General features: G+C 37.5%; 1 long non-coding RNA gene across 1 annotated transcript; it reads right to left on the reverse strand.

Annotated features, from left to right (window-relative positions):
- Positions 1–26,898: 26,898 nt before the first annotated feature.
- Positions 26,899–112,929, reverse strand: LOC117977557 (uncharacterized). The gene is made up of 5 exons (XR_004668751.2): positions 111,864–112,929; positions 102,558–102,633; positions 80,114–80,273; positions 56,035–56,155; positions 26,899–27,221 (listed from the first exon to the last, which is right to left on the reverse strand). It is a non-coding gene; the product is annotated as an uncharacterized LOC117977557 (long non-coding RNA).
- Between the last annotated feature and the right edge of the window lie 31,250 nt (positions 112,930–144,179).

A 144,179-nucleotide genomic window follows, 5' to 3' on the forward strand; every position in this document is an offset into this window, starting at 1 on the left:
ATTGTTATAAAATAGGGGAGTGAATTGTCAAAGATTGTCCAGAGGGGAAGATTTGAAGTAGTGAAAGTGATGATTTAGGAAAGTTAATTTGACATGCATTTATTATATTTAGCAAATATTTATTGCAGCCACAATTTTGCATACAGACAGGTTGGAGAGCTACAACACTGAAGACCTGGAAACCAATGAAGTGGTTATTGCTGCAGTGTAACTATAGTGTTACATGTGCTTGAACTGGAGTCGTAGGTGTGGTTTGGCAAAGATCAGAGAGAGCTTGGTGATATGTTTAAGTGTATGGGAAGAAGGTGGAGTCAAAGTTGACTCCAAAGTTTTGCATTTAAGTGAATTTTAGAATGGCATTAATAACAAAAATGCAGAAGGCAAGAAAAGAAGCTTGTTCAGGGATTGAGATGATAATTTTTTATTATGATACATTTGGGGTGATAGGAAGACCTCTTAGTAGAACTGTCCAACATAGGGCAAAGAATAAGGATAATTCAGGGACCCCTAGATGAAGGTGATATGGTCAAGGTCATGAAAGTCAACCAGATCTCCAAGGGATAAATCATATCAGGGAAAATCAGAAGACTGTGTCTTGTAGGATGACCATGATTAAATTTAAACTATGCATATTGTTTCTGATTTTACAGATTTTAATAATAATCTCTCTCTGATATTTTATTTCCAGGCTCAAAGATCATACTGGTTTCTATCTTAGATCAAATAGTATCTCTACTTCACCTATTTTTTTTAATATTTTTTAATTTTTGTGGATACATAGTAGGTATATATAAATATATCCCATATGGGGTATATGAGATATTTTGACACTCTTTTAGTTGTTTAAATGTGCAATTAAATTATTATTGACTGCAGTCACCCTCTTGTCCTATTGATTATATTTTTTTGTACCTATTAAACATCCCCCCAACCCCACTATACTTCCCAAATTCTGGTAACCATCCTTCCACTCACTATCTCAATGAGTTCAATTGTTTTTGATTTTTAGATCCCACAAATAAGTGAGAATGTGTGATGTTGGTCTTTCTGTGCCTGGTTGATTTCACTCAAAAAAATAATATTCATTTCCATCCATGTTATTGTAAATGACAGGATCTCATATTTTTTTTGGCTGAATAGCACTCCATTGTGTATATGTACCACATTTTCTTTATCCACTCACCTGCTGATGGACACTTAGGTTGCTTCCAAACCTTGGCTATTGTGAATAGAGCTGCAACAAACATGAGAGTCCAGGTATCTCTTTAATATACTGACTTCCTTTCTTTTGGGTATATACCCAGCAGTGGGATTGCTGGATCATATGGTAGCTCAATTTTTAGCTTTTTGAGGAACCTCCAAATTGTTCTCCATAGTGGTTGTACTAATTTACATTCCCACCAACAGTGTACCAGGATTCCCTTTTCTCTACATTCTCGCCAGCATTTATTATTGCCTGTCTTTTGGATGTAAGCCATTTTAACTGGGGTAAGATGATATTTCATTGTGATTTGCATTTCTCTGATGATCAGTGATGTCAAGCACCTTTTCATATGCCTGTTTGCCATCTATGTCTTCTTTTTGAGAAATGTCTAGTCAAATCTTTTGCCTATGTTTTGATCCAATTATTAGGATTTTTCCTATAGAATTGTTTGAGCTCCTTATATATTCTGGCTATTAATCTCTTGACAGATGGGGAGATTAAAAATATTTCCTCCCCATTCTGTGGATTGTCTCTTCACTTTGTTGATTGTATCCTTTGCTGTGCAGAAGCTTTTTAACTTGATGTGGTCCCATGTGTCCATTTTTGCTTTGGTTTCCTGTTTGTAGGGTATTACTCAAGAAATCTTTTCCCAGACCAATGTCCTGGAGAATTTCCCCAAATGTTTTCTTGTAGTAGTTTCATAGTTTGCATTCTTAGATTTAAGTTTTTAATCCATTTTGATTTGCCTTTTGTATATGGCGAGAGATAGGGGTCTAGTTTCATTCTTCTGCATATGAATATCCAGTTTCTCCAGCAACATTTATTGAAGAGACTGTCTTTTCCCCAGTGTATGTTCTTGGCAACTTTGTCAAAAATGAGTTCACTATAGGTCTGTGAATTTATTTCAGAGTTCTGTATTCTGTTCTGTTGGTCTGTGTGTCTGTTATTATGGAAGTACCGTTCTGTTTTGGTTACTATAGCTCTGTAATATAATTTGGAGTCAGATATTGTAATTCCTCCAGTTTTGTTCTTCTTCTTAGGATAGCTTTGGCTATTTTGGGTCTTTTCTGGTTTTATATAAATTTTAGGATTGTTTTTCTATTTCTGTCAAGAATATCATTGGTATTTTGACAGTGATTGCATTGACTCTGTAGATTGCTTTGGGTAGTATGGACATTTTAAAATTATTAATTTTTCCAATCTATAAATATGGAATATCCTTCCATTAGTTGGTGTCCTCTTCAATTTCCTTCATCAGTGTTTTACAGTTTTCACTATAGAGATCTTTCACTTCTTTGGTTAAGCTAATTCCTAGGTATTTAATTTTATTTGTGGCTACTGTAAAGGGGATTACTTTTTTATTTCTTTTTCAGATTGTTCACTGTTGGTATATGGAAATGATACTGATTTTTGTATGTTGATTTTGTATCCTGCAACTTTACTGAATTTGTTTATCAGTTCTAATAGTTTTGTTATGGAGTCTTAAGAGTTCTCCAAATATGAGATCATATCATCTGCAAACAAAGATAATTTGACTTCTTCCTTTCTAATTTGGATGCCCTTTATATCTTTCTCTTGTATGATTGCTCTAGCTGTACTAGACTTCCAGTACTATGTTGAATAAAAGTGGTGACAGTGGACATTCTTGTCGTGTTCCAGATCTTAGAGGAAAGGCTTTCAGTTTTTCCTCATTCAGCATGGTATTAGCTGTGGGTCTGTCATATATGGCTTTGATTACGTTGAGGTATGTTCCCTCTAGATCCAGTTTTTCAAGAGTTTTTATTGTGAAAGGATGTTGAACTTGGTCAAATGCTTTTTCAACACCAATTGAAATAATCATATGAATTTTGTCCTTCATTTTGTTGATATCATGTATCACATTGATTGATTTGCCTATGTTGAGCCATCCTTGCATCCCAGGGATAAATCCCACTTGGTCACGATGAATGATCTTTCTAATGTATTGTTGAATTCAATTTGCTAGTATTTTGTTGAGGATTTTTGCGTCAGTATTCATCAGAGATATTGGCCTGTAATTTTCATTGTTTGCTGCATCTTTGGTTTTGCAATCAGGGTAATTTTGGCCTGTTAGAATGAGTTTGGAAAGTATTTCTTTCTCCTCTATTATTTGGAATAATTTGACTAGTGTTGGTATTAGTTCTTTAAATATTTGGTAGAATTCACCAGTGAAACCACTGGGTCATGGTCTTTTCTTTACTGGGAGACTTTTTTTAATTATGGTGTCAGTCTCATTACTTGTTATTTGTCTGCTCAGGCTTTGGATTTCTTTATGGTTCAATATGGTTCAATAATTTCTTGTGGTTCAATAATTTCTTTATGTGTCTAAGAATTGTCCATTTCTTCTAGGTTTCCAAATAAACTTCTGGGTTTATTGGCATATAGTTGCTCATAGTAGCCACTAATGATCCTTTGAATTTCTGCAGTATTAATTCTGCAGTTGTAATGTTTCCTTTTTCATTTCTGATTTTATTTATTTGGGTTATCTCTCTGTTTTTCTTAGTCTAGCTAAAGTTTTGTCAATTTTGTTTAACTTTTCAAAAAATAACTTTTTGTTTCATTGATTTTTATATATTTTTTTCATTTCAAATTCATTTTTTTCAGCTCTGATCTTTATTATTTCTTCTGCTAATTTTGGGCTTGGTTTACTCTTGCTTTTCTAGTTTTTCAAGATGCATCATTAGGTTGTTTATTTGGAGTTTTTTTTATGTAGGCACTTATGACTATAAACTTCCCTCTTAGTACTGCTTTTGCTGTATCTCATAGGTTTTGGTATGTTGTGTTTCTAATAGTATTTGTTTCAAGAAATTTTTGAATTTCCTTCTTAATTTCTTCATTGACCCACTGGTTTTTCAGGAGCATATTTTTAATTTCCATGTGTTTGTATGGTTTCTAGAATTTCTCTTATTATTGATTTCTAGTTTTATTCCATTGTGGTCAGAAAAGATGCTTGATATAATTTTATTTTTTGGGATATTTTAAGATTTGTTTTGTGTCTGATATGGTTTGGATCTCTGTCCCCAGCAAAATTGCATATCAAATTTTAATTCCTGAAGTTGGAGGTGGGGCCAGGTAGGAGGTAATTGGTTCATAGGGTTGAGATTTTCATAAATGGTTTAGCACCATACTCTTGGTGCTGTTCTCATGATAGTGAATGATTTCTCATGAGATCTGGTTGTTTAAAAGTATGTAGCACCTTTCCCCTCACTCTATCTCTTGTTCCTGCTCCTGCCATGTAAGATGTGCCTGCTTTCGGTTCACCTTTCACCATGATTGTAACCTTTCTGAGGTCTTCCCAGAGGCCTAGTAGATGCCAACATCATGCTTCCTATACAGCCTGCAGAACCATGAACCAATTAAACCTCTTTTCTTTATAAATGCCCAGTCTCAGGTATTTCTTTATAGCAATGTGAGAATGAACTAATACAGTGACTTAACGTATGGTCTATCCTTGAGTATGATCCATGTACTGAGGAGAAGAATTTATATTCTTTAGCCATTGGATGAAATATTCTGTAAATATATATTAGGTCCATTTGTTCTATTTTTTCCGTAAATTATTGGGGTACAGGTGGTATTTGGTTACATGAGTAAGTCCTTTAGTGGTGATCTGTGAGATTTTGGTGCACCCATCACCCGAGCAGTATACACTACAGCATATTTGTAGTATTTTATCCCTTGTCCCTCCCACTCTTCTGCCCAAGTCCCCAAAATCCATTGTATCATTCTTATGTCTTTGCATCCTCATAGCTTAGATCCCACATATCAGTGAGAACATACGATGTTTGGTTTTCCATTCCTGAGCTACTTCACTTAGAATAATAGTCTCCCATCTCATCCAGGTCACTGGAAATGCTGTTAATCCATTCCTTTCTATGGCTGCATAGTATTTCATCATATGTATATATACCACAGTTTCTTAATCTACTCATTGATTGATGGGCATTTGGGTTGGTTCCATGATTTTGCAATTGTGAATTGTGCTGCTATAAACATGTGTGTGCAAGTATCTTTTTCAAATAATGACTTATTTTCCTCTGGTTAGATATCCAGTAGTGGGATTGCTGGATCAAATGGTAGTTCTAGTTTTAATTATTTAAGGAATCTCCACACTGTTTTCCATAGTGGCTATACTAGTTTGCATTCCCACCAGCAGTGTAGAAGTGTTCCCTGTTCACTGCATCCACCCCAACATCTACTGTTTTTTGATTTTTTGATTATGGCCATTCTTGCAGGAGTAAGAATGCAGTATTGCATTGCAGTTTTGATTTTCATTTCCCTCATCATTAGCAATGTTGAGCATTTTTCGTATGTTTGTTGGCCATTTGTATATCTTCTTTTGAGAATTGTCTATTCATGCCCTTAGCCCACTTTTTTATGGGATTGTTTGTTTTTTGTTACTGATTTGTTTGAGTTTGTTGTAGATTCTGGATATTAGTCCTTTGTCACATGTATAGATTGTGATGATTTTCTCCCACTCTGTGGGTTGTCTGTTTACTCTGCTGACTATTCGTTTTGCCATGCAAAAGCTCTTTAGTTTAATTAGGTCCCAGCTATTTATCTTTGTTTTTATTGCATTTGCTTTTGGGTTCTTGGTCATGAAATCCTTGCCTAAGCCAATGTCTAGAAGGGTTATTCCAATGTTATCTTCTAGAATTTTTATAGTTTCAGGTCTTAGGTTTAAGTCCTTAATCCATCTTGAGTTAATTTTTGTATAAGGTGAGAGATGAGGATCCAGTTTCATTCTCGTACATGTGGCTAGCCAATAATCCCAGCACCATTTGTTGAAAAGCATGTCCTTTCCTCACTTTATGTTTTTGTTTGCTTTGTGGAAGATCAGTTGGCTGTAAGTATTTGAGTTTATTTCAGGGTTCTCTATTGTGTTCCATTGGTCTACATGCCTAATTTTATACCAGTACCATGCTGTTTTGGTGACTATGGCCTTATAGTACAGTTTGAAATCAGGTAATGTGATGCCTCCTTATTTGTTCTTTTTGTTTGGTCTTGCTTTGGCTATGCAGGCTCTTTTTTGGTTCCATATGAATTTTAGAATTTTTTTCTAATTCTGTGAAGAATGATGGTGATATTTTGATGGGAATTGCATTGAATTTGTAGATTGCTTTTGGCAGTATGGTCATTGTCACAATATTGATTCTACCTATCCATGAGCATGGGACGTGTTTCCATTTCTTTGTGTCATCTATGATTTCTTTCAGCAGTGTTTTGTAGTTTTCCTTGCAGAGGTCTTTCGACTCCTTGTTTAGGTATATTCCTAAGTATATATATTATTTGCAGCTATTGTAAAAGGGGTTGAGTTCTTGATTTGATTCTCCACTTGGTCGCTGTTGGTGTATAGAAGAGCTTCTGATTTGTGTACATTAATCTTTTATCTGGAAACTTTGCTGAATTCTTTTATCAGTTCTGGAGCTTTCTGGAAGAGTCCTTAGGGTTTTCAAGGTAAACGATCATATCATCAGCAAACAGTAACAGTTTGACTTCCTCTTTGCTGATTTGGAAGCCCTTTATTTCTTTCTCTTGTCTGATTGCTCTGGCTAGGACTTCCAGTACTATGTTGAAGAGGATTGGTGAGAGTGGGCATCCTTGTCTTGTTCCCATTCTCAAAGGGAATGCTTTCAACTTTTCCCCATTCAGTATTATGCTGGCTGTGGGTTTGTCATAGATGGCTTTTATTACATTAAGGTATGTCCCTTGTATGCTGATTTTGCTGAGTTTTAATCATAAAGGGGTGCTGGATTTTGTTGAATGCTTTTTCGGCATCTATTGAGATGATCATGTGATTTTTGTTTTTAATTCTGTTTATGTGGTGTATCACATTTATTGACTTGCATATGTTAAGCCATCCCTGCATCCCTGGTATGAAATCTGCTTGATGATGCTGGATTATCTTTTTGATATGTTGTTGGATTTGGTTAGCTAGCATTTTGTTAAGGATTTTAGCATCTATGTTCATGAAGGATATTGGTCTGTAATTTTCTTTCTTGGTTATTTCCTTTCCTGGTTTTGGTATTAGGGTGATGCTGGCTTCATAGAATGAATTAGGGAGGGTTTCTTCTTTCTCCATCTCGTGGAATAGTGTCAAAAGGATTGGTACCAATTCTTCTTTGAATGTCTGGTGAACTCTGCTGTGAATCCATCTGGTCCTGGATTTTTTTTGTTGGTAATTTAAAAATTACTATTTCAATCTCGCTTATTGTTATTGTTCTGTTCAGGGTATCTAATTTGTCCTGATTTAAGCTAGGAAGGTTGTATTTTTCCAGGAATTTATCCATTTCTTCTAGGTTTCCTAGTTTATGTGTGTAAAGGTGTTCATAGTAGCCTTGAATGATCTTTTGTATTTCAGTGGTTTCAGTTGTAATATCTCCTGTTTTATTTCTTAGTGAGGTTATTTCAATTTTATCTCTTCTTCGTTAATCTTGCTAATGGTCTGTCAATTTTATTTATCTTTTCAAAGAACCAGCTTGTTTCATTTATCTTTTGTATTTTTTGTTTGTTTGTTTCAATTTCATTTAGTTCTGCTCTGATCTTGGTTATTTCCTTTCTTCTGCTGGGTTTGGGTTTGGTTTGTTCTTGTTTCTCTAGTTCCTTGAGGTGTGACCTTAGAATGTCAGTTTCTGCTCTTTCAGTCTTTTTGATGTAGGCGTTTAGTGCTATGAACTTTCCTCTTAACACCACCTTTGCTGTGTCCCAGAGGTTTTGATAGGTTGTGTCATTATTGTCGTTCAGTTCAAATAATTTTTAAATTTCCATCTTGATTTCGTTTTTGACCCAATGCTCATTCAGGAGCAGGTTATTTAATTTCCATGTTTGTGCATGGTTTTGAAGTTTCCTTTTGGAGTTGATGTCTAGTTTTATTCCAGTGTGGTCTGGGAGAGTGCTTGGCATAATTTCGGTTTTCTTAAATTTATTGAGGCTCATTTTAGGGCCTATCATATGGTCTATCTTGGAGAAAATTCCATGTGCTGTTAAATAGAATGTGTATTCTGCGGTTGTTGGATGAAATGTTCTGTATATATCTGTTAAGTCCATTTGTTCCAAGGTATAGTTTAAATCCGTTGTTTCTTTTTTGACTTTCTGTCTTGATGATCTGTGTAGTGCTGTCAGTGGAGTATTGAAGTCCCCCACTGTTATTGTGTTGCTGTCTATCTCATTTCTTAGGTCTATTGGTAATTGTTTTATAAATTTGGGAGCTCCAGTGTTAGGTGCCTATTGTTTAGGATTGTGATATTTTCCTGTTGGACAAGGCCTTTTATCATTATATAATGTCCCTCTTTGTCTCTTTTAACTGCTGTTGCTTTAAAGTTTGTTTTGTCTGATACAAGAATAGCTTCCTCTGCTGGCTTTCCGTGTTCATTTGCATGAAATGCCTTTTTCCACCCCTTTACTTTAAGTTTATGCAAGTCTTTATGTGTTAGGTGAGTCACCTGAAGGCAGCAGATAGTTGATTGGTGAGTTCTTATCCATTCTGTGGTTCTATATCTTTTAACTGGAGCATTTAGGCCATTTACATTCAATGTTAATATTGAAATGTGAGGTACCCTTGCATTCATCATGTTCTTTGTTGCCTGTATACCTTGTTTTTTGTTTTTAATTTGTATTTTTGTTTTATAGGTCCTGTGTGATTTATGCTTTAAAGAAGTTCTGCTTTGTTGTGTTTCCAGGATTTGTTTCAAGATTTAGAGCTCCTTTGAACAGTACTTGTAGTGGTGGCTTGGTAATGGCACATTCTGTCAGCATTTGTTTGTCTGAAAACTACTGTTTCTTTCCTTCATATATGATTCTTAGTTTTGCTGGATAGAAAATTCTTGGCCGATAATTGTTTTGTTTGGGGAGGCTTAAGGTAGGGCTCCAATCCCTTCTAGCTTGTAGGGTTTCTGCTGAGAAATCTGCTGTTAATCTGATAGGTTTTCCATTATAGGTTACCTGGTACTTCTGTCTCACAGCTCTTAAGATTCTTTTCTTCGTCTTAACTTTGTATAACCTGATGACAATGTGCCTAGGTGAAGATATTTTTGCAATGAGTTTCCTGGATGTTATTTGTGCTTCTTATATTTGGATGTCTAGGTCTCTAGCGAGGCCAGGGAAGTGTTCCTCGATTATTCCCCCAAATATGTTTTCCAAGCTTTTAGAATTCTCTTCTTCCTCAGAAACACTGATTATTCTTAGGTTTGGTCACTTAACATAATCCCAGACTTCTTGAGGTTTTGCACATATTTTCTTATTATTTTTTCTTATCTTTGTTAGATTGGGTTAATTCGAAGACCTTGTCTTCAAGCTCTGAATTTATTTCTTCTGCTCATTCAATCTGATTCCTGAGACTTCCCAGAGCTTTTCACATTTCTAAAAGTGTGTACAAAATTTCCTGAATTTTTGATTGTTTTTTATTTATGCTGTCTATTTCCTTGAATATTTCTCCCTTCACTTCTTGTATCAGTTTTTGGATTTCCTTGCATTGGACTTTGCCTTTCTCTGGTCCTTCCCTGATTAGCTTACTAACTAACCTCCTGAATTCTTTTTCAGGTAAATCAGGGATTTCTTCTTGGTTTGGATCCATCGCTGGTGAACTAGTGTGATTTTTTGGGGGTGCTGCAGAGCCTTGTTTTGTCATATTACCAGAGTTGGTTTTCTGGTTCCTTCTCATTTGGGTAGGCTCTGTCAGAGGGAAGGTCTAGGGCTGAAGGCTGTTGTTCAGATTCTGTTGTCCCACAGGGTGGTCCCTTGATGTAGTACCCTCCCTTGATGTAGTGCTCTTCCTTGATATAGTACTCTTCCTTGATGTAGTACTCTTCCTTGATGTAGTACTCTTCCTTGATGTAGTACTCTTCCTTGATGTAGTACTCTTCCTTGATGTAGTATACTCATCTATGGATGTGGCTTCCTGTGAGCTGAACTGCAGTGATTCTTGTCTCTCTTCTGGGACTAGCCACCCAGCGAGTCTACCTGGCTCTGGGCTGGTACTGGGGGTTGTCTGCACAGAGTTCTGTGATGTGAACTGTCTATGGGTCTCTCAGCCTTGAATACCAGCCCCTGTTCTGGTGGAGGTTGAGGGGGTGGTGCATTGGACTCCATGGGGGTTCTTAGCTTTGGTGGTTTAATGCTCTATTTTTGAGCTTGTTGGCCTCCTTCCTGGAAGTGACGCTTTCCAGAGAGCATAAGCTGTGGTAGTATGGAGAAGCACCGGTGTTGGGCAGGGCCCTAGAACTGCCAAGATTCTATGCCCTTTGTCTTCCGCTACTGTGGTGGGTAGGGAAGGACCATCAGGTGGGAGCAGGGCTAGGTGTGTCTGAGCTCAGACTCTTCTTGGGTGGGTCTTGCTGCGGCTGCTGGGGGGGATGGGCGTGAGAGTCCCAAGTCACTGGAGTTGTGTACCTAGGAGGATTGTGGCTGCCTCTGCTGAGTCATGCAGGTTGTCAGGGAAGTGGAGGAAAGCTGGCAGTCACAGGCCTCACCCAGCTCCCGTGCAAACCCAAAGGCTGGTCTCACTCCCACCATGCCCCCTGTGATAGCCCCAAGTCCATTTCCAGGTGGAGGGTGAGATGGGCTTGAAAATCTGCCCCAGGCTACTTGCCTCTCAGCTGCGAAAGGAAAGGGCTTGGTTCTACCCCTGCCTGTGGAGTCTGCACACTGGATTTGCACCCTTCCCTGAGTTCTGGCCAGGAGGCTTCTCACCCTGTTCAAATTGTTACAAAGTTCAGCTAGAGATTTCCTTCTGTCTGTGGAGTTTTGCCCCCCGCTCCTCTGGCCACCCCCTGGATGGGTCCCTGTGGTGCCAGGCAGGAATGGCCTGCTAGGGGACCCAGTGAGCTGCTGCTTCCTCTACCCCTATATTTTGTTCGGCTCTCCAAATTGACTCAGCTCCAGTTAAAGTCAGAAACTTCTCCTGCAAACAGGCCTTCAGTGTCTCCAGTTGGGGTGTGTGTTTGGGAGAGGAGGGTCTCAATTTCCCCTTTCCACAGTTGGGGCACTCACAGTATTTGGGGTGTCTCTTGAGTCATGCAGGAGCAGTCTGCTTCCTTCAGAGGGTCTGTGGGTCCTCTTGGGATTGCTGGTTTGTTCTTGCCATCGATGTGGAGCTAAAATTCCCAATGGGAGCCCCTGCATGCTGCTCTGTCTATAGCTGCAATCTAGTCCTGCCTCCCGTCCACCATGATGATCCATTTGTTTTATAGTGCAGATTAAATCTAAGGTTTCTTTGTTGATTTTCTGTCTGGAAGATCTGTCCAATGCTGAAAAGGTGTTGAAGGCTGCAGCTATTATTGTATTGAAATCTTTCTCCCTCTTTAGCTATATTAATATTTGCTTTATATATCTAGGTCCATCAGTGTTGGAAGAATATATATTTAAAATTGTTATATCCTCTTGCTGAATTGACCCCTTTATCATTATATAGTATCCTTCATTGTCTCTTCTTATAGTTGTCTTCTTGAAATCTGTTTTGTCTGATATAAGTATAGTTACTTCTGCTCTTCTTTGGTTTCCATTGTTATGAAATATCTTTTTCTATCCCTTTGTCTTCAGTCTATATGTATCTTTATAGGTGAAGTATGTTTCTTGTAGGCAATAGATCAATGAGTAGTGTTATTTGTCCATTCAGCCAGTCTGTGTCTTGATTGGAGAGTTTAGTCTATTTACATTCAATGTTATTATTGATAAGTAGGGACTTACTCCTGCCATTTTGTTTTCTGTTTCCTGACTGTTTTGTGGTCTTCTCTTTCTTTTTTCTTTCCTTCCTGTCTTCTTTTTTGGTGAAGGTGTTTTTCTTTGGTGATATGATTTAGTTTCTTGATTTTTTTTTTGTATCTGTTGTATGTTTTTTGGTTTCAGGTTACCATGAGACTTGCAAGTACTATCTTATAACCCATTATTTTAACCTGATAACAACTTACCTGTGTTTGCATAAACAAACAAGCAACAAGAAAACTAATAAAAACTCTGTCTCAACTCCATCCCCTTACTTTTTAACATTTTGTTGTTTCTATTTATATCTTACTGTACTGTCTATGTCTTGAAAAGTTGTTGTGGTTATTATTTTTTTATTGGTTCATCCTTTAGTCTTCCTACTTAGGAAAAGAGTAGTTTATAAACCACAATTACAGGGAGTTCTCTGGATTACCAGGCAGAGACTCTTGTTCTCTTCCCCTACTTTCTCCCAAACAAGTGGAATCTCTCTCTGTTCTGAGCCACCTAGAGCTGGGGATGGAGTGACACACGCCCCCCTGTGGCCACCACCACTATGACTGTGCTGGGCCAGACCTGAAGCCAGCACAGTACTGGGTCTCACCCAAGGCCTGCTGTAACCACTCCCTGGCCACTGCCTATGCTCAAGGATCTGGGACTCTACACTCAGCCAGTGGCGAAGCCAGCCAGGCCTGTGTCCTTCCTTCAGGGCAGTAAATTACCCAGGCCCCAGGCGGGTCCAAAGGTGCTGTCTGGGAGTCAGCGATTAGAGTAAAAAACCTTAGAAGTCTACCTAGTGTTCTGTTGTACTGTAGCTGAGCTGGCACTGAAACCACAAGATGTGTTCTTTCCCACTCTTCTCTCTCTTTTCCAAAGGCAAAGGATCCTCACTCTGTAGCCACTGCCACCACAGGCCATGGGGAGTACTGCCAGACTACGGCTGATGTTCCTTTAATCCCCAAGGGCTCTTAAATCAGAGGGTGGTGGGGTGGTATCAGCAATTCAAGACTGGTGAATGCTGCCTGGCCTGGGACTCACCCTTCGGGCAGTGGATGCCCCTCTGGCCCAGGGCAGGTCCAGAAATGCCATCCAAGAGTCAAATTCTAGAATTGGTGACCCCAAGAGCCCACTTGGTGCTCTACACCTCAGTCTCAGTGCTGCTACCTGAGGTGTAAGACAAAATTCCCTTTACTTTTCCCTCTGCTTTTCCCAGGCAGAAGTTTTGCCCCTTTGCCACCATAGCTAATAATGTGCTGAGCCTCACCTGGAGTCAGCAATTTGCAGAGGCTCACCAAGGCCCTCAATGTGGTACCTGGCTATTACTGCTGGGTATTCAGGGCCCAAGGGTTCTTCAGTTAGAAGGTGATGAATGCTACCAGGACTATGTGTTTCCCTTCAAGGAATGTTGTTTTATTTTTTTCTGGCCCAGGTTGTGTCTAGAAATTTCATCTGGGAGTTAGAACCTGGAACAGGGTCCTCACAAGTCTGGCCAGTGCCATATCCTGCTATGGTTAAGCTGATATCCAAGATGTAACACAAAGTCCTCCTCCCTCTTCCCTCTCTTCTCCTCAAGTGGAAGGAAGACGTCTCTTTTGGAGCTGTGAGTTGTGAAGCCTGGGGTTAGGGGAAGGGTGATGCCAGCATTCCCTTAGCCACTCCAGCTGGTGTCTTGGTAGGTCATACGCTCCTCAGTCCAGTGGCTGTGGGCATTACATCATTAGGATTCCCCTAGGTGTTGCAGTCCTTGTGGCCTAGACTGTCTTTCACATTTATTTAGAGCCCCATAGACAATGAAGTGTACTACCAAGCTGATTCTGCATTTAATGTATCATAATGACAATCTTGATGCATTGTTTTATGAATTATAGCCAAAAGAGCTTATACAGTATTAGACAAAAAAAATTCCCTACTTGTTTGTGAAGATAGTTAATCACCAGAGTTAGGAGCAGGGCAAGCTATTTTCTTTTCTAATCTAAATATGATTTTGTGATCAAGTTATAGAACTAGAATAGCTAGAACTCAAGATAGGGTATCTGTCAGCTATTTTTTAAAAATTAGTGGAAGAATGTTAAATTTATATGCTTTTTTCATTATCACATGTAAGGAATAGCAGCAAATTGGTATTATTTAAATAACTTGCTTTGGGTATTTTCCTTATTGTAAATCCATATTTTGGACTTAAATTTATTTTTGGCACTTGTAATGAAATTTGTGGTTAGAAGTATAGCATTGTCAATTTTTTTCTCTGAATTAAACATATACTATTAAAAAAGTAAATCATAAAAAGGACCAAACCCTTGATACATGAAACAACATGGATGCATTTCAAACACATTATGCTAAGTGAAAGAGGCCAGGCTCAAAGGCTGCATACTGTGTGATTCCATTTATAGGACATTCTGGAAGAATCAAAACTATAGAGACAGAAAACAAATTAGTAGTTCTAGGGGCTAGGGCCAAAGGGAATTGGGGAATTTTTTAGGATGATTGAATGGTTCCATATCTTGAGTTTGGTGGGGTAGTCACATGACTATATACATTTGTCAAAACTCACAGACTGTACACTGAAAAGGATCATTTGTACTGTAATAAATTATCCCTTCAAACAAACAAACAAAAGTAAATTATGGCTGGTGAATCGGAATTATGTTGGTGAATCATCATCTTAATTATGCCTCATTTTGACTTAAGACTTAATGTCATTTGCCATTTTCTGTATTTCTGTATGCTGACAACCCTTATCTGGGAACGAGGAGGTTCACATTTAGGCTATAGGCACATCAACAACCAGCTGAGTGAAGTTGGGTAAGGATTTATGAAGGCTTTGGCCAAGGTAATTTATAAGGTCTCTTTCTGCTCTAAATAATCTTATACCCTGTGATGGTAAGTGTCTATATGGGCCCTTTATGGGAAATGAACAGAGAGAAAAGAAAGAATAAAAGAAAAGCCAAGTGAAGCAAAAGGACAAAATGGAGAGAGAGATAGAGCTGTCTTTCTGGGACCCCTTTGCCATCCCACCCATTTATTCAGGCTATGATCAACTAATGTTGGGTAAGTTCTGGAGACTTGAAAACCATCATGATTTTTATATTTCTAGCATATTGTCTTCTGTTCTGTTGTTTCAAGAAAGCAATTGTATTCATATCTGTGAGGGCAGGCCTTGAAGAATCTTCAAGGACAGTCATTCAGGAATTTATCTTGAACCGTCTGTTGAAATTAAGTTTTCGCATTCAAACTTCCATCTGCCATTCACTTGGGAGTAGAACAATTGATGTTAGAATGAATAAGGAAGAACATCTTTTCTCTCTCCATTCTTTTATATTAACTGTACCTAATGTGAGTTCTCCTGGGATGCCAAGGAAAATATTTAGGATGCACTAGACAATAGTGTTTAATTCATCAATATGGACCCCAAAGTGCTTACCAGTTTTGGCAGCTAAAAAAAAATATTCCTTGGGTGGTAGCAGAGACAGGTAAGGTTTTCCAGCACAACTATAGTCATGAAGGAGGTCAAAAATCTGTGAATTATTAGTATGATGGGATGGCAGTAAACATGAAATGAACAGGGGACAATTAGTGTAGCAGGTCTTAGGTTAATTCCACTTCATTCACTGAAGTGTGTAACTCCGGGAATTGAAATGTCATATTGGTTTACCGTGGACCCAACATATAGAGCTTGATAGGTGCAATATGTGTGTGTGGTGAACCCTCTGTTTAGTGGCCGAGTCCTGTAAGTACTAAGGTCTAGGAAGATGTTCAGGCTTCTCTCAAATGGTAGCTAACCAAACTTCTCTTTATATACCCTGTATAGGAGGTGAGCCCTTCATTTCAGTCCCTCTCCTCACCTGTAATACCCTTGAAATTCATAAATAAATAACACCATATCACCCAATTCTCCTCAATAAACTGTGTACATTGCAATAAGTAAAAAATAACAAGTCCAAGTTGAGGAAGAACACTGGACAGGAGGCTAGGTCTACTTAGTAAGTAGTCACTCTTGCATACCAGCCTCCTGGTCTTCAGTTCAAATTTGTGCTTCAGGGCAACTGAAAAGTATTATATGTTACAGATATTTGGTGTCTTTTTAAGAAAGAATTGAAACTGTTGATTCAAAATCTGAGAATGTCAGTGGTTTACTGGAGTGTGTATATCTTGAGTGCCTAAAAGGGAAGAAAGGACATTTATTTCCATACTCATATAATCACTGCAGATGCTAGGGTGTCATTTGACTCAAACAGAAATGAAAGATTTCTTATCTTCTGTTTAGGCAGTTTATTTTTTCTACTTTGTTGTATATGTCCTGGAGACCTGTATATGTCTATATCCTTTATTCTCCTTGAGTGCCAGTGTGTCTGATTCACTAGCCCACTTATTATGATCCATAAGTTGGTTCTGAATGGATAACTTCTGTCAACTCAATTCCAGAAGTCTACTGAAGTGAAGAATTGGTACCAACATTTGGATTACACAGGCAAAAAACAATCCAGGCAAGAAATAATTTTATTTTCTTTCTAAACCAAACTGTCAGGTAGCATCATATTTATAAAACATTCCCTCACATCAGGTATAAAGTTTCAAGTAGGAGTAAAAAGAAGATATATTTCCTTTAAATTTCTTGTAAATAGCAATGATGGAGAATAGAAAGGCATTATTGCAGCTCCAATATTCCATCTGTTGTGAAAATGGAGCCCAGAGAAGGAAACACATTTATGTCAATCATCAGGAAGCAAGTTTTGAGGCTGAATTATCCAGATAATTGCCCTAATTTTTCATCCTGGCCTGTGATTGTTTCCTTTTCTACTGCCTTACACAGTTTTGCCTTTTTTCTTTGCCATTATTTTGCACTTTCTGACATCCTCTGTGTCAGCTGGCCATGTTATTGACTTCTATTTTTGTTGAGGTCACTTCTGTAGGAGCGTCTCTTCAGCTTCTGATTGCCCTTAGTGGTGAGGAATTTGAATAAAAATGTATGACAGATGCTATTGACATGGGGGAAGGGTTTGCTGGTAGAGAGGTGAATCATAATGTGAAAGCTGTATAACCCAATCCCCCAAACACCCACTCCAATTTTGGCTCTTTGACAATGCTGTCTCTTTGAGAAAGAAGAACAGTTTGATCTGAATTCTTATTAGGTTCAGAGCCATCAAATTAGAATCTAATAAGCTCATTTGGAAGGGTTTTGAATTAGCTTAAAACAGACCCACGCTGAGCTCATAGAGGAGACCCTCCTACTCTTTCCAGGCAACCTGTAGTTCGTAGACTTAATTTTCAAACTCTCTTCTTTGTCTCTTTTCTCATCTAATACTTGTTCTCTTTTCTCCTTTCGAATGGACTACTTCTAGCTGTATCTTACATGTCCAGGGCTACCTGTAACAGACCTTTTTTGTAAGATTCCTTAAGAAAATTGTAAATTTAGAGAGGAAAAACTGCACCTTTCTTTAATATGAGAAACAACTTCTGGAATCTTCCAGTTTGACATCCTCTAGTAGTACTAGTTACCTTCCAATGAGGAATATTTTGGCATACATAAAAATGCTCCCCCAAATACTAAGATATATCATTACCTTGCCTGTAGATATAAACAAATGTGAAATTGTTTAGGAAATGAGAGTCTGGGAGCCTTAGATGGGTAGGAGGGGAACAGATATTGTTGTAGTTAGCTTGTTGGACCTCTGAGGTTATGAAGGAAATAAAAGAGGGAGAGGGAAGGAGAGTGGCTGTTAAGAAAAGATAATTTATCAAGGTTTGTTGGGGCTTCCTCTAGTTGGCCCAATCACTATGCTTTTATGTTTATCATTTTGTACCTGTGCAAGTATACTTGTAGGGTGAATTCCTAGGAGTGGAGCTGCAGGGTCAGGGTGTATGTGCATTCTTTGTTTTAATTTTGATAGTTATTGCTAAATTGCTAGCAATGAAGTTTGTATCAATTTACACTTCCATGAGAAATGTAACCATAGAATTTAGAGACTTAAAAAAATTCATTTTCTTTTGACATCCCATGTTATGGACAAGAATTATGACGTCAGTCAAATTCTCATTTCTTGGCAAGTAACATTTTTGTTACTTCTCAGGAAGCTTTTATTGTTGTTGTTCAGAGATTTTACCAGTCCTCATCTTTTTTATGTCCTTTGATTATTACCATTTGATACTTGCTGGATTTTACAACCTGAAGAGTCATCTTTCCTCAGCTCAGTAAACATTTTCTCTTTTATTTCTTTAAATATTTCCTCAAGTCCATTTTCTCTGTTCTCTCCCTCTGAAGCCTCGGTAAATATGATACTGGAACCACTGAATCTAATCTGCATGCTTTTTAGTTTTTGTCTCCTACTCTTATCCTTCTACACTGTACTCTGGGAGACTCCCTTGATTTAATTTACTGCTTTTAATGATAACCTCAGCCCATCCATTGGGTTTTATAAAAATGGCCATGGTATTTTACATTTTTAAGAACTCTGTTGCTTCTTTTTCAGAGAAGCCTGTTGTTTATAAATGAATAAACCTTGCCAAAAATGTATTTGAAAATTTCTTCTGTTTTCTGTACTATCTGACACTGTTCCTTATGAAGTTAATTTTTCTGTTTTTTTGGGTTTGGTAGTCTTTCATTCTGTTGATTTTCCTCAGATATTTGAAGGTTCTTGGTTGTCCGTCTAAATTTATAGTTGCTGGACTAGATTGATCACAATTAGCTAGTTGAAGCATAGTTCCTACATCCCAGGAGATAATTTCTATTTTGGGGGGGCAATGGATATATATTTTGATGATAGAGATCCTGAATCCAACACTTACGTGGGGGAGGCAGAAGTTATATGGCTAGGTGTCCTTCCATTTAGAGTGTGTGGGCACCTTGTTTTTTGGGTGTGGGACATTCCCTTCTTCCCTTATGATGGCCTTACATGACCTGAGGCACTGTCCTACTTTACCCAGCCCAAAGGACACTCTGAGGGTACTTGGCAGAACTCCCAAATTTGTTGCATAGAGTTGTTCTGAATGCCATAATCCATATAGCAAATGCCACAGCCATGATTCTGTCATTAGGGGATCAGTCCGGCTCTTTTCTATTCCTTCAATCAAATCACCTGACTGTCCACTCACCCTCTGTTGCTTTTCTCAGCTCCAATGGCTTCTGATATTGGGATTATTTGAGGCTTTTGGTAATTTTGACACTTTTTTTCCCTTTGTCTTGAGAGCTTTACAAATTCCTCAACAGTATTGTGTTTTTCTGTCAATTTGAGTTGTTTCATGTCTTTAAGGATGTTCTCAGAGTTCTGGTCTTCTGATGATACCCTTCTCAGCTTCTAGCACTAATATAGAGTTATTTGCATTGTTGCATTTTCTTCCTGAATTTTTAATAGGGTTTGAGGACAGAGGGGTGTGTGGGTGTGTGTTCTCTATTACTATTGAAATAATTGAGGTTTTTAAGGTTTGTAGCTATTTTAAGACAAATCTAATATTTTTAAAGCCAGTCTGTCTCTCTTTGCAAATTTCTGAGGTAATTAAAATTCTTCTTTAGATTACCCCTGAACATAAATTGAAATCAGTAATTGTGAAATTGATAATTATACAGAAGAGTGGCAGTGTCAGAATTTTGCCAAGATCTTTTCCTTTCACTTTTCATAATCTAATTATCATCACTTAGATTTTCATTTCACAGTTGAAATGCTAAAATTGGGGGAATAATGTCTGCTATAGTTTCAAGGCATAATTTATGGGAAAAACCAACTTACTTGCTATTCATTACTTTTAATTTCTGTAAGAACTTGTTATTTATCACCTACAACAACTTACATTGGATGAAACAAAATCATGGACACTCTGATTCATATTGTCTTGTGGTAATATATTGATCCAAGATTATTAAAAAGCCTTATACATTTTGAGGAATTGCCCTGCTTTTTCGTAAAGCAGGCAAAATCTTTTAAATCTATGAGAGATGCTAAAATTATGATTGATTCTTATGCTTTTAAAATCTCCAATCTTTTTTCTCATTTTGAACTGGAAAAACATATTGATGTTTTTCAGTGGAGATGTAGGAACATTCATATTTATTTAGCTGGAGAGGGAAGATTATGAATTTGAAATTTGAAAGCCATTTCTTAGTCAAAGGGGAATGGAATTTTAGAGCCAAAAGGCATCTCCTAATAGCTTTGTGGTAATGTGTGAAGAGCAGAGACTGAAGTCAGAAACCCTAAGGTCAGGTTCCCACTTTCCACTTTCTAGCTGTGTGACCCAACTCAAATTACATAAATTCTTAAACTGCATTTCTTCATCTGTGAAAGGAAGATAATCCCTGTGCTGTTAATTTTATTGCTTTATTGTAAGGATCAAATGAGACAGTATACAAAAAATGTATTGGGAATTGTGGGCTGCTGTTCAAATGTACACAGATGATTTTTCTAAGAAGTGAGAAACTCCTGTTTATTAGGGTATTTGCCTAATTTCATCGGTTAATTAGTAGTAGAGCTAGATCTCCTAAATCAGTCTGATAATCTTTCCATTGGAGTGTAACTTTCAAAAATTACCTAGTTGGATATGCAGAGAACTTACTGGAACTCTGAAGTTATGCCACTCTTCATAAAGACAAACTTCTGGATCTTAGTAATGTCTTTTCCTGGATGAGAGGGAACAATTGGTTTATTTTGACTCACCATGTTTTGTCTGTAGTGCTTGGATAAATACCTAGAGCTGGTTCTGTTTTTACTAGTTGTTCTATGATAAAAATCTCCCTGATTTATAGTTAGAGTGGCATTTCCCTTCGTTAAATCTGCCTCTTATCATAATTTTACAACGTGCTGCTTCCATGGACTTTTATTAATTTGGAGCCAAGTATTCCATAAATGGCTTTTATTTTTGTTTCTTATTTAATAAACTGTATAGAATTTCCCACCCACATTTTTCTTTGCAAAACGACTGAAGTTCTTGATTGTTTAGTTTCCTTTTATAGCTACTTCTACAAAGTATGGTTCTACAAACAGCTGAAGGATGACTTTCTGCTTTAGTCTAAGGTCGTCTGGAACAAAGTGGTCCAAATTCTCTTCTAGAATTCTCAAGATAATTAAAAGGAAGCTGAGTGCTTCATGTTTAATATAATCATTTAGGTTTATTAAGCAAAAGGTCCAGGATTGGAAATTGAATGTTCAGGTTGAAGATACAATTAATTGAAACTTACAATGTTGCTCGCTTAAGCAGATATGGAAAAACAGGCAATAAGTCATTTCAAATAGGGAAAAGTGAAGATTCATGTTCAGCTGGAGAGAAGAAAGGGACAAGAATATATGAAAACGTTACAGCCACTTCATGTAACATTTAGAAGGTATTAGAAAGTATAGAAGGTGTTAAGAATACTTCAGACTTTGTGGAAAGAACAACCAATTTCTTTTCTGAAACATATACTTTCCCGTGGGTCTATTTTCATTATTAAGGAGAACACCGGGCATGCAATCAATTTAGATAGCTACTTACTATCAGGAAGAAAAACTGAATTTTAAAACTAAATTGAAAATTTTAGAATAGTTTTAGATTTATAGGTAAGTTGAAACCATGGCATGGAGATATCCCACATCTACTTTCTCCTATTGTTAATATCTTAGTATGTGCGTATTAGTATGGCACATTTTTCACAACTAATGAACCAGTGTTCATATATTACTATTACCTGAAGCCCATACTTTATTCAGATTTAGTTACATTTTTGTTTTTGTTTTAAATCGAATGTCCTTTATCTGTTCCAGGTTTCTATCCAGGATACCACATTATATTTAGTCATTATATCTCTAGCCTGTGACAGTGATTGCATTTAGCAGGCTCATTTGACTGGTAAACTTAGAGGTGTGTTTTGTAGCTAACATCTTGGAAGGCAAATTGAGTGGCCATATTTCCCCACATAGAATTCTCCTTTAGGGCAGTTTTCTTTTTGTCCGTAGGAGATGGCCAGAATTGTAGGCTCTGAAAACTCAGTCTCCCACTTATCTGACATATTCCAGGTCCTACCTGTACTTGAGTCAAGTTAGAAGAGTGGCTCTCACACTTGAGTGAGCATCCAAATCACCTGAAGGGCTTAAAACACTGATTTCAGGGCTCCACCCCCAGTTTCTGACTCAGTAGGCCTAGGGTGATGCTTGAGAATTTACATTTTTAACAAATTCTCATGTAATGCTGATGCTGGGGACCCCACTTTGAGAACCACTGGGTTAAACCATAGAGAGTCAGAACACTTGAGCCACATTATTTCAATCCTCTGCTGAGCTTTTCTGTGAGGCAACTGATGTAGGTTCTGTTCTTTGAGAAAGAGAGCGATATAAATGTTGCCTTGGCCTCTAGACAGCTGATAGTCTTACTTGACTTTTGACCTTTTTCATTGCTATTTCTTTATTCTGTGTCACTATGCCCCCTGCCCAAATTTATTCAATTTATTTTTGAATATGTACTGTACATAGGTAGCATAGAATTCTTTTTGGAAATTAATAATATCAGCTGGCATATGTTAAGCACGTATTCCTTTAATTTTTTCACCTACTCTAAGAGTTACATCTACTGTTCTTCCCATTTTAGAGAAGAGGAAATGGAGAAACAGGTTAATTATTTTCCTGAAGAGAATGCAACTATGACATGGTAGACTAGGGGCTGAAACCTATGTTTCTTACTCCCAGCTGGTACCTCTCATTTCTGAACTTATGAAGAAGAGGCCATGTGGTGTAGTAGAAGTAACCCAGGTGGCCATTTGCTGGATATATCACTGGAACATGTACTTAACTTCTTCCAGACTCATCTTCCTTATTCCCCAAATGGTGGATATTAATACTTTCCTTATAGAGTTGTAAGTATTGAAGAAAATAATGGATATAAAGTACTTAGTGAAATGCCATGTTCATGGTGAGTACTCAATAAGTATCTTTCTAAACTGTTTGCTGACATAAAATTCTTTGTTTTTTATAATTGTGTAATAAATAGTGCCTGAGTTAATAAGAACATTCTATTTGTAAAGGAATAAATTAGGAGTGAAGAAAATATTGCTAACTTTACTCATATTGGTACTGAAGTTAAAGTCTATACTTAAAATTCTCTTTTGTTGAGTTCTTTATTATTATATATAGATTTTTTTTTTTTTTGTGACAGAGTCTTGCTCTGTCGCCCAGGCTGGAGTATGGTGGCATGATCTCAGCTCACTGCAACCTCCGCCTCCTGGGTTCAAGTGATGATTCTCCTGCCCCAGCCTCTTCCAGTGGTGGTGCGTGCGCCACCACGCCCAGCTAATTTTTGTATTTTTAGTAGAGACGGGGTTTCACCATGTTGGTCAGGCTGGTCTCGAACTCCTGACCTCGTGATCCGCCCACCTCGGCCTCCCAAAGTGCTGGGATTACAGGTGTGAGCCACCATGCCCGGCTATTATATGTAGTTTTTTTTTTTTTAATAATGTTTAAAAGGCTAATGTGGCAATTTAGAAACAATATACAACTTATATATAGGATTATCATTTTATCTTTGGATAAAATCATTTCGGTCCCTGAGGAACATAAATGGAGTTTGTGTTCCTAAGAAGTGTGGGTCAGAGAACTGGGTATAGTATACCAGACTATGAGGTCTTTGATCTGCTACCAATTTTTGAAGTTGTGCAGTCAAACTTCCAATTATCTGCCTTGCAGTTTTGTGTAAAATTTTGCCTGTGGAATTCTTTGTCTCTACTTTTACCTTTTTTTTTAAACCCACATACTGAATAACAAAGTATATTAAGTTTTATTACCTAATAATTATGTTCCTGTTTATTATCTCATCCAAGCTGCAAAATAGTCCCTCTATTTTCTCCTATTGATTTGTGTTTTTCCCCTCCTTTTTTTCCCCTCCTTTTTCCAGTAATTACTTTGCTTATGTTCTATCTCGACTTTCCTTTATGTTTCTAAAATAAGGTGAGTTTTGAGATGTAGGGATTTTGTTCTCACTTGTCCTTGACATCAGCCTGAGCATATGATCTGATTTTAGAAGAAATCAAGCAGAGGCTAGAACGGCAAGTACAGTAAGTGATGTCCTAATGGGAATCTGGTCTGTCCAGCATGGGATAAATTTCCCTTTAACGTAATGTTTCAGAGGCTAATATCTAAGGATTTGGACCTTACTACAATAATTCAAGTGAGAAAAGAATGCAGTCCAAGGTAAAATATCATTTTTAAAAGGTCTGTATTCCCAGATTGTCTACATGTCTGCTCTGTTCTGTCAGTATAAGCAATCCAGAATCAACTAATGATGTTCAGTGTTCTTGTGCCTGTTTGTAAATTGGACAATTGCATTCATCATTCCTTATCATTCCTTCTTGATTGGGAGAACTGGCTCGTTTCATTGCTAAAAATTCCCAGAGATTAAAATGCTGTCTCTTTTTTGCTTAGGCTCTTATCTGAAAACATTTTCTTGAAGTTTTGATAGTTGCACAAAAACCAGCAGTATAGTAGAAAGAACATAAGCTTTGGAGGCAGATAACTAGCTTTGAATCCCTGAGCAAGTTACATGCATTCTCTGTGTCCACTTCCACATACATAAAACGTATACAATGATAGTACCTATTTGGTGAGGTTGTGGTAAGGGTTAAATGAACAATGAACAATATGCGTGGGGAGCCTGTGGTGGTGTTAGGGACATATGAGGAGCTCAAAAATGTTAATTTCAATTCCTTGGTAGTAATGTGTATTGAGTGCCATTGGTTCTACATGAAAATTTCTCAAAGAAGAATGCCTTGCAGAATTTTCAACCTGAAGGAAATGAGAGAAGGCAAATAAGTGCTCTTAGAAGAGTCAAAACATCTCACCCCTTACCACCATTCAGAAGTGACAAATTTTGTTAAATGATAAACTGATAGGTACATTTCCCTTCATAGAAATTATACCATCTAGGGGATTTCTAATAGCCTGAAGTCCAGTTGACATTCTCCGACTAATATTTAAAATAAATAATAGACAACAAAATTAATAGCTGGCATTTTAAGTGCTGCAGCTTGTCACCAAATACCATAGCTCCCTAAACCATTAGCTGCCACCTCATGTAATTGGTAGAACAGTACTGTTCTATACCCAATATTGCTGAAATGTTCTATAATACCCGCAGACAATTCTGTGGCCTATTTTTGGTGTTCCATTTAACTTTTTGCCAAATCTGAATTACTGGGGTTTCAACTATTCAAGTGCTACCTCATGCTAGCTTTCAGATTGATCCTAATTGCATTAATTGATAGTAATTTCCCCATTCCAAAATTTTGGGGAGTAATTTAGTCTTGGTAAGATTTCTGAAGCCACTGAGGTGCTACTACCTGAAGACTTAGTTCACTACAGTGACATAAAGAATGCATGATAAACCTTGAGTTTGAAAAGAGGTTTATTTATGCACCATATCCTTTGTGAGAACAATTTTCTGAAGCTGTTGGCAAATAATATTCCTATGGATAAGATGCAAGAAAACAGTAAAACGGCTTTGTTTTCCTAGATATCCTATAGAATCCACTCATCTCTCTAATTTCTCCAATGTTTCCACTCACCACTCACTAGATTAACAAATCTGGAGGGCTCCCATAGGTTAAATAGTCTATCAGGCATTGTGTGTGTCTATGGGAACGGATATATAATAGGAAAGGTAGTGTTCTTGCTCTTATATGACTTTGCATTTTAATTTGGGATACAGCTTATATCCTCCAAATAACAGTACAATAACAAAGAGTGCTAGCAAAGTGAATATGTAATTATTCTTATAAGTGGTCAGTAGGTATGTAAGCTGATAAATCCTGTTTGTAGGCCAATTTGGCAAAACTTATATGTCAAAAATCTTTAAAAATGACGACTTTTGACCTAGCAATTTCATTGCTAAGAATTAGTTCTATGGATATATATACACATATATGCAAAGCTTTATGTGAAAGAATGCTCTTTGCAAAATTATTTACAATACAAACATAGAAATAACCTGAATATTTCTCAATGGAGGACTGGTTAAACAAATCATGGTCCAGCCTGGGGATGGAATACTATACACCTGTTAAAAATAACAAGATAGTGCTATATGTACTGACATGAAAGATGTCTGAAATAAGTTTTTAAGGGAAAAGAACAAGTTAAAGAAAAGATATATATTATTGTTATATATGTACACATACATATATGATACACATACACATATGTGTATATATGTATATTAATATACACACATATATTTATGGGGGGATAAGCTCTAAATTTTCAGTGCCATATTTTAACAATATTATCTCAATAAAGTAGGAATAGAGGGGAGGAGGGGGTGGGACTTTTAATCCTTATTTAGACCCCTTACTGTTAAATTGTTGATATAACTATATTTTATGATTCTAAAAAATCAAAACAAGTGAATATATTCATTTTTCAGCGTTTTTGAAGTACAATTGACAAAGTGAATATATTCTAAGAGTAGAAAGTAATGAAATGATGAGAAGCATATGTCATTGACAGAGAAATACCATTTTTATTAATGATGACAAGAGCTGAAATGTCCAGAGTGCTTGCTACACCAAACACTGAACGCTTGACATACATCATCTCATTTAGTTTCTCATATCTGCTATGTACTAATTTGGCAATAAGGAACCAAGGAATTGCAAGCTAAATAAGTGGCAGAACCTGAGCCCTGGTTAAAGTCTATTCTGTTAAATATGCTTTCATTTCTACAGCATTCTCTATGGTCCCAACTGTTTAGACAACTGAGGCTCCTGGACCATGATAACTATAATCATGCAATGGGGCTGGGAAAGTAGAAGGAAGGGGTATTCTACCTTCAGTATTGTTTTGGAGCAGAAAGGAAGGTTTAATTCTATAGTGTTTTCCATTTGAAACTGTCAATTTTTAAATAAGGGGTTTTCATGCCAGAACATTGATATTTTCAGCAATTTGTAGTGATTTCTCAGCATTCATAGGATTGATCGCTTTGCTACATATAGATCCTCATGATAGACCAAGAAGGAAGAAGGCAGCTTGGGTAGTTTGGGTAACACTGGTGTGGAGAGTGAGCTACAAACTAATCATGAATAGGTGTGTATTCACCCCTATCTAAGCACCATAGCATGACCATTCGAGTTTCCCATAGATAGACAAGTTAAAGTGGGAAGGCAGTTCTTTTGCTGTATTCTCGATGTTACATTGTGACTGTATTCTTGGATATTACATTGCAAAGATAGCATCCTCGGCTTCCAAGCACTTTTCATTGCAGAGTGCCCTCTGCTGAAGAAGCAGGGAGGTTCACGAAGAATTTTGCAAGTGAATAGCACTGTACATCTCTCCTTGTTTCTATGTTCTGTTATTTCCATCTGTATTAAAGAACACTTAAACTCATTACCTTTTAATAGCACAAACCTTTATCTGGCATTGAAGTATGCCACACATGATACTTGCCCCAAACACAAAACAAAACAAACAAAACCGAACATAACAACTATGAAATCGCCTTGCCTCTTGTATACATTTATACTGATGCTTGTCAAGAATTACAAGCCCATTGAAATCCCTACTTTCTACAGTGATCCGCAAGGTGAACAGATGCTTGTAGTTTCTTTCTTACATGCTTTTCTGAATTATTTGCAAACCCTTGATTGTCCTTGTTTCTCATTCTGGCTCCGAAACCTACTTTACAAGCATTTATAAATAAACCTACTTTACACGTTTGCAAAATCCTTTAAAGAGGGAATGGTATGTTGTGGTTTAGTTTCTTCTGTTTCCAGTTTCTTGTACAAAACTACTGCAAATTTTTCCTTTAGTCTTTTGCGTAACCTTTGTGAATTATGAATGCAGATGGTGGCTCTAACTTTTCTTGAAACCAAGACATATTTTAATCAAAATTTATCAAAATGCTTATAAGCTTTATTATTATTAGAAAGTAAACAGAAATAGGGACACTTTCTTTAGCTCTTGAAACTAGCTTAATGAGATAAAATGGAAACATCCAAACTAGATTTTTATTAACATTATTGCATTTCTTTTGGTGAACAACTTTTATAAAGCTGGTTAATGCTTCATAGCAAAACAAAAACGCTAACAAAACACACACACATATAATATTTTAATTGATTTAAGAATAAAGAACTGTAAGACCATGAATTATACATTTACATATGTTTTTTTACTTTATATTTTCATTAGTATAGCATCTCATAAAATTAAAACACTATCAAACACTATCTCTTTAAATCTCACAGCATGCTATATATTCCAAGTAAAAATTGGAACCGCTTACCTCTTTTGGCCTGTTTGATGATAGAGAATTTTAATTTTAGAATGTCCTGGAGCATTTGGGAAGTGGGATTGCATAGCTATATGTATAATTATTCTTTGAGTTTCTTTTTCTGGGATGTTGGTTAATTTCATTAACTACTCAATATCTGTTACTTTGCCAGTAAATTAAAGACTAAAAAGGGAGTGAAATATCATTATGGCTATTTTGCTTCTTTGTATGGCCCCTTTTGAGTTTATTGAACATTTATAGCTATTAAAATATGGGCAAAATGCTTTATGTTAATTTTTTTGCTTCCTTTCATTTTTGTTTTTTGTTTTTAGTTACATTTGTGTCTTAATGCTAATGTTGGAAATATGCTGCTTGGTATGATTTTGAAACAATTTATTTACTTTTGAAAACATTTTTGTGTTTTCTGTCCTCACTTCATGAATATATTTCCTCTAGTTTACAAATTTACCAAAAGACTATTGTTTGGGGGAAATGTCAAAATACCTTCAAATATCTTCCATTATACTGTTTGTTGCTTAGTTGTATTTTTGTCTTCATTTCTGTTTTATTAAGAGGTTTTCTTTTACTTTAAGAATTTGAAATCTGTCAAAACAGTGCATTAAATGATTCTGAATCATCATGATCCAGTGTTTTCTTTCCTTCTCCCAGAGATGGGCAGCCTAAAATGCATGATTGTTGTGTAATTTTGACGTCTTTATAACCTTTGTACATCCTGATCACGAGAAATCTCAAGCTTCTCGGCTGAATCTAGGGTTTGGGAGTGAAGAATTTGGTTAGTAAGGATGGGCAAGAGTTTTCTGGAAAGTTTAGTACTTCCGATGTATGTTTCAAAGCATGGCATTTGATTTTCCTATATACTTTTAGCTATGTGTATTTAGAATGTTACATTCTTCTTTCCCTACTGGGCACATTGAAAGTCTCCTTTTTCCCTGTTGGTTTACAATTTTACTGACAGAAAAAGGGCAAAAGAAAAGTCTGTTTATACAACCTAATTGATTTTTAGTTCAAGTTGAAAACTAATTTTAAAGATATATAAATCATAACCAAGTTACTCCACCTGAGGCTCTATGTGTTGTGCCACTCTGGTTTTGGAAAAATATTTTGAAGTATCATTTGGATTTTGGCAAATATTACTGGGTCAGAAACTGGGCCACCCAACCCTTTACCCTTCTCTGGTAGAGGAGTGTTATCCTAAATGAGCTTTCATTACTGACATCCCATTGTGGCTAACTCCTTTCCCCTGAATTGTACTTATGCAGCAGATAGTGTTGAATATATGCATATATGTTTGTGATCAATGTCAAGTTTGCTGAATTAGTATGGTAAAGAAGTGTGTAATGGAAACATAGCTGTAAAGTGTTAGAGTTGGGTGTTAGATTAATTCATTGACATCTATCTTTATTTTGTTAATCCACTTCAGTGGATACAACACAAGTATTGTAAGTTCATTTTCAAAACTGTGTTTGTATGTGCATGTGTGTGTGTGTGTGTGTCAGTATGTGTGTGTTCTACCACACGAAATTACAACAACATCTAGAACACCTTTCCCTGTCTCCAGGTAAAACAGATCAAAATAAAAAAACAGCCTTTTTTTCATATTTCTATTGGCATTCCTAATCTTTTCTCAGTACTGATTTTATCCACAGTTTTCTATAGATAGTGAGAGGGTAAGTCATTAGGTTTCAAAGATTACAGAGATTTTACTCTAGAACCCTAAAACAGAAATGCATTGACAGTTTTTATATTGCTGTTTTTCTCATTTGAGCTCTCAGTATTTAATTACATAATGTTAATACTATAAGTGGAAAGTTTCTGTAAATAGTATTAGCTCTTTGGGAGAGAAAATTTCTGAAGAAATTTAGTGAATACATGAAATAATCGTCTTCAGAACACATTCTTATTGGATGTATAGTATCCAAAATATATGAGAAATTCCACTTAATAGCAAAAAAACCAAACTCCATCTAAAAATGGACAAAGGACCTGAACAGATATTTTCCCAAAGACGACGTACAAATGGCCAACAGGTATATTAAAAGATGCTTAATATCACTAATCATCAGGGAAATGCCAATTAAAATCACAATGAGATATCACCTCATACCTGTTAGGGGAGCTTTTATCAAAAAGTCAAGAGAAAACAAGTGTTAGCAAGGATGTAGAGAGAAACGAACCCTTGTTGGTGGGAAAGTACAACCATTGTGCAACCATTATGGGAAACTATGGAGGTTCCTCAAAAAACTAAAAATAGAACTACCATCTGATCTAGCAATCCCACTTCTGGGTACATATCCAAAAGAAATGTAGTCAGTGTGTCGAATAGATATCTGCATTCTCATATTTATTGCAGCACTATTCACAGTAGCCAAGATGTGGAATCTACCTAAGTGTCTACTGACAGATATTGGATAAAGAAAATGTGATATATATGTACATACAGTGGAATACTATTCAGCTTTAAAATAGAAGGAAATCCTACCATTTGCAACAGCACACATGAGCCTTGAGGACATTATGTTAAGTGAAATAAGCCAGACACAGAAAGACAAATACTGCATGATCTCACTTATATGTGGTATCTAAAAAAAAGTCAAACTCGTATTCAACAGAGTAGTATCATGGTTCTCAGAGGCTGTGGGGTGGGGGAAAAGGAGAGCTATTGGTCAAATGATACAAACCTTCAGCTGTAAGATGAATAAGTACTGGAGACCTAATGAACACTATGGTGACTATAGTTAATGTAATGTATACTTGAAATATGCTAAGAGAATAGATCTTAAGTGTCCTCACTACACACAAACAAAAATGGTAACTGTGTGAGGTGATGGATATGCCAATTAACTTGATTGTGGTAATCATTTCACAATGTATACGTATATTAAAACATCACATTGTATGCCCTAAATATGGGCAACTTTTATTTGTTCATCATACTTCAATAAAGCTGAAAAAAACCCTCACATCCTTATATGGAATAAGCTGATCAATACTATATCATTAGCAAAAGCGGTGAGAGTTATATGTTATTTTCCAAAGGTAAGGAGCCATTTTTTAAATATAGGACAAAATAATTATTTCTAAAAGAGTTTACATATTCACCGTAATTAATGATGAAATGAGGTTTTATTGATTTTGGAAAAGGAGAAGAGTGAGTGGGCATTTACTCATTTAGATGTTATAATATTTTTTAATGTTACAATAATAAGGTAGAATAGGAAATAGCATTTAAAAAAATAAGAAATCTGTTTATCATTTATCTAAGAGCTTATTATTCATCATAAAGTTTAAGAACTCTAAATACTGCAAGAAATAAAACTAGTCTTTTTATAAGTCAATAAAGCTATTTAATTACTTTTGTGAGAATCCTCGGTTATGTATTTGATTAATTTTTGCATTTTGTGTTGATGTTTGATTAATTATTTTCTAACTGCTATAATCTTGCACATTTAATTATTTGTTTTATTCTAAAGGTGACACACTTAGGTGATTTTGGGCATGTGTATGTATATATGTGTGTGTGTGCCAGGAGATTTCTATTAGAAATACTACCAAAAACAAAGTCCTCTTTTGTCTTGGCTTTTAATATCCACAAATATCAAACCAACACTTTGGGAAAAATATTATATGTGATTTCTACCTGAGTCAAAACCATAGCTGCTGGGGTTCAAGTCCATTGCCACTTAATGTGCCCTCAATCCTCTCTGTTTGCCATACCTTAACATCCTAGGACCACCTGTTTTTATCATATTAATGTCATTTAGCTTGTGTGGATGGCTAGATTTAGTTTTTAAGATCCTGGTTGACAGTGTTTCTATTTGACCCAGACAGCTCTCTTGTTTTCTCCTTTGCAAGTCTGACCCAGCAATACTTGCTTCTTGACCCACATGAATGTTGTTAAGAGTACTTTGTGTCTGGAAAGAAACTTGAATTCTTAGAATAAAGGGATGCCATCTAAATACCAAATTTTACATTATCGATTGCTTGCTAGACTGTACTGTGTGTGTATCCTGTCCAACCTAATTTTCTCACTAAAAACTTTGCCATCTTGCCTGCTGAGACTTCCTTTTCACTACTTTGTGTTGGCTTCTCTCCTCTCTCTGCCCATGCTGTGATAAAATCACTATGGTTAGAGCTAAAGCCAAACCTTTTAAAAACCTAATTAAGTCTTTTTTTTTCTATCTGTGATAAAATATCACTGACCAGAAATCTAAAGAGCATCAGGGGAAGAAAACCATAAATAATGCCCTAAAATATAAGGACACACATCAGTAAAGAGAAAAACAACTCATTGAATCATGCCACCATGCTGGGGCACTTTCATGAGGCTTAGGTATAAAGTGGTACTTTTATAGCCACTGGTCAGGATTGTAATTGGAATAGCTGTTACTGCTAGTATTGCTGTTATTGCTGGTATCTCAAAAATGTGAATCACTTTTTATCTCTTAACCATAAACAGATACCACAGCAAAAATGGATTTATTCATAAATTCCACAGATCGAGAAAGACCTCAAGCCGAAAGCAGGTCAGCTTTAGCTTCATAGGCTATAAGTCCTGGGCATTTCAGAAAAAATAGCTTTTCTAGAAGTTTAGATAATTTTGGTGAATTATGAAGTCCTTGAACCATTGTTGGATCTATAATTTTTCAGGAGACTGAAAAATCACCCAGAGAATGACTAAGAAAACTTTTCCTGCATTGCCATATAGTTGTTAAAGTTCAAGTGGTAAACAAATAAAGGATGGAAATGTCATTCTGGTTTCTAAATATACTGTAATTTCTTTGAGATTCCTCTTATCAGGAAACTTCCGCCCTTAGGATTCTTTGACATCTAATTTGTTGAACTGTTTATAAAACACAGAAATGTGAAGATGCATGAGATATTGTTTACAAAATATTCATGGCCCAAACTAGAAAAAAAAAATCCACATTGAACGCCTAACTGTTGAATGTAGTATGACTGTGATATCTTCTTAGGGGGAGTTCTTAATGTTTCTATTCCTTGGAAAAATTTGACATGAGACTACTATTGTCTTTGTATGGTAGATTCGATTATTGTTCAGGAAATAATCATCCTTTTCCTGTTCATCTCCATGGGAAGATTGTCTACTACACTATCCTATAGATGCCGGTCTTGGCCATATTACTTGCTTTGGCCAGTGGCATGCTAGTGAATGTGATGTGAGCAGAGGCCTGAAATATGCTAGTGTAGTTGGGCTTATTCTCTTGTGTCTGTTCCTCTGCCATGAAATATACTCTTTGGTCTGGATAGCTCTCTGTCCCAAGGGCTATGCTCATGCAAAACAGACTTGAACCCAAACTGCAGCTGATATGGTTTGGCTGTGTCCCCACCCAAACCTCATCTTGAATTGTACTTCCTATAATCCCCACATGTCAGGGGAGGGATCTGGTGAGAGGTAATTGAATCATGGGGGCAGTTACCTCCATGCTGTTCTTGTGATAATGAGTTCTCATGAGATCTGACGGTTTTATAAGGGGCTTTTCCCCCACTTTGCTCTGCACTTCTCCTTGCTGCCATTACGTGAAGAAGGATGTGTTTGCTTCCCCTTCCTCCATGATTGTAAGTTTCCTCAGGCCTCCCCAGCCCTGCAGAACTGTGAGTCAATTAAACGTCTTTCCTTGATAAATTACGCAGTCTAGGATATGTCTTTATTAGTCATGTAAGAATGGACTAATACAATAAATTGGTACCAGTTAGTGGGGCACTGCTGTAAAGATACCCCAAAATGTGGAAGTGACTTTGGAACTGGGCAACAGGCAGAGGTTGGAAGGGTTTGGAGGGCTCAGAAGAAGACAGAAAGATATGGGACAGTTTGGAACTTCCTAGAGACTTGTTGAATGGCTTTGACCAAAATGCTGATAGTGATATGGACAATGAAGTCCAGACTGAGGTGGTCTTGGATGGAGATGAGGAACTTGTTGGGAACTGGAATAAAGGTCACTCTTGCTATGCAAAGAGACTGGTGGCATTTTGCCCCTGCTCTAGAGATCTGTGGAACTTTGAACTAGAGAGAGATGATTTAGCGTGACTTTGCTAGCACTCTTTGTTATTGTACTGTTATTTGGAGGATATAAGCTGTATCCCAAATTAAAATGCAAAGTCATATAAGAGCAAGAACACTACCTTTCCTATTATATATCTGTTCCCATAGACACACACAATGCCTGATAGACTATTTAACCTATGGGAGCCCTCCAGATTTGTTAATCTAGTGAGTGGTGAGTGGAAACATTGGAGAAATTAGAGAGATGAGTGGATTCTATAGGATATCTAGGAAAACAAAGCCATTTTACTGTTTTCTTGCATCTTATCCATAGGAATATTATTTGCCAATACTAGCAGGATGTGGAGACATAGGAACGCTTTTATACTGTTGGTGAGAGTGTAAATTAGTTCAACCATTGTGGAAGACAGTGTGGCAATTCCTCAAGGATCTATAACCAGAAATACCATTTGACCCAGCAACCCCATTACTGGGTATATACCCAGAGGATTATAAATCATTCTGTTATAATGACACATGCACATGCATGTTTATTGCAGCACTGTTCACAATAGCAAAGACTTGGAACCAACCCAAATGCATCAGTGATAGGCTGGATAAAGAAAATGTGGTACATATACACCATGGAATACTATGCAGCCATAAAAAAGGATGAGTTCATGTCTTTTGCGGGGACATGGATGAAGCTGGAAACCATCATTCTCAGCAAACTAACACAAGAACAAAAAAAGCAAACACCACGTGTTCTCACTTATAAGTGGAGTTGAACAATGAGAACACATGGACACAGGGAGGGGAATATCACACACTGGGGCCTGTCAGGGGGTTCGGGGTTAGGGGAGGGATAGCATTAGGAGAAATACCTAATGTAGATGATGGGTTGATGGGTGCAGCAAACCACCATGGCGCACGTATACCTATGTAACAAACCTGCATGTTCTGCCCATGTATCCCAGAACTTAAAGTATAGTAAAAAAAAAGACAAAGAAAAAAATAAAAAAAGGAAAAGGTTCTAGAATCAGTGAGTGAATCAATGAATGAAAGAATGGATAGAACATAGTGCATTCCCTCCAGGAGCTTACAACGTAGTTGTAGAGACAAACATGTAAACATGTCAGAGCAATGTGATATGTACAGTAATAGAGAAATGAATAAGGTGCCATAGGAGCACAAGGAAGTTATGGTTAATTCAGTCTTTCCAAAGGAGCTGATGGGTAAACTGAGTCTGAGAGGAGTTAGCTTAACAGACTAGGGAGTAGGAAAAAGAACTTCCAGATAGGTAGAGAGGAATGGTCAAAGGCACAGAGTTGTATGACTTGCAGAATTGCCTATTTTGGAAATAATTATTTTTGGTGGTACGGCTGAAGTATAGGATGTATATGGTACAGCATAACAAAGTAAGGAGAACGTAGGCAGTTGGAATCCATGCCATGGTTCCTTTGCGTTTAATGCCCCTTTCTGATCCTCCTATGACTATGCCCTCTTCGTGAGGTGAGAAGTCCATAGAGCTAATAGGATATGCCCACCTAGAGTTTGAACTTCTTTTTCTAAACCATGCTCCAGGTACTTGTGACTTAAGAATTTTCCTCTCAGATAACCTCAGCCCACTTTCAGGACCTGCACAGTTTTCTTCTCAAGATCTGTCTTACTGGGGGAAGGCTATGACACTGTTGTTTGTACCCTTAGATGTGAGAGACGGCCAAGAGGTATCTGCTTGGGGAATGTAGATGGAGCTTAGAAATACAAGTTGGGGTGTCCATAGGTTTGTTAGGGAGGCTCTTCATACTGCTAGAGGGAAGAGGAGGATCTGGGCAGAAGAAAAATGTGTGGGGTAGGTGGCAGGTAAAGGCCTCCATTTGTATTCTTGCTCTGGGCTCTGCAAATGTTAGCATTGGGCTTGCATAGAACCTTACTTTTAATTGTGAATCAGGAGAAAAGTTTATCTCCTGAAAGGGAATAAGAATGGTGTAGAGGTTTCAAGGAGAGCAGTAAATGTTCAGAAAAGCTTCTGTAAAAATGAAAGCAGGACACTTACAAATGGTTAAAATGATAAATAGTACATGTATATTTGAACACAATAAATTTAAAAAAATGAAAGCAAGAACAAATTAGAGATTTATAAGAAGTTTGCTGAGAGCCAGTTGGAGACCACCTGCAGCTGGAGACCATGACTCTGTCATGAAACCTATCTGTGCAGTTGTCCTTTTTCTCTTTCTCTCAGCAGTCTGGATATAAGAGAAGGTGGCTGCCAGTACCTATTAGATGCTGAGCGATGTCAGAGTCAATGCCATGGATGGATAGCAGATTGAGTAAGTTGGAAGTGCTTCCAAGAAAGTGATTCAAATTATTCTTCATGGAGTTTAAGTTTGATAGGGAATATGTGGACCTGAAAGAATATGATGACCTGGTGACCTGGGGAAAAAAAGGAAGAATGAAAGATATATTGTTGGTAAAGTTAAACAGGAAGTATAGTGGAAGAATAGATGTTGTTTCAGCCAGTGGGAACTTGGAGTTTGGTATATTTCAAGTGGAAAATTTCCTGGAGAAATGAAGGTTCAGGATATGGTCTCAGGTGATAGTAGCTAAAGTAGAATGGGGTTGAAAAAATGTGGATCTTTGTGGATACAAACTGCATGATACATCCTCAAGGATGTTGAAGTTACCCAAGATGAGATCAGGGCTCAGAGTTGAAAGAAGGATATCAGCTCTCATTGAATATGAGGGAGCTACTCAAGGCCTAGACATGAATGCAAGGAGGAGATGCAGAGGAAGTGAAGCCTGATGACATAATCTTGAAAGCAGAAACATTCTTACAGGAGGATGATCAGAGCAATGGTTTTGAACAGCAATCGGAAGTGAGGATAATCTACTGGATGTACAAATATTAGTCTAATATGACTCTTGTCCTCAAATAGCTTTCAGGAAAATAGGGAGACAGATGCATAACATATTGTGATGAGGGAATTCATGATAGAATTATACATTGAATGTTATAATGGTATAAAGGAAAAATATTCCTTCAATATAGTGCCTTAAAGGGCTACCTGAAAGAAATATGTTACAGGAATATGGCAAAATGACCTACTTCCACTTAAGAATGCTTCAAGATAAATGATGATATCTTGGGAGAACCAGATTTTAGCTGATGAAAAAATAGTAATGAAAATTAGAAACTAATTTTGTAAGAGGGTGAGAAAAAATTTTAAAGTTTTTGAATCAGAGCAATGGTGTGCTGGTAAATGTTTAAAAAAAGGGATCTTAATTTTCAAAATGCCCCAATTTGGAGTGTCTGTTGATTTCTGTGATATAAATACTCCCATTATGGCTGATTTCAAGCCACCAACATAACATTACTGAATGTGGAATTGGGAGAAGGTGTGCACAACTGGCTCTAGCAAGGCCATAGGAGCTAGCTCCAGCACACCATTTAATCAAAGCTCCAGAAATAAAAGTTTCGGAAGAAGATTTTCAGTCGAAGAAAGAGTTGGTTGGGGGTAGGGAGGTGGTAGCGGGGAGGTGGTTGAAACTAAAGAAGCTTCGGTGACTCAAAGGGTTTCCTTTTGGGGGCAGCCATCACAGGTATCAGGGATTAAGAGGCTTGGTTGGAGCAAGTGTCCTTGAGGAACCATGAAGGTTCAGCCTAAAACCTGAGTTTTCTCTCAGGACTGCTGATAGAATAGTGGTAAAATTTCATTTTGGGGTCTCTCAAGAAGGTTTTGCCTAGGGTAGGGAGGATATTACTTTTCAGTAGCATCAACAACATGGAGATTTCCAAGGAAATAAACCTGGGTTTATTGAGCAAAAGCAGGCAATCTTGTATTGTTGTGCACAAATGCTGCAGCCTATGGGTACTGTTGAGGGCTGAAATTGAACCCAGAGCCTCAGCCTTGATCCAGTGGAGCAGTATCTATCCACCAGAACACCTTTTTCTAATTCACAAAAAGGCATGAAATATGGGAGTTGCAACCCTGAGTACACTCTTCTCCCTAGGAATATTTGCATTTTTGAGAAGACATATGGAGAGAATGATGACAAGAAATGATTTAATATTGATAGAAATTCAGGCATTGAGGCAGGTTGGTAAATAAGATGTTTCTTGGAGTGTCTTATCATAGCCTGTTAAATAACATAGAATATTTATTCAGATGGTTGCCCTCCTGACTGTCTTCTTTTGGCTCAGTAAAGGTAACCAACTCCAAACACAAATTAAGTCTTCTTTTTTGTTTACTTACACATCTGACTAATTATTAATTTTTCCAAATGTAGAACAGAATATATCACAAAGGTTTTCCCTAAATTCTTGTAAGGTAGAAATCCAACAATCTGAGTGAGGCAATCAGTATATCTGAGATCCATTCATTGCAATATGGATCTTGCGGAATTCTGTTTGTTAACATTTTAGAATTGAATGGTTTTCGCTTGTAGTAACTCTGCTGACATCTCTTTGATCTTTGCTGAGAGAGTTTAATCAATGTTGCCTTGCTACACGCTTGACCCTTAGGATGTGCCAAATTAAATTTGATGTTTCCTTGGCTGGATTATTGAGTGTTGTTCTTCCATTTTCTTTGAGATGTTTTGTTTCTGTAGCAATAAAGTGAAACTTGGTTATCACCCTTGTGGCATCTGCACTCCAGGACTTTTAAAGCCTGTAATGATAATTATTTTTTTTTTAAGTATAGTTTAATCTTTGAATCAAAGATTTACTTTGTTCACTAAATCTGGTTTTAGGTTAAGTTCCAGGTAAGCCCTCCATCTCCTCACCAAACACACAGAAGTGCTTGGCTTTTCCAAACAACACGTCTATTCAATGAGGAAAACTTGGAATGCATGCACTCCAGGTGAATTAAAGGGTAAGCTAGTCTTTTAAGGTGGAAAAGTTAAGGTGTTGGTTTACTTTATGTTGGAATTTGAAGACAATAATTTTTTTTTTTTTTGAGACAGGGTCTTACTTTGTCACTGAGGCTGGAGTGCAGTGGCATGATCATAGCTCACTGCAACCTCGAACTTCTAGGCTCAAGCAATCCTCCCGCCTCAGCCTCCCAAGTAGCAGGGTCTGTAGGTATGTGCTACCACACTTGGCTAATTCTTTTATGTTTTTGTAGAGACAGGGTCCTGCTGTATTGCTTGGCTGATCTCAAACTCCTGGCCTCAAGAGATCCTCCCACCTCAGCCTCTCAAAGCACTAGGATTATAGGCATAAGCCACCATGCCTGGCCTGAAGACAATAAATTGCCTTGTTAAAATAATGTTAATAGTTTGGATTCGAAGAGCCAGGAAACACATTTTCAGCTCATGCAAGTAGAAGAAATATTAGTATTAAATATTTAATATCTAAAATTGGACATTATGAAGTAATACCAGCATAAACCAGAGGCTTCAAAGGTGAATTTGGCAGGATTTACTTATAAATGTGATTATATAAATACAGTCAGCATTTACAATGAAAAAATCCATTATGATGGAAATGTCCAAAGTAGGTAGCCACTGTTAAATATTTACATAGTACTGCCAATGGTGGTTGTAGTTTAAAAAGTAGTGTGAATAGCATGAAATTATAAAAACAATTAACTCAAAATAGTTGCAGATATAAATCATTGTAATGCCTTTAATTAACAGTGCCAAGACTGTGATGGTAAGTTTCCTGATGGTGGGTTTTGGAGGATGGTACATTGCAAAGAGGGTTGGAAGGCATAGTGAAAATGTTTGTCCCTGAAACTCAGTCACTTGTGTATTGTTGGTTGAAGAATGTGTCTCTCCTACCAGGGATAGTAGTTACATTTTTGATCAATTAGAAGGCTTCTTGGGAATTACATATAGAAAAAGAAGGAAACACCTGCAAACCAGCAAATTTGCCAAATCAACCCTTGTGATATGGAATGTCTTCTGTGGCAGCCAAATTGCTCTCAAATCCAGCTGGCTGCTTTAAGGACAAAGTCACATTAGTTATGTGAACTAGAATTTATATGATTTTGTGCTATATAAACTTTGTGTATAAATGAAAGACTTGTTCAACTACTCATACACTTGCAAATGCTCATTTCTCTAGGCTTGCAGGGTTGCAAATATAATATGGATTATCTTTTCTTCAAAGTCTGATTTTCTAACGAGCCACTTTTTATGTATCTCTTACTTGATGGCACTAGGCTTATTTAAGAAACAGAAATATCTAAACTCAGGGAAAGCACCTTTCTTCATGTTAATTCTAAACCTAATCCCCACCCAAACAAAAACCTGGTCAGTGCTAAGAAGCTCTGAGAAATAAGAATGTTGTTTAGTCTTCCTTAAAGGAATTGGAAAACGAAGCTGTACTTATACCTAGATTGCATAGGTAGCTATCACTTGTTGTATAGCTTGTGAATTTAAAGAAAAAAAGTGAAGCTTTTTACTACACAGATACTCTTCCAGGACCTTCTTAATTCTTGATTTCCACTATTGTTTAGACAGAGTTATGTGACCCCAAGAAACATTGGCTGGGGCTAAAATATGGATTTTTATGTGTATAATAAAACTGTATTGTGTAGATTGATGGATGTTTTTCATTTCTAAGAAAGGCAATTTCCTGTTGGATGGGAAAAGGGGCCTTCAGTGGGCACTAAATAATTGAATGGAATAAAATTCCATCAGCTAACTGTTGATCACTTTTTAACCTATTGACAGGGAGGATATTTTCAACTCAATCTTCTTTTCCTGCCTAACGGAAAATGGGTAAATATACTAACTCCTAGGAAAATATGGCAAAGTAGGCATTTTTATTTCTATTTTAGTATTTCTAGATGTATGCAGTATAGTCTTTTTTTTTCTTCTCCTAACCACATCTGTCCTAACAGCATTACATTTTAAAGTATAATGTCCCCTTTCAATCACTGTGACTGCTAACTTTATCATCTGTGAAAGCTTCCCCAGAGGTTGGTCTCTTCAGAAGCAGAGATTTTTCTTAACTGGTCTATCAAGATTTTTTTCTTGATCAGGGGATTTGTCTAAAAACAGAGGTTTTTGCATGTGTTTTTTTCTTTATACACTTCTAAGCAGTGTGGATTTTGCCTCACCACATTTCCTCTTTACCCTTGGGTATTCTTAGAGGTCAGCCAGTAAAAGTAGAGTCCCCAGGAGGGTTCCAATGCCTCAGAGTCAGGGTAAGCCACTTTTGCTATTTACATTATAAAATGATGTGATTAAATCCAGTTCTAGAGAAAAATGCTTCCCTGATTGTGTTGCAATTCTGCCATTACTTTGCAGAAAAAGAGCACAGCTGGGGTGAGCTTTGATGCCTTAAGGCCCTGATTTTTTGATAGATTAGAAGAAATCTGTGTAGCAGGATTTGTTGATAAATTTACTTTTCTCCATTTATAAGTAGTACAATGGACAGGTAGTTTTATCAAGTAGAGCAGCACTGAAAAAAAAAACTCAACTGGCATGTTGTAGAGTGAGTGGGATAATCATAGCCAAGGCAAGTGTATTGATGTTACCATGGTACCCATTTGGAAATACTTAATGCTTGCAATGTTCACTGTGGACAATGGATAAGTAAGGTTTAAGAGCTATCACTTCCATCCCTGCAGGCTTGGGAGCACTCTCAACAGCTACAATAGAGCAATAAAATGAAATTTTAAAATATCCCTCATACATTATGTATGTAACCTTTGTATTTCAGTGTATAACCTTGAGGTTGGTTACTTCTTAGACATAATCCATCCTCATTATTTTCTGACTTGCCATTCAACTTCATGGTTCTCTTCACCTTCTTGCCCTTCCTCAATAAGTTAGAAACTCTTTTAAGCACAGCAACCAGGTTCTTTCCTGTCCCTCTCTACCATGTGGCACAATGCTTTGCACCCGCTAGACATTTGCTAAAGATTTTTAAAAGCATATAAAATGAGAATGCTTTTACATTATTAGGAAATTATACAGGGGATAAACTTTTATACTTAGTGATACCTACATTTGATGAATGATTGAAACTGTCACATTTGTTCATTAAGTATAGACATTTGTTGTCTTCACACTCCTGTCCTTTTGCTCTTCTCTTTCTCTATTCTTTCTCCTGGAATGCTCATCACCTTGAATAACTTTCATCAGTCATTTCCATGTTGATGACGCTGTAACTTAGACTTTAAAGCTTGCCCTCTGTTTTAATTTCTACTTTCATTTCTTGCTACCACCTCAAATTCAATCATGTCCAGAGTTATCACCAGAATAAGCTTTCTTCTCCTAAATTTTGTATTGGCCAGTAATTTTACCATTTATCAGTTTGTGAATGCTTTATTTTGTTCCTCATGACTGCCTCTCTGACTTAATGTTACTATATTTTGTGCCCTTATTATCTCTTGGATTAATTTCTTTTCTTGCTGTCAATCAGTCTAGAAATTACTCCAAACCATGCTTACTTTGCAGCATCCTAATTAGTCTTTCTGATTCTATTCACTTTCCTCTTTAGGGGTTGGAAAACGTTTCTTTTGCAATGGACTAAATAGTAAATATGTTAAACTCTGAAGGCCATATGGTTTCCGTTGCAATTACTCAACTCTTCCATAGACAGTATTTGTATGTATATGTACACATATAATACGTGTATGCCTGCGCATATGCATAATAATTAAATGAGTGGGTTTTGGAGTGATGGAGACCTTGGAACAAATCTTGGCTCTAACACTAGAGTTTTGAGATCTTGGCCAAGTTTCTTAGCTCCTACAAACCCCAGTTTACTTGTCTGTAAAACAGGCATACTTTTCATCTCACAGGGTTTTTTGCAAGGTCCAAATAAAACGATAGGGAAAAATTTCTCAGCATACTAAATAAATATGTTCAATAAATATTAGCTATTTCATCAAATAAACCAACTACATTTATTGAAGGTCTATTGTGAGGCAGAATTAATCTAATTATAAGGCATACAAAAATGCCTACATGTTCCCTGCATTTGAGAGTTCTATAGTTTATGAGGAGAGGTCAACCTTAGGTGGGTTAATTACAGGGTAATAGGGATAAATGTTATAATAGAGACATATAAAAAGTATTACTAGCAGTCAGGGAACCCTTGAAAGAGAAGGCAGAATTTGAGCTGGATCATGATGGAAGAGTAGAAGAGGTTCACTGGAAAGGGAAAGTGGGGGAGAATTTTTCGGGTAAAGGCAAGCAAAAACAAAGGTATTATTTTAGTCCAGGTATGCTTGGGGCTATCTATGGGAAGTCTAGTCTGATAGAGATAAGGCTGAACAAAAAGGCTAGCCAGGTTGTGACGGTCCTCCCAAAGGGATTCATTTGCATGTGGAGTTGTGGCATGCCTTATCACTGTCATTTAAAAACATATATCAAGTAATTTATCAATATTTTATGCAGATTGCAGTTAACTCTGATATAGTCATGGGCAGGCAATAACATACCTCTGTACTTTTTAGTTTACTTGTGAACTCTTTATTTTTTAGTGTTTACCAGAAGGTCAAGTAGGCAGAAACCAAACATTGAAGTTAAGGGAAATACACTGTGATGGTTAATATTGAGTGTCAACTTGATTGGATTGAAGGATGCAAAGTATTGACCCTGGGTGTGTCTGTGAGGGTGTTGCCAAAGGAGGTTAACATTTGAGTCAGTGGGCTGGGGAAGGCAGACCCACCCTTAATCTGGTGGGCACAATCTAATCAGCTGCCAGCGAATATAAAGCAGGCAGAAAAATGTGAAAGGGCGAGACTGACCTAGCCTCTGAGCCGACATCTTTCTCCCATGCTGGATGCTTCTTGCCCTCAAACATTGGACTCCAAGTTCTTCAGTTTTGAGACTTGGACTGGCTCTCCTTGCTCCTCAAACTTGCAGACAACCTCTTGTGGGAGCTTGTGATCATGTAAGTTAATACTTAATAAACTCCCCTTTATATATCCTATTAGTTCTGTCCCTTTAGGGAACCCTGACTAATACATACAGAGAAACTCTTTGTGGGGAAAAAACACAAATTGGTCATTTGGAACTATAGTGACCAAGTACACAATTCAGGAGAGAGAAACTCATAGGAATAAAAATGGCATAATAGAATATGGGTTTTATCTATATAAGATTATGTCATCTGTGAACAGAGATAATTTTACTTCTTCCTTCCTGAATTGAATGCCTTTTATTTTTATACTTGCCTAATTGTTCGGGCTAGGACTTCTTATACCATTTAGAACAGGAGTGGCAGAAGCAGGCATTTCTGTCTTGTTCCTGATCTTAAAGGAAAATCTTACAGTCTTTCACCACTGAGTATGATGTTAGTTGTGGACTTTTTATCTATGACTTTTATTATTTTGGGGTAATTTCCTTCTATTCCTCATTTTTGTGTGTCTCTATTATGAATGGGTATTGAATCTTGTCAAATGCTTTTTCAGCGTCATTTGAAATGATCATGTGTTTTTTTTCCTTCATTCTGTGAATGTGATGTATCACATTGATTGACTTCAGATGTTGAAATATCCTTGCATTCCAGATATAAATATCATGGTATATAATACTTTTAATGTGTTGTTGTTGAATTCAGCTTGCTTGCATTTTGTTGGGGATTTTTGCCCCAATTTTCATCAGACAAATTGGTCTCTAGTTGTCTTGTAGTGTTTTGTCTGGCTTTGGTATCAGGTTAATGCAGGCCTCATAAAATGATTTTTGAAGTATTCACTCTTCTTAAATTGTTTGGAAGAGTTTGAGAAAGACCGACGTTAATTTGTATTAGTCCGTTTTCACACTGCTATAAAGAACTGCCTGAGACTAAGTATTTTGTAAAGGAAAGAGGTTTAATTGACTCACAGCTCCACATGGCTGGGGAGGCCTCAGGAAACTTACAGTCATGGCAGGAGGTGAAGGGGAAGCAAGCACCTTCTTCAAGGTAGCAGGAGAGAGAAGAAAGCAGGGGAAACCGCCACTTATAAAACCATCAGATCTCATGAGAACTCACTATCATGAGAACATCACAGGGGAAACCACCTCCATGATTCAATCACTTCCTACCAGGTCCCTCCTGTGACATGTGGGGATTATGAGGATTATAAGTCAAGATGAGATTTGGGTGGGGACACAGAGCCAAATCATATCATAATTCTTCTTTAAATGTTTGGTGAAATTTTCCAGCAAAGACATCTGGTTCTACAAAAACTAACAGATGCTGGCAAGGATGTGGAGAAAGGGAACCCTTGTACACTGTTGGTGGGAATGTAAATTAGTACAGTCAGCATGGAAAACAGTATGGACATGTCTCAAAAAACTAAAAATAGAGCTACCATATGATCCAGCAATCCCACTTTTGGGTATCTACCCAAAGGAGGAAAAATCAGTATATCAAAGGAATACCTGTACTTGTGTTTATTACAGCACTATTCACAATAGCAAACATACAGAATTAACCTAAGTGCCCATCAAGGGATGAATGGATAAAGAAAATGAGGTATATATGCACAATAGAATACCATTTAGCCACACAAAAAAGAATGAAATATGTCATTTGCAACAACGTGGATGGAACCAGAGGTCATTATGTTGAGAGTAGAATGATAGATGCCAGTGGCTGGGAAGGGTGGGTACATGGTAGGGGACAAAGAGAGGTTGGTTAATGGGTATAAACATACAGTTAGCTAGAAGGAATAAGTTCTAATGTTGGACAGCACAGTCAAGTAACCATAGTTAAAAACAATGCATTGTATATTTCAAAATATCTAGAAGAGAGGACTTGAAATGTTCCCAAAACATAGACATGATAAATACTGGAAGTGATGGACACCCCAAATACCTTCACTTGATAATTATACATTCTATGGATGTGACAAAGTATCACATGTATACCATAAATATATACAAATATGTATCAATCAAAAAAGACATTTGGTCCTGAACTTTTCTTTGTTTGGAGGTTTTTGATTACTGATTCAATCGTCTTACTAGTTATTAGTCTGTTTTGCATTTCTTTATGATTCAGTCTTGGTAGGTTGTGTGTTTGTAGAGATTTATCCATTTCTTCTAGGTTATTCAATTTGTTGGCCTACTATTGTTTATAGTATTGTCTTATCCTTTTTATTTCTGTGGCATGACTTGTAATACCTTCTCTTTTGTCTTAGTCTGTTGGTGCTGATACAACAAAATACCTTTGAGTGGGTCATCTATAAACAATAGAAATTTATTTCTCACAGTTCTAGAGGCTGGGAAGTCCAAGATCAAGGCACCAACAGGTTCACTGTCTGGTGAGGGCCAGGTTTCTGTTTCCAAGATGTCTGCTTCCTTCAGAGTAGATCACATCCATGAGGGCTCTGCCCTCTTTACTTAATTACTTCCTAAAGGCCCCACCTCTTAATATTATGACGTTGGCAATTAAGTTTCAACATATGAATTTGGGGAGACACATTCAGACCATAGTATCTTTTATTTCTGATTTTGCTTATTGGAGTCTTCTCTTTATTTCTTAATCTAGCTAAGGATTTATCAATTTTGTTTATTTTTCAAAAAAGCAGCTCCTAGTTTTGTTGATTTTTTTCTATTTCTTTTCTATTCTCCATTTCATTTATCTCTGCTATAATCTTTATTATTTTCTTCATTCTGCTAGCTTTGGGTTTAGTTTGTTGTTCTTTATCTAGTTCCCTGAGGCATAAAGTTAGTTTGTTTATTTGAGATCTTTCTACATTTTATATTTTTAACTACTATTTTAGGTTCGAGGGTACATGTGCAGGTTTGTTATATAGGTAAACTTGTGCCATGGGGATTTGTTGTACAGATTATTTCACTACCCAGGTACTAAGCCTAGTACCCAACAGTTATTTTTTTCTGATTCTCTGTCTCCTTCCACCCTCTAACCTCAGGCAGTCCCCAGTGTCTGTTGTTCCTTTCTTTGCATTCATAAGTTCTCTTCATCTAGCTCCTATTTATCAGTGAGAACATGTGGTATTTGATTTTCTCTTCCTGTGTTAGTTTGCTAAGGATAATGGCCTCCAGCTCCATCCATGTTCCTACAAAATACATGATCACCTTCTTTTGTATGGCAGCATAGTATTCCTTAGTGTATATGTACCACAGTTTCTTTATCCAAAGTATCACTGATAGACAGTTAGGTTGATTCCACGTCTTTGCTATTGTGGATAGTGCTGCAGTGAACATTCACGTGTATGTGTCTTTATGATAGAATGATTTATATTTCTCTGAGTATATACCCAGTAATGAGATTGCTGGGTTGAATGGTAGTTCTGTTTTTAGCTTTTGGAGGAATCTCTATACTGCTTTCCATAATGGTTGAACTAATTTACACTCCCACCAACAGTGTATAAGTGTTCCTTTTTCTTCACAACCTCACCAGCATCTGTTATTTTTTTGACTTTTTAATGGTAGCCACTCTGACTGGTGTGAGATAATATCTCATTGTGGTTTTGATTTACATTTCTCTAATGATCAGTGATAATGAGTTTTTTCATATGCTTTTTGGCCACATGTATGTCTTCTTTTGAAAACTGTCCATGTCATTTTCCCACTTTTTAATGGGGTTGGTTTTTTTCTTGTAGATTTTTCTTCTGAATTTTTGTGTAATATTTTTTTCTTGTAAATTAGCTCTTTGTACGTGCTGGATATTAGACCTTTGTCAGATGCATAGTTTGCAAATATTTTCTCCCATTCTGTAGGTTATCTGTTTACTCTATTGATAGTTCCTCTTGCTGTGCAGAAGCTCTTGTTTAATTAGATCCTATATGTCACCTTGGTTATTATCTGCATGGGACATCTTTATCCATCCCTTCACTTTCAGCCTGTGTGTGTCATTAAATCTAAAATGAATTTCTTGCAGACAGTGTATAGTTAGACACTGTTTTGTTAAAAAAATCTGTTAGGCTAATCTATGTCTTTTGATTGAGGACTTTAGTCCATATTAAAATAATACTTTCAAAAGTATTCATTTATGAATTTACCTTTACTGGAGAACTCTATATTTTTGTACGCTTTGAGGTACTACCCAGAATCCTTTCATTTTAACTTGAAGAATAGTCTTTAGCATTTCTTTTAGGGCGTGTCTAGTGGTAATAGACTCCCTCAGCTTATGTTTGTCTGAGAATGTCTTAAGATCTCTCTCCTTTTTGAAGGACAGTTTTGCCAGATATAGAATTTTCACTTTTCTTTCAGCATTTTGCCTGTATAATCCCACTGCCTTATGGCCTGTAAGGTTTCTGCTTAGAAATCCACTGATAATATTATTGAGGATCCCTTTTATGTGATGAGTTGCTTTTCTCTTGCTGCTCTCCAGACTCTCCTTTAACAGTTTTATTATAATGTTTCTCTGTGTGGGTGTCTTTGGATTTATGCTACTTGGAATTCATTGAATTTTCGGATTTGTAGACCTGTGTTTGTTATAGATGACGTTTGCATTTCCCAAAGTTTATATGTTGATGTACAAACCCCCAGTGGAATGGTATTTAGCGGAGCCCTCAATGTGGGATTAGTGACATCAGTGAGCTTGCACCCTCTTTTCATATGCACACAACAAAGAGGTCATGTGAGCATACAGCAACATGGTGGCTGCCTGCAAACCAGGAGAAGACGTCTCAGAATGAAATCTATACTGGTTCCTTGATCCTGGACCTTCCAGCCCCCAGAACTGTGAAAAAACAAATTTACATTTTTTAAGCCACCCAGTCTATGGTATTTTGTTATGACAATCTGAGCAGACCAAGACCATGTCTTTCCTTAAATTTGGAAAGTTTCTAGCCATTATTTCTTTAAGTAATGCCCTTTCCTTTTCTCTCTCTCTTCTTCTGAGACTCCCATTATGTGTATTTGGCCTGCTTGATGGTGTCCCATGAATCTTTTAGGGTCTTTACTTTTCTTCATTATTTTTGCTCATCAGACTCAATAATTTCAAGGACCTGTCTTCAGGTTCACTGATGCTTTCTTCTGCCTGTTTGAGCTTTAGAATTTCAGCTTTAGAATTTCTGTTTTGTTCTTTTAGAAATAATTTCTCTTTGTTGATATTCTTATTTTGTTTATATATCATTTTCCTGATTTTCTTTGGTTCTTATAGGTGTTTGAGCGTATTTAAGGCAATTATTTTAAAGTATTTGTCTAATAAACATAATTCCTGTATTTCTTCAGAGATAGTTTCTGGAGATTTATTTTGTTCCTTTGAGTGGGTCATGTTGTTCTGTTTCTTCTTGTTCCTTTTGATCTGTTGTTGAAAATTGGGCATTTGCAAAAATAGTCACTTCTGCCAGTCTTTGAGACTTGCCTCAAAGACCACCACTAATTAGTGGGCCCTTGAGCCTTAGGGATTAGTCCAGAGTGAAGGCTTAATTCTCAGGTCTCTTCTGGGCATGCATCCTGCCTGTTTGTGTGCCCTTTTTTTTTATTCCCTTGTATACATGGCTGTTTTAAAATTTCTTAATTTCCCATAGATTCTTACCCCAGTTTTTTTCAGGGCATTACATGTTCCACTGTATTCCTCTGCCCACAATATCTTTCACCTGGCGTCTGAAGGTCTGCAATCCTCCTGCCGTCTTCCCATACTATGGCACCCACCATTGCCTTCCCTGGCTTCTGCTAGCTTGAGATCCAAACTATTCTACTATTCCCTGTCCAAGCTCTGAGTCAGGCAAACAGAAACCAGACACTTGAACAGCCTATGGACAGGATAGAACATTGCAAATATCTTCTCTTTTTTTTCTGGCTCAAGGAAGGGAACCAGGCATTGGGCCACTTCCTCCTGAATTCACTGTTCTGGGGAGAATGTGGGCAAAGGTCAAAAAAAGCCAAAAATTTCCTACCATTTTGAATGAAGCTTTTTGTTGATTAGGTGTTTGCTTCATTGCTATAGATGTTTGACTAGGGGTCTATAAAGTTATTTTAGTCAATCTATAGTTTTTTTTTAATGTTTCCATGGAAGAATGAGGACTTGGAGCTTTCTAGTCTGCCATCTTGCTGATGTCACTCTCAGAATAGGAGTTTTAAAGCAGAGCAAAACGAATATGAATAAAGAAATGGAATTTCATTTGGAAAGTTTACCCTAGTCTCAAAGACTTAATTATATTCTTTTATGAGATATAGTGGTAATGATTGGATATCTTTGCCTGACATGGAAGCTAGGCCCAGAGATCTATTTGAGTATATCTGAGAGCCAGGCAGGATAGGTCTGAAAGAAACAATTTGCAAGAGGAAATGAGATGACATTTGGGATATAATTTATTCAGGGCTCTAGATTATAAAAGCCATATGGTACTAGAAATGGTACGTATTCAGTAGGAAGTCATTCAACCATGGTGACAGAGGAAGAGGCCAGATAACTTCACATGGCTTTGTCACCACTGGGAGCCTTAGCAGTCTCCACTGAAGGGGGAAGGTTGAAGAGATCAAAGAAATAGTGTCAAGTGCAAACTGATAGGAGTTGCTCATGATTACATGTGAGAAACCTCTTGGGGACTGCTAGAAGTACGTGGTAGAGTGGAATGTGTGGGGGATACTTTTTATCAGGCTAGAAATCTTAGAGGGATGGTAAAATCCAGAACAATTTAGCTTTCTAATGTTAATGGGATTCTCCAGTCTGATGAGGTCTGAGGATGTATGTGTAACTGAAAAATTAATTTTAAAATAAAGATCCAATGAAAAGGTTTTGCTTCAAACCATTTCAATAGCATGGTGTAGGTATAAGCCAAAAGTTAACATATACTATGTGTACCACACTGGATCATTTAGAGCTTCCTTTAATAGCATGGAGCTTCTGTGAGGCCTGTGCTTCAATTTGGTCTGCCATTAGCCAATCTTGGACAGCAGTAATACCTAGCAGGAGCAGTACCAATGCTGTTTTTGTACTTCTTCAAAATGCATCTGTAGCTAGCATTTCTTTTTTTAATAAAACATTATTTCATTTTTACATTTTAATTGACAAATGAAATTATATATACATTTAGACTGTACAACATGATGTTTTGATATAAGTATACATTGTGGAATGGCTAAATCAAGCCATTTAACATATGTATTATTTCTTTTTTTTCTGAGATGGAGTCTCGCTCTGTCACCCAGGCTGGAGTGCAGTGGCACGATCTCCACTTACCGCAACCTCTGCCTCCCAGGTTCAAGCGATTCTCCTGCCTCAGCCTCCCATAGCTGGAATTACAGGCGTGCGCCACCACGCCCAGCTAATTTTTGTATTTTTAGTAGAGACAGGGTTTTGCCATGTTGGCCAGGCTGGTCTTGAACTCCTGACCTCAGGTGATCTGCCTGCCTCGGCCTCCCAAGTGCTGGGATTACAGGCGTGAGGGACCGTGCCTGGCCTATTTCACATACTTATTTTGTGTGGTGAAAACACTTAAAATCTACTCTCAGTGATTTTAAAGTATACAGTAATCATTATTAATGATGTACAATATATCACCATGGTCACCATGATGTACAATAGATCTCTTGAACTTATTCTCATCTAACTGAAATTTTGTATCCTTTGATCAACATCTCCCCAGTCTTCACCCCCCAACCCCCACCAAGCCTCTGGTAACCACCATTCTACTCTTTACTTTTATGAGTACAACTTTTTAAGATTTCGTATATGTATGCTCTCATGTGGACAGGATAGAACATTGCAAATAGCTTCTCTTTTTTTCTGGCACAAGGAAGGGAACCAGGAATTGGGCCACTTCCTCCTGAATTCACTGTTCTGGGGAGAATGTGGGCAAAAGCCAAAAAACAGAGCCCAAAATTTCCTACCATTTTGAATGAAGCTTTTTGTTTATTTGGTGTTTGCTTGGTTGCCATAGATGTTTGACTAGTTTCCAGGCCTCTATAAAGTTATTTTAGTTGATCTATTTAGACAGTTTAAATAACTATAAAGTTGTTTTAGTCAATATATAAGATATATATCATATATAAGTATATGAGATCATGCAATATTTGTCTTTCTGTGTCTGGCTTATTTCATTTAGCGTAATGTCCTCCAGGTTTATTCATATTGTCACAAATGACATTGTCCTTCTTTTTAAAGGCTGAATAGTATTTCATTGTGTATATATACCACATTTTCTTTATCCATTCATCCCTTGATGAACACTTTGGTTGATTTTGTATCTTGGCTATTTTTTTTGTCTTTGAGACAGAGTCTGGCTCTATCACCTAGGCTGGAGTGCAGTGGTGCAATCTCAGCTCACTGCAACCTCTGCCTCCCAGGTTCAAGCGATTCTGCTGCCTCAGCCTCCTGAGTATTTGGGATTACAGGCACCTGCCACGACGCCCAGCTAATTTTTTGTACTTTTAGTAAAGACGGGGTTTCACCATGTTGGCCAGGCTGGTCTCAAACTCCCGACCTCAGGTAATCCACCCACCTTGGCCTCCCAAAGTGCTGGGATTACAGGCGTGAGTCACCATGCCCAGCCTTGGCTATTGTTAATATTGCCGCAGTGAACACAGTAGTCCAGATATCTCTTTGGCATACTATTTCCATTTCCTTTGGATATATACCCAGTAGTAGGATTGTTGGATTATACAGTAGCTCTACTTTTAATTTTTTGAGGAACCTCTATACTGTTTTCCATAATGGCTGTACTAATTTACAGTCCGATCAACAGTATACAAGGGCTTTCTTTTCTTCATATCCTCACCAACGCTTGTTATCTCTCATGTTTTTGGATAATATCCACTCTAACAGGTGTGTGGTAACATCTCATTGTGGTTTTGATTTGCATTTCTCTGATGATTAGTAATGTCGAACATCTTTTCATGTACTTGTTGGCCATTTGTATGTCTTCTTTTGAGAAATGTCTATTCAGGTTCTTTGCCTATTTTTTAATCGGGTCGTTCATTTTTATTGCTATTGAGTTGTTTGAATTCCTTATATATTTTGGATATTAATCCTTTATCAGATATATGGTTTGTAAATATTTTCTCCCATTCCACAGGTTGTCTATTCACTCTGTTGATTGTTTTCTTTGTGGTGCAGAAGTTTTTTAGTTTTATGTAATCACATTTGTCTATTTTTGCTTTTGTTGCTTGTACTTTTGGAGTCATATCCAATTTTTTTTTTTTTTTTTTGCCCAGACCAATGTCACAGAGGCTTTCTCTTATGTTTTCTTCTAGTAGTTTTACAGTTTCACGTCTCCAGTTTAACTGTCTAATTCATTTTGAGTTGATTTTTGAATATGGTGTGAGATGAGAGTCTCATTTTATTCTTTAGCATGTAAATATCATTTCTTTTCCAGCATCATTTATTGAGGAGACTACCCTTTCCTCATTGTGTTTTTTTGGTATTTTTGTCAAAAATCAATTGACTACAAATACATGGACTTATTTCTGGGCTCTCTATTCTTGTAGCTAGCATTTCATTTGCAGTGACTGGAGACTGCTGGATCCTCTGAGAAGATACTCATGGAGACTATTGATCTCAGTTCAGTGCTGCCAGGGAATTCAAGTGGGGGCTCATCTGAAATGGCTAAAGCCAATCATTTGTAGATGATCAAAATGTAAGCTAATTATATTCTGAAAGATGGCTCAGAAAAATGGAAAGTAGTGGCTTTGTAGGAAGTGGATGCTATTAATTTTTAATGACACACTTATAGTTTATAAAATCCATTTTTCTAATATAGGCAGATTTATTAAATTTAATTTCTGCCATGTGATAGAATGTTGACAATTTTGCCAAGGAATTCTCTATAGATAAACTTAAAAAGAGGAAGAAAAAATATTTATTTCTTCCATAATACCCACTTAGGCTTTTTAATATAGAGAAGATCACTGAGTCCTGGAGAAATGCATTATCTAATATTTATTCCATTAAAAACAATTTTTTCTTCATTTTATTTTTTAAACTATAAAGAAATGTTTTTATAGTTTTAAAAATAAAACTGCATTCATAATTCATCCTTTGCTCCCCTCACTACCCTAGTTTCTTTTTCTGATCTTTTCTTTTTCATATAATGAGATCACCACTCACTTAAATATTAAGATGCCCAGGAGTGGTTTTTGTCTATTCTCTTTACTTCATTTGTCCCTATATCAAAGTTGTCACCAAGTCCTATCATTTTTGTCCCCTCAAATTTTCTTGACTCTGTTCTCTCCTCTCCAGCATTATAGAGGCTATCACAATTTCAAACCCTCATGATCTCTCATGTGAGCTCATTTCTTCTTAATTGAGCTTTTAGAATCTACTCTTTCTCCCCCAATACCAAATTCCTTCCTCTGCCATTAGCATCATCTTTCTCAAATGTAATTCTGTCTTATCAGTCTCCTGTGTAAAGGCCTATGTTTGCTTTCCATTCAGTGCTTTCAGAATAAAGTTTAAGATCTTGCCCTGTGTGACAGACTAAAGATGGCTACATATACTTTGATACTTTTCCCACTGAGAAATGGGGTCTATGTTCACTCTTATTAAATATGGAATGGGCTCTGTGACTGTTTTAACAAAATTATGACTGAAGTAATCCTGTTCTATTTTCTGGTCCCAGAAGTCAACAGACTGGCTGCTTATACTTTCTGTTTCTTGGACCAATTACTCTGGGGACACTCCCTCTTATAACCCAGCTACCATGATATGAGAAGACTCCCTCTTATAACCCAGCTACCATGATATGAGAAGACTCCCTCTTATAACCCAGCTACCATGATACGAGAAGTCCAAGCCGTGTGGAGGGGCTATGTGTGTGTGCTTCAGTTGACAGCTCCAGCTGTGCTCGCAACATCAATTGCCAGCCATGTGACTGAGCAATTTTGAACCTCCAGCAGAATTGACTGAGCTTTCAGATGAACTGCAGCCCCAGCCAACATTTCATTGCAACATCATAGACCTCAAAATAGAACCATAGAGCTGAGCCCGGTCAACCCAAAGAAACAGAACAGGTAATAATGAACTGTGGTGCCTCCAAAAAAATAATAATGAACTGTTGTTTTAAGCCACTGAGTTTTGAAGTGGCTTGTTATGCAGCAATAGATAACTGAAAGAACCTGGCTTAAAATGTGCTTTGTGATCCTTTTTTCACTTGCTCTTTTAAACTTACATCCCACAATTACCCCTACAAGCACACTACATTTCAGCCAATCTAAATACTTGGGGAGTTCTTTTGTGACTTGATATGTTTTCATGTACTGTGCTTTTTCCTGGAATACACTTCTACTGCTTGTCTACCTGGAAAATTCTTATTCCCTTCATTACTCAGCTTCCATCATCTCTTCTGTGAGGGCATCTTTGTCTTCCTTTGGGTGGAATTAGGTTCTCCTTCTACTGAGCTCCAATTGTAGCCTGGATCAAAGATCTTATTACACTCTATCATAATCTTTTCATGGTTTTTATTTCTACTTCCTCCTTGAGGGTAGTGATCATGTCTTACTTAACTCTGTGTTCTTAAGCACTTAGCACAGCTCTGGCATAGAGTGGACAGTATATCTGTTTCTATGTCTCTGTATGCTTGTGTGTGTACCTGTTTGTGAAGGGGCAAGGTATATTTATGGGTCTGGGGCAGAAAAAATATAACACTAATATATTAGATTGTCTTAGGCTTTTCCTTTCTTCTTTTTCAGGTAAAATATGATTCAATGATTTGGTGTGTGATGCCAGAAACTCCTCAGAGTAATTCTAACTAGGAGGCCCTCAAATTAAATTTCAGGCAAGATAAGTAAATTTAATAAATTTTAAAGAATTATTTTGGACTAGGGATATCAAAATTCAGCCCCCCCCCCACACATATATATATATACACACATATATATATACACATATATATATATGTTACATATGCTATCAAATCAACTCAATGGTCTATTGGTCTAAGGATTACTTAGGATTAAAGATCACCTCTAATATATTAGGTATGCTTACATTGGTAACATACATATCCCAGTTAGGATAGACAATGCTGAATTAATGACAAAAAAATTCCTCTGCATCTCAGTGGCTATTTTTACTCACATAAGGTCTGCTGCAGTTCTAGAGAGTCTCCAGGAAAGCCTCCTTCCAGTAGGGGGTGACTTAGGAATCCAAGCAGGTGCCATCTTGTGATTCCATCTTCACAACATGGCCTTTTTATTTGCTGAAGACAGGCAGAAGAGAAGGATAATGTAAGACTTTCTCACTGCCTTAGTATGAAATTGAAACATGTCTCTTCCATTTCTTTCCACTCACAGTCCATTTGCCAGAATTAATCATATGGTCCTGCCTAACTGCAAGAAGGGCAGGTACACAGGAAGAAGAAAGGAACCAGATTTGGTGAGTAATAGCAATCTTCCCTTTTTTTTTTTTTTAACTATGTAGCTTATTCTGAGGCTTACATTGTAATTAGTTTTTGATCTGGTAGTTTTGTAAGAACTTTAACCATATGCAAAGAAATCTGATTGCAATTCTAGATAGACTAAATCACTTCTATGATTCCCCAACACAAATTCTATGGTAGGGAGGAAATTCATTTAGAGAAATGGAAGTGATAAATGAAATTTCTATACTGTGGAAGAGATGACTGATCAGTAAGATCAGCTTAAAATGGATGATATATGTATGTACCTTGTTCCCTGCACAGCCCTCATGAGTTATTTTCTATGGTTGATTTTGTGATACATGACCTTGCTTTATGGTAGAGTATGGCTTTCTCATCAAGATTTGGCTTTGATATCAAACAATTGTACATGTTAAATGTGTCTTATTTGTTCCCCTATTCTCACTTTCAAATATGCAGTATGGCCTTTTTTCCCCTTCTAGTGTCTCTCTTATGTGTTATGTAACTTGTGAAATCTGAGTATAAGACAAATATTCAAAGTTTAGTCTTTAACCATCTCAGTAGCTTGGGCTTGCTTCAGGTTTCCTGAATGCCATATTTGCATCTTTCATCTAGTAATTACAGGAAAGAGGGTCAAGGAAAGGAAGCAGTAAGTGTAGAAACATCTGGGCCCTATTGCGTAGCTACAATCAGTGCCATCATTAGTCTTTAAGATCCTCACCCCTATTTACTAATAAACAGTGAGTTCATCCAGAGTATCACAGCAATCAAAGTTAAGTGGTGAAGTTAATTGGAATCCAGCAGCCTCCTGTATCCCCAGTCTGTAGCTATTTCTTGTGTTAAGCACAAAAAAATGCTCAATGATCCTGGTTTTGTTTTGACTAAGAAGGGGGAGATTGAAGGAAGTAATTGAGAAGAAGAAGATAGATTTGGATTCTGTAATTCCTTTTTTTCAGGTTTGGGATTTCAGCACAGAGCTTGAGGGGAAGAAGGATCAGGAATTCTCTGGTGTTGCTGTTTCCTCTTTGTGACCCTATGAGGTTAGAGGCACAATATTCAGCAGCCTCCTACCCAGTTGGTAGAGGAGGGGGGCGGAGAAAGAAGGGGCAACATGAAAAACTGGGGAGTCTGGTAGACTTCCCAGTTTTTTCTCCATCCATGCATATGTGATTTAACTTTTGGATTTCACTGGCTTGAATCATTTTTTTATGTGGCTGGTGTGCTTCTCATTCAAGGTTTCTGTGAGGGCATCCTCCACACAAGGAAAGAGTAAAACTCATGGTCTCTGACCGTCAGCTCACCTCTTCTCATCGTTGGCTGTGTCTAACAGGAAGAGGGGCCACACACAGGCATGTGGACATTCCATCTAGACTCTCTTCACACCTTATGAAACAGCTGTCTCTTGGGTTTAGGGACATACATGCTCTAGCATGGCCGACCTTAGGGAGGCCAGATGCAGGGAGGTGAGCTATTGCAGGCTTTGGGAACTCCAGGTCTTCAGTATCCCAGGAGATGGAAGGTATTAAGTTCCAAATGGACAGGTACCCTTGGGCCTTCAGAGTCATCATCCAGCACAGAGGGTCATATCCAGAGGGCCGGAACTGGTCTCTCTGAAGTAGGACCCAGGGCAGGGGCTCTAGTTGTGCAGGTCTCAGAGCAGTACTAATGACCATATTATGCTTTGCGACATCACAGCTGGAAACAGCAGGTATTAATTAAACTAGTCAAAAACAAAGGTGGTAGAAAAAATAGTCAAACTTGTTTCTTTTGATTTTAAATGAACTAAACCCCAAAGGTAATATGGAAATTACTTGCTTATTAGGCCAGTCCATTACTTCAAGTAATGAAAATTTGATATTCTGAAACTTCAAACTGCAAAGATTGACCTATATTTTCTCACAATTTGGAGAAACTCCAGAATAATAGCTTTTACCCTATTTTACCCATGGGATTATAAATGAATCACCTAGAAGTAGAGTGGGATTAGGTAAATGGGAGTAGGTATCAATACTGTCCTCTAAGTAACTCTTCAAGAGTGACATGTTGTAGCCCTGTAATTCTTTCCCTGTTATTAAGACAGAAGCTGAATCAAGAGCAAAGGAATGTAAATGTCTGTCTGAAGACCTTTTTCTTTAGCTTTCTGTGGGAGAGACCCTAAGTTGAAAGCATTACAGAGACTTCTCACTTAATGACTATAATTAATATTACATGTGCTATGACCCATTAGGGATGCAGAGAATGACCTGAGTTGAAGTTGCTGCCCATTCTGATATACCGATTAAATATGAAAACAGTACAATATGTTAATGATATAATGCCCTTTACTTCTCTTACACTGCTAATAAAACTATTGCCATCTCCTTCATTCCTTCCTAGGTCATCTAGCCATTCATTTTTAATATGATGAAATAACATTTTTTCTTTATGCTTATTGGATAGACTTTTTTCTCCTATTGCATTCTGATAATTACTTCTTTAGAATTGTGCATAAAATTATAGAATAATAGAGTTGGGAGGAACTTTGGATCTTATCTTGTTCAACTCCTTAACTAATGAAAGTTTCATCAGAGACGGGTACTTCCCTTCTCTCCTTGCATACTGTCAATGATGGACACTCCTGGCTACACAAGGTAGATGACTCGGGAGGAAAATGAGAATTTTTTTTTCTGGATTTTGTCTGAGAATTTAGAGCAATGGGAGTGATTTGTACCCACACAGTCTAAAGTGAAGGGTACATCTATACAGGACTTGATAAGGGGTGGTCAAGCCATTCTTTCAACTATCAGTTCCCATTACCCTCCTCTAGGAGACCAGAGGGTGCAGGGTAGAATAAGGGAGAGGGGATAACCGCACAGACAGAGGACTTCAGGGGTCTTAAGAGGGTTCCTTTCAAGTCTTTAGCTGACTACTGATCAATGCATGCTTGTGAAAGAACTAACGGAGACTGTGGAAGAAGTCACTTGAAGGGATTACAGAGAAAAATCTCCCGTGCTCACTCAAGGCTAGGAATAGTTACTGTTCCTATCAGCCAGAGATAAATGCTCCTTATGCGCTGTCAAAAATCTCATAATTCATGAGACATTGGGTAGAGTATTAAGAAGTGGAGGAAAATAGCCCTAGATTAAATGATCTGGTCTCAATGAAGAAAGCTTAAAAGCAACTCTGATATTGAAGACAGGAACAAAGAAACTAGAAAAAGAAAAGCAAATGAAACAAAAAATAAGTAGAAGAAAAAATAAATAAGGATCAGAGTGGAAACTAATGACATAGAAAACAAACAAGTAGAGAAAATCAATGAAACCAAAAGCTAGTTTTTGAGAACATCAATAAAATTGATGAACCTCTAGCCAGAATAATCAGGAATAAAAGAGAGTAAACATAAATTACTAGTATCAGGAGTGGGAGATGACATTACTACAGGTTCTGTAGGTATCAAAAGATTAATAAAGGAATGCTATGAAAAACTTTATTCCAATAAATTCGACAACTGAAATTCTACAGATTTTAAAAGGCTCTACTCTTCCCACATTCAATCCCTATTTCTTAAATATTCTGATGCCTAAATGTCTCTAAAATTTGTTTACTTTTCCCCATCCACAGCATTATATTCTGGCTTAGGCCACCATTTTATCTCATAGTATGAAACTCTTAGCTGAGTCCATGGACTCTCCCTGTCCCTCCTATTAAGAAAAATTAATAATTAAAACTTTATATCACCCCTTCCATTCCTGCTCAAATGGTTTTTTATTACCCTAAGGAGAAGTTCAGGCTTACTAATCTGATTAAACTCGTCCAGCCATTTTTCTTATCACTCTCCTTCCCCATTCTGTTCTCCAGCAAGAAGCTATGCTTTCTGTTGCGTCTGAGCACATGCATTTTCCCCTGTCTATAATTCGTTTCTCCTTTATATTAATTTGGCTAGCTTCTACCCTCTTTCAGGTCTCAGCTTAAAAGTACATTCTTTCAGGAAGTTTTCCTTGGCCACTCATATCTGAGATAAATGCTCCTTATGTGCTGTCAAAGCATTGTAAGTGTCTCCCTCCAATGCTTATTACACTATATAATCATTGTCTATTTACGTCTCTGTAACCCTCAATGGTCTGAAAACTCAACAGGATGAGGAAATGCTTATTTTGTTCCTTGTATTGACTCTTCAATATGGCAGAGGCACATAATAGTCTGTTTATAAATAATTGTTAGAGTGATTATTTAAATTTTACTCTATTCAAACCTCAAATCCAATGGCACTCTAATTCTTAACACAGGTTATTTTAGGCAGTGTACAAACAGTAGGCTCTTGATTCTGACTTCTGATTACTGATACTGAAAACATGATTTTCTCCTTCTTAAATTTTCTTTATTTTGTAAGTATTAATATTATCAATCTATTATCCAAAAGTGAATGATGCAGTAATTTAATTGTAGACTTTTGTTACTATTCGTAAACCATCAGATGGAAGCAGAGGTTTCAATTGGATTATAGTATTTTACTCCATCTAAGAGTGTATAATTGAGAACTACATTATACTTTATAAAATTGCTTTTGCTTTTAGTAATCTTCCAAAGTTCTTTTCCTTTGGCTTTGTTCTTTTGACCAAAGCCCCTTCTAGAATCAGACACTAAATAACTCCTATTATGGGGGAGAGCTCTTTGCCATCACTTATAGACTAATTCTTGTTTCAGTTCTCTTCCATTTTAAAAATCTTTGGTGATTTTTAAATGAAGAACAGCCTGTCTCTGCTAACCAGAACCTCCTTGGCAATTCCTTTTTTATTTTATACTTTTCTTTTCCTTTCTCCTCATAACTTTTTTTTTTGTTGTTACTAATTACATAGGTCATTTTGTTTACTGCTAAAAATTTCAAATATGCATTAAGTTAGAAGAGGAAAATAACATCCAGAGATGAAGCTCTGTTAACATGGGGTGTATTTTTCATACCAATATGCTGTCTATTGTTTGACCCTCTCCTTTGCCATGGTTATTTCAAATATTTTCTCCTTATTTTGTTTTAACCTTTGCCCTTAAATTTTGGTTCAAATATTTTAAATATAGAGAGCTTTCTGTTTTGTGCAATAAAATCTATTCTATTTATTTCACTGTTTTTATGCTTAGAAATTACTTCGTCACATAGAGTGCACATATTTACCTATTTTAGTCCTATTTTTTAAGGTTTTAGTTTTTATAGTTAACTCTGTAGCTTACATGTAATTTAATTTTATGAGTTTATTAATTTCCAAGTAGTCAATATTCTTTAAATTATAGTCAGTTGTGTCCATCTTTTCCATTGATTTGCAGTGTTTCTCTAAAGAAATAGTAAAGTCTTTTATAGATTAGTACCTGTTGATAAGTTATTCTATATGTTTATATGATTATTTATATTGTACCAGTATAATACTGTTAGTTATTATAGAATGTCAAACATTTCATATAGGCAATTCTCCTGTAACTTTTCTTTTTTCCTTATTAGCTGTTTTAACTTGTTTTATGTTTGATAAACTTTGGACTAATTTTATCAAGATTCAAATGATCATATTGGGATTTTGATATTGCTTTATTACTATATATTGCTTTGGAAATAATGGACATATACATGAAATATGTATTATTGTACATAATATTTATATTTATTCAATCTTCCTAAAAATATGCTATATCTCACAGAACTTTTCTGTTACTCATTTATCTTATAGATCCCATGTGTTTTGGATGAAGTTACTTCTAGGTAAGTTAAGTCTTTTTTATTGTTGTTACAGTAAAAGTTAGCTTTCTTTCTTTATTTTTTTCATTTACTATTCGAATTAACTGTAGCTGGTGGATTGAAAAAATATTTAAAACATATTTGGTTTATTTCAATATGTGTGTGTGTATGTATATATATATATATATGTATGTGTATTTTACAAAACAAGTGATATAAGCAGTAGATTTTATTCAGAGGAAGAAGTCATTGCAGGCTCCCATAGTTGACTAAAGGTATAAGAAAGATAAAGTATTTAAAAATGGACAGAAAAGATAGGGCTATTTGTGAAAATTCAGGGCAAACAAATGTAGAGATGAGCAAGGTTTATACAGGCTCAGTGAACAAAGCACCTAACTTTGTTAATTCTTGGAGATAGTTACGGTTAGAAAGTGCTAAGATTGTGGCAAACCTTGGATGCTAGATAAGGGTGATAATTCAAACATCATTATAGTCACAGAAGAAGAGACGATCATGTCAGCAAAACCTATGTTCTTGAGGAGAAAGTAGCATGCCCAAAGTGTCACTTTTGAAAGTAATCCTTAGGTGATGATATGGTTTGGGTTTTTGTCCCCTCCAAATTTCATGTTGAAATTTGACCCCCAATGTTGCAGGTGGGGCCTAGTAGAAGTGTCTGGGTCATAGGGGCAGGTCCCTCATGAATGGTTTAGTGTCCTCCCTCTGTGGTAATGAGTGAGTTTTCACTTTATTAGTTCATGTGAGAGCTAGTTGTTCAGAGTTTGGCACCCTTCCTCCTCTTGTTCTCCCTCTTACTATGTGACACACGGGCTCCCCTTCCCCTTCTGCCACAATTAAAAGATTCCCGAGGTCCTCACAAGAAGCGGATGCTGGTGCCATGCTTCTTGTATGGCCTGCAGAACCATGAGCCAGATAAACTTCTTTTCTTTATAAATTACCCAGCTTCAGTTATTCCTTTATAGCAACACAAAACAAACTGAGATAGGTGATGTTTAGGTTTGGTGTATTAGTCTGTTCGAGCTATCATTACAAAATGCCAGAGACTGCTTGACTTAAACAACAGAAATTTATTTTCTCATGGTTCTGGAGGCTAGAAGTCTGTGATCCAGGTGTCTGAAGATCTGGTTCCTAGTGAGGGCTCTCTTTCTGGCTTGTAGATGGCTGCTTTCTTACTATGTGCTCAAATGACCTCTTGTTTGTGCTTGTGGAGAGAGAGCAAGCACTCTGCTCTCTCTACCTCTTATAAGGACACCAGCCCTATAGGATTAGGTCACCATCTTCATGGCCTCATTTAACCTTAATTACTTCTCACAGGTCCTTCCTCCAAATGTAGTCACATTATTTTGGGGGTTAAGACTTCAACATTTGATTTTGGGGGAGACTCAAACATTTGGTCCACAACTTTTGATTTGTGAAAGGGAGAGCCTGGAAAGATACTGGCTAGATTGGCAGCAATGAGGAGATGGGGAATTAAGGGAAATTTTGAAGGAGGATATGGGAAAAAAGATCATCAAAGTTAACTGTTGAATCCTTATTTGGGGAAGCCAGGAGAAGGAATTCAATTTTTAGGCTTTGTTTTGAGTACATTACTGTGAATATGCTTATAAATTTGTCTCACTTGGAACTCATGTTCCCTGGAGGGACTGTGAAGATAACATTATAAAAACTACCCACTGGGTAGATTTAGCTTATAACCTGCTTGGATGTTTTTTGTTCATTATATCATACCAACTGTTTGCACTTACATTGTCCATGCCAGAGTATAAAGTTTAGAGAATGGTCCTATGTCCTGTTTAAAGTCATTTTTATAACTTTCAGGAGAGTATCTTCTACTTGTATATACTTTACAAGTTGAAGATGATGAATAACCTTTTGGCATCAGTAACTTAGAACTGTTTTGAAAAACATGAAGGACGTTTATAAAAGAATAGGAGGCTATGAGTTTGGGTTGGTTGGGCTTTACTGAACTTGGGAAAGATAATATTGATGTTGTAAACATTGTTTCAAATATTATAGGAGCCTTAGAATAGAATCAAGGGGACATTTTTTGATGAGGGTAAGAGGATTTTCATGAAAATGAGAGATTATTCATTCTAAAGTTCTCTATAATCCAAGGGCTAGAAAACTTTGTAAAGGTACACATAGTAAATAGTTTAGGCTTTGCTAGTCATGGAGTCTCTTCTGCACTCCTCAACTCTGCCATTGTAGTGCAAAAATAGCCATGGACAATATGTAAATTAATGAGTATGGCTGTGTTTCAATAAAATGTTATTTACAAAAACAGGCTTTGGATTGGCTTTGGCTCATGGACCATAATTTCCTGACCTGTGGTCTAACCCATTATGCAGAGTATTTTATAAATTCAGTCACTATTGGGCTCACATGTTGAGGTAGATGAATGGCATATGTGGTTACTATGCTTTAAAGATTAAAGTTCTGCAATTGTTAAAGTTCTGAGAAAATTTAGCCAATTTATTTTTCAATAACCTAAGAACTTTCTTCTACTATATTATTAGGTGCTCGGTACCTTGAAGGTACAGATTGGGGTGATATATGAACTTGAAAAATTATCCAAATATCATTTTGGTCACCTTTCTTTTTCGTGTTTATTTTTTTAAAAATTATTTTTCAAGTTGACAAATAAAGATTTACTACATTTATGATGTACAACATGATGTTTTGATATATGTTTACATTGCAGAAATCACACTTCTTTTTTTTTTTTTTTTTTTTTTTTGACGGAGTCTCGGTCTGTTACCAGGCTGGAATGCAGTGATGTGATCTTGGCTCACTGCAACCTCCGCCTCCTGGGTTCAAGTGATTCTCCTGCCTCAGCCTCCCAAGTAACTGGGACTACAGGCATGCGCCACCATGCCCAGCTAATTTTTGTATTTTTAGTAGAGATGGGGGTTTCACCATGTTAGCCAGGATGGTCTCGATCTCTTGACCTCATCATCCACCTGCCTCAGCCTCCCAAAGTGCTGGGATTACAGGCATGAGCCACTGCGCCTGGCCTAATCACACTTCTTTCTGACATCATTGACATCAGTAGCTAATCAGTGACCAAGTGGACTGACTTAAATTTAACTTATATTTTACTCATCTCAAATGCTTGTGTCTTTAAGATAACCTTCTGAAATATCCTAATTAGAAAGAATGCCTCCCTTCTTGGCATTATATTTTACCTCATAACTATTTATGATGTTAAAGGAGCATTATGACACAGAGGTTATGAACATGGGTTTTGGTTTTATGATGTTCTGCAAGTTACTTAAACCTCTATGGATTTCACTTTCATCAACTATCAAATGGTGATAATAACAGCTTCCATCTCATAGGATTTTTTTTGTGATAATGACATGAGTTAATACACATAAGTAAAGCATTTAGAACAGTGATGACACATAGTAGCTGCTTAATAAAGTATCATCATTAGAGTTTTCCTATTACACTGTAAGTAAGTTCTTTGAGGGCAAGGAGTATATTTTGCTTTTTGATTATAAAGCAATTTTCATGGAGGATACTAATATTCAACATATGGTAGTTAATGTTATTACTGTTATTATCATCATTTGGTGCAAATAATCATTAACTTTTTGTTAAATTGAATAGCCTGCATTCCCCTGCTAATTCTTAGCAGATGTTAGCTTGTACTAAAGTTCACAGTGTAAAGAGAAACAAGGTAAATAAAGGAACGTTTAAAGGAATCTTACAAATTAGCTCAATTACCTGTGAGCATTTTCCAAGAATAATTTATGAATCTATGAGGAAGGAAGAGTATCCACCTGAGCCATCTCAAGGTCTTTGTGGCTTAATATATTTGTTGGCATTGCTGCTTTTCATTTTTCTCAGTCTAATGGGCAGAGTAATAGCTATATTTGGGCTAACTTGAGTCAAAATATATGAGAACAGAAATTTATTAAATAGTCTCAATATCTACCAATACCTTTTTCCCTATCATACGATGCTGGTATCCCTGCTACTGGACCATCTTGATTACTATCTCTGATACTTATTAACTTTAATTCTGAGCTGATTTCCTACCCCATGGTAATTTCTTAATGAAATCACTGAGGTTCTTTACTTTTTCTTTTTCTCTCTCTTACTTTCAGATTCAGTTTTTTCCCCCAATTTGTGTTCAGTTTCACTCTATATTTGCATTAGTGCCTCAAACTTCACACAATATAGACATCTTTGTGAAGGCTTAAAGATTATTCACAGCTTTTTATTTATTCTCAAGTATCAGTATTTTTTTCCTTGTCCCTGGACTATTTCTTTATTAGAAAAACTTCCTCAGGCTATTCCTGAAAAATTTTAACTGCCTGAGCAATTGGGAGACTCCAGAGCTTCTAAAAAGCTGGTTGGTCAAGAATCCCAGGAATTCTATAATAGACAACCTTAGTACTGATTTTTCTTAAAATGTGCACATATTCCCTTGGGTTTATTATTCACTGGTTTTATAAAAATAAATCTTCCTACTTTGAGTGCCAAACTTAGAAATGAGCTTTGAATAAACAGTAATGTTCTGAGGCTCAGTTTATTTTCTTGTCAAGATCTTTAATAGCTCTTCTTTGTGTGTGCGTGTATGTGAGTGCAGTTGACTATTATGATAAAATCCATCTAATTAGCTATCAATATTTGACAGAGTACTTTTTTTTAGCAGTGCCATTCATTCAACTCAACAGAGCAGTCATTTCAATCAAGGAAACCACACCAGCCATTCAAATGAGAGAATACTGCTGGAGCTGAGTTTCATCTTACTGGGCTCAATAAAGAAAATATAACTTCAGGGTTTCTATTAGCCAATATATCTCATTAATATTGTGACTGAGACTGTCAATATCCATTTGCAAAGCCATCAGTGTTTAGAACTTATCCTGAAGTGATAAGACAAAAGAGAAAACGGGCTTCATAGTTGTAATTTTTTATGTAGCAACACGTAGATCTTTTATCAGATCAAATGCATATCACACACAGCCTCATAAATGCCATTGGCCTTTTTCTGTTATCTTATTTTTCATATAGGCAACTATGGTTCTGTTATTTAATTTATAGGAAACTCTGAGAAGGTTACTTCTCTGAGTCTTACTCTCATTATTCGCAAAGTAGGGATAATGACAGCAGAAGTGCCAATCAGTTTTGTTGCATAACAACCACCGTATATCCAAGGTTTTTAAGAATGCACATTTATTTTGGCTTATATGTAAGCAGGTCAGCTGGGGTGAATCTAGGCTGGGCTCAGCTGGGCTTGTCTTCAGGCTCCAGGTTGTGTCTGCTCCAAATATCCCTCATTCTTCTGGGACCAGTTTTCTGGGACATAGTCTTTCGTGGCAGTGGCAAAAGCCCAGCTGTGCAAATACATTTCAAGTCTTTCCTTTCACCATGTCTGCTAATATCCCATTGATCAAAGCAAGTCACAAAGTTCAAAATCAGTGGGGCGAGGAAATGTTCCTCTACGACATGGGGTGGGGTAGGAAGTGAGTACTTTCTGAACAGTAATCTAATCTACCATACCTAACCTCTCATGATAATTAGGAAGATTCTACGAAATTAGGTATATGAGAGCTCCTTGTCAGTTTTAAGGTACTGTGTGACTATGATATTTATAAGTGCTCTGTCATTATAAAATTCTAGCAAGACTCCTTTTGATTTTGACCTACTACCCATTCCACAACCTTCAACTAAGAAAAGCCATATACAACGCTTGTTAGCAGCTGTTGACTTTGAGTACCGAGGTGTCATTGCACATTATTATAGTGAGAGGCTAAAAATCAGGAGTATCTATTACAGTCTAGGATGTTTAAACTGCTTCTTGGCTTACCATAAGACTTTAAATTCAAGGAGAAAGCAAGCTAAGGAAAGAGGATTACCCTTGAACAGTCTTCATGATAAAATAGTAGTAATTAGTTTGAGCAAAATCCTATATATATATAGCACTTTGCAGGAAAACCAAATGGCAGACAGATAAAACAAATTACTTTACTCGGGGTAATTAGCAAGTGATTATAAGGTTCTGCCTATGTTCTCTCAAGAATACAAAGATCATGCCCTGCTTTTCGAAGAACTTTATTCTGCTCAATACCTAATCCACCTAAAGTCACTACAAAATCTGACAGCAACCTCGCCACAAACATTGAACCACACTGAATACCTGGGAGACCACAACAATGCTAATTTAATGATGAGAGGGAGGAGGGAAGAGGAAACACGATGTTTTTCTTTTCTTTTATTATTTATTTATTTTGCCACCTTTGTTGGCCCCCAATTTGGATTTTTCTTCATGTAGGTATCACACGGTTCCTAAGAATTAAGAACCATATGTTTATGTACCAATGTCTAGGACTGTGAACTAAAATATTATTGTGTCTTTAAGTCTAGAACATTTCATTTGAGAACAATAACATCATTGAGAGAGAGAATTGTCCTCTGGATAGAGGTCATAGAAAATTCAAATTAATTTCTCATCAAAGATGACTCAGGAAAAGAGATAGTTCACATAATATTTTGACTGAAGGACACTGAAACCTTTCAGGATAATGTTGCTGCCAAATGACAAAAATAAGGCCTCTCCCATAAGTGGGGCAATATAACACAGCAATACAGAGTTCTATTTAGACATAGAAGCTATATGACCTACCCGCATTAAATACGGTGAACCCATATTTAATGTTTTGAAGTTTCTTTTTTTTATTATACTTCAAGTTCAGGGATACATGTGCAGAACATGCAGGTTTGTTACATAGGTATACACATGCCATAGTGGTTTGCTACACCCATCAACCCGTCATCTACATTAGCTATTTCTCCTAATGTTATCCCTCCCCTAGCCCCCCACCCCCGACAGGCCCTGGTGCACGATGTTTCCCTGCCTGTGCCCCTGTGTTCTCATCATTCACCTCCCACCTATGAGTGAGAACATGTGGTGTTTGGTTTTCTGTTCCTGTGTTAGTTTGGTGAGATTGATGGTTTCTAGCTTCATATATGTCCCTGCAAAGGACATGAACTCATTCTTTTTTATGGCTGCATAGTATTCCGTGGTGTATATGTGCCACATTTTCTTTATCCAGTGTGACATTGATGGGCATTTGGGTTAATTCCGTGTTTTTGCTATTGTGAATAGTGCTGTGCTTAACATGCACATGCATGTGTCTTTATAGTAGAATGATGTATAAACCTTGGGTATATACCCAGTAATGGGATTGCTGGGTCAAATGGTATTTCTAGTTCTAGATCCTTGAGGAATCACCACACTGTCTTCCACAATGGTTGAACTAATTTACACTCTCACCAACAGTGTAAAAGCATTCCTATTTCTCCACATCCTCTCCAGCATCTGTTGTTTCCTGACTTTTTAATTTGAAGTTTTTGTTATAGAGATTTTATATAACCTTTCATTAAGTATTTATTCCTAAGTATTGTTTGTTCATAGAATTTCTCTTTCAATTTCATTTTCCAATAGTACATTACTACTATATATAAATACAATCGATTTTTGTACTCTGCCTTTGTATCCTATGACCTTACTAAATTTACTTATTTGATCTAGTTTTTTTGTAGATTCCTTTTGATATTCTAATACAGTCATGAAATTTAGGAATAAAGGCAGTTTTTATTTTTATTTCCAATCTTTATGCTTTTTATTTCTTTTTCTTGTATTCTTGCACTATTTAGTATTATTTTGTTTTATTTTATTTTGGTAGGAACTCTTAAATGAGACCTATCCTCTTAAAAACATTTTTGGGTATATAATAAATTATTGTTGACTACAGATAGAATGTTGTCCAGCAGATTTCTAGAGTTTATTGCTCTTCCTGGACTGTAAGTTTATGTCCATTGATTAGTAACACTCAGTTTCTCCCTCCCTGAAGCCCATGGTAATCACAATTCCAACTCTTTGAATCTATAATTTGACTGTTTTAGATATCTCGTATAAATAGAATCATGCAGTATTTACGTCTGGCTTGTTTCACTTAGAATAATGTCCTCAAGGTGCATCTATGTTGTCCCATATTGCAAAATTACTTTCTTTATAAGGCTGAATAGTATCCCATTATATATATAGTATCCAATTATATATATAGACCACATTTTCTTTATCCATCCATAGATGAACATTTAAGGTTTCTTTTTCACATCTTGGCTATTGTGAATAGTGATGCACTTAACATAGGAGTGCTGTTGTTTTCAAAATTCTGATTTTAATCGTTTTTGATAAATTCCAAGAACTGGAATTGCCGGATCATATGGTAATTCTATTTTTAACTTTTCGAAGATGAAGACCTTCCACACTGTTTTCCACAGTGGCTGTACCATTTTACATTTCAACCAACAGTGTGCAAGGATTTCAATTTCTCCACATCCTTGTCAACATTTATCTTTTTGTTTTTGATAATAGCCATCCTGACACGCGTCCCATCACAAAGGAAGCAGTAAAATTGTTCCTGTTTGTAGACATTATAATCTCATGTATAGAAAACCATAAAGATTCCATTAAAAAGCTCTTAGAACTAATAACTGAATTCAGTAATGTTGCAATATGCAAACTCAACATACAAAAATCGGTTGCATTTCTGTACATTAACAATGAACCAATGAACAATGAAGAAGAAATTAGAAAAATAATGCAGTTTACAACAGCAACAAAAAGAATAGAATACCCAGGAACAAAGTTAACTATGGTGGTGAAAGACTTGTATATTAAAAACTATTAAACATTGATGAAATAAATTAAACAAGATACAAACAAATAGAAAGACATTCTGTGTTCATGGGTTAGAAGACTTAAAATTGTTAAAATGTATGGACTACCCAAAGAAATCTACAGACTCAATGCAATCTCTATCAAAATCCCATTGGCATTTTTTTTGCATAAATAGAACAAACAGTTCTAAAATTCATATGGTACCACAAATAACCAAATAAATCCTGAGTAACAAGAACTAAGCTGCAACAATCACAGTTCTTGATTTCAAAATATAGTACAAAGCTACTGTATTCAAAACAGTATGTGACTAACATAAAGACAGTCATATAGACCAATGGAATAGAATGGAGAGCCCAGAAATAAATCCACATGTATACAGTCAACTAATCTTTGACAGGGTACCAAGACTACATAGTAGGGAAAGATAGTCTTTTCAACAAATGATGTTAAGAAAATTGGATGTCCACATACAAAAGAACAAAATTGGACTCTTATCTTACTCCATACACAAAATTAACTCAAAATGAATTAAAGACTTAAATGTAAGACCTGAAAACATAAAACTCCTAGAAGAAAACGAAGGAGAATCCTTTATGACATTAGTCTTTGCGATGATTTCATGGCTATGACACCAAAAGCACGGGCAACAGAAGCAAAAATAAACAAATGGGATTATGTCAAACTAAAAAGCTTCTGCAGTCAACCCGTATCTACTAAGAATACAAAAATTAGCCAGGCGTGGTGGCACGCACCTGCAATCTCAGCTACTAGGGAGGCTGAGGCAGGAAAATCTCTTGAATCTGGGAGGCAGAGGTTGTAATGAGCTGAGATTGCACTGGCGAGACTCCATCCAAAAAAAAAAAAAAAAAAAAAAAAGCTTCTGCACAGCAAAGGAAACAATCAACAGAGTGAAAAGATAACCTACAGAATGGGAGAAAATATTTGCAAACCATATATCTGATAAAGGGCTAATCTTCAAAATATATAGGGAACTGCTACAACTCAATAGTACAAAAATGAATAACCAATTAAAAAATGGGGTAAGGGTTTGAATAGACATTTTTTCAAAAAAGACATAGAAATGGTCAACAGGTATATGGGAAATGCTTAATGTTACTAATGCAAATGAAATGCAAATGAAAACCAGAATCCAACAAATTTGATAAATATTTCTGTTATATTTTAAATGAATATAATGTTATTATATTACACTTTTCCCCATGAAAACACTAGATATTATTCCACTGTTTCTCGGCAGTAGAAGGAGATAGCAGTCTGGTTTCTCCCATTTGTAGATGATTTGCTTTATCCACTGAATGCCTATAGGGTTCTTTTATTTCCTTAATTTAGTTATTACATCAGATTATATCTTTGTGTTGAGTATCGTCTATCGTGTTTTTCAGAATACATTTTGTCACTGATTTGTAGATTTGGGTCTTTGTTTATTTCAGAATGATTTCCTGTTATTCTGTTTATTCTGCTCTCTTTCTGGTGCAGTTATCATCATCATCATCTTGACATTGGATTTTCTTTGCCTGCCTTTATTCTGATTGCTCATCACGCATTTGCCTTTATCTTCTGGACTTTGTGTTGTTTTCTCATACTTCTTTTTCATATTGTTGACTCTTTCTCAGCAGAATGTATTTTACTTGCCATTATTTTTATTTTCAAGTTGCTTTACAATTCTTTTCCTCAGTTTTTCCAGATCACTTTTCATCTCTTGCTGTTTTATGTAGTATTTGAGCTATTTCTTCTAAGAGTCTATATTCCTTTACTTTTTGTGAGATTATAAAACGCTTGTCTGAGCTTTTCTTTAGTTTCTTGAGGATAATGCATCTGAAGTACATTTTTCATTCTGTTTGCTTACTATGTTAATTTACCCCCCCTTTTTTAATAGTGTCTGTGTATGCAGGCCAAGTTGAACTTTTTCCGCTTCTTATCTGTGGGTGGGGTAAGACTGCCAGATTTAGCAAATAAAAACATAGGGTGTCCAGTTCAGACTGAATTTTAAATACATGTGGATACATTTTTAATGTTACAAGTATGTTCCATGCAGTATTTGGGACATTCTGATACTAAAATTCCATTTTAGTATAATTCTAAAGGGTACTTTTTCACTATATGTGCTTGTGTCACTTTCCTTGAGAGCACAGAAAGCTTACCAACCAGAGATCAACATGAACCGAAGTGGAGCCTCTGAGCTAATAGGTCTTTGATTATTTAGTGTTTATTCATCTTTGTTGATAAGACTGCTGCAGAACCAATTGGTGTTTTCTCTTTCCTCCAGGTCTCACTTCTTTCAATTTGTAGTTTGGGTTAGAAATAGTATAGTAAAGTTGTGCAATCCCTTCATCAACCCACCTCCCATGACATTCATTTTATGACTTGGAACTGTTTGTACCTGCAGTTCCCACATAGCCCACCCATGCCTGTGATCTTCATTGGTCCAAATATATGAGTTTCAATCCAGCCTCTCAAGATTCTGTAAGGGAATCAAGGGCAGTGGAAGTGACTTTTGGCTTTCGCATCCTTCCTCGTTTAAGTCCAAACTTCAAGGAATTTTGGCATATATTGTTTACAAACTGTGAGTTGGGGTTTTTGCTATTTCCTGAATTTATATAGATTGGATTTTTAAAAACATATTCTGTTTTGGAGTTTTCAGAGAGAGGTGTAGAATAAACATACTTTTATTACAAAATATATCAGAAATTTTTCGGATGGGTTCTGAAGGTGGATTTTGGTATCTCCAATAATAATAATAAATATTTATTGAGTATTTCATGTGAAAGTCACTAAATTAAGTAAATTTACGTGGGTTTATGCAAAACCATCCTATTACTGTGCTCATCAATTTACAGATAAGGAAACAAAAGCTTGGAGAGTTTAGCTGACTTCTCCAAGGTTGTGCAGCTCTTAAATGACACAGACACAGGATTTGCATCTAGTTCTGGAATCCACTTATAACTACTACGTGACCCTACCTCTAATATCAGAGCAGTTACTGAAGAGAAAAACTTTTCAGTTTCCCAAATCACCAATGTTCTGGCATTTAGATGGTTAAAAAGTGACAGAGTGTCACAAGAATGGAGAAAAAGGCACTATAATTGGATAACCTGGTGGTTAAGTGGTTGATGGAAACATGGTCTAAATCGGGCAATAGAAGGCCAACAGAACCACTGTTTTGACTTCCTTATAGTGTGTCCTGTTACTCAGTTAGAAGCAAAGGTCATCTGAGATCTCTAAAAATCTCTTTTCATACACTTTCTGTGTTCAGTTTGATAAAATAATTATCCACAAGCTGTGGAATGCCAGAAGCTCCGTTTTCCAGTGGGGATCCAGCTGAAGAATCCTGGAGAGACCAGAAGTTCATGCTGAAAATTAAATATTTATGTAGCAACCTGGTGGAATTGACTCAAATATTGTATTAGCTATGTCTTATTACTCTGAAATAGAAATGAATACTAGAGATCTGTGCAAAGACCCAGGGCATGCTAGAATAAAGACAAGTTGGGAAAAAATCAGATCATCTGTGACCTACTTTGTCTGTACTTCACTGGGGAAAGGTCAAAAACTCTGTCCTGTGCCAGTGTTGCACTCATCCTTTCTGCAAACCCTTTCAAAAGAGATTAGGTTCCTATTACTTTATTACTGCAATAAAATGTATGGCCAGAATTCTGTAATGAAAGAGCTGCTGCTACAGAAGCTGTAATAGAAGAAGCCGTAACTTAAGTGTCAGCTTGAAAAATTGCCATAAAAGCAATCTTTTATAGAGAAAATATCTTCTAGTTTCTTGTGCAGCATATGCACCATCAGATATGAAATGTCATGGACACTGACTTCTTTCAAGAATGGAAGGTTTTCACTCTTGTCTGTCTATCCTTGTTCTTTCTCTTTTGCGTCTCTCCTATGTCTCCTTCTCATTCATTTCAGAGTAGATTCTCCTGTCCCTAAAAACTGGTATTATAGGAGAGGCACATCCATTTCTTGATTATTTCTTTTTACAGATCGTAAACTGTGTTTTGGTAATTATATGCAGCACAGATGCAGGGACTGGATTTACTTTGGAGAAACAAGGTTACAGTCAGGGTCACCCTTCCTGAATTTTTATAGCAGACCAGGGGAATTTTTGTGATGTGATTTACTGACGTCTTCCAACGGACACTGTCTTTGCAGGCTAGAGAAACTTGACTCACAAGTTTTTATATGCCTGTATTGTCATCAAAAGCCTCTGTGAAATAAATGACAGAAGGGATTTGCACAAACATGGGACACATTGTTTTAGTTGCTATAAAAGGAACTGTGAGGCAATGCACAAAAGCCAATATTGTATTTTAATATAATTTCTAATAATAATATTTGTGCTGATGCAAATTGGGGGAAACCCACAGATTCTAGCCATCTGAATTTTTCAATATACTACTAAATCATCATATGGCATAAACACCAACATTATGGTTTTATGTTGCGAAGAATTTATGAGGGAGATATTTTTACCTTGCCAGCCCCACCATCTCCATTCTCCTTAGTAATATCTCTCTTTGGAATTACATTTTATTTAGCTTCCCTACTGCTTTAATGGATATTGCTTAACTTGGTCCCTACAGCAACTTTAGCATATGGGAAGGGCAGATATGGCTATTTCCATTTAGCTAATGAGGCAATGGAATCTCAGAGAATTTAAATTATCTAGAAAGTAAAATTTAGTAACCAGAGGCTCAGAGCTTCTGGATTATACACCAGAACACAGGGTAGGTTGGCAGCAAGAATCTCAGCACCAAGGGATGCTCTCACTATGATGCTCAACATGAATGGGTAGCAGATGGGTCTTTAGCTCATGCCACTACTTCCCTCCTTGGGGCGTGGTGTAACAGGGGCTTGCATATTGTATAAAAGACATAAACCTTCCGTTCAAACTGTAGAGATGTCTTGTGTGATGAGAATTGATAAAGCATTTGATCTGAGGCTTAGAAAAATAAACTCGTGTAAACCCCAGGACAAATTATTTTGCATCTCAATATGTTCTTTTGGGTACTATGATAACTGATGACTAAACTCACTCTGAAATGTCATTGCTTCAGGGGCAGGTGCTCTCATCCTCTTCACTGGAGCATCTTGATTCTTGTGGGTGGAATTCACTCATATGTTGCTTGGCCCAGCTAGGATGGTTTGGGCCAGTATTTTAACCATGGATTTACCTCTCCACTGGAGGTTTTGTAAACCAGATAAAGCAGATGAACTGCCAAATTAACTATCTTCCCACGTTATATTCTTTCTTCTGCTTTTGTGCTTTTGCCAAAGTTACTCTCCCACAGGGGATTCTTTATCCCTTCTTTTTTGCTGTCCGAATCTCCTGCCTCATCACTCCATTTGAAGTTCCATCTTTTCTTGGAAACCTTCTCAGTCCAACTTTTGTTCTCAAATAGTCCTTCACTTGCCTTAATCTCAGTAACATTTGTGGAGACTTTATAATTTAATATTGGATTTTGTCATTCTCTTGTGTTATATTTGATTGTATCATGTTCCTTTAATGTATTAGGCTTCATTGTATCTACCAAATGGGGAACTCTTCCAAGACAGCCATTTGAACGTTGAAGGTCTCATGAGGAATCAGATGGAAACTGAAGTTGGGTAATTTTAGAAGAGTTTAATAATGGACTATTTACAAAGGTGTGCAGAGTATAGAAGGAACTCATTCACACAGTGTCCTGGTTAACAGCAGTGTTAGCTCCTCTAGGCTGAAAAGGGTGGGTAAATGGAGTAGGTTTTGAGACCCAGAGGCTCTGTGACCCAGCCAGCCTGTAGTGACCTCATAGGAAATAAATGCAGCCAGTCCTTCATATCTGTGGATTCTGTATCCGCAAATTCAACTAACTACAGATTGAAAATATTCGGGAAAAAACAATAAAAATAACATGGCACATGTATACATATGTAACAAACCTGCACATTGTGCACATGTACCCTAAAATTTAAAGTATAATAATAATAAAATAAAAAAATACACATACCAAAAAAAGCCAATATAACAATAAAAAATAATACAAATAAAAACACTATAGTGTAACAATTTGTATAACATTCACTTTGTATTAGGTATTATAAGTAATCTAGAAATTAAAGTATACAAGAGAATGTGCATAGATTATATGCAAATACTATGCCATTCTATATAAGGGATTTGAGCATCTGCAGATTTTGGTATCAGAGAGGTGTCCTGGAACAAGTCCCCTGAGAATACCAAGGGACAACTGTACTTCTTTCACTCTCCTCTCATCATTTCACCTCTTGCTGGGGCTCTTTATTGGCCAAACACTGCCAGAAGCTGGAGGACAAGTGAATCCTTTGATATGGTTCATGCGCATCACCTTTCCAGGGCACAGAGCAGAACACAGAATGGTAAAGAGTGAATCTGGAGGAGCAATAACCTGTGATAACAAGTGATAACTAACGCAAACATCCTACCATTCTTATACTTGTTTTGTATTTCTCAAGCTTCTAGCACATTGTAAAGCTGACTGACAATTAGTAGAACCAAAATGGCAGAAACATAAACACCAAACGTTGCACATAGCTGCTACAGTCACTCTCCAAAGAAAATCTTCATGGATTTTTCCACATACATTTCCCTGAATGTTACTTTAATTATTCATCAAAATATTTGGTTGCAGGTAACCAAATATAGAATCACCATTAGAAATATCATCATTAAAAATGCAAAGAATAAAACTTTTGAGTGTTTAGCAGTGACTTGATAAGTGGGTGGCGTGTGGCAAGATATGACTAGGATGATTCACTATTTCATCTAAAATCAGTTTTATAGCTTCTTGCATTTCAATTATTCCTTTGGAAAGGAGTCTTTTGGTTTGGAAATTTTGCTTATCTCCAGAAAAATGTTTTATTTTTATTTTCATATTTCCTGTCATTTAAATTTCAATTAAGGCTACTAAACCCCTACAAAAAGACTTCCTCCTAGCACTCTAGCTCTCTGCCTACTTATGACAAAATGTATTAGGGCAGATCTCAGGCATCTGAGGTAGCAATACTCAAAAGAACATTTTCAGTTAAGGCTCAAATGGAACTGATCTGAATTAAAGCTCATTGAAATATACAATGGTAAAGAAAAGTATTTCAGCTGGTAAAAACTTTAGGATTGCAAGATGCTACAATACTGTGAATGAATGTCAAAAGACATCTTAACAAATGCTGTTGAACATCAAAGTCACTTGGAGTGTCAACTGCTTTGGGAGAATATAAAGAAAATCTGATGAATTTCAACCTGGGGTTAAGTTAAAAAAGCTCTGGCAGAGATAATAAAGGAAGAACAGAAGTTGCATCGTCATTCTTTGACGCAAGACGCTAAAGTTTATTAAAAAATCCCAAGGTTGCCGATGCTAAAGATGGTATTAAATTCAAGGTTGAGTACTGCACTGTAAATTATATTTATTTGTTCCTGAACACGTAAATGTTATCCTTGCGATTGTTCATTTTAATTTAATATGAGAACTTGATATTTTATGGCAAGGACGTGTTAAACATGAAAGAATTATACTAAGATAGTGGAAGGATAACTGATATAAATGATAAGTGACAAGGTATACTGGTTTAAGTATTTATTGATTTCACTTCAACAAATAATGATTACTTTGATATTACGTCCACTTATTTGATACATGCATGAGGTAAAAGCGGGGCAGTTTTTCTTAATAGCTTGCTTGGTTTTCTCATGGGCTGCCATTTCTTCTTTTATCAAGCAAATTATGTCCTCTATCAACTCCTTATAACTCGGTTTCAAGTCTCTTTCTTCTAAGCATTTAGGGGCGTCATAGTAACCAGACATGTAAATGAGATTTGTTTCCTAATTCCAAATGTCTGCTTCATCTCTGAGAAAGACAGTGCTCACCTCTTGACTTTCACACTGTTCAAAATAAATTCCTACAATAAACATTTATTAAGTGTTTACTATGTACCAGTTTATGAGCACTGAGGATAGAGAGGTGAGCATTACAGAGAAGGCTGCTGCTCCCACATAGCATACATTTGAATGTCAGGAAACAGTCAATAAACAAATAGATGAATAAGTTATTTTCAGTGTAATAAAGGAAAATGTGTAATGATATTTAAGTATAATGAAGAAAACAGTAGGATTACATGATAAAGAGTAACCGTGTGTGTGTGTGTGTGTGTGTGTGTGTGTGTATGGGTGGGTGTAAGCTACTTTAACTTGAGTGGTCTTGGAGGGCCTTTCTGAAGGGGTACATTTAAGTTGAAAATGGAATGACAAGTAAGAGGCAGATGAGAGGAAAGAATGGTCTAGCCAAATTGAAAAGCAAGTGCAAAGGCCCTGAAATGGAAACATGCTTGATATGTTCATGGTAATCAAGGAATGGTTGAATGCCTTTACAGAAAAGCCTAAAGTGATATTTTATTTGAAATTTGAAGAATTATATTGGTCTAAACTTGTGTTAGTAAATGATTCCAGGGTATTTGGAAATTTAAAGTTTACCAATAAGAATTCTAATCTGACAATGACTTTTGAATCGATTGTTACTTAAATATATTTCAAACTATTAGAGATAAAAGTTAATTTTCACAAATTAGGTCATTTCATTCTTTTTTAGTAAGAAATTGATCAACTTATGTTTATTGAACACCCACTACTTGCTATGTGTATTGTGTGCAAGCTCTATGAGGAAAATACAAAGTAGCATAAGATGACTTTTACCCTCAAGATGAGCAGAGCTCAGTTGCTGGGAAAAGGTATAATCTCATTGAAAATAACTAATGATACAACGTCATACCAAAATGCAAATGAATTATGAGGTCATAAAGAGGAAGGAAAGCTTATTTGTGGATTACAGTGCCCAGAGTGGCTTCTTGGAGGAAATGGGATTTGAAGTGGCAGGAATAAGAATTAAGTGACTAGAGACTGGTAGAGTTTGTGGTAATGAACAGGAATGTTGGGGATTAGTGACATAGTCAAATGCTTTAAATACTGCTTATTGCCTCTATTTCTTCTTCATATCATGAAGTTGAATAAAGTTTTAAAAATCAATTTTGCATTTGGCATAATCAAAATATGTATCTAAGCATTAGAAAATGGTGAGCGGCTTCTTACTTACAGGAGTGATATATTTTTATGATATTTATAAGGCTTCCTAACCTACTAGATAGCAGCTCACCATATGAAGAAAACTCTAGTCCTCAAAGTGTTAATTTTTTTTATTTTGGTGATGCTTAACTATTGCAAACAAATGAAACAATGTAACTTCATTTACTATTGACAAACAGAAGGGACATGATGTAATTATTGATATTTACCAATTGTTGATAGTGATATGTACCAATTGTTGATATTTACCCCAATTCTTCCACAGTGAAGGTTATGACTTGGGGTTGCTGGTCTCCATGCATCACAGCCACACTTTATAGTGTTTTCTAGGTAATGTTCCTTGAAGGTGAATCAAGGTTGTTGATGTATCCAGAGTTGCTAGATGCCTCTCAATGGAACCTGCTTGAAACTGAAAAAGGATGCAAGCAAATAAAGAAATGCAGCTCAGTGGGCAGTTAAATCAAAGGTGTAAATGACACTTCTCATATCCTTGACTTTCGCTGGTCATTGAGTAAGGTCCATGTTGTTTGTTGAGGGCCAGTTCAGTAACATTTTCTTCCTTTTATCATCTGATTGGTGTTTCTCTCTACTGGGGCCATAGCTGCTGCAGACTGTCTGAGATGTTACATTGTGTGTGTGCATGTGTGTGCATGCATGTGTATGCTTGTGCATGTATTTAATTTCTTGAGGTCTTAGAGTGGTTCTCAAAACTGGATAATAATTACAATTACTTGGGGTCTTTTATAAAATACAGATGCTTGGGATTTACCATAAACCATTTAGATAAGGATCACTGTGCTGGGACCCAGGCACCAGTACATTTTTTAAAAGCTCCCAGTGCTTCTAAAGTTTAGTGAATTTTGAGATCCACTGACCTCTCACAGCCAGCAGTGAGAGGACGAATGCTTTAGTTTGTAAGCGTGCATTTCTGTTGGATGTTTTAAATGAAAGTCATTAACCAAAAAGCATTGCCAGAGTTCGGGGTCATTTAGTTTAAAATGAAACGAAATGCATTTCTGGGACAGAACAGTAAGGACATGAAGAGAACCAGGGTGGTGTACACAGGTGTAGGTACTATCTCTGATACAGCACAGATACTGACCCAAAGAAAGCTAGTACCCAGGTCACAGCTGCAGAGACACATTTAAGAAGGACTTCACAATGCCATTACACCAGGTATAAGGTGGCATTGGCGTTCAACTCCCTGTCAAGAGGATGATCAAGAGGATGATCCTCATCTGGATAACAGGGCTAATAGGGTTGTGCCAACCTACTCCATACATGAGTGCTGAGAGGATCCAATGATGCAACATAGTCTTTATTTCTTTGTGGAGTAAAGTCAGAATAAAGAAAGAAATAATCCACATGTGAAAATCCATTCTATCTGTCAAGTGCCATGTGATAGCAAGGACTCATCTTCTTTCTCAGTGCAGTGCAGTCACTGTGTAGGTTGAGCTCTTTTTCAGAGTACTATAAGTAGTAAAGCAGTCACAGAAAATACAAAATTTAAACTCAGATATTAGATTTAACTGTGGCTGCACTTCTAACTTGCTGAGTGACCTTGGGCAGTGATATGGTCTGGCTGTGTCCCCACCCAAATCTCATCTTGAATTGTAGTTCCTATAATCCGTGTCATGGGAGGGACCTGGTGGGAGGTAATCGAATCATGGGGGCAGGTTTTTCCCATGCTGTTCTCGTGATAGTGAATAAGTCTCATGAGATCTGATGGTTTTATAAAGGGCAGTTCCTCTGCACATGCTCTCTGGCCTGCTGCCATGTAAGATGTGACTTTGCTCCTCCTTCACCTTCTGCCATGATTGTGAGACTTCTCCAGCCATGTGGAGCTGTGAGTCCATTAAACTTCTTTACAAATTACCCGGTCTTGGGTGTGTCTTTATTAGCAGCATGAGAACTGACTAATACAGGCAGGTTCCTTGGCTTGTCTGAATCTGTTTCTCTAAAATGTGGACAATTATAAAGTGTGACAATTACAGATATTTTGGTTATAAATTCATTCTATGAATATTTATTGAGTAACTACTATGGGTGAGGTCCTGTTCTAGATGCTAGGGATAAAGCTAAGAACAAAACAAAGTCTCCAGGTCTCATGGTTCTTACAGGAGTGTAGGGGAACAAAGACAGTAAACAAATCAAGAAGCAAAGGCATAGTATGCTAGGTGGTCAATAGGGCTTTGGAGAAAAAGCAAGCAGGGTAAATAGGTAGTAATTCTTGGGGGAATGTGGAGGTGTTTTGTATCAGAAAAGCCTCACCGATTAGGTGATATTTGAGAAGAGTTGTGAAGGAGTTGGGCAACTGAGCCAGGTGGATATCTGTGGCAAATTCATTGCAAGCAGAAGACATAGCAAGTGCAAAGGCCTTGAGTGTGGAATGATGGATAAACACAAGGAGGCCAATATGGCTGGAGTGCAGTGAGAAAGAAGGAGACTGACAGATGAGGTTACAGTTACTAAAGAGACTAAGTCATGGAGGCAGCTGTTTCCAAGCTTTAATGTGAGTGTGAATCCTCTTGGGATGTTGTTGAAGTGGGGGTTCAGACTTAGTAGGTCTGGAGTTCTGCATTTCTAATTCCTCCCAGGTGTACAGACCATACTCTGAGTAGCAGTGGTGCAGGGCCATGTAATCAATTGTAAATAAAGATGTTAGCATTTGCTCTGAGTAAGAAGGGAAACGCTGGGAAGGTTTTGAGCAGACTGGCCTTTTGAAGTGATCCCTCTGGCTCTTCAGATAATGAGGTATGGTCAAAAGCCCTGGCTGGCTTTGCAGACAGAATGTCTGGGTTTCAGTCCTAGTGCCACCACTTACTGTGTGTCTTTGGCAAGTTGCTTAAACCCTTTTTTCTCCCACATTTTGTTGTGAAAAATGTTAAGCCTAGAGAAAATGTAAAATAAAGTGTAATAAGCACCCTTATATCCTTTACCTAGATTGACCGATTGTTACTATTTTGCTGTATCTACTTTAGCTCATACTCTACATACTCTAAGGACATATTATTATTCTTATTTAAGAGGAGTACAGTTTTGACATAATGACTCTTTATCTCTAAAATTTTCATTATATACTTTCTAAAAATTAGAGTAATAGCTTCTATACAATTATAAATACACAACAGTTGATATTAATATCATCATCTAATACATAATCCTTATTTAAATGTAAACAATCTTCCCCCCAGATGTCCTTTATAACAATGTTCCTTTTCTGATGTGGGACCCAATCTAGGATACTATAGTACTTTTAATTTTCATGTCGCTTTAGTCTCTTGAACTAGACAGTTCTTCAGCCTTTTTCTTGTCTTTCATCTTTCATGCCATTGTTTATTTTATTTTATTACGATTATTTTGAGACAGAGTTTTGCTCTGTCACCTAGGCTGGAGTGCAGTAGCATGATCATAGCTCATTGCAGCCTCCAGCTCCTAGGCTCCAGTGATACTCCCACCTCAGCCTCCCAAGTAGCTGGGACTACAGGTGCTTGCCACCACACCTAGCTAATGTTTTTATTTATTTATTTTTTAGAGATGAGGTCTCACCATGTTGTCGAAGATGGTTCTAAACTCCTGGCCTCAAGCAATCCTCTTGTCTTGGCCTCCCAAAGTGCTGGGATTATAGGCATGAGCCACTGTACCTGGCTCCATTGTTATTTTTGAAAAGTCCAGGACAGTTGTTTTGTAGAATGTCATTCAATTTGGGTTGAAATTATTTAATAATTTTATTCAGGTTATGCATTTTTGGCAAAAATACTTCCTAAATGCTACTGTGTCTTGCTCAGTGCATCGTATTTGGAGGCACTTGATGTCAGTTTGCTTCATTTTTAGTGATGTTGACATGGGTCACTTGCCTACGTTGTTATCCACCAGATTTCTCCGCTGTATAGGCAGCTATTTTCCTTTGTAATTAACAAGCCATTCATGGAGAAATGCTATCTAAATATCCTTTTCTCCCAATAAGCATTTACCCAATCATTTTTTTACCTATTAATAATTCTCATCTCAATAAATTATTTATACAGTGGTTGCAAGGTGATTTTTTTTAGCTCTATCATTATTCGTGTTTATTACATGGAATTCTGCTATAAAGAAGTTGTTCCCCTTTACCCCTTTTATCTGTCTGTCTGCCTATCATCTCTATTTATCTATCTGACTATCTATCTACTTACCTACCTACCTCCTTACCTACCTATTGAACTGAACTATCTATAACTTGGCTAAGTATTAACTCTTAGATTACTTTTTAAAAATTCAGTTGCTGTTGTAAACAATTACTGTTATTATTTTGATGCTCAATTTGTCCCAATTTTTCCAGTGAGTGCCTATTTAATCTGGTTTCTGTGTTCTTATGAGTTTCTGTGTGCTTCCTTATTTTCTTGCCTCACAAAATATTCCAGGTTCACCTGTATTTTACCTTCCCCAGCTTTGGACCAATGATTTCTCCCAGGAGCCTTGGTTCCTTTTTGTGGAGATTTATACTTGTTTAAGAACTAAGTTTTTTATCTGTAAAATGGGATGGCACATAATACAATACCCGCAGATCTTTTTTTTTGAGAGTTAAATGGGAAAATCAATGTAAAAGACTTTGCACTATACCTGGCACATAGTATATGATCCTAAATTGATTTTATTCCAGCTATTTCCAAGGCAGTATAAATAATGAAAAGATGGCTAGATATTTCAGGGCAAAAAATAGATGAAATGGATGAAAAAAATAAATGGAATTTTAAAGATGTAAGTAACAGTGTCCTATGAGGGAAAGCCAAAGGTTAACACATTTTCATAATAGGTCTAGAAATATCTACTTTGCCTCTTGATGCACAGATGAGAAACAGTTTGCCATCACATGTAGCATTTTAGCATAAACAGTTACCAATCTTATGCTTAAGTCCTTATGCAAATAACATAGAAAACAAGTCATACTCTCAAGGAAATGAATTCTTAGATTTGATGATGTGGGAAGAGATTTTACATAAAACTTTCAATCCTAAAGCATTTTATTTAAAATTATTTGCAAAAATTTATTTAAGAAGAGAACTTCATATGGAGAGAGATTTGTCCCATTTAGACCCAGATATAGAACCAGGTAGCATGAGAATATATTAGTAGAGTCTTACGGTGAAGAGGAATTTACATTGCTTCAACATTTGTAATTTTTCCGACCATGAACAATCATCCTTTGCTTGAAGGGTTGGTCTTCTTGTGTGTTAACCTTTTTTTAAAAATTACCTTTAAGTTTTCTTTAATATACAAGTTCCTTGTAGATACATGAGAAAATACAAATAAGCAAAAAGAAAAACAATGGTCATCATTCCACCACCAAAAGGTAACCAGAATTAACATTTTAGCCAATATATTACATTTCTGTATACTATGCATTGATATGTGTATGTATTATTTGCATATAACAAGTATGTTCTGTTGCTGCAATATGGCATGCAACTAACTGCCTTTAAAAGATAATATATCAAAAACATTTTCACATCAGTTAATATTCTGTAATTTTATTTTCATTGGTACAAAATAGTAAGTTATATGTTGGTATAAAAACTTACTTAACCAACATCCTGTTGCAAGCATTGTTTCTAACACTTCCCTATTGAACACAATACCCCTTTGTAGTTTAATTAATTACAACTCCCTTTTGTCTCTTCCACTAGATAGCTGCTTGAAGACATGGGACATGTCTTGCTTATCTGAGTTTCCCTAGCACCCAGTAGTATTCCTGGATCCATTTGGCACTAAATAAATATTTCTTAAAGGCATGCGTAGTCTATAAATATCTCAAGCTCACTCCTGTCTTTGGGATTTTGTATTTGTGGTGGGATGCTTGGTAAGACATAATCTAAAAATAATTTTAGCAAAAGAAACTAGGAACTGCTTCTCTAAGGTGAATAAGAATATAGCCTAGGACTTTTTAATGATTGCCATTCTAACTGGTGTGAGATGGTATCGCATTGTAGTTTTGATTTGCATTTCTCTGATGGCCAGTGATGATGAGCATTTTTTCATGTGTCTGTTGGCTGCATAAATGTCTTCTTTTGAGAAGTGTCTGTTCATATCCTTCGCCTACTTGTTGATGGGGTTGATTTTTCTTGTAAATTTGTTTGAGTTCTTTGTAGATTCTGGATATTAGCCCTTTGTCAGATGAGTAGATTGCAAAAATTTTCTCCCATTCTGTACGTTGCCTGTTCACTCTGATGATAGTTTCTTTTGCTGTACAGAAGCCCTTTAGTTTAATTAGATCCCGTTTGTCAATTTTGGCTTTTGTTGCCATTGCTTTTGGTGTTTTAGACATGAAGTCCTTGCCCATGCCTATGTCCTGAATGGTAATGCCTAGGTTTTCTTCTAGGGCTTTTATGGTTTTAGGTCTAACATTTAAGTCTTTAATCCATCTTGAATTAATTTTTGTATAAGGTGTAAGGAAGGGATCCAGTTTCAGCTTTCTACATATGGCTAGCCAGTTTTCCCAGCACCCTTTATTAAATAGGGAATCCTTTCCCCATTTCTTGTTTTTGTCAGGTTTGTCAAAGATCAGGTGCTGGAGAGGAAGTGGAGAAATAGGAACACTTTTACACTGTTGGTGGGACTGTGAACTAGTTCAACCATTGTGGAAGACAGTGTGGCGATTCCTCAGGGATCTAGAACTAGAAATACCATTTGACCCAGCCATTCCATTACTGGGTATATACCCAAAGGATTATAAAACATGCTGCTGTAAAGACACATGCACACGTATGTTTATTGCGGCACTATTCCCAATAGCAAAGACTTGGAACCAACCCAAATGTCCAACAATGATAGACTGGATTAAGAAAATGTGGCACATATACACCATGGAATACTATGCAGTCATAAAAAATGATGAGTTCATGCCCTTTGTAGGGACATGGATGAAGCTGGAAACCATCATTGTCAGCAAACTATCACAAGGACAAAAAGCCAAACACCGCATGTTCTCATTTATAGGTGGGAATTGAACAATGAGAACACTTGGACACAGGAAGGGGAACATCATACACTGGGGCTTGTCGTGGGGTGGGGGTATGGGGGAGGGATAGCATTAGGAGATATACCTAATGTAAATGACGAGTTAATGGGTGCAGCACACCAACACGGCACATGTATACATATGTAACAAACCTGCACGTTGTGCACATGTACCCTAGAACTTAAAGTATAATAAAAAAAATTTAAAAAAAGATAAATTAAAACACACCAGGAGGCAAAAAAAAAAAAAAAAGAGAATATAGCCTAGGAATAAAATTCTCTGAATCTTTCTTGAACCTCTAAGTAATATTTTAGGTATGGAAGTGGAAAGGAGATAGACGCCCATAATTTTTTATGACCTGATAAATGTTGCCTGTCAGGATACTCTTTGGTATGTATAATTGTTCCCTGGGAGAAGGGAAATATTTGCATAACAGCAAGGAGCTCCATGGGAATAAAGGCAGTGACACACTGTTCATTGTTTTGGTGAGACTGAAAGTTACTAGCCTCTCTCTGATTGTTCAGAATAGATGCTCTCACCACAAGAAAAGTGAGAGTGTTCCTTTTCCACTAGGGTCTAGAAAATGTTGAGGGAGGCCTAGTTCTCACGCAGCTTGGAGTGGAGGCTTTGAGGCCCTGTGAACCCAGCTGCTTTGGCCCAAAAAATTCACTTTGAGGATAAAAGGTAAACACATAAATAGACATTTTTGAAAAGGCTATAACCTTGAGAGTTTGAGTGGTGGTACTCTGAGTCCTGTACAAGCCTCAAAACTAATCTGGCTATTATTATAGTACTGAAGAAAGAGAGCAATCTGTGGGATGAGTTTTCATAGTGATGGCATGCAGTAATGATGGGGGCAAAGAAGCAAACCGGGACTTCCTACTAGGCTGAGAAAATTCTTGGTCTCTTCTAGCCTGTTTTGAACTGAGTTAGTGACTACAATTCTCGTACAAACTAGGAGGGAGGGGGTATGCTGGTTTTTAACAAGAGATACCAGAACTCCTGCTAATATGGTCTAGTAGGATGATGAGTAATTGGAGAAATAAAAGAAACATGAAACATTTATGTTCTAAGCTCACAAGACATGTTGTATTAGAAACAAGCGCCTTCTTGTTGTTTTACCCTTCACCTATTCAAGCTGTAACCTATCTCCAAGTGCATCAATCAGTTATTGTTGTGTAATAAGACTCAGTGACAAAGTTTTTTTTTTTTTCATGTGTCTGTGAGGTGCCTAATCTAGGCTGTGCTCCACTAGATAGCTCTACCTTAAACTATGAGTCCAACTGAGTTTTGCTCCTTGTAGAAAGTTGGGCTTAGGCCTGCTCCATGTGTTCATTCTGGGATCCAGGCTGAGGAAGCAGCAGCTATCTAGGGGAGGCTCTTCTCAAAGGGATAGCAGAAGTGCAAAAGGGCATGCCCACCATGGGAGCACATTTCAAGCCTTTGTTTGCTAACATTCCATTGATCAAAGCAAGGCACAAGGCCATTCTCAAAGTTAAAAGCCACGGCAATATAGTCAGTCTCTAATGGAGGAACTGCAAAGTCGCCTGTCAAAGCCTATGGATATAGGATAGGGTGAAGAATGGAGCCCATAAGTCAATCTACCACTCCAAAGATCAGATTAACCTCCTCTCGGAGCTTTTCTTTGTCTATTTCCATTCTCATTGAAGTTACTCTCTTTAGAACTTATCTAGGAGGAACTTTATCTTAGGATTTAGTTGAATTTGGTCTTGTATTATTTATGTTCCTTAATGTTTTCTCATCAGCCAAATTATAAGCAATTTATTTAATGATGGAGATCATATCTTACGTTTTTGTGTGTTTTCTGCATGTCTTACCATAGTGATGAGCATGTATATATTAGATACCAATAAAAAACTAAGTAATATATGTATGAAAGTCACATAAAAACACTTCCTGGAGAAAAGTAAATATTATAATTGCTAAGATCTTAAGAGTCTCATAAAAGGTAGGTTATAAGCATGCAACACCTTCTTAAAGAATTTGGCACAAAATAGACTGCCTAGACTTTCTCCCAATAAATACAAATCTGAAAGCAGACAGAGCTGTATGTTTCCGGGCCGCCTACTGCACTAATATTAACTATTTCTAGTGTGATGGCAGGCTGTCTCCTCTATAATCAAAGGAGAATGTACAGATTGACAATTCTTCTGACTATTCAGATGTCTATTAAAAATAAAACTGATGGGAAGTAACAAGCATTTTGCATGTGCTGGTTATTTTGACCTGATGGATTTGCAAATTTCTTATGAGCATAGAAAATAAAAACTGCAGCTTATTTTCAAGCACAAAACTTGGGTACAGCAAATGAAGTCACATTTTTAATTTGTTCATTTATTTGTTTATGCTGTTAGAAAATCACTTTGCAGTGAGTGTGAGGGAGAATACTTATTAGGCTAATAACAGCAGAATTATAAAAATGAGGCATTTAGACAAATCTGCCTCTCGAAAATAATGTGGAGTTACAGAAGGTTAAGAATCTGTAAGTATCAATGGATGCTAAGAGCTAAAAATAGATAAGCAGCATGGAGAAAAGAAGTGAAAAGAAAAATAAAATATCAAGAAACCACTAGTAGTGTTTAGGATGGTTATTTTGTCTTTGTTCCCTGTTGAAAATTCCTAAAACTTCATTGACAGACCTTTAGAAATTCTTCCAGATAGATTATTATTATGCACATTGCCTAAACTCCCGTGGGTGTCTTTCTTTCCCACTTTAAACAGGCACACATGTATGTATACACACACACAAACATACACACATGCCTTTGACTTATATAATGAAGCACATCTTCAAATTATGAGTGTAACTAATTTGGTAAACAATACTACCATGAGCAGTTAAAAGATGAGGAGAGTTGTAACCATTAATGCTGATTCTATAATGCTGAAGTATAATGTTTCCCATATCCACATGGACATTTTGTAACTATTATTATTGAAACATCCTTATATAATTTGGGAGATAATGCATCATGCTTTCTTTGCCAGAAATACAGATGTTTTGATGAGAGTCTTCTGCCTAATTTCCTTTCAAAACTGAGTGGAGTATCAGGAAACATGTTTGCTCTTTATGAAGGCATCTATTCAGAGTGAAATAGGAAGATCCTGGCACAAAACTAGACCGTTTTATTTGTCTATAGTCATCTCCATATTTTATCCATCCTATCTCCAAAATCCCAAAGGAATCCTGGCATTCATGTTCTGTGTTCTAGGAAAATAGGTGAGAATTACAAAAAGGCTGTGCTTTGTTTTCTTTCTAGTACTCTAATATTCATAATATTGTTGGGCCCACCCTGTAACTCACGGCCCACTCTGAAAGTTGATAAGAAATAGTAACACATGGTATTTTTACATTACTTTACCCTTTCCTTCCATTTACCAATTGTAATTCTGGAGTTCTTTTTATATCCTTCCCATATCCAAAATTAAACAACTCCAGTTTCTGACTTCTCATCTTTGGGAACCTGGATAAGGAGTGGGTACTATGCTCGCTACCTGAGTGATGGGCTCAATCATACCCCAAACCTCAGCATCATGCCTTTGTAACAAACCTGCACGTGTACCCGCTGATTCTAAAATAAAAGTTGATAAAAGGGGGTAAAAAAAGGACTGGGTTCTGTATAGTGCACTGTATTAGTCTGCTGGAGCTTCCATAACAAAACCACAGAGTCTGAGTGGCTTAAACAACAGAAACTTATTTTCTCACAATTTTGGAGGCTAGAAGTATGAAGTCAAGGTGTGACAGGGTTGATTTCTTCTGAGGCCTCTCATCTCGGCTTGTAGATGGCCACCTTCTCCCTGTGACTTCACATGGACACAGACACCAGTCACAAAGAAACCAGTCACATTGGCTTAGGACCCACTCATACGAACTCATTTTACTTTAATTATATCCTTAAAGGCCCTATCTCCAGATTCAGTCATATTCTAAGGTACTGGGAGTTAGGACTTCAACATATGAATTTTAGGGGAACAAAATTCAGCCCATAACACACAGTTTTCACCAACATCATACAAAAATCTCTAGGCCACTTTACTGTAGAGAAAAATCCCTGTTTCAAGTCTTATTTTTCTAAATCGTATTGATGTAAATTGATGTAAATATGTATGGTTCAACATATGGTTGGCAAGTCAGAAGTGACTCAGGGATTTAAAAAAATGTTTTGGATATTCCAACACATTCAGTAGGTAATCCAGTCCTATCAGGCAGACTGCCTGGATTTCAAATCTATACCCACACTGAATAGAGGCCAGATATATTCTTTTTGTGCCCTCTACTCTCCACTCCATCCCAACTAAGTGAGTTGGAATTATTTGAGGGGGAAAAAGATTATGAACAAAAGAATCATGGAGAAACACCAGATTCTCTTCTCTTAAACTCTTCCAACTTTCATCTAAAGTGTCATTTAAAAAAATTTCCAAAGATCTATTATCATAGTGGGAATGGCATAATATAATCCATTGATCATATAATGTCTGTCCTAGGTACATTACTACAAATATCTGATATGTCACATCGTTCCTTCTTTCCTTTCTTCCCGCCCCTCTGTGTCTGTCCCTGTCTCCTCTCTCCTTAGACTCTCTAATTCCCTAATTCACACATACAAGGATGCAGGGTGAACCTTAAGTAAACTGATTGCTAATGCAATTCATTTACCAAATCATCTCTCCGTGATCACATCTGATGAGGACAATGAAGTTAATAAGGACACATAAATGAAGAAAATCTAGGAAGGATAGCTATAAGGAAACAAGCACAGGATTGAGAAGAATGGGGGAAGGGGACAGGCTGTGATCACAGTCAGGGGCACACTGGAACACAGAAGCAAGGGGATGAATGAAGGCTTCTCCTTGTGACCTTAGTACATTGGGATGTAGCTGATCACATTACCCAGTTGGATTTTCTAACAAAATCTCAGTTGATGCAAGGATGTTATTCTGAAGGTAAGATGTATATATGAATGATTATATGGCTTTGGTATGTTATTTCCTTGCTGTAGAGAAGAATCTATTATTTATTTATGGAAGTAGCACCAGCCTCACACAGTTTCCACAGGTATGAGGGATAATTTACAAACAAAATATAAGCATCTTCCAATGTAGAAAGCATCAAGGTTGTAATGAGGGAGATGATTTTTTTTTTTTTTAGCAGAATAAAAAGTGCTAGCATGCTGTCACTGGGGATAGCTATGTAGTTGTTTGCAGGTCATGTTTCTTGGTAAACTGGTCCAGCGCTATTAAGAAGGAATTATAGAAAACACATTTGTTTTTCTGCTTCATGGCCAGAAGTAATTTTAATAGATTCCTGAGTTTTGTCACAAGGCAAGCTAGGGACATATGGAAATCATTTTTAGTTGTTAACGATTTTGTTGCTGATGGGAATTGTAAAGAGGATTTATTTTAATCATTTTGGGACTTATTAAAGGGACTGCTAATAGCTGGGGCCTGGGAGGATTAATTACTTCAAGTGTGTTCACTAACAGGCCCATGTGAAAGTGGGATTTTAGCTGTCAGGAGACAACATACCTATTCCAACTAAACAAATGGCACAGGTGTTAGAGGAGCCTCAGCTCCCAGCCAAGGTCAGAAAGCAAAGCCTGGTAATAGATCAATAAATCCTCTAAAGCATCTCATTTTTTCAAAATTCTTCCCAGAAAAGTAAAACACACTGGGTTTGGCTTGGAAAGTTACTAACTCCATGGTCCTGAGCAAGTTACTTCACTTTTCTCTGCCTCAATGACTTTATCTGTAAGAAGGAGATAACAATAGCAACTACCTACCTACAATAGCACTTTGAAGGTTGTATTAGTCCATTTTCATACTGCTATGAAGAAATACCTGAGACTGGGTAATTTTTAAAGAAAAAGAGGTTTAATGGACTCACATTCCACATGGCTGGGGAGGCCTCACAATCACAGTGGAAGGTGAAGGAGGAGCAAAAGCATGTCTTACATGGTGGCAGGCAAGAGAGCATGTTCAGGGGAACTGCCCTTTATAAAACCATCAGATGCTCTGAGACTTATTCACTATTACAAGAACAGCATGGGAAAAACCCACCCCCATGATTCAGTGACCTCCCACTGGGTCCCTCCCACAACACATGGGGATATGGGAGCTACAGTTCAAGATGAGATTTGGGTGGGGACACAGCCAAAACATATCATTCCACCCCGGCCTCTCCCAAATCTCATGTCCTCACATTTCAAAACCAATCATGCCTTCCTAACAATCCCCCAAAGTCTTAACTCATTTCAACATTAGCTCAAAAGTCCACACAGTCCAAAGTCTCATCTGAGACAAGGCAAGTCCCTTCTGCCCATGAGCCTGTAAAATCAAAAGCAAGCTAGTTACTTCCCAAATACAATAGGTGTACAGGCATTGGGTAAATACACCCTTTCCAAATAGGGTAAATTGGCCAAAACAAAGGGGCTACAGGCGCCATGTAAATCCAAAATCCAGTGGGGCAGTCAAATTTTAATGCTCCAAAATGATCTTTGACTCCATGTCTCACATCCAGGTCACACTGATATAAGAGGTGGGTTCTCATGGTCTTGGGCAACTTTGCCCCTGTGGTTTTGCAGGGTACGGCCTCCCTCCTGGCTGCTTTCATGGGCAGGCATTGAGGGTCTGTGGCTTTTCAAGGTGCATGGTGCAAACTGTTGGTGGATCTATCATTTTGGGGTCTGGAGGATGGTGGCCTTCTTCTCACAGCTCCACTAGGCAGTGTCCCAGTGGGGACTCTGTGTGGGGTCTCCCACCCCACATTTCCCCTCCACACTGCCCTAGCAGAGTTTCTCCATTAGGGCTCCTGTAGCGTACCTCTGCTTGGACATCCAGGCATTTCCATATATCCTCTGAAACTTAGGCGGAGATTCCCAAACCTCAATTCTTGAATTCTGCGCACCTGCAGGCCCAACACCATGTGTAAGCTGCCAAGGCTTGTGGCTTGTGCTGTCTGAAGCAATGGCCTGAGCTGTATGTTGTCCCCTTTTAGCCATGCCTGAGACACAGGGCACCAAGTCCTGAGACAGCAAAAGCAGCCAGGACCTGGGCCCGGTCCATGAAGCCATTTTTAGCTCCTACGGCCCCTGGCTTGTGTTGGGAGGGCCTGCTGTGAAGACTTCTGACAGTCCCTGGAGATATTTTCCTCATTGTCTTTGAGACTAACATTTGGTTCCTCATTACTTATTCAAATTTCTGCTGCCAGCTTGAATTTCTCCCCCAGAAAATGGGTTCTTCTTTTCTATCACATCATCAGGCTGCAAATTTTCTAAACTTTTATGCTCTGCTTCCCTTTTAAACATAAGTTCTAATTCCAAACCATATCTTTGTGAATGAATAAAAATGAATGCTTTTAAGAGCACCCAAATCACCTCTTGAATGCTTTGCTGCTTAGAAATTTCTTCTGCCAGATACCCTGAATCATCTCTCTCAAGTTCAAAGTTCTACAGATCTCTAGAGCAGGGTCAAAATGCCATGAGTCTCCTTGCTAAAGCATAGAAAGAATCACCTTTGCTCCAGTTCCCAATAAATTCCTCATCTCCATCTGATACCACCCCAGCCTGGACTTCGTCGTTCATTATCATTATCAGCATTTTGCTCAAAACCATTCAACAAGCCTCTAGGAAGCTCCAAACTTTCCCACATCTTCCTGCCTTCATCGGAGCCCTCCAAACTGTTCCAACCTCTGCCTGTTTACCCAGTTCCAAAGTCACTTCCATATTTTCAGGTATCTTAATAGCAGTGCCCCACTCTACTAGTACCAATTTACTGTATTAGTCCATTTTTATACTGCTATGAAGAAATACCCGAGACTGTGTAATTTATAAAGAAAAAGAGGTTTAATGGACTCACAATTCCACATGGCTGGGGAGGCCTCACAATCATGGTGGAAAGCGAAGGAGGAGCAAAGACATGTCTTACATGGTGGCAGGCAAGAGAATGTGTGCAGGGGAACTGCCCTTTTTTAAACCATCAGATGTTGTGAGACTTATTCACTATCATGAGAACAGCATGGAAAAACCTGACCCCATGATTCAATTGCCTCTTACCGGGTCCCTCCCATGACACATGGGGATTACGGGAGCTACAATTCAAGATGAGATTGGGGTGGATACACAGCCAAACCATATCAAAGGTCAAATAAGATGATACACATAAGTCTTATAGCACCAAACCTGACACAGAATGAGTGCTCAGCAAATTATCACTATTCTGAGTAATATTGTTATTGTTATGCTTAAAATCTGTGTCTATTTCATTATACATGTTAGAAAGAGAGACACAAAATTAGAGTATTGAGGAGAGAGTAGGCCTAGGTCTAAAATTTTTATGGTGTTCATTGCAAAATAATGGAATTACAATTTGGAAAATAGAATTTACAACATTTTCTGCATGGGAAAATTCCTAATGTTCGGATGCTCGCCAGTTCCTTTAACTTTTTAGACATCAACTCAGGATTTTTTTCAGTTGTGCTTTTGTTTTATTTTGCTTGTACCTTTGCTACTCAAAAATATTGTTCCTATCTAAATAAGCATTTGTGGTATTTTCTTTGGCTATTTTTAAAATGTAACGTTTATATGATCAGATTTAGCCCTTTTTCAAAAAAAACTTTTATCCAGTCTAACCATTTCCTAAAATTAAATATCTGTAACCTTTCCATTGAATAAGCAGGTTCATGGGATATAATTATAAAGCAACTTTATTTTTGTCTTCCAATATTTAGCTCTTTAAATTTATTCTGTGGGGCTGGTTCTTTTTTTGGCTTTTGATCAAAGTTAAGGACAGTCCCATGATTCTGATGGTTACTTTTTGGATATGAAACAATCTTTAGTTAGTAATTACTTTGTCCTGTCAAAGTGCTAAGTTTCATTTGAAGGTAAAGCTTCTCTCTTCTTCTAGTCTGCTTGCTGCAGGCTGTTTGCTAGTGGGTGGGTGGAGGTTCTGGTTAACTTGCTCTTTCTTTCTCCTCTTGCACATTAACCTTTTTTCCACAAAGCCATTTCAGATCACTCTAGGTTTAGAGCTACAGGAGGCAGAAGGGTATAAGACAAGAGCATTCTTGCTTGCATGTCATTGTGTGATAATCTAGTATCAGTGTTCTGTAGATCTGGAAGGTATTTAAAGGTAAGTTTTTTGGGTATACCTTTATGAGTTCACCAGAGACCCGTGTGGTGCTTTGCCTTTCTTCATCTCAATGCTGAGGAGCTCTCACTTTCAGTTCCTTTGATAGGGACAAGTGTATCTCTGATTGCCCTTGGCTGGTTACTAACTCCTTCCACTTCTAGCTGCTTCTTTTTTTTTTGATGGAGCCTCACTCTGTCGCCCAGGCTGGAGTGCAGTGGTGCAATCTCAGCTCACTGCAACCTCTGCCTCCTGGGTTGAAGTGATTCTCCTGCCCCAGCCTCTTGAGTAGCTGGTGTTACAGGCATGCACCACCACGCCCAGCTAATTTTTGTATTTTTAGTAGAGGTGGGGTTTCACCATGTTGGTCAGGCTGGTCTTGAAGTCCTGACCTCATGATCCGCCCACCTCAGCCTCCCAAAGTGCTGGGATTATAAGCGTGAGCCACCATGCCCCGCCTCTAGCTTCTATTTGACCCTTTAGCAAACTCTCTTGGACAAGACATGAGATTAAGATACGCTAATTCTCTTGTGTGTAGATGGCATGTTTCTCGCAAATTGTTGTGGGAATACACATGATCCCCAAAGAAGCAATATTTCTTTCACTTATGTTTTAAACCAGCGCAGTAGACAGATTCAGGGTCCTGTACATTACTTAGGAATGAGTCTGACCTTACCAGCGTGTTTCTCAGCCTACATGAGAAATACAGGAAACTTCTCAGGTGGTCTCCTTATACTTCTTTCTCTAGGTTTAGCAAAGTGGTTACAGCAAATCAATTTCTTTTTCTGAATTCCTCTGCTAATGTACAAGTACTGTCAATCCTTTTATATCCTTAGTTTGGGTGTGGGATTAAGAGTGCAATAACAGGGTTTTTTTTTAGCTCTAAAAAGTAACATTCCATTCTAGAAAATGCAATTATTATGTGGGTGTATCACAAGCCAGGACGCCTTATTCTAATTTTTTTATAACTATGTAGTATGTCCTATTTTTAATTTTATATTATCTTATATAGAGACATACAAATTGAAAAGTGTATATATATATATAATGTACATAACTTATATACATGTGTATGTATGTATAATTGTGGTAAGAAAACATAAAATTTACCCTCTTAATCATTTTAAAGTATATAGTTCAGTAATATTAAGTATATTCACATTGTTGTGAAACATGGACTACATATTAAATGTCTCATTGTATATTGAATAAATCTGGCTTTTTCTGTGATGAAACTTTATAAAAGCATTTTGGTTAGAATATTGTCATGAGAAACTTATTCATGCTGCTTTATAGAAGGGAAACTGGTATTAGGATAGACATGGCCAATAAGGAGATAGAATCTCCTAAAAATTCCAGTTCAGTAGCTATAACAGTGTCAAGCCTCATGGAAATTATTTTTGGAAGGAGAAGCAGGAACAGTAATAGCTCTCCAAACCTCAGCTCCATAAGTCTCCATTGCATAGATTCCCTATTAATAATACTTAGGTATTCCTAGTCTGCCTGCTTTCTTATGAACTGATACTATCTGCTTATTGTTTTTCTCTCCTTCATCTATCATTTTTTAGTACATCATAATTTTGGTTTTCTCAGTTTCTGGTTCATAATAATTTCTGTTTACTGCCTTATGACCCTGACAAACTGTTCATAACTCCAGCTCATTGTCACACAGTGAAATTCCTCATTCTCTTGTTATTGGTATTTCCTAATTGAAATTTTCAAGAGAGGAAATTAGATTTTCTTTGCTTATCTTTTCATACTATGTGGGCACTGCCAGCCAAAGCACTGGCTACCCTTGGGTGAAAATGTGGCCATATATGATTGCCACTTGAGCAGAGGCTTGGGGGACATGCTTCCTGAGAAGGAAACCTGGGTATGGCAGGCAACATGCTTAATTTCATGTACTTAATAAAAATATTTTTTTGCAGCTGGGCATGGTGGCTCATGCCTGTAATCCCAGCACTTTGGGAGGCCAAGGTGGGCAGATCACTTGAGGTCAGGAGTTCGAGATCAGTGTGGCCAATGTGGCGAAACCCCGTCTCTACTAAAAATACATAAATTAGCCAGGCGTGCTGGTGCACACCTGTAATCCCAGCTACTCAGGAGGTTGAGGCAGGAGAATCGCTGGAATCTGGGGGGTGGAGGTTGCAGTGAGCCGAGATCACCCCACTGCACTCCAGCCTGGGTGACAGAGTGAGACTCCGTCTAAAAAAAAAAATGTGCATGCTTACAAAAGAATAAGTCCGTCTCTCTATATTCATTTTCGCAGTTTTCAGCAGAGAACAGGAACTCTTATAGGAGAAGGAGGCTAATAAACGCCCTCCAAGAACAAAGAATTGAAAAAGGACTTCTGAGTTTCTCATGGTAATGGGGGTGGGCGGGCCATTTTCCTGATTTGGGTTCCCCCAGTAGCGGACCCTGAGACAAAGATGCTACTGCAAATAGTTTATTTGGGAGATGATAACAGGAGACACTGGTAAGGGAGGTGAAAAAATGAGACAAGGGAGGAAGGCAGCCAATAAAGAGTGCATTATTAGGGAGTTACCATGGTGGCTGTTTGCCGGTTAATTCTGGGAAATGTAGAATGCATCTTAGAGTTATCCCACATGGGGACCTAGGAAACTGGATATTTACCCACCAACTTCCCATCTATCATCAGCTGAGGGCTGCTTTTGGGAGTTATTAATTCTCTGGTACTACTGGCTTGCCCTGTGCACAGCTTATAGCTCCATGCCCAGGAAAAACTCTCAATCCAGGAGTCACAGGAGTTTGTAGTCAGCAGCCTTTAAAGTACACGAGGGAGAGCAAAAAAGCTGTGGACAGGGCATTGACAGCACTTACCCCAACACCCCTCCCACTCTCTTCTTTATTGAATGAAGCCTGATTTTATTCAGGCATTCAACCCTTTGGGTAGGTGACCCTACCTAGAGCTTAAGAGTAAATCTTGATTAATCTTAGCTAGTCATGGAGATTCCTTTCTATTGGGCATAGGTATTCACAGTGCAGTCTGGCATGAGATGTGAGATGAGATCTGCTGGAGGGTCTCTGGGAAAGGCGTCTTCATTCTTAGAAAGAGACTCACAGGAAAAGGCAGCATCTTATTTTGTACCAGATGTTCCATATATTCATGTGTCACTTGGAAATGTGAGACTCATCTTGGTGCCACAAGCCTTGAATTAACCGGCCCTAAAGATACCCTACCATAGGATTTCTCCTTTTGAGAGATGACAACTTTCCTGACTATCTAAATCATTTTGAGTAAAATTTATTCTTACCTGCAGCCCAAGGCATCCTAGTTGGTACAAGGATAAAGTGTAAGTGCACAATGAGAAGAAAGCTCATTTCTTGATGTTTTCAAAAAGATTGACTAAGAGATTACAGGATGATGTCAATATATTGTAACAATTTCAACTCCATTTGTATAACACTTATATCCCTCTGGGTTTTGTTGATGATTGATCTTTAATTCTAGAATAGCATTTTTTTTCAATATCCACCTTCATTTGCATGTCTATTCAATATTCCATGTGATTAAATATGAACTATGCATAAAACACTTGTTCTACATACTGAAGTGTAAATAGTTGTCTTGAAGGAAAGCACATATGCAACTGGTTGGGCTACCAGCCGAACTAACCACTTTTTCCCCTGAAGATTATTTTTAATGGAAAGACTGACAGTACAAATGTTGGCTACTCAGTCTTGGGTATTTGGCAGATAATTTCTCAAAAATGAATAAAGTGAACCTGTTACTTGAAGAAAAATGATTGACAGTATTTGTTGCCAAGGATAAAATGTAAGCTTTTAAGTAAAATTTTAATTTATGGAAAACTTTTATCTGCAAAGGCAACAGCTTTCTGTACTTACAGACTCGTTTGATGAGATTAGTGGTGGTATTAACAAATGTGTTTTTTTGATATTGTACAATAAAATGTGTCAGCATTTGGAACCTCTACATAACTCAGCGAAGCAATATTTTTCAAATGAGTGATGCATGATGTTATAAAATCATGCATAGGTAGAACTATTCAAAGTGTAAGATAGAATTTTAATGTAACAGAATAAAAATAACTTTATTAGTATGGTTTAAGGTTCCACATTACAACTAATTTTTAAGAAACTACCATTTGTTGAGTTTTGATATAGTGTCAAAAAAGAATATCCACAATTTTCTGAAAATATTCTTAAAATATTATTTCTGCTCTAACTACATATCTGGGTAAAGCTGAATTTTATTCATATACATCAACTAAAATAGTGTATCACAACACATTGAATGCAAAAGCAGATATAGGAATCCAGCTGTCTTCTAATAAGGCGGGCGTTAAAGAGACTTAAAAAATATAAAGTATTGCCACTCTTCTCACTTAATTTTTTGTTTTTATAAAATAGATTTTTCATAAAAAGTATGTAATTTATGTTAATATACAATAAGTTTATTTTAAATAATAATTTTTTAACTTTCTAATACAACAAATACTGGTAAATATAACCCACATAAACAAAGCTTTTTGGGTGTCCTCAATAATTTTTAAGAATTTCCAGGAGTCCTGTGACAAAAAAAATTTAAGAACTATTTTTAAAGGGCATAGAAGAAAAGGCTCAGAGTTGTGAATGGGTGAGAGATAGCATCAGAAAAGAGAGGTGCAGAGTCCTACAGTAATGAAGGTTTAGCGAATTAAGGATAAACCGAGACCTCGGTTGGTGACTGACAAACACAGAAGTGAAGAGTACAATTGAATCTGAGTTAATGATCTTGAAATAAAGAACAGTGGAGAGGTTAAGAGGTTACGTAGGAGGAGGCCTGTGGGAAATTTCTTGAAGCGTGAGAATTCTGGGTTCTCTCTCGACCCCTGTAGATGGAGGAATGGAGGTCAGTAAAAGAGAAGAATAGATCTGGGGGCGATTTATTGATATATCCTACATTGTCATAGTTCTTTACGGTTTGTTTGTTTTTTTTTGAGACAGGGCCTCGCTCTGTCGCCCAGGCTAGAGTGCAGTGGCGTGATCTTGGCTCACTGTAGCCTCCACCTCTTGGGTTCAAGCGATTCTCCTGCCTCAGCCCCCCAAGTAGCTGGGATTACAGGGGCATGCCACCACGCCTGGCTAATTTTTGCATTTTTAGTAGAGATGGGGTTTCACTATGTTGGCCAGGCTGGTGTCGAACTCCTGACCTTAGGTGATCCACCTGCCTCGGCCTCCCAAAGTGCTGGTATTACATGTGTGAGCCACTGCGCCCAGCCCGTAGTTCTTTCTGTTTATCAAATATACAATAAACAAACAAAACAAAACACAACTTTAAAAGGACTTTTTTTTTTCAGAAATGAGCATATTTAATGTTTTTAAGTTTGGAGGATGCAGAGTTAATGAAGTTTTTTTCTCTTTCAGGAGGTACATGAGCTTTATTAGGAAACCAGGGAACATATTGGCATGTCTGAATGAATGAATCTCAGATTGTTGGGGAGAACCCTGTCTAATGGGCCAAATATTAGCAAATGTTCTAGACATATTTCAGCTGTATAGACTTCACATAAAAAGTGACTGATGGAGGGCCGTCAGAATGAAGAACGGCATTTACTGTATCTGAAGCTCCTGACTTCTGGATTCAAATTCTACAATGTCCAGCTTGAGCCTTGATATTGTACCACTTTTATTGTAAAGTACATCATCCTTTCTCCTTAGGTGACAAGCTTTGCCAGTTTGACATTTATACTTCAAAATATAGGCTACTCCTTGGAAGAAATCTTGTTAATTATTTGCCAGTAGAAAAAGAAGCATGGCTTAAAGTAAATACATACTGCCAAGCTGCCAATAATTATTTAATACCACTATGTACAGGAAATGATTCATGTCAAATTGCTCTAAATGAATTAGAATGAATTTCTGTCTTTACAGAAACTAGACTTGCAATTACTAATATAATAAAATAATATTTGAGACAGGGAGATGGGGAAAACCATTAGTAAAACCAAAACCAAAGATATATTTGAATCAATCTTGAGGAATAGTATTTATTCTAAAACCAGTTGGAAAATGAGGGAAAGATATCTCACTGGGAAGGAAGGGAGGGAGGTTGCCAGATGATCTAATATTTTATGAATCCCTTCTGTTTCTCGGACTTTCTGTAACTTATTTCATTTTATCCCTCAACACCTTCCAAAGTAATTTTTGTGTCACATTTTAGAGATGAAGACACCCATACCCCCCAACCACCAAATTTTGGCAAATTGCCCAAGATCAAAGATCTCAAAGGTTTTCAACTGAGATTAAAACCCAAATATTGTTATCTTTGAAGACCATTCTTTATGATTTCTTGGAAACTCCCAACTCAGATCCTACAGAGATCTGTAGGGGAATATAAGAAGAAAGTCCATTGCTACAACTATTGTTTGTATTTTATATCACCTAGTTTATAAACAAAAATTCTTAGTCTCCATTTTTATTGTTCTATGAAACAGTTGAGAAGTAAGGAAGTATTCTTTAGAAAAATAAACACAGTTTCAAGGATTTTAGAGATAGACACTATAAATCAGCAATATAACTGCTACTTACTCATATTTAAGCCATCCATTGAGCCAAAGATTTTACCCAGATATGGTAGTGGGTCAGAAGACTTCATTTTTGCTGCCTAAAAATAGATAAAATAATACGAAGTCTCTATGTTTCATATTTCTGTTAAGCAAGGAGACACACCACCACTCTCAAAACAGTCATGCACAGCATACCTAGCTCAAATACGTATATATGTATGGTTTCAAATAAAATATTCCTCTTCAAGGGGTTTGAGCTCTGTGGAAGAAGGCACATAAACTATTTAACTTTTCATAGTTAAATAGTTGCTGTGATTAATATTCTTTAAGGTATCATTCTGAGGGTAGATAAAAATTCTTAACCCCTTACCTAATTTGCTCCCATTATTTTGGCAGCTGTCTCCTCTTTGTTCTCAAAATTACCCAATCAGCCAGGCATGGTGGCTCATGCCTGTAATCTCAGCTACTCAGGAGGCTGAGATGGGAGAAGTGCTTGAGGCCAGGAGTTTGAGACCAGCCTGAGCAACAAAGTGAGACCCTGTCTCTACAAAAAATTACCCAATCTACTTTGAACTTATTTACTATCCTGTTCAATTTTGTCCTTGGAAAGTCCCCACAGTGCCATTAATCAAGTTTTATAATTAGAAACTAAATACTGGACATTAATTATCATAAGTCAGATAACTCCTTTAAGTTTTAGCTTCCTATTCTGAAAACTGGGAATAAAAATACAGTCTCCCACACTTGTCAGAAATAAATGAGACAATATTTGTAAAGCCATTAGCCCAATGCCTGACTCAATAAATGCTATTATTATTATTGTTATTAATACTGAATCAAATTATAAAACAAGCCTGCCAATTTCAAACTATCTAAAGTTTTATTTTGCCAATGTGTTTATTTTTTTAAAGAAAAATTTTACTATACTTCCAAAAATATTTGAAGAGCTTACCATTAAAGCCATATTAAAAATAAGGTTTCAAAAATAAGAACAAAAATCAAAAGTCTTGTAAAGTAAACTGCCTCAGAAACATAAGCAATTAAGGCCACTGGTGACTCTCTCCATGGGTATTTGAATCCCTTTTCCATCAGAAGAATACTGGAAGAGAGTTGGCTGTTCCTAGAGCTGGTTCTGAGCTTCTAGGCAATAGAGACAGGAAGTTGGAAATAGGAACTTACACTGTTTTTTCCATGACTGATCAGAGGAAATGCCTGTTCAATGACGAGAGAGCAAAAAGGTTCTGTCTTTAAATTTCAAAAGGAAGTTATTGATTTGAAACTTCGTAATAGAGACATTGACCAATACTATATGCATTATTTACAGAATATGAAGTATTCTGCATTTACATCCATTGTTTTACCTAGCAACTGGGAAGCACCAAATGTAAGATTGAGCTCTTTGATGAGAGCCCTCACAACAAGTTTGTGCTGTTGAGAGAAAATCTATATTTAGCAACCGTTATCAGATCTGTAGGTGGGAAATTTTATTTGAAAAACTGGCAAGTCTGGTATATATAAAATGTTTCCCCCATTCCAGTGAAGAATCAGAGTACTAGAAGAACGAAAATAAACTTCCTCAACAAAACAAAAAATTTTGAATTTTTAGAAGTTTATAAGAACCTGGAGAATATACTGGAGAAAAATTAAGAGCATGGGATATCAGTTTCCCAAAAGCTTAATTCCTAATAACAAGTATTCCTGTGTGTGTGTGTGTGTGTGTGTGTGTGTGTGTGTATGTGTGAATGAAAATAAAATAGGAACTTATTTAACAAGAGACTTCAATATTTACATATTTTTCAAAAGTAATGAATAGTACATGATTTCTTATATTTAAAAGCCTGAAGTTATAAATATTGAAATTTGTAGATAGAAGTGGCAAAATGTCTAGGAAGGAACATTGGCTAGGACTGACCATAACCTTGCTGAGGAATACTTTTTGGGTAAATGCACAGAAGATGCGGACAGGCACCAGGATGTCAACTGATTAAGGTCACATAAGAAATAACTGTCAGAGCACTGCAATACTCACTATCTGTATAAGTACATTCTCACCTGTGGTCAATTCAGTACATATCTAAAAGTTTGCTTCACTAAATAAGAAACAAAGCTAATGTCATGAAAAGTCCCTAAGTTAAAATAGATGAACAATGATGTAAATCATCCTGTTATAAAGATACATGCAAGCATATGTTCATTGCAGCACTATTCACAATAGCGAAGACATGGAATCAACCCAAATGCCCATCAATGATAGACTAGATAAACAAAATGTTGTACATATACAGCATGGAATACTATGCAGCCATGAAAAGGAATGAGATCATGTCTTTTGCAGGGACCTGGGTGGAGCTGGAAGCCATTATCCTCAGCAAACTAACACAGGAACAGAAAACCAAACACCTCATGTTCTCACTCATAAATGGGAGCTGAGCAATGAGAACACATGGACACAGGGAGGGGAACAACACACAGGGGCCTGTTGGTAGGGGAGGGAGGGCATCAGGAAAAATAGCTAATATATGCTGGGCTTAATACCTAGGTGATGGGTTCAAAGGTGCAGCAAACCACTATGGCACACGTTTACTTATGTAACCTGCACATCCTGCGCGTGTATCCTGGAACTTAAGATAAATAGATGAACAAATCTTCCTATTTCAGGAGTTGCTTCACTACTGGGACAGAGGTATTTGAAATCTCTTGTCAAAAACTTTCTTTGATAGAGCTGTGTACCCATTGTTGAAATTTCATATCTATTCATCACTTTTATTTATGCTTCACTGTGATGTTCTGTAAATACTAACTTTCTCTTTGCATCTCTTGGTACACGTCTATGTTGCAGTTTTGGCACACTGACATATTCCTTATTTGCCTGGAACAGTGGTTTTCAATGCTGGCTGCACATTAAAATCACCTGGGGAGCTTTTAAATATATCAATTTCATCAATTAAGTAAGTCAAAGGCCCTGGGATTGGGGCTCAGGCATTGGCAGGTTGCAAAAACTCTCCAGGTGATTCTAATGTGTAGCCAGGGTAAGAACCACTGGGCTAGAGCCTTGGAGAAGCCTGTTTATTTAACCTTTTAAATCTGTTTTCTTTTTCCTTAGGGTTGACTGTGTTACAACAGGTTATACCTCTATGTAGTACCTTTACATGTTTATTTTCAGAAGGCTGTCTATTTCTGTATTTCCAATTTCTTGGGGATATCTCTGTAGCTTCAAAGAACAATCAATAATAAACGAATGCTATACTTTAAAATGATTTAGTTATACCAAGTTAGGGCTTTTCATTGGTCTTCCTCAATATTTGAATATGCAGTGTTTTTCAACCTTGACTGCACTTTGTAAACACTTAGGGATTTTTTAAAAAATATTGTTGCCCTGGTGGTGTCTTATCCCCACAAATTCTGATGAAACTGATCTGGGTTTCAGCCTGGATATTGGGATGCAAAACAAAGCTCCTCAGGTGATACTATTAATAGACTCTTAGCAGATAACTCTTGTAAATATTTTTAAGATAGGTAAAATGCATGGTAGGTAAATGATATGCTAATCTCTGGTCAAACTAAGGCAGCCAGTCAACCTTGGTTCCATGTGGGAATTGCTTGGGATCAGGGAGCTTTAAAAAATACTGATGCCTATGCCCTAGCAATTATGATGTAATAAGCTTTGGGTGTAAGCTGAATTTTGGGACTCTCCAAATCTTCCCTGGTGATTTCTGATATGCAGCAAAGTTTGAGAACCATAGTTTAGCCTGGTCTACTGTATTTAGCCTGGTCTACTATGATGGTTAATATTAAATGTCAACTTGAATGGATTGAAGGATGCAAAGTATTGTTTCTGAGTATATCTGGGTGTTTCTGGGTGTTGCCAGCAGAGATTAATATTTGAGTCAGTGGACTGGGAGAGGAAGACACGTCCCCGCCAGGAAGACCCACCCACAATGTGAGTGGTACCATCCAATCGGCTGCCAGCACAGCTAGAAAAAGCAGGCAGAAGAAGGTGGAAGAGCTAACTTGCTGAGTCTTCCGGCATTCGTCTTTCTTCCCTGCTGGATGCTTCCTACCCGCGAACATCAGACTCCAAGTTCTTCGGCCTTTGGACTCTCTTTTTTTGTTTTTTAAGAGACGGAGTCTAGCTCTGTCGCCCAGGCTGGAGTGCAGTGGCGTAATCTCGGCTCACTGCACCTTCCGCCTCCTGGGTTAAAGCGATTCTCCTGCCTCAGCCTCCCTAGTAGCTGGGACTACAGGCGCGCGCCGTCACGCCCGGCTAATTTTTTGTATTTTAGTAGAGACGGGGTTTCACCGTGTTGTCCAGCCTGGTCTCAAACTCCTGAGCTCAGGCAATCCACCTGCCTCGGCCTCCTAAAATGCTAGCATAACAGGCGTGCGCCTCCGCGCCCGGCCTGCCTTTGGACTCTTGAACTTAGACCAGTTGTTTGCTGGGGCTCTTGGGCCTTTGGCCACAGACTGAAGGCTGCACTGTTGGCTTCCCTACTTTTGAGGTTTTGGGACTTGGACTGAACCAGTACTGGCTTCGTTGCTCCTCAACTTGCAGATGGACTCTCGTGGGACTTCATCTTGTGATCGTGTGAGTCAATTCTCCTTAATAAACTCCCTTTCATATATACATATATCCTATTAGTTTTGTCCCTCTAGGGAACCCTAATACATCTACTAAACACGTATCTGTTTAGTCCATTTCAATAGTTTAAATCATGCTAAGGATATTTTAAAGGGCACTTGTATGTGAATTTTATTGAATACAGGCTTAAATGACTTAGTAAATTGACAGTATATTCCTGCTTCTTTTTGTTCATATGTGTTTCAGAAGAAAAGATACAAACAGAAAATTGAATATGGTACACAGTCTACAGTTCATTAATTTTGATTTACTTATTGTTCAAACCTCTGTTAGTGAATTTTTTCTTTCTTTGATCTGATCTCTTTTGTCTTGTGTTGAATGGGAATTTCTAGAGGGCAACCCAATCCCTTTAACATGCTTTGTTGCCCGTTGAACACATCCCCATACATCTTTCCGGAATTCAGTTGGATTATCAATTATTTTTCCAGAGTTCAATTGGACTTACATAAGTAGCTCCCTATTAAATCCCCACTAAGGCTGACTCTCAGAACCCAGCGGACACTCAGAGGGTACAGGTGAACCCAGGTTTGACATTTGGCCTCATTTCCGCCTCTCTCTTTGAGAAGAGTGAAGCACCTGTACAGCATTATTGAACAGGCCTTCCAGAAACCGTTTGTCTTACTTGAAAAAGGGTCTCTTTCAAAAGGAAAACTCATACGTTTAACTAGTGTCAATAAAGTAGAGGAGAGGATATTGATTTTTTTTTTTTGGAAACCAACACACAGTTTTTATTACAGTTCAACAAAATTGCCAATATCCTTCTTAAAGCATTTTAATAAAATTGACATCCTTGGCAGAGAAACAGAGCAAGTCTTTCATTTTCAGACAGTTGCCACTGGGGGTCACCATTACAATTGCTAAGCTTTGCCTGCAGTTCCAGAGCCACGGCAGCAACTCGCCTAAAATGACGGAGAAGATGAGGGAAGGACTAATGTCTTTCAAGCAGCTTTTTTTCCTTAGTGTCGCATGGAGGCATTGTTCAAAGATAAATATTTGTGTTTTGTGGGTAGGATACTCACCTGTGGTAAGAAGGGGTTCAATAAATTGTCTTGTCTGTCCAATAGATAAAACAATTCTTCATAGTTATAGCTTATTTCTGAGGTCTGTGCCAGCCCTCAGAGAGGGTGATCAATATGCACTTTTCTGCTCTTCTGAATTTTTCAGAAATTAAACTAGGATTTGTCTGCAGCATGTTTTTTTAAATCACTCAACCTTGTTTTCTTTATTTTATGAGTATCAACCCTTACTGTCTTATTAGTCAATACATTGTTTCTGCCTAGAAAATCCCTTTAGCTGTTTGCTTCTTACATATTAAATCACTGTCGTTGCCATTACATAAGGGAAATCAAATGAATAACCAAACCAAAGCCAGCTTCCCCTAGAGTGTGAGTCATCATAGGACAAACAGGACTTTTGGACCATGTGAGGATATGTATGTATAAATTGTGCAATACAGGCACTCAGGAGAAGCAATCCGGGCAGGAGAGGGGGCCGTGACAGCAGATGGCACTCCTGACTGTGTCTTAAACAGGGTATCTTAACTATTGGGTGGACTCCACTTATGTTAAACTTCTCCCAAGTAAAGCATCCCTTTCTGTAAAATTCTCTTGACCCTCATTGTTCACTCAGTACATTTAATCAACATTTCCCAAATATTCCCGTGGTAAAAACTATGGCTAAAACAATACATAACACGGAATTACTGCCCTCAAGGATCACTTCCTGAGGTGTGACTTGTGCACACGGGGCCTTCTGCTCAGAAGTCCCCCTCTCCCATCATTGTCTTAAAATTCTTAATAATTTTGAAACAAGGGGCCTTGCATTTTCATTTTGTTTTGAACCTTGAAAATTATTTAGCTGGTTCTGACTGCCCCAAAGGGGCTAATACTATACAGGGGAGAGGAAAAAAATAAAGTGTACTTGGTAATGTAATGCCAAGATTTCAGATGTGATCTATTAGCTGTATGAACAAAAGAGACCATAGAAAGAGTATTATCCTATTTGCAGGGAAGTGGAGCGAATTTAGGAAAGGTTTCTTCATAATTCCCATATTACTAAGTAGTTACGTGCAAGGTACTGCGCTAAATGATTCAGCGTATTCAAATATGAATTGACCATGAACCCTGCCCATCTCAAGTTAACTCAGTATATGAAAAACTTATATAGGGCAGAATGAGCTTGATCAGATTAGGTAGGACATGTGACTGGGATCGAGTGTTTGTGTGAATAACATATTTTTCCTACTTTTATGCTTTTTTTTTTTTCAAATCTATCCCATGCAGGTCTGCTAGACCAATCTTTCTAACACATTCCTTTGAAAACTCCCTTACTCAAAAATGCTCATAGGATCCTCGTTGCTTCAAGATAAATTCTAGACCCCTTAGCATGGCATTCAAGATATCCTGCAGTATTGCTCCAGCGTTCATTTTTAACCTAATGCTTTATTATTCTATGTGATTCCTTTGACTTTGATCAAAATAGGCCATCTGAAATCCTAATGTTTCAGTTATCTGTTGTTGTGTAAGAGATTACTCCCAAATTTAGCAGCTTTAAACAATAAACATTTATTATCTCAGTTTCTGTGGGTTAGGAATCTGGGAGCAGCTTAGCTGAGTGGTTCTATACTTGGCAAAAGTAAAAGAAGCCGGAGAAAGAAGCTGGCAACACAAAGGGAAGCAGAAACAGTGAATCTCAGACATAAATGGGGTAGTATATCTAGAGAAAGGAGTGAAGATGCTACCAAATTCTCAGACATCTTGGTTGAATTGAACCATTTTACTTGGTAAAAAATTCCGCCCTCCTGAAATGCTGGCTGAAGGCAAGGGGATTTTGGAATGGGCTATGGAGAAATGAGAGTTATGGAGTTATTTTTCTCACTTATCAAATTATTTGGATTTTAGTTGTTGTTGCTGGCTTAATGCTGTTCTGGCTTTTATTCACTTTTGTATATGAGGTATGTTCTTCATGGTTAAATATATCATTTAGCTCAGGGATGTAGAGTGATGAAAACCAGCACCTGGATAGGTAGTGACAGCATTCAGGGAGAAATGGACATTCCCTGGGAATCATGGACTCTGAAACCAACAAACAACTTTTCCATTGGTTCCCAAAGCACCTCTCTTATATGACTGGCTGTCATTTTTTTGTTTGTTTGTTTCTGTTTTGAGACGGAGTCTCGCTCTGCCGCCAGTCTGGAGTGCAGTGGCGTGATCTCGGCTCACTGCAACCTCCACCTCCCTGGTTCAAGCAATTCTCCTGCCTCAGCCTCCCGAGTAGCTGGGACTACAGGGGCCTGCCACCACGCCTGGCTCATTTTTTTTGTATTTTTAGTAGACACGGGGTTTCACCATGTTAGCCAGGATGGTCTCCATCTCCTGACCTCATGATCCGCCCGCCTCGCAAAGTGCTGGGATTACAGGCGTGAGCCACCGTGCCCGGCCACGCCCAGCTATTTTTTTTGTATTTTTTTAGTAGAGACGGGTTTCACCATGTTGGCCAGGATGGTCTCGATCTCCTGACCTCGTGATCTGCCTGCCTCGGCCCCAAAGTGCTGGGATTACAGGCATGAGCCACTGCGCCCGGCTGAGTGGCTGTCATCTTATATGGGAAAACAGATTACATTTGCAGTTATTCAGAGGATAGTTTGAATATATTGGTTATGGCTCATATTTGAAGTTATATGCTTAGGAAGAAGCTTGTTGTGTTCCTGGCAGCAAGCAAAGGTTGAAATGTACTGCGTATATACTTCTGCCATTGTAAAATATTTGACCAGATCCAGAAACCAGAGGCATGTCATTTGGAGACTTTCTTCAAGTTGACAGGATCCATTTGTTAACCACCCATTAATTCAACCTTTGAACTCACTTAGTATGCTAGTAAGTCCTAATTGTTCCATCCGAGCCATAAGGGTATTATGACACTGGTCAAACAAACCCAGAAGTGAAGTAAGAAGAAAAGAACAAAGGAGAGAAGGAGAGCAATGCTGCCCTTTTACATAAAGGTGCCTTTGGGATTATGGGCTCTCTCTGTCCTTGATCTTGGATGTCTGTCTCTATTTATATTTAATGGTTGTTCTGGGACCTGGGACAAGCTTGTCACCATGGGGCTGGAAGTGAAGGTACATTTTCTAAGGAGGAGATGGCTTTCAAATAATGGCCTAAAACTATTGCAGTGTTCTGTGACAAATCTCCTGTGGCCCTGCCCTAGTTAGAACTCTGGAAATGAAGTTACTTTGGTGTGGATTAGAATAAAGGAAATGAAAGGTTGGAAGAAATCTGAAAGGGCATCTTGTGTAACCTGTGCCTGAATTCCCTTTAAAAAGCAGCCTCTGTCATGCAGATAAGCCCACACTTACACAAGCTTGTCAGTGACAGAGAAGTTTTTACTGCATAGAAATCCTGGCATATGTTGTACTGAACTCTATTTTCCCATAGCTGCTTCTCATTGTTTTTTGGCAGTTATAATGAGAAAATGGAATCTCTCACAAAACAGTTTTTAAATTTTTTTATACATCATGATTTCTAAACACAAGTAAGCCAATACAGCTGTGCTTTCTTGATGATACAGTGAAAAGATTCAAAGTTTTTAACTTTAAAACCTAACCTTGTGTATTACTCCGTTCTCATTCTGCTAATAAAGACATACCTGAGACTGGGTAATTTATAAAGGACAGAGGTTTAATTTACTCACAGTTCAGCATGGTTGGGGAGGCATCAAGAAATTTTCAAGGCAGAAGGGGAAGCAAACACGTCCTCCTTCACATGGTGGCAGCAGCAAGGGGAAGTGCCGAGCGAAAGGGAGAAAACCTCTTATTAAACCATCAGATCTCTTGAGAACTCACTTGCTATCACAAGAACAGCATGATGGTAAGCTCCCCCATGATTCAATTACCTCCCACCAGGTCCCTCCCACGACATGTGGGGATTATGGGAACTACAGTTCAAGATGAGATTTGGGTGGAGACACAGACAAATCATATAACCTTGCATAGGATGGGATGCTACTGCATGTAACTTACATCTGTCTGTTTCTGTCCTGACCCCATACAATCTAGTTTCAACACAGCATCTAGAGTTAATTTTAAAGAAATTAAAATCTACCAACATAGTAAAAATCCCATCTCTACTAAATATACAAAAAAAATTAGCCAGGTGTGGTGGTGGGCACCTGTAATCCCAGCTACTTGTTAGGCTGAGGCAGGGGAATCATTTGAACCCGGGAGGTGGAGGTTGCAGTGAGCTGAGATCACGCCACTGCACTCCACGCTGGGCAGCAGAGTGAGACTCCATCTCAAAAAAAAAAAAAAAAAATGAGGTCACATCATTCCTCTGCTAAAAAACTGTTAATGTCTGCATTTCACACAGGGGGTAATACAAAGTCCTTACAATGGCCCAGGAATCCCTACGTGATTGTCCTCAATTACCTATCTGGTGGTCTCTCCTAACTGCTGGCCCTGCTCCGTCCATACTGACTTTCTTGCTGTCCCTGGAACATACCTTTACATCAGAGTCTTGACTCCAACAATCTTCTCCTAGAAGGATTGGCTTGCTCTCTCACTTCCTTCAGATTTTTGCTCATACTTCACTCTTTCAGTGAGGCCCATTCTTTCTATCTTATTTTGAACTGCACCACTCTCTCCCTGTACTTCAGGTTTCTTTGCCATTCCCCCGTCCCCCGTAAGCCAATCTCTTTTAATGCTTTACTATTTAATTTACTTATCCATTATGTCTGTTGTTTATTGTCTCCCCCCAAGAATGTAAGCTCATGAGGGCGGGAATCTTTGCCTGTTTTGTTCACTAATGCATGCCAAGTACCTAGAATTGTGCCTGGCAGGTATAGTACGTGCTCAATAAGCATTCAATAAATTAGAATTTGGGAATTCTCCCAACCCCTTCTTAATGGATATTGAGCTTTCCATTCTGTATGTTTAGGAACTGATCTTTGCTTCTTTTTTGAAAATCCTGTGTATTTTCAGTGGCTATTTTGACTTTTCTTCCGATTTCTTAAGAAATAATAGTGGGGTGAGGGGTATTGTATGTTCATATCTACAAATGATTTTTCGTAGCAAGCATTATGTTCCAAAGTCCCAGCTATACCATGGACTTTGAAAATGCCAGACTCCACAGGTGTTTGAATTCTGGTCTAACTGCTTACTAACTCTGACAATACGCAAGTCAGTCATTTTATTTGAGCTTGAACTTCTTCATTTACTGTAAGAGAAATTAAAATATAACTCATAGGGTACATATATATATAACAAATATACAGTTAGATGATGTATATACATCTCTTAACATGTTTCCCAGGCCAGTGTTTTAAAAATTAATGTGTGCATGAAATCGTCTGAGACTGTTGCTAAAATGAAGATTCTGATACAGTAGATCTGCGGTAGGGCCTGAGATTCTCTGTTTCCAAATGATGCTGATGCTACTGATTCATGGATCACACTCAGAGTAGCAAGACCCTAGAATGAAGAAGATGCCCAATAAATGTTTGTTTCCTTTATCGTCTTTTTTCCCCTATCTCGCCTATACTACCTCCAGTTATTTAGTGCCTAGAGACACAAGCTCATTTAAAGTGGCTCTCACTTCTTTACTTGGGTTTCAATTCCCTCTTAATGAGGTTTGTTCTACCCTTTCCAAGTTGATGATCGTTTTCATTGATGGAAAAGGTGGAAGTAACATAAGAATTAAGAAGTTTTCCTTTTCATTCTCATTTGAAGTCTAGCCTAAAGAATTTTGTTTTCCTTATTTTTCTCATGCCTCAGTCATGGCAGACTTGGTTTTCTGGTTCTGATTTTTACAAGTCCATTCTATTCCTGGCGATTCTCAATGGCTGCATGCCTCCCTTTCAGTTTTGTGTATGAACTTTTAAGATCTGACTGAATCAGGGAAGACCCTTTGCCAAGTTAAACAAAATATCTCCTTATAAACTCAGGTATCAGAAAGGAAAAGTTCAAGACAAATCACTAATGGGCATAGAATTCTGATGTTATTAATCACAAAGTTTATCCCTCTTCTTATACACAAACACTCCCCCAGACACACACATACATATCCTCCCTCTTACCAAGGAAAGAAGAAGAAAAGTGTTCTAGTAAAAAGAAAAGTGAAAGGGATTGTAGTCACTGTGAGATATCCTAGGAAGTTTTCTTTTGTTGTATAGTTTATACAAAACCAGAGATATTGTCCACGTCCCCTTTGCATATGAAGACACTTTGAGCTGCATTAGGGTATCTGTTAGGGTGTGGTGTTGAAGAGCTGGAATTCATATCACTATTATAATAAATTCAATTCAGTTTCACAAACAGAACTCCTGGTCTGTGCCAATCACTGTGTAGCTAGCATTACAAAGATGTACATGAATTGGGGGCCTCACTATCAATTAGGGGAGATATATACATGAAATAAATCAGCACAGTGTAGTATAATGAGTGCACAAGTTATGAAGATAGCAGATGGAAAGCAGGTAGGGTGTAGGCTTAAGTGGGGAGAGGGAGGTGGTCAGGGAAGTATTTACAAAGGAGGCCTCATTTTTTATTTATAAAGAATGAGGGTAAGGCCTTGTTTCCATTAAATGGCATTATAGCTAAGAAGACCAGGCAAATTAGAATTTTGCCTTCACTCATAATTGGGTAATTCTCTCCTCTGTAAAGTTTCTAAGGAAACTATGCTCATGAGAGCATATCATGAAGATTATCAAAGGATTACCTTTTTATTCCTTGAATAAGTATTTGCTTCTCCAAAGCTGGCCTCCATAAGTGGCACAAGAGTGTGTGTCTCCCATTTCTCCCTTAATCCTCAGATCCCATCCCTAAATGGATGGGATCTCTTGATTGCTTGAATGTGCCTGTGGGAAGAGAAAGAGCCTCAGCTTCCTCAAACAGGTGCAATGGTAGGGGAATTAATGAAGAGAACAGGATAGCCTGTATTATTTCCTGCAGGACAGTGCCAGAGTAAGAAGGGAGAGAGGAAGAAGCCTGGGATCAGATCTTACTTAGCCCTTTGGATGAGGGAAGTAGAAAAGAAGATTACATTTAGATAAGTGACCTCTTACTCTGTAGTAGATCATTTGCAAAGTCCCTCCCTGTATACTATAACTTTGCCTCTCATCGCACCAAGACGTAGAGTTTATTTCTCCATCCTTTGAATCTGGGCAGGCCTTGTGACTTGCTTTGGCTGATACAATGTGGCAGAAGTGTTTTATATAAGCTTTGGAGCCAAGGCCTTGAGAGACTTTGCAGCTTCTGCTCCCCCCTTTTTAGAACCTTGAGATGGCTGTATAAAGAAGTCAGGCTAGCCTCCTTGCAGATGACAGGCCACATGGAGGAGAGGGAGGCCCAGCTGACAGTCAGCATGAGCTGTCAGACATGTGAGTGAGGCTGTTGTGTAACATCCAGTCCCCACTGAGCAGCAAGGCCAGCAGGAGAAATGCCCAGCTGAGTCCAGACCACATTACTGACCCAGATAATTATGAGTGACATTTAAGCCACTATGTTTTGGGGCGGTTTGTTTTGCAGCCATAGATAACTGATGCAAATACCTAACAATAGTGGGCAAATTCATGGGCTGGAATCTAAGCAATCAGATTTGAAGCTTTTTAAATTTTTTTTATTTTTTTTATTTTTTGCAAAGGCTCTAGGACAAGAATTGAAAGAAGAGGATAAAGAAGGGGATAAATGATCCTCTGTATGGTTACTAGGAGGCTTGTCATCTGAGCAAATTTCTAAGAGTACTTTCAGTTACATAGGTCCTTTGAAATTCTGCTTTGGCAGCTTGGAGACTTTGATTGTAGGAAACAGTTCAAAGCCTTTAACGGCCCTCTCTCCACCTTGGACTTGGCAATATTAAAGGCCAAAGAACTCTGCAAAGTGTTGCTTGAAGGGCTCTTTTTTACTTGCTTATTCTGTTTAAATCCCAGTTTTCTGCCGTTTTGACCTCTTTCATGAATTTGATGTTTCGAGTGTTCCTTGATTTTCCATTTGCTATTTCAGCAAAATAAACACCCTTTCTTACTTGCCTCTCACTTCCACCTGGGCCTTAGACTTGATCACACTTAGTTCCACAGTGGATCACCTCCCCACTCAATCCTGGGTTCCAGGACAAACCACAACCTGGGATGCCACTTCCTCCCAGCAGGTAAAGGCGATCAGACACGGAAAATACTTTGTACTCACAACCATGACTTACAATTACCTTTTTTCCCTCAGGAGTCTCCTGCATTGCTGTTAAAATTACATGATTATTTTATATTGCTGAGATACCATAAAACCTTGGTTATGTTCTACTTGATATAGAAAGAAGGTATAAAATTAGTAAATAAAACTTCCTAAATATTGCTTATTTTGAGGCAAAGTATGTTAAAATATGGGGCAAGTCTCATTCCTATTTCAGAGTCTTTGAATTTATTTTATTATTTTCCAGCTTTTCACATGTTTTTTGCACTTCACTCATATATTTATTCAAATGTCACTTCCACAAACAATACTACCTTGATCACCTAACTGTCCTGTCACTCTCTGGTCTGTTAAGCAGATTAATTTTTTCATAGATTTTCTCACTTTCTGATCTTTTACTATATTTTCATTTGTCTATCACAAGGGTGGGATCTTTGTCTTATTCTCTGCTATACCTAGGACCTATAAATGTGCACAGAGCCTAATAGTTGCTCGATAAATTTTTTATAAATAACAAATCTTCATGCTGGCATTATCTATGATTTTGCTAAAAATTCCTTCTGATTCAAGTAATAGGTAATACTATTGAGCAGCATATGTTGGTGCAAAAGTAATTGTGGTTTTGGCGCTGAAATCTGCCGTTTGATACTGGAATACATTCTTAAATGTGGTTATGTTATACATCATTTTAATGTGCGTTTATCGCTTTTTTTTTTGCTAATGACTTATTTGCTGTTTATACTTATTTTAGACTATGGAAATGATGTTAGACAAAAAGCAAATTTGAGCGATTTTCTTATTTAAGTTCAAACTGGATTGTAAAGCAGTGGAGACAACTCGCCACATCAACACATTTAGCCCAGGAACTGCTAACGAATATATAGTGCAGTGGTGGTTCAAGTTTTGCAAAGGAGACGAGAGCCTTGAAGGTGAGGAATGTGGTGGCCGGCCATTGGAAGTTGACAATGACCAATTGAGAGCAATCATCAAAGCTGATCCTTTTACACAAGAAGTTGCCGAAGAACTCAACGTTGACCATTCTACTGTCATTTGGCGTTTGAAGCAAAATGGAAAGGTGAAAAAGCTCGATAAGTGGGTGCCTCATGAGCTGAGCAAAAATTAAAAAAAAGATTTTGAAGTGCCATCTCTTATTCTGCGCAACAACAATGAACCATTTCTGATCAGATTGTGATGTGCGGCAAAATCTGGATTTTATACGACAACTGGTGATGAGCAGCTCAGTGGTTGGACCAAGAGGAAGTTACAGAGCACTTCCCAAAGCTAAACTTGCACCAAAAAAAAGGTCATGGTCACTATTTGGTTTGCTGCTGAACTGATCCACGACAGCTTTCTGAATCCCAGTGAAACCATTACATCTGAGAAGTATGTGTAGCAAATCAATGAGATACACCAAAAACTGTAATGCCTGCAGCCGGCATTGGTCAACAGAAAGGGCCTGATTCTTCTTTACAACAACACCTGACTGTATGTCATATAACCAATACTTCAAAAGTTGAATGAATTGGGCTACAAAGTTTTGCCTCATCTGCCATATTCACCTGACCTCCGCCAACTGACTACCACTTCTTCAAGCATCTCAACAACTTTTTGCAGGCAAAATGCTTCCACAACCAGCAGGATGCAGAAAATGCTTTCCAAGAGTGTGTTGAATCCTGAAGCATGGATTTTTATGCTACGGGAATGAACAAACTTATTTCTCATTGGCAAAAATGTGTTGATTGTAATGGCTCCTATTTTGATTAATAAAGATGTGTTTGAGCCTAGTTACAATGATTAAAATTCATGGTCCAAAACTGCAATTACTTTTGTACCAACTTAATAACAAAGGAAAGAGCTCTATGGCATACCATTAGAGACAACCCTCTCCACTGAATGAGAACAAATAATCAACAAGAATAGGCATTCATTACTTAAATATCTGTGCATTTTTCCTAACAAGAGTATCATTCGGCCATGGTGGAGCACTTTGCCTACAAGAGCACCATAGTAGGATGACCAACTTGTCTTGGTTTGCTTGAGACTTTTCTGGTTTTAAAACAGAAGGTCCTGTGTCTGAGAACCCCCTTGGTTTTGAACAAACCAAGACAATTGGTCACTCTAACATGGGATATTTTCCTGAATCCTAGATAAACTGTCCATGTCAAACCTATGAGTTGTTATTTTGGTTTCCTATCAAAAACAATGAGATTTGCTTGGAATGCTTTGTTAATGATGTCATGTTGATAGCTGGTGAGGTTGACAACTCATCTTTAATCACTTCTAGAATTTTTTCATGGATGAATATCAAGCTAGCTAGCAAAAGCTTTCTAATAGTCATGTTTCTCATTTTTGAATATTGGGATATTTGAATTTCAAGTACTCTGACATTTTCCTTTCTCTCAGAATTTTTGAAACACAGTGGTGTCAAGTTTTTGCACCTGATTTGTCCTTAAGATTTCTGTAAGGCAATATATGCCAGGAGGCATTTGTTGTCGAAGAAGCACAAAGATGCTAGGAAGGTCTGAAGATTCATCTCTTGGGATAGTGGGTTTGTTCTTTAGCAGGATGCCAGTTGACAGTAAGGCCAGGGAAGCACATGCTATTAGCTAGGCTCTCAATTTGAATCCCTGATCAGTTGGCTATGACTCAGTCTGTGTCAATAATATTTTGAGATTTTTCTTGTTTTATATCTCATAATACATTATATGTTTTTCATTCATAGGCTAGTTTATGTTGGCTTAAAGAGATATATTATAGAATCTCTAAGAGGATGGATTGTGTGCTTTGCTTTAATATGGGTATAGCACTTAGAATGGTAAATGGTTACTACATGTTATTTCTGTGTTTCATCATGTGCATATGGCCTCATAATGTCTCCACTGCTCCTTACATATTGGTGCCTCTATGTCTTGTGTCTGTGTCTTGTACATTTATCATCTCTTGAGATAATTTCTTTCTTACCCATGGTTTCAACTACTTCCCATAAGCCTATAAGCCTATGCCTTCCAAATCTAATTCATACCTCTAGCCTTTACTTTTTTCCTGAGCTTCTTATATAGCCATCTGTCTCCACTAAGAATTGCACCCAACAAATCTCCAGTCCACCTGTGCCCTGCCTCGTTCCTGCCATATTTCTTATCTAACATTAGGAATATAATACAGATACCTGGCCTCAGTTCCAGGTCACAAGAATGCAGGTACCAGGGATAGCCTAAAATGAGTCCTATGCTAGACCGTGGCAAGCCATTTGGGGGTCAAGGACAAAACAGAAACCTGAAAAAGCTGTCATTTGACTATCAAACACAAAGAGGCAGGGAGGAATTTTGGAAGGATGAAGAAGAAAATAGGCATAAACCAGAAATATGGAGATTTAGGCAAGTCAAAGGACAAATAAGGGATTTCACTGATGTTTAGTTTCAGCTATAGCATTCACCTCTTGTGTAGTGTATAGCTCCTGTTACTTGGTATATAGCTCCTGTTACTCAATAGACAAAATATTACTATGCTAGGAAAAATGATGCATATACCAACCTGACTTCTATATTATATATAATTCCCCATTTTACCAATTACATATGAACTAATTCATGCTACAGACACACATGTAGAACAGTAGGTAATTTATCTATTATCTTATTAATCTTTATCCCGCCCAATGAGGTAGCATTCCTGTTTTTCTGATAAGAAAACTGAGGACAAAAGTTACATATCTTGTCTAAAGCTGCATAATTAATGTATTCATCAAGATAGGATGGCTATTACGTGGGAATGATTACCCCTGAAATCTAAGTGGTTTAACACAGTAAAGATTTATTGTGCTTATAGTGTTTATTCTCACTCATGTTACATATCAGATGTGGGTTGGTGGGGGGCTCTGCTCCGTATAGTTAAGAGACTCAAGGTGATGAAGGCTCTGCCACCTTGTATCGAAATAATCTGGAACAGGTTTCCATGGAAGCAAAGGTGGAAGTGGTAGGTGAGAAACACTATTCCTAACTGCTTGTCCGTTGGCCAAAACTAGTCATGTGACACTAGTCTAACTGGAAGAGAGGCTGGAAATGTGGGATTGCAAATAGAATATTTTGGGAGCACTGTCTTAGCAAACCAATAAGTGTGGCAGAGATGTAAACTCAGGTTTGTTTATTTCCAAATTCAATACTATTTCCACATCTAACCCTCTGTCACAGGATTTTTGAAGATCAAGATTAGGTGCCAAGGAGTCTAGAGAGTCTAATCAGGACCAAGTTGAATAGATCAAATGTGACCAGTCATGCCTAGAACAAGCACAGCACCATGGAATAGGAGGCAAGCCATGAGAGGAAAGAAGTGTGATGGTTTTGAGGCAGAGAAAATGTAATCAATAGAGATGTCAAAGTATAAAGGCCAGAGCAAACAAGGATTTGGAGACATTAAGCAGCAATCGATGCAGAGCAAACAAAGATGGATCATGGAGTGGGAAGATGAAAGGCAGTTTAAGAACCAGCCAGGGACATATCCCACTTATACTGACAGCAGGCCTTGGAATCCTCTCAATGTGCCAATTGTCAAAATCCATGATAGGCAGAAAGTGTCCTAAAAGGATCAAGACTATTATTTAAAAATCCATCAGTGATTCCCAATTCCTTCACCAGAAGAACCAGATCCATCTCTTTGCTGCATGCCAGACTTGTTACTGTCATAAACTGTTTGCACATCTTCAAGTATGCCATGGTTTTTCAGACCTCCATGCCCTTTACCAATTGGATCCCTTTCCTAGCATGCATTTTTGCCTCTTCTCCTTCCAGCTAAAATCTTCTCACTGTTGTTGAAGTAATAGGTACCAGAGAAAGTAGTCTGAACAAACAAAACATGGCTTCTGTTTCCATAGCAACCTGGACCTATTTCTATCACCTGGGCATTTATCACATAATCTTTTAAGTAGTGGTTTTCTTGTGGGTGTGAGCTTTGTTTCCCATCACATAGCAGAGTCTGGCCCATAGAAGGTGCTCTGTATTCACTGAATGGGCAGAGCTGCAAATTTGTGTGTTTACGTGCCATTTCATGGCATGGAGTTCCAGATCAGCTCCATGGGTTACTTTGAGAATGAGTGTAAACACTAAAATCAACCTGCAAAGATCAAAAGTGCCTCATGTTATTGTCTGACATAAGGCAAAGCTATGTAAGTATCAGAATTTTTTGTTTTCTCCAGAAAATAAAAGCATTTTGGTTAAATATTTACAGTTTCAATTATTTTTCATTTATCAGTGAGACTTGACATGTTTTCTTTTTTATTTAAAAGTGCAATAGTAGAAGATAGTTTATCAATTACGGTCCACTCGGGAGAAAACGCAAGTGTTTTAACTGACACAAATTAATAAAAATAATTGTTAATCAGTTATTAGACAACCTAAAAGACAATGTGAGGGCATGGAGGTATAAGCAGTGGTAGTAACATCAGGAAACTATTGCCTGCCATAGTTCCCAGGACTATGTGAACAAAGAAAAGAGGTTGAAATGATCAAAAATAGACCTTGGAGGAGTCTCGAAGAACTGGGACTCAGGCCTGTGAAGATGGGGTGCCAGCCATTTGGTACTGGCGTCTGAGGGGGTGCAATGAGGCTGTTTCTGGATACATGAAAAAAAAACTACAAACTAGAACTAAGTGCCCCGGGTGGGGTAAAGAATCATTGTTGGGATGACTCCGAACAAAAACTGGAGAACGCAAGTCCTTTTTACTCCTCTAACTTATTGTCTCCCTCGAACGCTCTCTAGTGGTAGGGAATAAAAGGGAGTCACTGGCAGAGCTGAAATGGGATTCGCAGAGTCCCAGCTTGAGCCTCGCGGATCAGTATACACCAGCAGTTTGAAGCTGAGAGATAATGAAGTCTTAATAACCAGTGTGTAAAATAAAGAGAAAGCCCACCAACCACCATCAAACATCTTTTTAATTTTTGCTTCTTAGCTTCCATATGTGAATTCATCTTTACATAGTTTTAGCATTATTCTGTATTTGATATTAAATCATTATTTTTTATGTTTCTACATTATATTAATAATCATCGTGTAAATGGTTGCATAATGGTACATTGTTTCTGTGGAACCTAATTTATTAAACTGTTCTCCTAAAGTTGGGCATTTATATAGTTTCTAATTTATAGCTACTATGGATAAAACTTATAATTAACATTTGTGTACATACCTTTCTCCTATTTAATATTCCTGAGTGGAATTATTATTTTAAAAGGTATTGACATCTTTGTGTTGCTTTATTGTTCTTCAAAAGTAATTTATGCCACCATCAGCAATGAGTATACTGATTTAACCAGTAAATACTGATTTTTAAGCATCCATATGAAATCATGGAAAAACAAAGGCATATATTTTGAAGGCAATGGCAAAATTAATTGTAGGACAGAGGGCATTTAAAACTTAAGTTTTTAAACATGCACTTTGCTCTTTAAACAGGAAATATGGCCACAATGTAAGGGTGACAGATTTCTTAGCTTGGTCTTCTGTAGGTTAAATGTTTCCAGTGACTTAATTACTTAAGGCAGTGGTTCTTAAAGCATGATTCCTGGACAAGCAATGTTGGCATAACTTGGGAACTTGTTAGAAAAACAAATTTTTGGCCTCTGTCTGGGATCTACTGAATCAAAAAATCTGAAGGTGGAGCTCAGGAATCTGTGTTTTAAGAAGCCCTCCAGGTGACTCTAATACATACTAAAATTAAGGAACCACCAACATAATATGTATTCTGTAGAGACAGCTTGTTACTTTAACTCCAGTTTGCACTTTGAACATATTTAAAGAACTCTTTCACTTTGTATTGAGAAGTTAAAAAAAAAAAGTACAAATCTTAACATAGGGATATCTTAACATTAAAACACTTTTTTCCTGTAGCTTGAACTTTACAAGTGTCAGTGAAGTATTTTAAAAAGTGAAAATACAGAGGTCACAATGTTGATTCAGCTTTTACCCTGTGTTTGCAGGCAGACTCTCAATTTCATTCTTGTAGTTATTTGCAGTGGTTCCCGTGGCATTGAGGCAAAGAAATTAAACTGTACTTAGAAAAGAAATGTGAGGTTTGTAAATAGTGTCCCAAACACATTAAAATTTTAAAGTAATTACATCTTGATTTGCATGGAACTTTAAATTTTCCCAGCTTTCCATATTCATTGTGGTGAGACTTCTGATTGCGAGAAACAAAAATCTAACTCAAACTAGTGAAGCAAAAAAGAATTTTTTTGGATCATGTACCCAAAAGCATGGGAAGCTGGAAGTCAAGCTGGGATTCAGGGATGATTGGAACTAGTCATGTGACACCAGTCTAACTGGAAGGGAGGCTAGAAATGTGGAGTTGCAAATAGAATATTTGGAATCAAGGACTCTATTTCCTGTCTCTGCTTTTGTACTGGCTTCTTCCACATACCCGGGAACATGGCTGCCCAAATCTCCTTGGCTCAAATGATGATGATGATGATGATATAGCAATGGGTCTTAATGAATATTTAACATGTTCTAAGTACTATGGTGAGTGCTTTACATGTAACTTAGATTATGTATTACTTATGAGACACACTTTAAGAAGATTGAGACTTAAGGAGTTTGATAATTTAATCGAAGTCACAAAATTAGAAAGTAGCTAGACCAGGACTCAAACTCAGGAAGTCTGACTTCAGAGTCCATGTTCGAGATCACTGGGCAATACTGGGTTAGTCAAGTATGGCCAAAAGGGCTGTTCATAAAGAGATGGGGACTTCTACTTGAACCACATAATTAGTGTAGAGAAAAGAATAGCTTCCAGGAGAGATAGAGTGTTATTTTCAGTAGAGAATGCAATATCAGACAACCAAATTCAGCCTGGGCAATTAATACTGACTGTGAGGCATGATTACTACCCACATTTCACAGCTTTAGAAAGCTTGAGTAATTTCTCTTAGTTAATTCAGCAATTCAGTAGTGGAGTTGTAACTAGAATTAGGTCTTTTGGCTCAGAGATCAGTGCTCTTTTCATTATAAAATTCTATACCTCCCTATCTATTACATTCTATTTACTGAATTAACTTGTTCTTCCGGGTACCCACTGAGAGTTCTCATTCCTGCTGCAACTGTATGAGCTATTCAGCCTTGGCTGGATAGAATCTATGTTAACTCTTCTCCTTTTCCCCTTCAACCCACCCAGCTCTCCTTCACTTCCAAGCAAACTAAGGGGCAGCATCTTCTAGGCCCCTGTTATGGTTGCTGAATACCTCCATCAGAGGAAATACCTTATTTACTTCTGCTTGTTTATTGGCATGCATGTCTCCCTACCAGAATATAAGTCCAGGAAGGGCAGAATAGAATTTTCACTACCTGTATAACCCAGACAAGTGTGATGTGAATTACATATTAAGATTGTAATATATACTTGAATGGATAGTTTGGAACTCTTCATTTCACAAATATTTATTGAACAACTTTCCTGAAAGATTATGAGAAGATAATGACCTCAAGGGATTCACTGTCTTATAAGAGAGATAAGCCATAGGTCATAAATAATAATATGAAGTAGGAATTAAGACCTAGGGTAAAGCCAGTCTTTCCTAGAATGAAAACCTTCTCCACACTCAATGTCAGCAAATGCAACCCAAGAAGGCCTGCCCCTCTGACACAGATTTTTATTACAGTGAATCAGATAGAATGGAAGTTTCATTCGGTCTCCAATGCCACTACTTAAATTGACCTCCACTCACCAGGTTGTTTTCTATTGCTAATATTAGTTGATTTATCTTTTTAAGTGGACATTTGTATATTTGTACTGGCCTAACAAATCCACTTTAGGAAAATAATATTTACCTTGCTGGGTTAATAGTACCTTTTGGGTTGTGGTAAAAATTAAATGAAATATTCCTATAACACATTTTATATAGTGAGTATATTAGTCTGTTCTCATGCTGCTAATAAAGACATACCTGAGACTGGGTAATTTGTAAAGGAAAAAAGTTTAATTGACTCACAGGTCCACATGGCTGACGAGGCCTCACAATCATGGCGGAAGGTGAAGGAAGAGCAAAGGTACATCTTACATGGTGGCAGGCAAAGAGAGAGCATGTGTAGGAGAACCCCCCTTTATAAAATCATCAGATCTCGTGAGACTTATTCACTACCACCAGAACAGCATGGGAAAGACTGCCCCTGTGATTGAATTACCTCCAACCAGGACCTTCCCACAATACTTGGGAATTATGGGAGTTACAATTCAAGATGAGATTTGGGTGGGGACACAGCCAAACCATATCATTGCACCCCTGGTTCCTCCCAAATCTCATGTCCTCACATTTCAAAACAAATCATGCCTTCTCAACAGTCCCACAAAGTCTTAACTCATTTCAGCATTAACTCAAAAGTCCACAGTTCAAAGTCTTATTTGAGATAAGGCAAGGCCCTTCTGTCTATGAGCCTGTAAAATCAAAAGAAAGTTAGTTACTTCCTAGGCACAATGGGCTATAGGCATTGGGCCAATAAACCCACTCCAAATGGGAGAAATTGGCCAAAACAAAGGGACCATAGGCCCCATGCAAGTCTGAAACCCCATAGGGCAGTCATTAAACCTTAAAGTTCCAAAATGATCTCCTTTGAGTCCATGTCGCACATCCAGATCATGCTGATGCAAGAGGTGGGCTCCCACGGCCTTGTGAAGCTCTGTCCCTGTGGTTTTGCAGGGTACAGCCCCCCTTCTGGCTGCTTTCACAGGCTGGCATTGAGTGTCTGTGGCTTTTCCAGGTGTACAGTGCAAGCTGTCATTGGATTTACCATTCTGAGATCTAGACGATGGTGGTCATCTTCTTACAGCTCCACTAGGCAGTGCTCCAGTAGGGACTCTGGGGTCGCGGGGCTCCAACTCCACATTTCCCTTCTGTACTGCTTTAGCAGAGGTTCTCCATGAGGGTCCCACCCTTGCAACAAATTTCTGCCTGGACATCTAGGCATTTCCATACATCCTCTGAAATCTAGGCAGAGGTTCCTACACCTCAATTCTTGACTTCTGTGCACCCACAGGCTCAATACCATGTGGAAGTTGCCAAGGCTTGGGGCTTACGCCCTCTGGAACCATGGCCTGAGCTGTACCTTGGCTCCTTTTAGCCATGGCTGGCGTGGCTGTGACGAAGGGCACTAAGTCCCTAGGCTGCACACAGCATGGGGGCCCTGTACCCAGCTCAAGAAACTATTTTTCCTCACTAGGCCTTCAGGCCTGTGATGGGAGGGGTTGTCTTGAAGGTCTCTGACATGCCCTGGAGACATTTTCCCCATTGTCTTGGGGATTAACATTGGACTCCTTGTTATTTATGGAGATTTATGCAGTCAGCTTCAATTTCTCCTCCGAAATTAGGGCTTTCTTTTCTATCACATTGTCAGGCTTAACATTTTCCTAGCTTTTATGCTCTACTTCCTCTTGAACACTTTGCTGCTTAGAAATTTCTTCCACCAGATACCCTAAATCATCTCTCTCAAATTCAAAGTTCCACAGACCTCTAGGGCACCAGTCTCTTTGCAAAAGCATAGCAAGAGTGACCTTACTCCAGTTCTCAACAAGCTCCTTATCTCCATCTGAGCCCACCTCAGCCTAGAACTTACTGTCCATATCACTATTGGTATTTTGGTCAAAGCCATTCAACAGGTCTTTAGGAAGTTCCAAACTTCCCCACATTTTCCTGTCTTCTTCTGAGCCTTCCAAATCGTTCCAGCCTCTGGCTTTGCCCACTTCCAAAGTCACTTCCACATTTTTGGGTATCCTTACAGTAATGTCCCACTACCCAGTACCAATTTACTGTATTAGTCTGTTCTCATGCTGCTAATAAAGACATACCTGAGATTGGGTAATTTATAAAAGAAATAGGTTTAATTGACTCACAGTTCCACATGGCTGGGGAGTCCTCACAATCATGACGGAAGATGAATGAGGAGCAAAGTCACGTCTTACATGATGGCAGACAAAGAGCATGTACAGGGGAACTCCCCTTTATAAAACCATCAGATCTCATGAGACTTCATAGAACAGCATGAGACAGATTGCCCCCATGATTCAATTAACTCCCACTGGGTCCCTTCCATGACATGTAGGAATTATGAGAGCTACAATTCAAGATGAGATTTGGGTGGGAACACTGCCTAACCATATCAGTGAGCATTCACAATTGTTTTTCTTGGCAGTAGGGTTGTTAAAATAAGCTTTGAGAATTATACATTCAAACAAAGAGTATCAATAAAAACCTATATTTGACAAATTGAAGCATTGTTCTATTTTAAAGAAACTCTTTGCTAGGCTTCAAGCATGCACATATGATCCTGTTCCCAGTCCCCACTGGTTTTTACATCTTCATTTCAGACTTGTTTGAAACCAGACTTCCTTGCAGCAGTAATGTGAAATCTTAAAGCATCAACTCAAGCAATAGTTCACAATTTACCTTGTAAATCAACCAGAGAACTGAATCCAGAATATTGCCTTACTTGGAATACTTTTCTTCCTTTTCCCTATATATTTAACTCTTAATTTATTCTGGACACACAACTGAGGGACATGGCTCTCCCTTGCTAGGCAAGCAAATATATTCAGTTTTTTTTCTTCTATTTAACACCTGTCCTCTGACTTCCTTTAACTTTGGAAGAGGTACAGATTCATCTGTATTGGAGCCTGAAAGAAATGAACATATCATAGAAAGCCATCACAGGGTATAAAACTCTTCCAGCCTAATAAAATTCTCAAAAGAAGGATGATATTAAATTATTATGGGCTGTAAAGTCATAGTATTTGCACCTAAAAGGCTAGAACAGCCTTCAAAAATTTTGGAAATGAGAAGAAAGGTATTATTCGTAGGTGGGAAAACTGCCAATAATTTCATTTTTAAAGGTACATCCTTCTATATGCTGTTAAGTTTTTGTTTGCTTGTTTGCTTGTCCTTTCTCTACATTGTCAATTTATTTGCATACATTGGGGGCACCTTTTAAGAGAGCTTGGATAAATAATACCATGGACTTCTTTTAATACTTTTATATATTTTTCTAGGTAAAGTCATGTTGAAAAAGACGTAAAGGGGTTTTGAAACAGGAAATAAGTCATAAAATACGCAACTTAAGGGATAAGAGTATAAATAAATGTGGGAGTAAGGAGAGACATATCTATTCATTTTGCCCTCTTTTATTCTGGTTTGGTGAAAAGGGTTTAAGAACTGATTGTAGGCATATAAACCTTCTTTCCAAGCTGCATAATTGGTAGTCTTCTTTCTAAAGGCCAAAACACGTAATAAAGATGTGACTCTAGGGAAGTAATTGGCCTTTTACCCCAAACTTTACCTTTCTATATACCATCTATCAAATTAATCATGTTCAATGGCTTTCTCCTTCCTTTACTCCTTCCTCCATCCCTTCCTACTGTTCTCTGCATGTTCTTTTTCTCTTTCTCTCTCCCTTCGTCTTCTTTTCTTTCTCTCCCTATACATCATCCCTTACCACTCTTGAGCCTATGTTCTGTTACTCAGCCCTCTTTTAAAAATTGCTTATTGTAATACTGACTCAGAGAGCACAGTGACTTTCAGCATATGGTTGTTAGCTAATGCCCCATAAGTCTAGAGAGAAATATATTAGCTATGATTTGATTTGTCAAAAGGCAGCAGAACTTACTGGTTAGTATATGAAATACGAAGAGGAATCCCACATTTGCTGTTAGTAGAGATGATGAATGTACTATGCTCGGGGTTGATTATTGTGTCTTCCCCCCTCAGATACAGGCAGATATTCCATTGCTGGGCAATGTATTCAAATGTAAGGAATGTGTAACTATAAAGGAGATGGGCTCTGTGGTTTAGTGTTATCTGTAGGCCTTTAAACATTGCAACAGTAATTCTCCTTTTGTGCTGGCTGCTCGAGGAAATCTTATGAACCTCAGCACTTTCACGGCCAAAAGGTTAAAAGATTTCCTGGAAGACTGAGGGAAAAGGTTCCAAAACTTCTACCTTGCATTCTGTCCTTGAAGGTGTTATGTGACATGCTGATGAAGAAAAGAAAGAGCCAGCAAAATTCTGCATAGCAAAATAATAATAAATAGTGTCTGGCTTTTGTGATTACAACCAAAGCCATTCAGGTGTACCACAAGCTTTCAGAAAGTCAATAGTTTAAAAAAATGTATTGATTGTTACTAGGACCCTTAGAGAATGGCCAAGAATTTTCCAGTTGATCAAAGATGACATTTTAAGAACAACAAACTTTTCCAGACAGGTTATAATCACCAGAGATGTTAAAATTATGTTTAAAATGTGGTGGTTTTATTTGGAAAGGAATGAAAGAGTAATCAAAGTTAGTACATGTATTAACAATCACAAAATGATTCTCCTACTCCCCAAATTAATTTGTTTACTGTTAAGAATAATTTGATACAAGCAATATAAGATAAAGGCAACTTTTCAAATTATAAAATGAAATGTCATGTATTAATACACAATGCTTGATTCTGAGCACATTATATTGAAAAGAACAAGAAGAGTCAGACAAGGCTGAGATCAAAGCTCTTTGGGCCAGTTATTCGTACTATGCCCCTGAGAAATTTAACCTCTTTAAGTCTGTTTTATTATCTGTGAAATGGAGATACTATTTCCTATAGTATTTAGTGAGTACATAATAAGAGTTATATTCCTTAACTTTCCATGAGCATTTGATTATTACAGGTTGAAGAACAGCTGCCTAATTTGTTTGTCTGTTATGCATAGGGAGCCCCAGAGGCATCCAAAACTTGAAAAAAAAATCTGCTATTCTTTATGTGGAATGCTGTGATTGGGTTCTCAGTGGGAAGCAAAAGGGGACAGACTAGATGGCTTCTCAGGGCTTCTTGGGACTAGGGTGACTTAGTTACTGCAAGCAACTTAAGCATCTATTTCTTGAATAATGCCTGCGCAGAGCAAGGCAACACTGCTCCTTTCCACTTTGTGTTTCTTCTTTGGCCTCTGTCTCATGGTCTATCTTTGCTTTAACTGAGCCACCTCCTTCCTGATTAATGAGTCCAATGTGTTTGCTGCCATGCACTCTCAGGAGCTTATTGGTATGTCACTTTGGATTACAGGAAGCTTCAGTGATATATAAAGTGCACATGTAGTAGGAACTTTTACTTTAATAATTGTTACCAGCATTTCTGCACCATATTATTTCTAAGCAACTAAATTTAAGAGTGCAAGGGAGTTACTTAGTCATGTTAAAGATTATCAGAGTTCTAGGTTTTATCTATGACATCATGACAATTCTGAGAGACGGATTCATTTAGATTCCCTGGGTTATATATTTTGTGCACATAAAATGGATATATTTGCCCTCTCCCAGATTTGAATGACAACGAAGAATAGCCAAATATACTGCAAATGAAAACCACAAATTATGTAAAATATAAGTAGGGCTTTAAATTCTGAGGCTTTATTAGTCAGTTTATATATCCTCACTTGGACACCAAAAGATGATAAAAATTGTTACCTATACTGTTCCATATTCTGGAACTTGTACAAAATTTGTACTGCCTTTATGACTCTGCAACTCATTTATTATGACAAGAGTTACATCTGAATAATAGAAAAAAGGTTTCAGCCATATGCAGGTTGTTGCAGTTAACATTCTATGAGAATGGAGGTTCATACCTAATGGAATCATTTTGTTAAATAAGGAGGGAGCATCTCATCAGGCATTCAAGGAACTGTGGGTTTGATTTCAGATCTATTTATATTTCTGCAATTCTCATTAAATGTATGGTTACAGATACTGGAAATATGTTCATGTTTCTTTGTGAAAGTCTTCTTTCTAAGGGGCAAAACACACATTAAAGATGTGATTCTAGGAAAGTAATCTGATCTGTCTTATGTCAAACAGGACCCAAGTGGCGAAGGATAGAATCTAAAGTACTGAGTCTGAACAAGAATGGGTTCCTGCAGTGGATGGTGGGAAATAGTGCCTTCATTTGGGAGAGGGTGTCAGTGGACTTTGGAAAGGACATAGGGAAACTACAAATTATTGAACTCTGTTGTGTTCAAGACTCTGGACTTCCTTATTTACATATGTCACATTGCTTAATTATTCCAACAACTAGCATATTCTGTCTCTGCAGGCAAGCTACACATGAAGCCAAATTACATTCACAGGGTTCTTTGGTGAGCATGGAATCAGAACAAAAAGAGTTGGTTATATAATATGAATGTTTAATATTTGTAATAACTTCCCTGTTAAACATAAGCCTGCACACATAGATCACAGAGGTTGTGTCCTTGGGTCTGATCTACCTCACTCCTTGTGGTACATCTTGTCTTGGATAGGTACAATATTTGCCTTTTAGACTTTCTCTTTTTCGTGTTCTGTGGCTGACCATCCCCATTCTTATAGACATTGGCCTGGGAGAAATTATTTCTTTGAGATGACGGTAGTAGTTAGTTTTTATTGCAAAACAAACAACTTGAAAATCCAGTGGTTATGGCACCAAACATTTATTTTTAAGTTCCTAGGTCTGTAGGTCACCCATGATTCAGCTGATCTAGGCTGAACTTGGCTGGGCCACATCGGACACCAGACTTCTGGTCAGGTTCAAATCTATTCTTCTGTTTTCTGGGGCCAAGGCTAGAGAGGTCATGGCTCTCTGGAATATGCTCTTCTAATGGCAGATGACAGGAGCACAGGATGGCAAGCAGAAACAGGGGATGTTTCTTAAGGCCTTAGCTTGGAACTGTCACACTGTCACTTTCCCCACAATCTGTTGACTAAATAGTCACAGGTCCAAGCTCAGCATCAGTAGACTGGAGAAGTATACTCTTATTAAAGTAGCTAAACTGTTCCAATCTACCACAATGACTCTGAAGACATATACTCTTAAATATCATGTGTTATTTTATATTTTATTTCTGAGCGGACTAGTTCCTTTAGATTCTTGGGAGTGGCAAAGGAGCATGGCATCTTATTTTTGTTTTCTATTCTTATCTGCAGGAAGGGGGCATGATCGAATCTTCTGCTTTCCTTTTGAGCATTTTCTCTGTGAGCCAAACTGACTGTTATCCCTGCCACCAGGTATATTAATGCTGTAAGGAATTGTGCAGGAGGTCAAAAACCTGGGGGATGCCTTACTTGGCCTGATGTCAAGGTAGGTGACAAATCCTATTAAATCAGAACCTTTTCCCTTCCTGGTAAATCAGCCTCATCTATCCTTGCTAAAGTTCATTTACCAGCCATCCCAAGGCATCAGTGATGTTTGGGCATCTGCGTTTCTACTATACTGGTTGCCTCTGAACATTAAATTGCTCACCTATTTCACTAGGTATAAAGATGACGATTTCATTCTGAAAATTATAAAATATACATACAGGAGAATGTATGCAATATATGTACAGATGAAGGCTAATTATAAAGCTGTAAAGTATTCTATGCTATGAACATAGTACAATTTACTGATCTATTCTTCTTGTGGATGGACATATGAATTTTTCCAGTTTTGGACTTTTATTAGTCCATTCTCACACTGCTATAAAGAAATACTTGACACCGGTTAATTTATAAAGGAAAGAGGTTTAATTGACTCACATTTCTGCATGGCTGGGGGGCCTCAGGAAATTTACAATCATGGTGGAAGGGGAAGCAGGCATGTATTACATGATGGCAGGTGAGAGAGAATGTGAAGGAGAAACTGTTAAACACTTATAAAACCATCAGCTCTCATGAGAACTCACTCACTATCACGAGAACAGCACGGGGGAAACTGAACCCATGATCCAGTCACCTCCCAGCAGGTCCCTCCCTCGACACATGGAGATTATGGGGATTACTATTTGAGATGAGATTTGGGTGGGGACATAGAGCCAAAGCATATCAGGACTATGATGAATAATACTTCTATGAACATTTTTCTATTTGTGTCCTGGGGAAATTGTGTTTCTCTTGAGAGTTTATCTAGGATACAAAATGAGTGGAGTCTGAGTCAAAGGATATGAATAATGAATCAGTTATCTGTTTCTGTGTAAAAACCATCATAAGTGTAGTAACTTAGAACTACCACCATTTTATTTGCTTATAAATTTTGTGTGTCAGTAATCTGGGCTGGTTTCAGCTAGGCAGTTCTTTCGCTGGTCTCTCCTGGGTTCATTCCTGTGGCTGCTATCACCTGGCAGCTCAACTAGAAGGAGATGGCCCAAGATTGCCTGATTCATATGTGTTGCTGTGATTGCTGACTGTCAGTCAGACCTCTTTCTCTGTGTGGTCTCTACTCATCAAGGACTAGCTTGTTTTTTTGTTTTTTGTTTTTTTTTTTTTTGCTTATCAGTCATGTGACAGCAAGGGGGCAAGAGTAGAAGCTGTAGGTCTCTTGAGACCTAGGTTCAATATTCGCACTCCATCACATCCATCCCATTCTACTACAGCAGTCAAAGCATGTCATAAGGCCAACTTGGAATAAAAAATTTGGAGAAATAGACACTACCTATGGATGGCAGAGCTGCAAGTCCATATTGAAAAGGGGGCATGCCTACAGGAATAGGAAAAATTTGTGGTGATATTTTGCACAAGACACATCTCTAACTGTACTAGGTAATGATGAACCACTTTTCAATGTGGTTGTACTTCAAAATTTATGCACTCATTGGTAGTGAATGAGAATTTTAATTGCTTCATTTCCTTTGCAACTCTTGGTAATGTTAGATTTCTAAATTTTGTCTGTCTGCCCAATATTTAATGGCAGGTTGTTTTAATTTACATTTTCCTAATTGGTAATGAACTTGAGTATCTTTTCTTGTATTTCTTTGCTATTCGGATTTCCTGTTTTATAAAGTGCCTATGTCTTTAGATAATTTTTCTATTAGGTTGCTTTTGTTTTATTTTTAATGACTGATGGAAGTTTTTTGTATATTTTGGATATTAGTCCTTTGTTGGTTATAAGACATAGATTTTTTTTTCTTTTTTTATGGTGTATTTTGATGAAAAAATCTGAATTGTAATGTAGCTCAGTTTCATCAATCTTTTCCTTTTGTTCAGCGCTGTTTGTGATTTTAGAGATTTAGTTATGAAAATCCTGTCTTATCCTGATGATAGGAAGATAGCCTCCTGTATTACTATGTAAAGGCTTTTAAGTTTTCTTTTATGCCTCAATTTTCTTATTAATCTGGAACCAAATTTTGTTGTAGTAGTAGTAGTAGCAGCAGTAGTAGTAACAGAAATTGCTGTTGTTACACATGACTTTCCAATAGATGAAAGCTTTGAACTTACTGAGGTTTGAGGGGGTTATTTTCAGCTTATTTCCTCACTGAAAAATAGGTTATGAATTAGGTAAATGGAAGTAAAAATATCTGCCTAAATTACTAAAAACGAGACAATTATGTGTGTCCTGAGGACAGGAGCTTTGGAAAGAAGCAAGCCTGGAAGAACCTGAGCCAACATGTACCTCCCAATCCTGTCATTTTGATAAGAACCTCCTCAGCCCTCCTTTGGGGAGGCATACCTGAGGAGGGAGTATAGAGGAAGAAGCTGAGTGGATTCCTTCTTTTTTTCTTTCCTGTTGTAGAGTGGAAATTTTCTTCCCTCTGGGTGAACTTGGGGACTAGGGAATAATATCCCTGGCCGTTCTGACACTTTTCTTCATTATTAAAGGCATAAGTCAAACTGAGAAACCTTATCTAACCTTACTTTGATCACATGAATGAGTTCCTTTCAAAACTCTTTAGGCAAGGAAGTAATGAATTGCACTGACATTCTAGAGTGCATTGTAAAGTGAGCCCAGCAAGGTAAGAGTCAGGAGATTTGGATTCCAGGTTCTGCTGCCATTGACGATGGCCAGAAAGAAGTCACCCTCATTTTCTGGGCTTAAGATTCATCACCTGCAAAATAAGGGAACTTAACAAAATGATCTTTAAGGTCCTTTCCATCTCTCTCAATTATTTATTCCATCATGGCAGTCAGTTGGGTATGTTAAGAGGCAGTATGTTCAGAAGTCTTGCCTACTGGGGTGGCATACTAAAGCCTTACCTAGCTAGCACAAAAGATCCATGTAGCATGACAGACACAACTGCTATGACATTAAATTTTTGATAGCAGCAACTTATATGGGGTGCAATCATATATTTTTTATATGTAAACGCAAAAGCTTAGGGAACAGTTCACATGAAATGAAAAAAGTGAACTTTTGTAGAATCATGTCTTTTTTAGATTCTAATAAAATGCTAATCTGATCTTACTGCTGTAAAATAAACAATGATTTTTTTTTAAAGTATAAAGATTGTTGTAAGATACTGCCTCACTTATCCGTTATCATGTGTTGGAAAGATGATTCATGAAATCTAGCTTGTGAGTAAGGCTTTTCTGGTGGACTTTCTGAGGAGGCCTTTGAGACTACAGAGTCTCTTTAAGAGAATGACAAAGCAGTAGAACTTGATTAATATAGATATTTTTCCCCTTCGTCTAATGATTAAGGCAAGTGAGATTGTTGTCCCCATTAAAAGCTCAGGCAGTCTTTACCAATTACTCTTCGGAACATTTGACTAACATTAAGATAAAGTCCTCATTTAGCATTTATTCTATTATTTTCAAAAGCTGGCATTGTATTATTTTGATGTTAATTTATGTACAACTACTTGTCAGACCACAAAGGCTTAGGATAGAGACCAAGTTCCAATTTTCTTAGTCATTGGGTGCTTCTGGTCTCCTGGAAATTTAAGTGTATGTTAACAGAAGCAATGTGAACGTCTTGTATTATAATAATTCCTACAGCTACAGTCATTTTAGGGCATACTTTAATTTTTTAAATCACCTTTGAAATGAAAATTTTACTCTAGAGTCTAAAAATGGGAAACAAATAGGCTCATAACTTTCTATGTTATCCAGAAGGGTCTATTAATTAATTGGTCAAGGAACATTATGATGTAATATTAGGAGAATGGTTTTTGGTCTTAGACTGAACAGGTCTGTAACTAACAGGCTATTTGACCTTGGTTAATTTATTCAAACTCTAAGTCAGTGATTATCAAAATTTAGTTTGTATCAGAATCAACTGGAGCATTTTTTTTTTTAAAGCGCAAACTGCTGGGTTCCCCTCCCAGTTTCTGATTAAGTATATGTGGGGTGGGAGGGCGCACAAAAATCTGCATTTATAACAACTTTCCAGGTGATGCTGTTGGTCCCAGAATCATTCCTTGTGAGTTACCCAAGTCAGTTTCAAGGGAGGCTAATACCTCCTGGAATGGTTGTATTCAATAAATTGCTCTGTATGAAGCAAATCCCAAGGTATTTGACTAATAGGAAAATTTTAGTTAATATTAGTTTCCTTTCCCAACTATCTCTTCTCTTCTTCCAATAAACACTAAGAAGGTGCTCTGTGGAATGTGATGGATGAATAGGGCAAGTACCCTATCTTCGTGGATCTTTATTTAAATAAGAAAAACACCCACATATGTGACAATTTAAAAAAATAAGATCGTTAAACAATGAAAGGCTAAATTACTTTTTATATTGACTTATTGGCAGTTGAGGATTTGAGAAGAGGGAGAGATCACTGGGGCCTATTACTGGTCAGGGAAGGCCTCACTGAATAGGTGAGATTTAATTAGTTCTGGAGCAAGAAGTTCTATATTATCTGCAGGTTGGTAACAGATTATAAAGAATCCTAAAAGCCAGGTGGAGGGATTTAGACTGGAAGTGGTTAGCACTAGGATGGGAAAATACTTTATGCTTTTGAGCAAAGGAATAATATTATGAAAGTTCTTCTTCGGGAAAACAGGCCTAAATGGAGTGTACAGAAAGTTAGGATGTGAAAAATGTGATACCATTTCCTTTTAGTAAGAGGCTGTTACAGCAGTGGACACACCAGCTTAACTTGCAATGGGAGCAGTTGGAGCGCAAGCTAGATCAAGCTTATGGGACGAGCTTTTCCAGTCTCTGTCTTCTGTTGCATAGTTGTTTGCATCTGCTTCCTCACTAGAATGTGGGGCCTATTCCTTTGAATTTCACAGTACCTCCTATTGTGTCTTTCACAGACAGCTGGGTGACTGACAGATATGAGCCGAATTAAATTAAAGGAGATTTGAAAAGTCTTGTTGATGACTGGTCATTAAAGAGAAAGGACAACATAACAAGAATGATAGCTCTGATAAGCAGAGTTTTGAGGTTAGTTTTAAAGTTAAGTGTAAACAGGGAGGTTTGGACAGGCAGCCACTTGGGGGTATAATGATTTTACTATGGATCTGGAATTGCTATAATGTTCAGGCAGGCATCCAAGTGGAAATGTTCAGAGACTGCAGCCCATGCAAGTGATCAGGATGGAGGATGTGAATGTCATCGGACTACAGAATCATAGTTTAGGAAGGAATCTCAATTTTACTCCAATCCCCTACCTAATACAGGAACTGACTGTGTACCCTTATTACTCAAAGTGTGATTTCCAGATCCTCAGCATTGACAAGATGTGGGAGCCCGTTGGACATGAAGAATCTCAGGCCCTACACCAGACCTAATGAATCAGAATCTGCATTTATACAAAATCCCCAGAAGATCTGCGTGGACACTATTAAGAAGCATTGCATATATACCATGCCTCATTTGCACTAATTGTTTTCGTACTTCTGGTAAAGGAGGGCTTGTTAGCTCGTAAGATAACCCATTCTCTTTGGACACTTCTAATTGTAATAGTTGAGACCAGGACATCCTCTCTGGGTACAATCGTGTAGAAAAGCGGTTCTCAACCTTGACTACAAATTGTAAACACCTAGGGAGCTTTAAAAACTGGTAATGCCTACACTACATACTTACTAGAATGGCTAAAATTAAAAGGACTTAACCATTTGCTCCAGCAATTCAACTCCTAAGTATCCAAGGAAAATTAAAGTATATATCCACATAAATATGTGCCCAACCATGTCTCTATCAGCCTCATTCATAACCCCAAATAGGAAACAATTCAGATCTCCATCAGCAGGAGAATGGATTTTAAAAATCTACATATAGTCATACAAGGGATTATCACTCAGCGATAAAAAGGAACAAATTGCTGATATATGCCATAACATAGATGGGCCTCAAAAGTATTATGGTGAGGGAAGCCAAACATGAAAGGTATGTGCTATAAGGTCCCATTCATATGAATTTCTAGAATAGGTAAAAATAATCCATAGTGGTAAAAATGAGAACAGTGGTTACCTTTTGGGGGGTGGTGAGGTGAGGATTGATTGTAAAGGGAATTAAGGGAACTTCCTGGGGTGAAATGGTCCATATTGTGATGGGGGGGGTGGGGTAGGTTACACAGCTGTATATACATTTGCCAATTGATATGGAAGTTTTGTGCGTTTAATGATATGTAAATTATAACTGAATTAAAAAATTTTCAATGCTTGAGTTATACCTCAGAGGTTCTGATTTAACTGGGCTGGGAATGCAGCACAGGCATCAGAATCTTAAAGTCTCACCAGATGATTCTACTGAGCAGCCAGGTTTGGAACCACTGGGGAAGGCTTTAGCATGGAGCCACCTCCTTTGGGTGGTTGCAAGGGAAGTTCTAAATGTTTATCTTGTTTTGTTGCCATTATGCAAGCACTAAATGTCTTTGTTGTAAAGCCATTTCCAACTGTAAGTTGATCTCATAGCAAGGGCCCCTGGAAGAGAGTTATTATAAAGGGTTTGGAAGGTTTATAACTAACTGTCCTATCGTTTCTAAATAGCATTATAAATATTGGCTTCTGTCAGCCTTTAACTGCACACTGCTACATCATATGTCAGAGTTTAGTATTATTTTCTCCAAAGCCTTTCAGGAAACCACACAAACATTTTGTCCTGGTTCTGTTCTTTGGTGAAAAACTCAAATTGAAACAGTAGCTAGAGAATTGAATAAGGAAAAAATATGCATGACAGGGAGAGCTTTGAGCCTAATGCTTTTTGCTATACTTGTCTCTTAGCTAATACAAAGTCCCTTAAATTGGATGCAGGTGAAGGACCTTGAAAACCTCAAGTGGGATTTTCTACAGAGGTTTTTTGACCCAACCATGAGGGAAATCTATGTGGATACTTCTGGAGAGAAATCCTCTGTGCTCATACTTCAGCTCTCTGTTCACTGAGTGATTGATTTGGGCCCTCTAATAGGGAGAAGGATGAAATATTTCATATGTTACAAATTAATGTTTCAAATTCAATGTTCCGGGTCAGAGAAACAGATATGTGCTCATCAGCATGCTCTCCTGAAGGCATCATAGCAAAGACCACAGAAACATTTGGACAGTCTGTGCCCTATCCAATACCCTTACCTGAATCACATCATTCTTTCCAGGACAGTTAACACAGCAGGCAGTTCAGAGTAATGAGCTCTATTTGATGTCCCTGAAGTTGATCTCCAGCATGCTTGTTGTATTAGCAAGCTAATGTGTCCAGAGAAAGCAGAATAGAAAACAATAATCAGACCTTAAAGAAATTTGCCTGCTTGACAGTGACAAATTAAGGTACTGCCACCTCTGGCAGAATGATGGACCTTGAAGCAACATTAGCTTGAAAGTTTAGTTTTTACAAGTTTGTGAAGTGGAGCTCTTGTCTTCTATTGGGGTGGAATTTTCACACAGGGAGAAGATGTTTTCATTAATAAGAGCCAAGATTTCCTTCTGTACTTCTGCCCCCTCATGCCCCAGTTCCCACACTGCCCGCCTCTCCCTGCTCCCACAGTCACAAGAAGAGATTGGGAAACTTGCTTTATGACTTACTGCTTATTTATATTATTACCATAGCTTTTCCGTGAATTCTAATACTTACTCTCAGAAAGCAAAATGTTCGGGAGTCTAAATATTGAAGATTTAGATGTTTTGTATATGATAAAAGAGTGAGAAAGGAACAGCTACTGGCTCAAAGCTGACTTTTACAACAGAATTGTAGATTTTGCTTTATTATGTTTTTCAAATGTGGAAAGGGATTATCAGGTTATTTGGTACCTAATTGAGTCCAATATTGGGACGAAGGACAATTTTATTGCAAATTTTATTCATGGTTCTCACTAGTTGGTATATTCTGTTGGTTTTTGTGATTCAGCTTCTTAAAGATACGAAGTATATACAATCTGGCTTTTTTAGACTCCAAGGTGTGACAAAGAAGGATATTAGGAGAAGGGGAAAAGGGAAGATTGAAGTTAGGTGACTTTGGGAAAGTCATGTATCTTTTGGTTTGTTAACTATCTATCTTCCTTAAAATATTCTTAATTCTCACTTCTGCTTCATGGGGATAATAAGTATTTCATAATATAAAGAAGTCCTTGGGCTTCTAAAAGTACTATAAGTCACACAAAGGACATTTATTTTTGTATGTGTGATTAGAATGAAATTAATGCTTGTTCATGGTCTAAAGAGGTATCATTCTAACGGTATAAGAATTCTGATTAATCTTCACTTAATAACATTTATTTATGTTAGGTTTTCCTTTTATTTTCACCATCTTCCTTTGGTAGGGGCAACCTGTCTCTCTCCACTCTGGCAATCAAAATCTTACCCCCTATCTGAGGCCCAATATGTGTTCCATTTCACCCATGGCGCTCTTACTAATGGCTACCATAACATTACCTTCTTCTGAATTACTTCCTAACTTAGAACCACTCACCCCTCTTTTATTCTACCCCTTGAATACTCATCTACCTGAAATATATAATTGGATTATATGCTTTTTGGTGAAAACATCAACTCTCCCCCTTTCTTTTTCAGTTTCATTTTCTAACACAGAGCTTACATAGAAATATCTGACTTGATTTGATCTGATTCTAGATATCTACCTGGATTCTTCTATGTGGTGAACAGAACTAGTAAGATAAAACCTTTTTACAGAAATAACCGAGTTTCATTGATAAACATAGGAAGAACCTTTTAATGTCTGTACTAGACCTAAACATTGTCAAATTCCTGAGGTCGATGATGTCCAGAATAATAAACCAATTTTGCCTCAAAGTGGGTTATTTCATTAGATTTTGATCCTGCCACCATATGAAAATGTTCACTAATACGTGTTAAGTGCCATCAACATGATTTGTGTTAAAACATTTATGGACCTGTGGCAATATGGAAATGTGGGCGTATTTGGTATTTTCCTAGTCTCTGTAACTTATAAATCATCTGAATACTAACTATTATTACACATCTTTATGGAAGATAAAGAAATATTGTTTTATAATACGAAGTGAGGAAACTTGTTAGCTGAAAGATTTAGCAAGGACAAACCGAAGACTAGTCTTTTGGGAATAATGATAACATAAAGGTACATGTGACCATGGATAGTCTCTTGAGCCTTGTCAAATGACATTTGTTTTATTTCTTCTGATTAGCAATACTGATGTATTTTTGGCATTTCAGATGCTCTAATTTCCTTTGTGATAGCCTTTATTTATATGCACTGATGTCACTGCTAAAGAATTTCCCTTTAGTTCTCCAATGTCATCTCATACACCTTCTTTATTGTGCTCAATGGGAAAATACTTCCTCCAAGCCATTTTGAACATTGTATCACTTAGTTATTGCTGTGTAACAAGTCACCCTAGAACTCAGCCATGAAAACAAAAATTACTTCTTTTGAATCTATAGAGAGTGGCTGATCCGAGCTGGGATTAGCTAAGTCATTCTGCTGGTCACTGCTGGGTTCCCTCACGTGTCCGTGGCTAAGTTTGGAGTTGAGCCAGTTCACACTGAACTTGGCTGCTGGGGGAAAGCTTCTGATCCACATGTTTCTGACCCTCTTCCTTGGAACTGTGTGGCCATGTCCTTCTCTTGACAGTACAGAGGTTTTTGAGAGCAAAGCTACTTCACAAGCACTTTTCCAAGTGTCTGCTTGTGTTATATGTGTTAACATCTTAATGTCAAAACAAATTACAAGTCTGAACCAAGAATCCAATGTCAAGGAAATACATTATTTTGTTTTCTTAAATTATAAATCTTGCTCCCAGAATCATTTTTACCCAAATAACCTTCCTTAAGGTAAGGATTAATTTATTTAAGACTTATACCCTGCAGGTTGGCCTTCTAGAAAGGAGATGGTCTGCAAAACTCTATGGAAATTAGTTATGGTGCAGTGCATATGGCAGTCCATCCAGGTCAACTACAAGGGTGGCACCCCCTACCCATATAAAGACAGTGAAAGTTGCTTCCACAAACATGATGGTTGATGTAGTGAATCCTACTGCTAGTTTGCTATGTCATTTGGCTGCAGCCACAAGCTTTAGATCCCAACTCACTTATCCTGAAGATCCTGGTGCTTCTTTCAATCATTAATGCTGAGTTGACAGGATAGAGGTGGAACGAAGGTTTTGGCAAGTGATATTCCTATTACACTCTGGCCTTTAATTGCACTGAGGCGGAGATTAATGCTGCCTTAATCAGGCTCAGAGTCTGACATCCAGCCCTGTTAGATCTCTACGGGCTGCCCTGGGGTGAATGAGTGATGGGGGACCTGCACATCTGCTACTAATCCTTTCTCTGAGTTGTTCCCAAAGAGTGCTGCTCCAATATATGGTGTAGGTACTGCTTGACCGTTTGCTCTTGTTTTTACATTATTCTTAGTCTCTGTTTTACTCTGTGTTAAGACAAAACTTACGTCATTTTCTCTGTGGACCCTATTCTTGATGAATCCATTAATTCCTAATCCGAACCCTAAAGTTTTCAATTTTACCACCGAAAGTGCCATCTTTCTTCCATTACTTGGAGTCTGGAGTCACTTTCATCAATACTCTTTCTAGCTCCTGTAATTCTCAAAGACATCTTGAAATTTTATGTTTAATACAGAGCCTTGTATTGGTGAGTTTCTAGGTGGGTCATACAACCAAAGAAATGACCTTTTGTGTTCTGCAGTAAGAACACTTAACCTGTATCTAATGTCAACAGTTCTTACCTTGTATCTCCTCCATTGTGATTGTTAAATATTCAAGGACATCTTATCAAGTACTTGTCAATATTAATATTCCTCATTTAAAAATATAAACCTCTAGAGAAGATAGACTGTGTATATGGCTATGATATTACTTTATGTATGTCTATGAATTATCTTTGGAGGAAGTTGAGCACAGTTAGCAGTAGACATTGAGTTTCTTATACTCAATTTTTTCTTTGCCTGGCTAGTTTGTCTATTTTTATTTTAATAGAAATGAGTTGGAATAGAATTAGGATGTGAACGTTGAGGTATTGCTCTTTTATCTGGGAAAAACTGTTTTCCCCAGACACCCTAAAATCTTATTAATTCTGACAAGACTGTGCTGGAATTGAAGAGACTTTTCCTGGCCACTTCACACTGGATCTATCTACCTTTACTGAACTCATCATGCACTCTGTGTTTTAGTGCTTGAGCACAAACCACCTCATTCTGTTCTATTGCTGTTGCATTTAAGTGTCTCATTTTCCCAAGCAGCTTTCAAAATCGAAGATGGAAACCCTTATATTGACATTCTCTTTGTCTCCTTCTTCTCATTGTCTAAGTGCTATAGCACAGCAGGTTGTTTTTAAAAAAAAACTTCATTATGAATGAAAGGAATTACTGAGAGGGAGAGGAAGTATAATAAGCAAATGATATGAAAGAGGTGTGCTCCCATCTTCATTCTGTTTCTTTCTTTAGCTAGGAGTATTCTTTTCTTACATCATCCTCTTGGGAATTGCATAAAATCCATCTTTGTCTTTTCATGCACCCCTCTCAAAAATCTTTTATCACCTCCTCAAACTTTTCAAGCAAGCTAGGACTATCATCCAGAGTGAAGCTCTGACGGAGATAATTTTGTGCGTGTATTCCTTTCTTAAAAGTCAATTTCCTTAAAAGAAATTAGAAATGTCATTAATCAGTACTGACTTTAGTCCTGCTGAGAAGAGGACCCTGCACTGAGCCCCACTATA

This window comes from Pan paniscus, chromosome X (assembly GCF_029289425.2).
Source record: "Pan paniscus chromosome X, NHGRI_mPanPan1-v2.0_pri, whole genome shotgun sequence".
In the NCBI taxonomy this organism is placed as follows: Eukaryota; Metazoa; Chordata; class Mammalia; order Primates; family Hominidae; genus Pan; species Pan paniscus.